The following is a 144179-nucleotide window of genomic DNA, read 5'->3' as shown; positions in this document are numbered from 1 at the left end:
TTAACAAAGCTATTTTTTTGATAAACCTGTGTTTTGTTTGCAATTGTTTGATATCCATGAGAGCAGAGTATTTTTGTGAAGTTTTTAAAGAAAAAATCAAAAGGTTAATCAATAAACAATTTTTCACAACCTTCTTTGCTCATATTTACCAATGGTGCCAATATTAGTGGAGGGCACTGTAGATATGTATGTATGTATAAAAATAGTGTGTGTGAAGAGATAAGTATATGTGATGTGTATGATGTACCGAGCGTGGCGTATGGAGGCGAGGGCATTGCTGAAGTCACTGTCGATGCTACGGCAGTTATAAAACTCCTGATAGGCATGACGAGACGATGCCTGATACTCGATACGGCTGATGCGGCAGATTCCAACGATGAGGATGATGAGCATAAGGACGAAGGCTACACACAGTGCGCCGATGATGATGTAGAGAGAGTGACGTGGCATGCTAGGGAGAGAATCAACTGTACGAGATGCCTTCCACTGCAGATCTGGTGATCAGTATAAAACAAATAATTAAAGAAATATAATAGCTACAGTAATACACTTGCATAATGATAAACAGGAGGTCTTGTCTCTTCCAGAAACATATCAAATCTAGAAACAATACAGTTTTTTTGCACATTCTTGTATTTATAACAAAAAACAAAAGCTAACCAAGAAAATCCCTTAACTCTTCTTCTTTGCTTATTTTTGAAAACAACTCTTCCATAAAATCTCTTACATTATCATGTTAGCCATTATATGCTGAAAGGAAATGGCTGCAAGGAAAAATAGATAATTTTTTCATATACTTCTGATCAACAATGCCTTGTTCTTCTGATAGCTGCCATGATGAAATTATGAACATGCTAGCACTGGCAGCAGAGGAAGCAATGTAACATGACAACAGTAGTGGATTATACAGTTAAAGGGTTTTCAGTGCAGTCCACCTCTCCTATCCAAAGTGAAGTGGCTGCAAAATCCGACCTACATTTAAGGTGGAGTCACAGACATCATATGGTTGAGAACCACAAGAGTAAAGAACAAGAGACCATAGTGGATGGAAATGCATTTCAATCTGTACTTTGAAAATGTCCGTTTTAAGGTAACTATCTGATCATACACCGTGACTATTTGAATTCTTTTCCCCCTATCAGTTTTTTTTTAAGCATATCTTTGTATATACTATGAATAGATATGTTTTATATATGTGTATAGAAATGTTCATAGGTATTAGTAGTACAAAGTCAAAAGACATTCTGTGTGTAAAACTGAAGTGGATATATGCACTGGAAGTATATTAAATGAGGAAAACAAACGTGTCCAAATACTTTTTCCCCTCACTTTATATGAATGCACTCTAACACTTTACCTCATTATATTAAGAAATTCATACTGAATTACAGCTTTTTGGCATTAGATTAATGACTCATTACATATTTATAAGTATAGCTTGCATTTATTATAGTACATGTTCCTAGGAAACAATTTTTTGCATTTAAATAATAAAGTATATTTAATATACTATTTAGAGTGTAACGGTTAAAAGAGACTGCAAGGTGATGTGAACTGCATATGTGAAAGATATTCAAATAGTGCTGAGCAGTGAAGTTAGCGGCGTACAGAGAAGCTGTACAGTTGTGCCTCCAAGGCGGCAGGGGGAGGGGGTTATTGGGGGGGAGGGGGTTATTGGGGGGGGGGGGGGCATGGCTCCCCTACAAATATTGACCCCAATCCAACCTGACAACTTTTTACATTTAACAAAAGGGTAGGGAGTCCTCTCAGATCCAGAACTGAAAGAATCGACCATCATGAACAAAAAATACCTTGTTATGAACGGCAGGGTCTACTTTTTGTCTTTGTACAAGAGTGAATAAACTTCTTGTGTCAGAGTAGTGCATTTTGGGGGGTTTGGGCCAACAGCGGAACTGGAGCTTGTACACCTAGGACATGGTGATCAGAATCCACTGATATGATGTAGTTGCTGGCCCTGAAGCATCCCGCCCACAGCCCAAAGGTGGGCTCTGTGGAATTTTTTTCGACATGGGATGCCACCCAAGGTTGGCTCAACCCAAGGAGTGGACTGTGGTACCTGGGCATTTGTTAAGTTAACCACCATGGTTATGCATATGGCTCTAATGAGGCCTGCGAACCTTCAGAGGACATTGGAGCATTGGTTAGACCTGTCGTAATCTGTTTTGTGCAATTCCTAAAGGCTGAACTCTCTTCTCTAGGGCTTCTTTGGCTGCAAGCCCAAAGAGTAGCCATGGTACACGGGGCAAACTTTTTTGCAGGGTTGCTTTGCATGCTTCGAGCAGTGTGGACTGTGCCAGGCAAACCTGATGCAACATGTAAACCACTTCCGCACATGCCATCTTTCGGACCATGTGCGGAAGTGAGGTGGAGCGACTGGCCTCTACCATCTGGGGCAGGCAGGGTTGCTAGCCAGGGTTGTGAAAAACGTTCAAGGTGGGTTTGTTTGTTTTTTTAAGAGTGAGCCAATGAACAACAACGATAACACTCTAAGTGATCTTGGCCACCATGGAGTGTAATCTACAGTACCAAGCTAAGCTTGCAAACAGAGCTTGAAGAGAGAAGTCACAGGTTCAAAGGGATCTGACAGAGAATTATATTGATACCTCACTTGTGGCAAAGAGAAAGAACAGGAGAAACACACAGGAGTCTATCACAGCTTTGGAGAACAGAACAATTGTAGCTCCAACTGTAGATACAAGCTGTAACGGCTAGCTCTAAACTCCACACAGAGGACAGTTAAATAAAATAAAAGATATAACATGGTGTAAAGGTATTTATAGCAAATGCTATTTCACTCTCACTTTGTGACTTTTTTTGTGATTGTTGAAGGTCTCGGCATGCATGCACATTTGTACTAAAGGATACCTAGAAGGGGTGAAATAGAGCCGCACAAACAGTTCACAAATAAAAAGCTAAATAATAATAATAATAATAATAATAATAATAATAATAATAATAATAATAATAATAATTTATTCGGGAACTGCGGAAACTTTTTATCCATGAACTGCCTTCTCAAAAAAAGATGGACACTGTTTTTCAACACTTGCTGCTACCACTAGGTGTCAGCAATCCCCTAAACATCTGCTGCACTAACACAAGCAACACCACCACTACATCAATATTACATAGAAGAAAGCTGCACTTCACTTCACTATGATCGTAGTTACATGTAGTAACTGCCGAGTACGGTGGGTTTCAAATTCAAAATGTCTATTGTCATAAACTGATCACTAATGCTATGTACGATTTTTCAACTTCAAACCAGACAGTGGTAAATATACTATAGGTTCACGGTATTTTGCTCAGTGTTTCGAAATATGGCTTCATGAAAAATATCAATAATCATACCGATATTTTAATTATTCATAATACTTTTTATGAAATGATACGGTAATAAAATAAAAGCTATAATATGATGTAAAGTTTCTAAGCTTTAAAAGGTACTGGGAGATGTCCATATGCAACCTGTATTTCTCAAACTATGCTGTTATTTATCAAATTTGAAAATGTTCAAACACATTTTCAAAAAGTTTTGTCAGAAAAAACATAATGAACTCTTTCTCTTTTGTGTTTTTTATGTACTCTTTTGTATTCCAAAAATGTACATGACACACCCACACACACACACACACTTTCATGTTCTAGCTACAGTACACCAATTAACCATACAATTTATTGCTTTATGGTGAACGCCTTTTTATTTTATTTATTTTAAATCTCACTTTTCAAAATCTACAAACAAACATGTCTGAAGAATTCATGCTAAAATGATTTTGTAGATTTTACTCAAGCATAAAACAAAATATTATACTGGTTCTCGATCATATTTTTGAAGGAATCGCTTTTGCTTTACATTAAGGGTTACTTTGCATCCTGTGAATACAGGAAAACAAGCAAACATTCTGTAATACAACTTTAATGGATACCAGCTATTATACGTTTGTGGTGTGCCACCCCAAGATTTGGTGTACCCTGTCTGGCCACCCCACTTTAAATTTTCTGGAGGCGCCATTGGCTGGCCCACATGAGACAACTTCAGCTTGGCACTGAGTCACACATTGAGCACTGAGATACACCTTCCTTTCCCTTTATTCACCAGGGTCTACACTTTGCTTTCAATTTGTCAATCTGGCTCTCTTTTAACGACCACCCTCACTGATACTGTTCAGCCTTCCTCGCCGTCTAAACTCTATGCATTGTTAGCCATTTTGATTTCATAAGTTCAGCTGTTAATTCATTCTGTGTGTTAACCAACATATATATAAGAGAGCTGCTACTTACACACACACACACACACACACACACACACACACACACACGCACACACACACACATATACTGATGAGTCACAGATTAATCAAGTTAAAGATTTAACTTACGGATCTCACAGGCCCCACCCACCCAGCCAGGTGGGCAGTGACAGATGAAACTGTCTGACTGGTCAATGCAGGTGCCACCATGATGACATGGGTTGCTCTCACACTCATTAATGTCAGTCTCGCAGTTCTCACCTTAGGAAAGAGCGAAAGAGGGGGAGGTAATTCTCTCACACACAGTCACACAAACACACACACACACACTCACCTGTGTATCCAGGTGCACACACACAGGTCGCATTGCTCCGCCTTCTTTCACACTGACCTCCGTTCTGACACTGCAGTTTCGCACATGGGTCTTTATAAATCTCACAGTGTCTCCCTATAAAACACACACACACACACACACACACACACACACACACATCACAATGCAAACATGATACAGTTACAAGTATATTACTGTAAGGTGTGCGCACACACACACATTCAGTCAACACCAAATGCATTACTGTAAAGCAGACTTAAATGTGTACCTGTGTACTGTGGCGTACATACACACTCATAAGCATTGATCAGATCCCGGCAGGTAGCAAAATTTAGACATGGAGCGGAGAGACACTCGTTATACTCCTCCTCACAATACAACCCATGATATCCTGGGAGAAAAACAGAGAGAAGGAAACAGAGTTTGAATAAATGTTGCCTTATGTAAATATACTTTTCCCCTCAGGGTGTGTGGGAAAAGTGTACTTTTTTTTTTTGTTACCCCAAATGTGTGTGTCTGTGTGTGTGTATACATGTATATGCACTGTGCTGTGAAAAAGTATTTTCTGATTTCTCCTGTTTTTATGTATATCTCATATTAAATACTGTTAAATCTTCAAACGAAATACAACCTGAGTAAACCCACAGTTTATAGTGAGCAGTATTCACATAACATTGTTTAGTAAGATAATGATCATCATCTAAAAAAATCTCAAATTTACCCCATTTAACTTGTGATAAAATTGTCAGCCCCAACTTCTAGTGTGTGTGTGTGTGTTGTCTTACCTGGCACACACAAGCACCTATAGCTTGTGCCGACATTGCGACATACACCATGTGCACATGGGTTGAGTGAGCAGAAATCGACAAGCTGAGTGCAGGTGTGTCCGGTGAAACCAGGAGAACAGGTGCAGCTGAAGCCCTGTCCACCGGCCTGAAGATAACATGTCCCATTATTGTGACATGGACCAGAAGCACATGGGTCAACTCTTACCTCACAGACATTTCCTTTATAACCTGCAGAATGAGTGAGAGTGTGAGAGAGAGAGAGAGAGAGAGAGAGAGAGAGAGAGAGAGAGAGAGAGAGAGAGAGAGAGAGAGAGAGAGAGAGAGAGCACTTCAGTAAAACTGTGAATTTTTGCATTATTGCTGAGGCCATGGCTTCTCTGGGGAAAGTGGTAGGACGAGAAGATTAAAATAAGCAACTAGGTGACACAGTTAGCAAGTACAGGAGACAGAAATGGAGCATAAATCAGGACAGAGTCAAAATTGGCTGCTCATTCTACCTGGGAATTAAAATAGGTATTAAAAGGAAGATTATTTTAGAAAGGTCGCAGTAGTGTTTTATAGCTGAGTCAGTGTTTTATACCATCCTGTCTTGGTTAATATAAAAGTGATGGGATAAATGAATCACTTTACTGAATCAAACAAACCTATTTTAAGAAATCAGTTTTATGAATCACATTTTGTGGAGAAATTTAGTGATTTAGTATTTTCTAGTTACAGCACATATAGCATCCAGCTGTGGGCCACTTCAGGCAGTGATGCGGCATTGCTTGCCTTCTTTTGGCCCGGACAAATTGGATATGAGCCTGAAGAGGCCCATATGTAAAATAGCAAATATGGCCCAAATATCCCAAATCACAAGTAGGCGTTTTTGGGCAAAGATGCAATTATGGCACAGTAATCACTGTCGAATCTGGATGTGAACCTAAAGTGGCACGCATATGACATAGCAAATATTGCCTGAATACATTACACCAAATTACACTACATTACGCCAAATTTGGACCAGTTTTTGCAAATGTATGGCATAGTCAGCATTGGCTAACCAGGATGTGAGCCTAATGTGGCCCACATTTGACATGCTAAATGTAGCCCAAATATTTTTTAACAGTATTAGGCCATTTTAGGTAAAGATGCAGCACAACTGGTACTGGGAAATGTGAGTGTGAGCCTAAATTGGCCCATATATAATGCAACAAATACGGCAGAGTTATCTTAAAACATATCTGGGCCAGTTTTGGCAAAGATCTGGCACAGTAAGCACTGGCTAATATGGGTGTGAGCCTCAAGTGGCCCACATATGATATGGCAAATATGGCCCAAATCATTAATAACAATTTGGGCCACTTTTGACAAATATACAGCACAGTCAGCATTGGTTAAGCAGCGTATAAGCCTAACATGGCTCAGATTTGCTCAGAATGGCCTAACATGGCTCAGATTTGACATGACAAATTTGCCCTAAATATCATAAAACATACACGGGCCACGTCTGTCGTAGAGGCAGCACTTTTGACAAAAAGGCCCACATTTGAAATGGTAAATATTGCTTGAATATTTTTCAACAACATTGAGCTATTTTTGAAAGGGTGCACGTCATGTCACAGCAAACAGCGACTCCGTTTCTCATAATACACCTCAGCCTACAAACAGGGCCGCCGCAAACTACAACTCACAAACCAACACACAGATGTGCACCTTCTCTAGAATACTAATCAGGCACACCTGTTACCAATCATACAGACATCATCCTTTAAAGAGACTGTTCTTCCATACAGACTTTGCGAAGTATATGCTCAGTTACCATTGTCTCTGTCTATACTTCTTTGTTGTTGTTTCTCTGGTTTTGATTCTGTTTTGCCCTCAACTTTGATTATCTGCTTAACCTGTTCCAGTCTGTTTGCATGATCGCCTGACCTTTGCCTGTCTTCATGTTGGATTGTTGATTTCTCATTAAAGCTGCCACACCTGCAATTGCTTCTGTCTCAGCCTCCATTACATGACAATGCAACACAGTTGGTACAGACTAATCTGAATGTGAGGCAATATGTGACATATCAGTTGTGGATTGGGCTGCCCTGCGATTGACTTCAGAAGTCAGATCAGAAGTCTATTCAGGAAAATTCTCATTCTAAAAGCAGAACTGTTACAATCATCGTTTATTTTTATTCTTTTAGGCATTTCTCCTTTAGACAGGCACAGGGGAAAGAGACAGGAAATACTGTATGTTGAATATTGTTGATGCAAAATTCACTTACTTACATGGATATTCAGTCAACGGGTCACCAAACAAGTTTTAATGGCACACCATGCACACACACACACAGGATCAGACATTACACACGTCTACTTGATTATGTATTTGGCTGAGATTACTATATATATAATATATATACATTTTGTGGCCCAGATAAGGTACAGTTATGGTTAATTTGGTTCGTTCTTGGCTGACATGAAACCATGCTGTGATCTGCTTGTGGGTCAGATCGGGTAAACATGACCAAACCGTCAAAGTGCCATAATTCCATGCAGTGTTTGGACCAGATGAGGAAACGGAATGTGGGCCAGAATAAAAACAAACTGTGGCCCAGATTAGGGTCAGTTGTTGTTTATTTGGTTTGTTCTTGGCTTACATGCAGCATTGCTATGGCTTGTTTGTGGCCCAGATCTGGCAAACAGGAGCGGACCACACAAGTGCCATCATTCCATGCTGCACGTGGGCCAGAAAAAGTGCCGGATCTTGGCCGGATCTGGGCCAGAATCAAAATGAACTGTTGCCCTATTTGGGTCAGTTCTGCTTTATGTCTTTTGTTCTTGGCTGACATGCAGCATTGCTTGCTTGTGGCCCAGATCTGACAAACATAAGCGGACCACCCAAGTGCCATCATTCCACGCTGTACGTGGGCCGGATGAAAGTGTCAGGTGTGGACCGGATCTGGGCCACAGCAATTTTGCTATCTGGGTGGTGGTTCAGGTGGTCAGTGGAGTGAAATAGGTAAATTTTTTACAGTAAGTAAATGCAAGTTGGTTAAAAACAGTGCTGTTTTCAAATAAAACAGCGAATGTAGAACGATTTTCAACCAATCAGACTGTAGGCAGGACTGTCAAATAATTGCTCATGTGTCACACCATTTGTTCATGGGAGTGAATTGATTTGAGTCCATTTCTGAACAAGAGTGTCTTTCAGGAAGTGTGAACTGACCATTTTGAGAAGCACATTTGTATATAGTCTGGACTGCGTACCCTCTGTGCAGGTGCACTGTGGGCCGTTCAGTGTATTTGTGCACGTTGCTCCATTTTTGCAGGGTTCTGAGGTGCAGTGATTTACCAGAGACTGACAGTTCTGGCCTTCAAACCCTGTAACACACACACACACACACACACACACACACACAGGCAGGAAAGGGCCAATAAACATTTTTGTTTATCATAAACCAGTTTCAACCAGGCTTACTAGTGTTAGCTCTTTCGTTTGATTCATCTGCCTCTCTAAGTATCTTCTTTTCAGTCACTCTCTGTTTAATCTTGTCCCTTTTGCGGCACAGTAATGTTATCGTTCTAACAAACACACCTGGCAGACAGTTACAAGTGTAGTCATGTCCCTCGTGTCTCTGCATGATGTCACTGCAGGTCCCATTGTTTTCACATGGGTTCGTGTAGCATGCGTCAAATTCCTCGCAGAAGATTCCAGAATATCCAACATCGCACTGGCAATAAAATGTGCTCTGTAACATGTACACACACACACACACACACACACACACACACACACACACACACACACACACCATATATTCCAAAGCATATACTATAATGATAATTCTCAATATAGTATACAGTATCTCACAAAAGTGAGTACACCCCTCACATTTTTGTAAATATTTGATTATATCTTTTCATGTGACAACACTGAAGAAATGACACTTTGCTACAATGTAAAGTAGTGAGTGTACAGCTTGTGTAACAGTGTAAATTTGCTGTCCCCTCAAAATAACTCAACACACAGCTATTAATGTCTAAACCGCTGGCAACAAAAGTGAGTACACCCCAAAGTGAAAATGTCCAAATTGGGCCCAATTAGCCATTTTCCCTCCCTGGTGTCATTTGACTTGTTAGTGTTACAAGGTCTCAGGTGTGAATGGGGAGCAGGTGTGTTAAATTTGGTGTCATCGCTCTCACACTCCCTCATACTGGTCGCTGGAAGTTCAATATGGCACCTCATGGCAAAGAACTCTCTGAGAATCTGAAAAAAAGAATTGTTGCTCTACATAAAGATGGCCTAGTCTATAAGAAGATTGCCAAGACCCTGACACTGAGCTGCGGCACGGTGGCCAAGACCATACAGCGGTTTAACAGGACAGGTTCCACTCAGAACAGGCCTCGCCATGGTCGACCAAAGAAGTTGAGTGCATGTGCTCAGCGTCATATCCAGAGGTTGTCTTTGGGAAATAGACGTATGAGTGCTGCCAGCATTGCTGCAGAGGTTGAAGTGGTGGGGGTCAGCCTGTCAGTGCTCAGACCATACGCCGCACACTGCATCAAATTGGTCTGCATGGCTGTCGTCCCAGAAGGAAGCCTCTTCTAAAGATGATGCACAAGAAAGCCCGCAAACAGTTTGCTGAAGACAAGCAGACTAAGGACATGGATTACTGGAACCATGTCCTGTGGTCTGATGAGACCAAGATAAACTTATTTGGTTCAGATGGTGTCAAGCGTGTGTCTGGCGGCAACCAGGTGAGGAGTACAAAAACAAGTGTGTCTTGCCTACAGTCAAGCATGGTGGTGGGAGTGTCATGGTTTGGGGCTGCATGAGTGCTGCTGGCACTGGGGAGCTACAGTTCATTGAGGGAACCATGAATGCCGACATGTACTGTGACATACTGAAGCAGAGCATGATCCCCTCCCTTCAGAGTCTGGGCCACAGGGCAGTATTCCAGCATGACCTCCAAGACGACCACTGCCTTGCTAAAGAATCTGAGGGTGAAGGTGATGGACTGGCCAAGCATGTCTCCAGACCTAAACCGTATTGAGCATCTGTGGGGCATCCTCAAACGGAAGGTGGAGGAGCACAAGGTCTCAAACATCCACCAGCTCCATGATGTCATCATGGAGGAGTGGAAGAGGACTCCAGTGGCAACCTGTGAAGCTCTGGTTAACTCCATGCCCAAGAGGGTTATATATAATATATAAAAATAATGGTGGCCACACAAAATATTGACACTTTGGGCCCAATTTGGACATTTTCACTTAGGGGTGTACTCACTTTTGTTGCCAGCAGTTTAGACATTAATGGATGTGTGTTGAGTTATTTTGAGGGGACAGCAAATTTACACTGTTATACAAGCTGTACACTCACTACTTTACATTGTAGCAAAGTGTCATTTCTTCACTGTTGTCACATTAAAAGTTATAATCAAATATTTACAAAAATGTGAGGGGTGTACTCACTTTTGTGAGATACTGTATATAGTACACCACCTGTGGTCATTTACAATGCCATACTATTTCATCATACTATTTAGTACAGTAGTATGCAGTTTGGTATGTAGTCATCATCATTGTGAACTCTTACCACAGAAGACTGTGTGATGCATGTCCCTCTCCCAGTGCATTGTGGGTCGCTGAAACTGCTGCCTGGCTCCATGCAGCTAGTAGACTTTACAGTGAACTTTAATCTGAGAGTGACCTCCAGACTAGAAGGTGCTCCAATGCGCAGCACAGCTACACACAGACACAATATTGAGAATACCTACTGCACTTACACACAGTAATGAATGCTGAAACAGCACTGTTAGACTCTCTTACTGATGAAGTAGTTGTGTCCGAGTGGCAGTAACTGATCAGAGATTACAAGGCCATTGGAGTCCTGCTGGAACCAAACGACCATGCCATCAGATACTGAACACCGGTCAAACCCGAGAGCTCCGACACGCCACAATGCTGCAGCTCCGCTAATGTTCAGTACCAACCTACACACAAACACGTATCACTGTACAGTACACTGACCTGTCATAATTTAGCTCTCTGATTTTCATTTCCTTTACTTCTGTCTCTTCTTTCTTTTTCTCTCAGTTTACATCTGTAATCAAGAGGCTAATCACATAATTGTACTTTATATAACATGCACCATATTCCCAAAAGTATGTGGACACCTGACCAGCACACCCATTTGGGCTTATTGAACATCCCATTCCAAAACCATGAGCATTAATATGGAGTTGGTGGTTGGGCACTGATGTCAGGCAAGAAGTTTTGTTGTGGAGTCGGCGTTCCAGTTTGTTCCAGTTCATTCCAGTGGGGTCATGGCAGGGCTTTCAGGAGTTGGAAAGGCATGACTTTGTAGACCCTGCTCTGTGCACAGGGGAACTGACATGCTGGAACAGGTTTGGGCTAGACCACTTAATTCCAGTGAAGGTAAACGTTAATGCAATAGGATGAATATGACATGTTAGACCAGTGGTTCTCAACCAGAGGGAGATCAGAAGGGGGGCGCAAATTGTTTTCAAGAAAAACAAAACAACGACAGAACATCATTTGGGTACTCTGTGTATTTTATTGCTTTTCAAATAGAATGTGCATAAATGAAAAACCCCACGTTCCTTCTCCCTCTGTATTTTCTTTTTGCTGGGGAGAGGCGGAGCTTAGCCTGCCTTTTATCTAGCTGTCAGTGCAGACCAGTGTTGCCAACTTAGCGACTTTTCAGACCCCTTTAAGGAAATTTTTTGCAAAAAAGCACCTAGCGACAAATCTAGCAACTTTTTGGACAAACCTTAGCAACTTTCCAAATGTCGCTGCACTCACACCTCTCTCTGTGTCTGTTCTGTTCAGTGAGTGGCTGAGAGTCAGAGATTTAATAATGTCGTGGATAACGAGACGTGGCCTTCGTCCAAGTTTAAACATTCATTTGTGAATGTTTTTAGAATGCAAGACAAATGTAATGCAACATGTTTTACATGTAAAATAGTACACATTATTACAGCCTAGTTCTCTTGTTCAAAGAAGTTATAGTGTTCAGAAACATTTTTGATCATTCATGTTCCATACCTGTTCGTTATATAATTTTATTTTTTAAAAATTATGAAAAGTAATTAAAAAAGTACAAAAAAAAAAACCCCAAAGAAATCTATCTATCTATCAAAACAGATTATAGATTAGGTATATATATTTTATTTTTATTTTTTTTATAGACCTGGTCGGGGGGGTGGATGTGCCACATGATCGGGGAGGCTTGGGTGGCTTTAGTTACAAAAGGTTGAGAACCTCTGTGTCCTTACAATATTGTGGCAGCAGTCTGGGGAAGAACATCATGTGTGTGGTGGTCAAGTGTCCACATACTTTTGGCCATATAGTGTATATAACATATGTTCATTTATCATTATAATCCTTCCTGTTTCTGTCTCTGAGACTGATCCTGTGTGCAGCTGTTCTTATTAGTTGGCACACAGCGGTAACTTACTTTACTGCAGTTCCCTCTGCAATCTCCATGGAAACCGTCATCATTCCAGCTGGTTCGGTGCCTGCAATGCTCACACATTCTGATCCATCAGTAATCTGTAACACACACAAACACACTTGGAACTTTGACTCATTAATTGATGAAGTACATTTCTGCTGGAAACACATTGCTGCACACACCTGGAGCTGCTCCCACTGCACCTCCATCACTCTCTGTCCAGGCTTTGGTTGCCATGGTTGTAAAGTGGGTGGGGCCTCAGTGTCACTGAACTCTGTGATCGGCTGAGACGGTTGAGTAGTGGTAGCCGGAGTGGCTGCCAGGTCCCAGCTGGACTCAACAAGGTCAAAGGCTGAATATGGCTGATCACACATGACTCCTGCATACCCATCGCTGCACACACACACAAACGCTGCACCCTCACGTGTGCAGTTACCATGGAGACAGGGGTCACTGGCGCAGGGGTCGACAAAGAACTACAAAGGAAATTCAAGAGAGAAACAAATTAGATGTACAAACCTAGATGTATTTTTCCAGATTACTAAATGAGGGTCAGGCTGCAGAGCATTGGACGAGTCGGTGATACTGCATGTTCCATATATGAACTTCCTTCTTTCCATATATGGACTCAAATATGACCACAATTCCTCTATGGCATTTAAACATGGATGATCAGAGTAGCCGTAAATTTCATACAAAAACTCAGACATGCCCTTTTGTGTACTGCGATCTGCACATAGACTCTACTGATTTGCTGCGTTAATAAAGCATCCAATTGAACAGCAGTTCTAGCACACAATCCATCCATCCCTCTTCTATACCGCTTAATCCTTTTCAGGGTCACGGGGAAACCTGGAGCCTATCCCATGCGAACATGCTAACCACTAAGCCACAATCTTTTTTTTTTTTAATTACTTGGTAATTGTTCATATTTGTCATGTCTCTTTGTCTTAATTGTTTTAACCTACAATTCATATCTTTTCAAATCTTTCTCTTTTATAATAATATAGCTGGGACCCCTATGATGGGCAAGTAACAACAACAAAGCCACTACAAACAGGTCTGGACTGTAAGAGACTCTCATTCAAATGGTTCAAATGCTTAAGTAATTAATATCCATTACGGCTTAACATCTATCTGTCTCGTTCCTGGTGAATGCACTTTAGTTTTCCCCATGGAAAAGTATGACAGGTGCATTTTACACATAGGCAATAATACAGTTTCCAGTAGTTTAAATAATCTTTAACGGTGTCAATAGTATTATGAAAAAGTAAGTAGTTTCTTCATTTGTTTAATATATGTGTGTATGTACAGGTGCAATCAGAATTATTCAACCCCCATTGTAAATCCGGTTTATTGTCAACATTTACAGACTTTCAGCTGTAACAAAAAAAGCTATTGAAATAGTTCAACACAATGAATGCTTCAAGTGGTTTCCCCAAATTCAACTGAAAAGGCAACTTATAATGATTTCACCAGTTTCAAAATTATTCAACCACTTAATGGCAAGCATCTTTAGTACTTAGTAGAACATAGTTTCTGGCAGCGTTCCTGAGGAATCTCAGCTCATTCCTTATGAGCAATGGCCTCCAGTTCAGTAATGCTCTTGGGTTTACGTGCTGCAACCGCCTTCTTCAAATCCCACCAATGATTTTCTATGGGGTTCAAGTCAAGTGACTGTGATGGCCCTGTAGAATCTTCCAGGACTTTTTCTGCAACCAAGCCTTGGTGGAATTTGAGGTATGCTTGGGATCATTGTAATGTTGGAAGGTCCAATGATGCCCAAGCTTCAGCATCCTCATAGACAGCATAACATTTTCTCTGTGGATTTCCTGATACTTCAATGACTCCATCTTGCCTTCTACTGCAGGTTTGCAGTGCCAGTGGATGCAAAGCAGCCCCAGAGCATCACCAAGCCACCACCATGCTGGACTGTGGACAGAGTGTTCTTTCTTCATTCTTCTTCCTCCACACATACCGCTGATCCATCGTGCCGAAAAGTGTGTGTGTGTTTAATTAGATGATATACTGATGATATATATAAAAATGGCATGTCATTACATACAGTAATGTAATTTGCTCTGTGCACTCAGTTAAAGAGCACCAAATTAATAAGTGTTGGTGTATGTGTGTGTGTCTCCTGTCTGAATGCAGCAGAAACATTATCTCAGCCATGATAAACCATCACCATCTGTGTGTGTGTGTGTCTGGTGTAAAAGAGGGTGCCAGAGAGACATGTCATGCAGACAGGTCATGTGGTTGCTAAGAAACAGCTACTCCAGTAGAAGTGGAGGCTGAAGGAACAGATGAAGAGATACAGACACACACTTACACATGTCACAACCGTGAAGAAATGAAGAAAGTCTGTGGTCAGATCCGACATTAATAGGAACACACACACACACAAACATATTAGACACTCATATCCACATGGAGGAGAGAAAGTAATAAGAAAGAGTGCAGTATAAATGGAGGACGTGAGGAACTGACAGCTCTACCGCCTTTTTTAGATCCACATCAGTAATGCACATTGCTATGGCAACACCTCTGGACAGTGACACACACACACACACACACACAGAGCTGCTAGAGTACTGCAATACTGTGGGCTTAACATAAGTCAATCTAAGGAACAGTTAAACCAGAAATGAACTTTATTTATACCACAGTGTGGTTTAAAGCTCAAATCAGATTGGTCAGAAGGTGTGCATTATTTTTGTATAACGTTCTAATACATCATTGTTTCTATAGTAACCGCTCACACACAGGGACTTTTATTTAAACATGTTGCTTAACATAGTAAAACATATAGTTGTTGTTGTGGTAACTTCTTTTGTTAGGAGACATATTTATGATTTAAGGGTGGAGTAAGGTTTTATGTGCTTTGCAAAGCACATGTATGTTTTCAAGAGAGAAGAGTTTATGCATTCCTGTTTCTCTGTAAAATTAAGTTGTTTCAGAGAGAGAGAGACAGACAGACAGACAGACAGAGAGAGAGACAGAGATGGAGAGAGACCGAGAGACAGAGAGGGAGAGACAGAGGTAGAGAGAGAGAAAGAGAGGAAGAGACAGAGAGAGAGAGAGAGACAGACAGAGAGAGAGAGAGAAAGAGAGGGAAAGAGAAACTTTTTGACTTTTAACAGTCCTTTATTTTAACCATTCATGAAGTGTCTATCGTTCTTACATCAAATAAATGTATATAATAATGTATATAATTGATATACATATATATAGTATATATACATATAGTATAGTTGTATAATGTATATATATAATAATAATGATTAGTAAGATTAATGATTCATTTTCAACACAACTTAAAACCTCACCCTGCCCCCAAACCTTACAGAAGTCCTGCAGTCTGTGTGTCATTTTTGAGTAAATAACAAATTAACTTCTGAGTCTGGTGTTCCACTGCCTTTAATTTTATTTTTTTTGTGTGAGCCAGATAACTAGTTTGGCCTGGCCTATCATAAAATTATGCAAGCAGATCTTTTCTTTCTGTGAAACTGCATATTTAGGACCAAAAATAAACAGGCTCTCTGTAAGTATTCGACCGACCTCCCCATCCCAGTGTATTAAACATTACTGTTAGTATGTGTCATCCAAAGAAAATGTTGTCTCCATCACAAAATGGGCACGTTTTAGCTATGGTGGAGTCGATATGCGCCAGGTGTCTGTTTGTGGCCACGGCCCCATGCACAACCCTCCACTGTAAATCAGCTGTACGCTTCTCTATAGGGGGCTTGTACAGGGACCTCCAGCAGCCTCGTGGGGAAGAGCCTGGCACCAACAGGTCCAACCACCTCGACTCCTTCACGCCAGCCAGAAAGTTTCAATGGATAACTTTCACACTGACTGCATACAGGGTCTTTTTAGAAGCGTTTTCAATGTCCGTCAGCTGTGGTGTGCTAAAAGAGAGTTTTCCGTCTCCTTCCTCCTGCTGTTCAACTGTTGAAGAAATGGAAAGGGAGGGGACGCATTGCTAGTCTCCTCCAGATCCCTGCTCTAGAGCCTCCCTAAACTCTGGAGGCAGTGCTAGGATCACCTCTCTCAGTATCCCCTGCAGCAGACGATGAGACTGGTTCCTGTCTCCTCGCTCAGTACAGTGGAAGACTTCCAGGCTTTGCCAGCCCTCAATCCTCCAAGCTTGGTTAGTCCAGCTTTGTAAAGGCGCTGGCAAATACTCCTTGATGTCAGGATTCTTGCTGGGATCAGTGGATTGTTAATAAGGGCTCCAAGTTTACACAGTAATATGGTTGGTTGCCTGTCCTGTTTGCCTTTAACAGAGAGGACCAATCTCTTAGCACTGATTGATAAAACACAGTTGTCCTCGATACATCCACCTCGTTTAAGTTCAGTATAATCAAGTGTCTGTCATATACCATGTTCTCTACTCGATGCAAGAGTAGACAGGCTGTGGTAGTCCATGTCAGTCCTGAGCTGTAGAGCAGTTTCTGTGCTGTCAGCAGGCGAAAAGCCCTTATTTGACTGGACAGGTCAATCAGGCCCTGACCTCCCTCCTGTCAGAGGACAGGGGCCCGTGTCCAGTGCTACCATTCCAGAAAAAGTCCACTATCCTCCTCTGGATCTCTCTGATCAGTGTCTCTGGTGGCTCAAGGGCTGTGAACTTGTGCCACAGCATAGAGGCGATCAGACTGTTGACAACCAGCACCCTCCCCCTGAAGGACAGCCGGGGCAGGACACAAGTCCACTTGGACAACTGAGCACCTAACTTCTCCCCTATTCCCTCCCAGTTTTTTGGCAAATATTCTTCTTTTCTTAAGAAGAAACCCAAGTATTTGATGCCTCTATTTCCCCACTGTAAGTTTTTGGGTAGGTTTAGAAGAAGTTCTTTCTTTTGCCACTATCCTGCAATAAAACTTTTGCACTTGCTCCAGTTTACTCGCGCAGAGGATACCCCTTGGTACACAGCTAGACTGCGAGTACGTGCTTGAATGTCTTCTTGCTTTGTAACGAATACCATTACATCTTCTGCATAAGTCGACAGTACAACGTTCTCCCATAATCCACACACAGACAAGCCCTGCATTTTCCTTCTTGAGAGAATCAATAAAAGTTCAATGGCTAAACTGTACAGTTGCCCAGATAATGGACAGCCTTGTCTTATCCCCCGCTGCATTTTGAAAGGACAGCTAAATCCTCCCCCAACCTTAAGCACAATGTTAACCTCAGAGTATAAAAGTTTAATCCGTGATAAAAACCTTGCACCTATCCAAAAGGCATCTGATGCATTGCAAAGATACGAATGATCTACTCTGTCAAAGGCTTTTTCTTGGTCTATAGAAAAAAACCCAGATCATGAGAATTGATTTTACACAATTCAATCATGTCATGTACAAGAAATATATTATCTATTATCGTGCATCCAGGCACACAGTTTGTCTGACTTACTTCTACCAGTGTGTCTATGTTCCTTCACCCTATTTGACAAGCACTTTGAAAGAATTTTATAATCCATACAAAGAATTGACACGGGCCTCCAGTTTTTTTAAAACACCCAAGTCACCTTTTTTTGGGAGGAGAGATAAAACAGCCTGTGTGCAACTGATGGGTAATTTCCCATTGTTTGTAGACCATTTAAAAAACTCATACAGGTCTGTTCCCAATGTTTGTCAGAAATGTTTGTAGAATTCTGCTGGTAGTCCATCGATACCTGGTGCTCGCCCAGTGGATAGCTGTTGTACTGCAATAGCTAGTTCTTGGGGTTCGATATTTCTACCTGTCCTTTGCACAGTTTCGGTAGCTCCTTCAGTAGCTCCTCTCTGCGTTGTGGGTCAGTGACATCCGCATGGTACAATTCCTTATAAAAGTCCACTGCAATCTTCATTTCTGCTGGTGTTGTGGTTATAGTTCCATCAGGGCACTTTAGGTACAGCATGAGATTGTGAGGTCTGGTTTTCTGTTCCAGATTGAAGAAATAGGAGGTTGGGGCATCAGTGACTTTGACGTTAGAGATTGGGGTTCTAATAAGGGCCCCCTTGGCCTGCTCATGAAGATAGGAACCTAGTGCCCTCTTTTTTGCTTCTAAAGACTTCCTCTTCCCTGTATAGTTTTTTAGTGATTATTTCATTTTCTATTGTTCCTATCTCTCTCTCTCTCTCTCTCTCTCTAACTCCTCAATGGTGCCCTTCATTATTTCCTTCATGTGTGCGGTATACTGATGGCAAAACATCTTTATTTGTGTTTTCCCAACCTCCCACCATGTGCCAAGGGAAGTAAAATCTCCCTTCTTCTGTCTCAATTCCTCCCAAACAACGTAAATTTAAAACAGAAATCTTGGTTTGAAGCAACTTTATATTAAAATACCAGTCAGATCTGGGCTTTGCAGAGCTGGAAAACATAAAATCTACTGTGACCACATGGTGATCTGAAAAACCACTAGGGTATATAAAACTCTACAAAATTTTGTTCCTATCAGTGTTTGTAATGTAATATCTGTCTAGTCTTGCCACACTTATTCTTGTATCAGTTGTTTTTAGCCACATGTATTGTTTACACCCACGTTCCTTTCCTTCCAAGGATCTATAAGTCCACATGCTTTAATAACTCCATCTAATACCAGAGGACTGTATGTGAGGCTCTTCTCCATTTCTGTCTACTGTAAAGTCTGTAGTATAGTTCCAGTCTACACCCATTACTATAGTGAGGTTACCGCTATATTGTGCCAGAACATTTGTAAATTTATAAAACATTTTCACTCGCTCACTGCCTACATTTGAGGCATAAACATTTACAAAAAGAAAACCTGTTCCTGTGATTTCTGCATGCACTATTAAAAGTCTAATAGCTGCTTTTAACCTTTTTGAAAATAAAATTGCTACTCCGGCACTAAAATTAGTCCCATGACTAAGAAAGAATTGATCTTTCCACTACATCCCCCATTCTGTCGTGTTCTTTGTCACGATGTGTTTCTTGTAGAAAAACCACGTCAACGTTTTTATATTTAATAAATTCTTATTAAAGAATACTTTGTTTATTCCTATCCCTGCCCCCATTAATATTAAAAGTACCTACTCTCAGCTTCTCCATAAAAAGAATTAAGAGGAGGAAAAGACAGCAAGTGAGGACAGTTGTACAGAAACCAAAGTGACCCATGTGATGTGACTTAGCCATTATTTACTGAGCTTTTAAAAGATATTTTTCTTTCCGTAGCTTTGTTGCCATTTTTCGCAAGCAGTATGTCATTTGTTGACTCAATTCCTTCAAGGTGGCATCTTTTTGTACCTTTGATGCTGATACTAAAAATGTATCTAAAAGACTCATCTAAGACTCCAAAAGACTCATCTAAGAAATTGTTAATCTCATCTAATGAGTACATTACAGGGTCAGCAACTTGACACTTTCAGTATCCTCCCTACTCATTTCACTGCTCTCCTCATTTTCTACACTTAAACCATCGTTCTATCATCACACCATTATTCTCAATTAACGTAGCACCTACTCCAGGGGTTCCCAAACTTTTCCAGGGCAAGGCCCCCCAAATGGCATAAATATTTGACCAAGGCCCCCCTTTTGCAAGATGTCTTTAAAACACACTAAAAATACAGACTTCTGAATATATGCCCCTTTTTTATTAATAATTATATGTTACATCTTTACATGGCATTACATTAGGAATTGATTGTGTGTGTGTGTGTGGCTGTCTGACAGTAGGAAATTGAAAACATATTAGTGGGAGGGATGGGCACACCAAATTGTTGAGGCCCCCCTGGCACCCCCTGGTGGCCCCAACTTTGAAAACCACTGACCTATTCCATTTCGCTCCACCACATTCCTCAACAACTCTGTCCTCCAGCTGAGAAGCCTGGAGCTCAACAGTCTGCTTCACACACAGGTTCATTATTTTCTCCTGCATGTTCATCCTCAGTACTCCTCTCAGCAGCAGCAGGAGCTACGCCCCCTGCACTGCCCCGGTCTGCCCGGTGTTCTCCCTCCATGCTGCCAGCTTCTCCTTCACACCGCTCAGCCCTGCTTCCTCACTAGCCTGTGCTTTGTGTGGGCAACTAAGCATTTTGTGCCCTATGTCTCCACATTCAAAAACATCTCATGTTCCCGGTGCTTGCATACAGTATGTAGGATTTACCTTCATGTGCGATTCTGAATGAGATCGCTAATGAGGGCTCCTTCAGAAACATCAGCACGCACCGCCTGAATGACATGACCTGCTTCAGCTCCGGGTGTTTACAATTTAGCGGCACCATTTTAATGCCGCTTGCTAACTTTCCAAACCAAGAAAGTTCGCGCTCCATATCTTCATTAGCTATAAAAGGTGGGATATTTGATATGGTGACTCAGCTAATTAGGGAAGCTAGTGGTGAGAACAAAAAAAATTCCGTTCTCAAACAAAACAAACACGACGACGGCCTTGTATATCCGTGCCGCCGACATTATATATATGAATACCACCAACTCGCCTACAGCCACTAGCACCAGCTCCACCGTAACCTCGGGGCTCACCTCACAGTGCACCCCATGGTGGAGTGAGACCGGCTGGGCACTGCCACTGGGCCGTGCCGCCATTTCACCCCCACAGGCCTTCCTCTCTCAACGGAGAGAGATTTATTATTCTTCTTTCTATTTTATTTATTTATTTTTTAATTTACAATGCTAATATGACCCCAAATAGGTAAGAAAACCAAAGAGAAAGAAAGTTTGTGACAGTCACTCTCACTCAGCGTGCACCACAGAGGGAGAGAGAGAGACAGATAGAGAGGCTGGTGAGGGAATGGCCGTTTAACATGGCTATAACATAAGTGACAACAGGAACTAGCTTGTCTCTCTGACTGTCCACAATATTAAATCTAACTATGAACTGTAAAATCCATGACATGTTGTTCATTAATAAATCTACACTAATAAACATTGTTAGCAAGCCTCAGTGGTATAAGCAGAATACCATACTCCAGACTGTGTAGTTATACAAGTGCACTGTGCTGTCTTAGTGGTAATTTGCAGGTTGATGTCATTTTCCACCTTGGCATGTTTCACTTGCGAAGTCGGGGGGGTGATGCCACCATTTTCGTCTGTTGTTAGCAACATTGTGATGCTAACTGTGATGAGTGATGTATACCTTACAACCTCAAGGTGAACACAGCACTATTTTTGTATAACTGCGCTTTCTGCTGTGTGTTAATTCTTACATAATGTCCAGCTAATGCTAAACAGTGTCGACCAGCCACGACATGTTTTTTTTTCTCAGTTTCGCATTGAAGCTTTGAGGCTAACATCACTAATAAGGAGTAGTCTTTTGCATTGTACAAATAGGACACTAAGAACATCACGCACTACTTAACACTTCAACTATGTCGAGTTTGCTACATTACTCTTGTTAAACCAGTGCCAACTAAAGAAGAAAACTTCACACAAAATGTTTTGGCTGATCAACTAGATTTATGTGAAACAGGAACAGAATGGGCAGGACTTAGTGTTGCTAATATACAGTCATGTGAGAAAATAAGTACACCCCATGGAAATTGTTGGCTTTTTTGACATATTTGGACAAGCAAACATTTGATCATATTTGAAACAGTGCCTATTAATGAAGTTAATACACTTGAACAAAACCACAAGGAAAATTAGCTTTTTCAATCATTTATTGAATAGAAATATCAATAGATGTGATATTCTTCTGTGGAAAAAGAAAGTACACCCTTGGCCTGAGAAGCTAGTATTGCCCCCTTTAGCAGAAATCACTTCTTGTAGGCGTTTTGCATAATTGTCTACCAGGCTTGACGGATTTTTTGACCACTCTTCCATGCAGTATTCTTTCACTTGCGAGATGTTTGATGGTTTTCTTGCATGTACTAGACTTTTCAATTGGATTCGGATCAGGGCTTTGACTTGGCCATTCCATAACCCTCCATTTCTTCTTTTTGAGCCATTCCTAGGCGGATATGCTAGTTTGCTTAGGGTCATTATCCATGAAATATTCTTTCAGTTGCAAGATGTTTGCATTATCTTTAAGCACTCTTTGATATTATGCAGAATTCATAGATGAATCAATGTCATTGATAGATAGACATTCATAGACGAATCAACTGTCCAGTCCCTGAGACAGCAAAGCAACCAAAACCATAATATTTCCACCACCATGCTTCACAGCTGGTATGAGGTGCTTCTCCTGAAAGGCTCTCTTTGGTCTGCTTTGTTCAAAATGTCAATTTTATATTTCATTTTATAGTGTATCAACTTTAATAGGTACTGTTTCAAAGAGGATCAAATGTTTCCTTGTCCAAATATGCCAACAAAAAAAGCCAACCATTTCCATGGGGTGTACTTATTTTTTCACATGATAAAATGTATGTGTAGTTAACAGGGAAAGTTACACAATAAGACGACAATGAGAAGGGCACAAAGAAATTATGCAAAGAAAGACAAAAGAGTAGGAAAGAAAACAATAGGAAAAGGGAAGCAACAAGATGACAGGAAGAATGGCACAAAGCAAAAAGGTTAAGGACACAACAAGATGATATGTAGGTCACAACAAACTCATCCATCCATTTCCTGTAGCGCTTATCCTACTAGGGTCACATTGAGCCTGGAGCCTATCCCAGGAGACTTGGGGCATAAACCAGGAGACAAACTAGATAGGGTGCCAACCCATCACATGAATCCCACACACATTCGCACACTATGGACAATTTAGAGATGCCAATCAGCCTACAACACGTCTTTGGACTGAGGGAGGAAACTGGAGTACTCAGACGAAACCCCTGAAGCACAGGGAGAAAATGCCAACTCCACGTACACAGGGCAGAGGTGGGATTCAAACCCCCAACCCTGGAGGTGCGAGGCAAACATGCCAACCACTAAGTCACCGTGCCCCCTAGATCACAACCAAATGACTGGGAAAATGACATAATGACAACTTGAAGAGTGACATAACAGGGTGACAGAAACAAAGACCAGAACAAAACAACAGAGTTAAGGAGACAAGAAGACTACAAAATGAAATACAAACTAGACACCCGGGTTAAGGACAACACACAACAATAACGATAAGAAAACAATAACAATATACAACATACAGCACAAAATCATATAACACCCTTTGACATTGACAAGTTGACGTACAATTCGGTGTAGTTTTGCCACCGCTAAAAACATTACAGTATAGAGAGACATTACAGTATAGAGAGCACAGGGGAAGATGGAACAGGGTAAGGGACCAAATGGAAGATAAAAACAGAACATAAAGGAGGAAAAGAAAGAGCAACGAAGGTCAAAAAAGATGAGAGAAGGAGGAGGAAAGAGGATGACAAAGGCAGTTTATGTGGCTTAGTGAGCAGTGTAATTTGTGGTTTGGGACACGTCCACAGTGGACTGCTGACAGTCAAGTTTCCACATGACGTAAAATAACTCTGTTCCTGTAGTACTGTACTACAGAGTGTCCTTGCTGAGGTGAGACACACACACACAGCCAATCCTCAGCAGGCTTTTAAAAAAAGTGTACCAACATGCACTGGTTTTTAACAATTCATGTAGCACTCCTGCAGAGAGAGAAGAAGGCTCTGAAAGGCTCAGAAGTGTGTGAGTGTGTGAGTGTGTGTGTGTGTGTGTGTGTGTGGGCTATCATAAGAACCCTAAAGGGTTACAGGACTAATACAAAATCTCAGTAGGAAACACTGTGACATCACCATGACTACACCACTTTCTACGGACCAATCCCTGTACACTACTGTCTACACAGCCAATCAGTGAACCCACACAAGCGTGCGTCAGGTCTGAGGTTAAAAGTGGGGGAGGGGTGTGACGTCTGGGTGACGTTAGAGGATGAGACAGAGAGAGAGAGAGAGAGAGAGAGAGAGAGAGAGAGAGAGAGAGAGAGAGAGAGAGAGAGAGAGAGAGAGAGGAAAGCAGACAGAACTGAAGGAAAAAAGAAGGACACATCAATAAAATCTCATCTGCTTTACCCTTCATTATTCAATCCTACGACTGTTATAAAGTTTATTTTAGAATTAATACTCAAGTGACTCAGCACATTAAAGCATATCATGTGACCATCTGCGTACATGTTTGAGTGCATGTCTTGTCTTGAGTGCACTTCAAATAGCCTGTAATGTTTAATAATTGAAGATTTCAGACTGCACTCTAGAAAACGATCAGAAGGGGAGACTCCACAGCCATGCCAGTCAAGACTCAGGAAAAAAGTACATTCATGCACTTATCTAATCAAACAATCATGTGGCAGCAGCACAATGCATAAAATCATGAAGATACAGGTCAAGAGCTTCAGTTAATGTTCACATCAAAACATCACTCTTTACAACCGTGGTGAGCAGAATAGCATCTCAGCATGCACAAAACATCTTTTAACCTTGAGGTGGATGAGACAACAGCAGAAGTCCACATCGGGTTCCACTCTTGTCAACCAAGAACGAGAATCTGAGGCTATTCTGGGCATAGACTCACCAAAACTGGACAAGAAAAGACTTCGGCTGTCCAGTTTTGGGTGAGTGTGTGCCGATGATGTCTCAGATTCTTATTGGTGAATCCTGGTGTGGTCTTCTGCTCTTGTAGTCCATCCACCTCAAGGTTAAAAGATGTGCTGTGCATGCTGAGATGCTCTTCTGCTCACCACGGTTGTAAAGAGTGATTATTTGAGTTACTATAGACTTCCTGTCAGTTCAGACCAGTCTGGTCATTCTCCTCTGATCTCTCTCACATCAACAAGACCACAGAGCTGTCGTTCACTCAATGTTTTTGAGCACCATTCTGTGCAAACTCTAGACACTGTTGTGTGTGAAATTCCTAGTTTCTGAAAAACTCAAACCAGCCCATCTGGCACCAACAACCATGCCACGATCAAAGTCACCCCCCGATTGGCTGATTGGATAACCGTATACCGTAAATAAGCAGGCGCAAAGATTATTGTACAGGACTGGATATTAATTCCCAATGGTAAAATGGGTAACAAACAGTTAATTAAATGAAAGAATGAACTGTTTGCGCTCAAATCATACTGGTTTGAACCAGTAGGTTTCCAAGATTGATTAGACTTTTTTGCCCACAGTGAGACTTATGCTTGTTTTATGAGTTGCTATTGGTTACTGAGAGCCAAGGTCATTGTAACTACACAGCCAATTCGGTTATGTTTATTATTGGTTGGTTGTGTCCCACTGAGGGTTGTCCAATCTTATCTGCAAAGGGCTGGTGTGGGTGCAGGTTTTCATTCCAATCAAGCAGGGCTCACTAATGGTTCCACCTGTTTAATCAGTTGAGCTTGGCTTTCTATAGACTCACGTGTGACCTCTGCTCAGTTGGAATGAAAACCTGCACCGGATAAGATTATACACCTCGCTGTTTTGATGCTTAGTTTGAGCCAGGGGTTGTCTATCATATTCACAGAGGGCCATTATGGCAAGTTTTCCTTTTAACCATTCAGGAGCCACACCTGATTCATCCTTGTATAATCCATTCATCTTTACCTTCAGTCATTATCAGTTGTGGCTCTTCCTGGGTGGAATAAATCCCTGCAGCCACACCAGCCCTTTGCAGATAAGGCGGATGGACCCCTTTGACATCACATGACAATTCGTTGGGAAAATTCACTCAGCAATCCGACAGAAATTCACCTGATCCATAATGATTCACATTGATCATGTCGCGATCGGGCGAAATAGTTTCAGCAATACTGTATGACTGCATATTTAGTGGGACGAAGATTATGGACATGTTAACACTGGAACACCTGAGATCCACCCCTGCCATTAATGCCAAGGTCTTTATCAAGGACGTTGATCTTTTCAAAATCTATCCTAAGTCCATGATTTAGTAAAGGCTCGCATGTGTGAAAATGTAAAAACATGTCAACCTACAAAAAAACAACAACAACATGTAAGCTGGATTTAAGCAGGCTTTATAGCATGTGATGTTGTTTCTGTGCTTTTCCTTTAATGAAGGTGGAATTTTAGGGCATTTATATGGGACAGAATACAGTGAAAATCTCTTCATTTGTAACCCGCGCTGTTCTTTACTGAGGATGAAGTCATTTCGGGGGATAAGATTAGTCTTCTGGAAGTCTTGTGGACATCCAAACATGTCATTTAGGCAAATAATTTTCTTGTAAGTTACCCAAAACATACTTACGAACTGTTCGTGCGATTCAGATTTTAAAAATACCACTTGTATTATTTGGTAGAAAACTGGGGCCTAAATCTATTTTGGAATATGGTATGCTTTTAAGGTTGTTTTTTTTTTTTTAAATAGAAAACATGTCTGAGTATATAGTTTGCTTTTTATTGGCTGCATCTGTTATTTATTAGAAACGATCATGTTTTATTGATTAAAAATCGTAATAAAAATCATTGCACTAACTGATCTTTAGCCTTTTTGAAATAACAGGAAAAAAAGAGTGAGGAAAAATATCTCGGTGCGAATTTAACAGAATTCTCAAACACACACTGTAAATGGGTCAATGGGTAAACACATACACGCACACTTCTTAATTCTGCTGTAAGTGTAGAAAACCAGGACACAGTGGAGAGATGTCCATGTCCTGTTGAACACAATCACACACAGACACACACACAAACACACACGCTTCCTCTCTGTTCTGTTGCCACAGCAACACTCTCTCTTTGCATCTTATAGACAGCACATGAGTGCGTGCACACACACACACACACACACACACCTACCTGGCAGTTGTGTCCGGTGAACTGTGCGCTGCATGCGCAGATGTACTTCAGCTCTTCTCCCCCTGCAACTGTACACACTCCTCCGTGTAGACATGGTTGTCCCTCGCATGGGTCCGTGGGGATTGTTGGGGTCACATCAGGGTCAGAGGTTACAGGAGTTGTGACCCCCGTCGCCGCAAAGAAGATGAGAAGAGGAAGAAGTAGTGCGATGAGCTCCATTACACACCAGGTCACCATTGAGATCTTCTCTAACGTGTTGTACAGAGCACCACAGCTCCAATGTGTGTGTGACAGAGACAGCAAGAGAGAATGTGTGTGAAAGCGAGAGCAAGAAGAAGAGACAGAGAGAGAGAGAGAGAGAGAGAGAGAGAGAGAGAGAGAGAGAGAGAGAGGGCGGGCCAGTGAGGGGAGGGGAGGGAGAGACAGACAGAATAGTGAAAGAGAGAGTGAGACAGACTGAGAGACAGATGGAGAGAGAGTTAAAGAGAGAACGACAGAATGAGAGAGAAGAGGCAAAGCAAAAGACACAGCGAGAGAGACAGAAATCTACTTCAGCAAGAGCAAGACAGAGGTATACGGTATATATGGAGTGGAGACTGACGAGGAGATGAAGGATGCTGAATCACAGGCATAATCGATGACACACACACACACTTTTCATTTAGTGTGGTCACTCATAACCTGTCCTTGTGGTATACACTCTCTTAGGGAATGTGTGTAGATGTCTCTCCGGGGTTACAACTGATTACAATGGAGGTAGTTTCTATGGAGACCAGACAATTCACGTGTGTGTGTATGTTTTTTTTTTTTTTCCATCTCTGAGAAAAACATGCAGTAAACGTGCACACTTACTGCTTCAGCCTTTATTGTGTTGTTATGGCAAATAGTTTGTTTCCTTTTCCTGTACACACACACACGATGTCGGATTATATTTATACCCACTGTTTAACCACTGTGTTCAGTAAAGTGTGTGTGTATAATCAGCACATAGTCTAAAATCTTCTGCAATGCTTTTATTCATCTTCATGATTCCACAAGACCCACTAAAGACCTTAACGCTAGTAGACTAGCCTTGCTAGTTTAAACATTAAATTAATCAAGTGCAAAGGGAAATGTCATGAGTTACAAAGTCTACAAGAGCAGGGTGAAAGCGGTGAAGAAACTTGTGTGTTAGCTGGTGGGTTTTTTGGACAGTTTACTTTTTCCTCATGTTTTTCTAAATAAAAACTGTAAGGAGAGAGACAGTCTCCTCTGACCCTCCTTATTAAAGAACTCGAGGATCATCCAAGCCAGCACTGAGCTAGTTACCTAGATTATGTACATAATATTTAGCGACACAGCTCGCTGTAACACTTGTCCGTTTTATTCAATATTTGACAGAATAATAATAGTAGCAATGAACTAGCTAGCTAGCTAGCTATTTGTGGGAGAAAATTGCATTTAAAGATTTCATTCAGTGAACAAACCATGTTTGCATCTGTTTTCCATTTATCCATGAGGATTACTACTGTACCAACACTTTGCTCTGCGAGAACAGGTTGCGCAATCATGCCGTACATGCACATTATGATCTGAATAAGGTTTTGTTGTATACAGAAAGCGGTTTTATGATTCGGTGAAGGTATCCTGTGTCAATTGAAATCGAGATGTGGCTTACTACTCTGGTGCCCGATTTTCCCAACATGGAATACTATAAATACAACATACAGCAGGTTCGGAAGGTATTCAGACCAGATTAAGATTTTGCACATTTTATTGTTATAGGTTTCATTTATAACGGATAAAACTGAATTAATCACATAATGACAAAGCAGAAGCAAGTTTTAACAATGTGTGCAAACATCTTCAAATTGAAATCTGAAATCTCTCATTAAAAGAAGCACTCCCATAGCATGATGCTGACAACACCATGCTTCACACTTTAGGGACGGTATTAGCCAGTTGATGAGCAGTACCTGGCGCTCACTAGACACCACAAGTGTTCGGAGTTCAATTTATGTGTCGCCAGACCAACCACAGAATCTTTTTCATCATGCTCCCAAAATGCATATGGCAAGCACGCTAGTAAGTGCCTGCCGTATGCATTTTACTCATGAGAGTCTTCTTTCTAGCCAGGCTGCCATAATGGCCTGAATGGTCGCGTATTTCTGAGATTGCTGTCCAGCAGTTTCTCCCATGTCTCTTGAGGAGTTCTGAAGTTGGTCACATCTCCGATTAAGGCCCTTCTAATACGGTTTCTGAATTTGGCCAACCCTGTGAAGTTGCTGTTTACAAAGTTCTCCCACTTCACAAAGCAGAAACTTCTGCGAGATTCAGAAATGGTTTTATACTCTTTCCCAGATCTATTATCGACACAATCTGACTGTCGAGGTCTACGGAGAGTTCCTGGGACGTCACGGCATGGTATTTGGTTTGACATCCAGTGCGAATTGTGGGACCTTATACACACAAAGCAAACACGTGTGCCTTTCTAAACAACATCCAATCAGATGAATTTACCACAGTTGGATTCTTGGTAAGTTATAGAGACATCTCAAGATAATCAAAGTAAACAGGGTGCACCTGAGTTCAGACTGGAGTGCCTTAGGCAAGGCTCTGAATACTTATCTAAATGAGAGATTTTAGTTTAGCGCTCTGTGCAAGTCACTGAAGTTCCTCCACACCAAGCTCATCAAACCATGTCTTTGTGGACCTTGCTTTGTACACAGTGGCACAGTCATGCTGGAACAAGAAAGGGCCTTCCCCCAAAGTAGGAAGCATACAATTGTCTAGAATGCCTTAATATGCTTTTGTATTAACATTATCAATCGCTGGAACTAAGACCAAAACCTGAAAAATAGCCCCAGACCATTATCCTACCCACTCTGGTAGGTAAGCATTCTCCTGGCATTCGCTAAACCCAGATTTGTCCATCAGCATGCCAGATAGTGAAGCGTGATTCATCACTCTAGAGAACGTTTCCACTGCTCCAGAATCCAGTGGCGGTGTGATTTACGACTCCAGCATAGTGATTTTAGGCTTGCGTGCAGCTTTTCGGCCATGGAAGCCCCTTTCATGAAGCTCCTGACTTACATCGATGTTGCTTCCAACTCTGTAGCGAGTGCTGCAACAATGAGTTTGCGTGGTCTACAGCTTCATGAGCCGGTGTTGCTCCTAGATGCTTCAATTTCACAATAATAGCACTAACAGTTGGCCGGGGCAGAAGTTTCACAAGGTGGCATGCTATGACAGTACCACGTTTAAAGTCATTGAGCTCTTCAGTAGGACCCCTTCTACTGCCAACGTTTGTCTTATTTGCTTGATTTTAGCAATGGGCGTGGCTGAAACTTGAATTTCTTAAAAAATTGCTGTAGAATGCATTTACACTCCTACTAGTCATTAGTATTTATAAAACAGACCAGCAACGTTTATCAATATACATTTTATTGAATTGTCATTTGTAACATAATGCTGTTTTAAACAGATGTATATATATAAAACTACGTTTCTTCAACTGAGACCTTCCATAAACTATGACTGTATGAAACAGTATTTGATGTAAGTAGCATCGTCGTATGGACTTTCTTCCCTGGAACATTGGTCACCAAGTTCACACCAGGTCAGAGCCGGTTCTGAACAACAGGGAACACTGGCAGTTAGATGATGTAGGTGTTCATAGAACCAGTTACATACGCAATTAGGGTTCTGTTTCAACCCTCTGAATCACCAAGGGTGATGAGAATCACGCGGGTAACCTGCGTCACATCATGTGTACCTGACACACCTTAGGACTCACTGAAAAAGCGTTTGGAGACGGCTGACACACTAACACCACTGGGAGGAGCACTGCATTTCTGTCTTGTTTGGGTTGTGTTTGGTATCAACCTGGTAGGTAACAATCTAAATGGAAAACATTTTTGCCAGGTCTTTACCGGTCCTTTTTCCACTTTCGTTCTCGTAATGAATCCTGGTAAGGATGAAGAGGAAACCAATTGTGTTGTGCAAATTTGATGTAATAAACGTCACTTTTAAAAGCAGCAGCATGCAGTTATCACAACTGCACTCGTTCTAAAATACTGACAAATATACACCAATCGAAAATATTTGAGGGCATGAGCTCCAACTCTTTCGTTGTTCTTGTTTTGCCCGTGATTTTACATTTTCCAAATAATAAACGGCTATGTGCTAGAGCTAGCTGAATCGTTAACCTGATTGCCAGTAAGTGTAAAGAGTATGTCCACCTCCATATTGGCGAGTTGCCTGGCATGTTAGACTACCCATGTTGAAAGCATGAATCCACAAGTTCCAACTAAAAGGACCAAAGCAGGTCTTAATGAGGAGTATTTTGTGTTGTGGGTGAAGGAGGGCTGACAGGCTGCACACTGAGTCAAACAGTTGCTTTATTTATGTGTCCAGGTAAAAACAAGAACCTGATGCAGTAAATTATTGCAGATCTTAGAAACCAGCAGATGAAGGTTCGGGGTGAGGAGAGTGAACGCTAGCACGCCACCCCTCCAGGCAGGCAACACACTGTAGCGCACACACACCACACCACCACGCTCCAATCCAAGCCAGCAGTGCAAACAAAACAGAATAATAAACTACAGCAAGAGGAAAAAGAAAAAAAAAAAAAGGGAAAAAAAAAAAGGGAAAAAAAAAAAAAAAAAAAGCACAGTCACACCTCAAACTGGATGTGAGAACTGCATATAAATTTTATTCAATTTTTTTTTTTTTTTTTTTTTGGAAATGTCATCTGGCCATGAAACACTAAAATGAGACCAGCCAATTTACTACGGTTTTCCTTTTCTTTTTTTTTTTTTTTTTTTTTTAAGCGCTCAGCTACATGGCAGGATTAGTTATAACCCTGCGAGCCATATGACCTAAACACATAAGAGCGAGAAAATAAAGAAGGGTCTACTCTATACACCTTCAATGCAGAGTAGACACTCGCAGCTTTTAAACGTTGGCCAGAAGTCCATTTCTCTCTGATGATTAAAAAAAAAAAAACAATAATTATAATAATAATAATAATAATACAATTATAGATCCTACACTTTCATCACTACCTGCATTGAACCAACTGCAACTTTTGTATAGGGGGAAAAAGAAAGATGTAACACACAATAAAGAATGTGAAGAATGAGCAAAACGTTGGTCTGTACAAATGATCTTTGGAGCTGTAAGAGAACACACGGCGCACGCGCACACACTGCCTGCTGGATGGAAACACAGTGATGACATCACTCACCACCATGACAGGAAACACACACATCCCCATTTTCTTTAAATATCACACTTGAGTTCCTCGCAGACGAATTGGCTACTGATATTACTGATTAGATCTGCTCAACAGGAGGCCATTTCATTTCCAAGATCAGCTCTGAAGAGGAGGCCATTTTATTTCCGAGATCTGTGCTGAAGAGGCGGCCATTTTGTCTCCAAAATTTGCTCTGAAGAGGCAGCCATTTCATTTCCAAGTCTCATAACATTTTGTTTTATTTTTTATTTTCCCCTGTAGCAGACATACAAATTGTCTGTAGCAGACATATAACCCCCCCCACCCCCTCTGGAAGCAGCTGCTTTATGAGGCAGCTGTACCAATAACAAAAAAACAAAAACAAAGGGAGAACTAAAGCAAAAGAAGGGAGGAAGTCATGATGACATGTGTAGGTTGGTAGAAGGCATTTTGCTTTGTGTGTGTGAGTGTGTGTGTGTGTGTGTGTGTGTGTGTGTGTGTGTGTGTGTGTCAGTATGTGAGAGATCAGGACAGGTGAAAAGACTGCTGGCCCTCCCGTGCCGCCATTAACAGTTTTTCCCTCATGATCTCGATGCTGGAATAATCCGGAAGCTTCAGGTAGTTTACACACGTCATCACCGATGGCAGGAAGTCGTCTGGGTTCTCCGTTGACTCAAATGTCTTGCGCACAATTGTCAGAGGAGGATTCAAACTCCGGAAACCTAGTGATTAAAATAAAAGTGCTTCACAACACAGCAGAGAAACAGAACGTAAACTACTCTATACTTCTGGACTACAGGACATGTTTGTTTTGTGCTGTAGCAGGTGATGAGATGTAAAACACTATGTACAATGTCTATAGGCAAGACATCCTAACTACCATGCTAGTACTGAAATACAACAAAGAACGCGTTTCTACTGTAGTACAGTTCACATTAGCCAATATTTATTACTCATAAACGTAGATGACAACTACGAGTATAAACATAAGAAAACTTCACAAGCTCTGGTGTTTAAGCTAATAAAGGATAGAGCACAAACCGAGTGAGCAAAGCTAAGACTATATAAGCACATGTAACCATGCTTTCCTTGCGCCAGGACTAGAGGCTATAAACGAAAACGGAACAGCCAGTGTTTCTCACCTCCTACTGGCAGTCTCGGGCTCCCGGTCACAAACTGCAAGAAGAGTCTCTGCTGCTCTGCATCAAAACTACTCAACACCTCAAAGAGGAATCGCACCGCCCGACTACACACACAATTTTACATTATTATATATTATATACACACACAAATCCAATCAAATGGTCATTTTTAGGCAAAAGGACACTACACTGGGCTTGTGGATTTAAAAAATGATGAAAGGTGTACATGTTTGTACCTGTCGTGTGTATACCCGTGGTCCGGTCTGCAGCATTCCATCAGCGTTTTGACGTCCCACGTCTCTGATTTGCTGCCACACAGCAACTGGTCCAGCTGAGACAAGCAGACACAAAGATGATTAACGGATGAAGGAGGAGACAGAGGAATAGGATGGGAACAAATTAAAGGACAAGTGCATCTCACCTCTTCTGGGTAGAAGTACTGTAGGTGGTGGAGGGGGAAAACGGACTCGAACCCTTCCCTAAATGACTCGAACTGCCGGGACACACCCTCATTTAAAGTCCAGTACACCACCAACTGCGCACACACAGAGGCACATTTAACTGTGTTTATAAAAATTAAATGTCTTGTTCAGGTGCTACTTTAGTGGAGAGGCTGACATATCTTTTCCACCATTATTTAGCATGTGATAGATGAGGTACAAGGTGTAGTAGGTGTAGGAATTATAGGTCTGTGTATACTGTGTGGATAGCACAAGGTGATTCAAGATTTATTTGTTACATAAAAGTATGTGAACCTTTGCTTTCAGTATCTGGTGTGACCCCCCCGTGCAGCGATAACTGCAACTGAACTTTTACAGTAACTGTTGATCGGTCCTGCACATTGGATTGGAGGAATTTTAGGCCATTCCTCAGTACAGAACAGCTCTGGGATGTTGCTGGGTTTCCTCACATGAACTGCTTGCTTCAGGTCCTTCTACAACATTTCTATTGGATTAAGGTCAGGACTTTGACTTGGCCATTCCAAAACCTTAACTTTATTCTTCTTTAACCATTCTTTGTCAGAATGACTTGTGTGCTCAGGGTCATTGTCCTGCTACATGCCCCACTTTCTCGAGATCCAGATCAAAGACAGATGTCCTGATATTTTGTTTTAGAATTCATTTTTCCATCAATGATGGTAAGTCGTCCTGGCCCAGATGCAGCAAAACAGGTCCAAATCATGATACTACCACCACCATGTTTCACAGATTGGATAAGGGTCTTATGCTGGAATGCAGTGTTTCCTTTCTTCAAACATAACACTTCTCATTTAAAGCAAAAGTTCTATTTTGGTCTCATCCGCCCACAAAACATTTTTCCAACAGCCTTCACGTCTTGTCCATGTTATCTTTAGCAAACCGCAGATGAGCAGCAATGTTTTTTTTTTTTGGGAGAGCCTGGTTTTCTCCTTGCAACCCTGCCATGCACACTATTGTTCAGTGTTCTCCTGATGGTGGACTCATGAACATTAGCCAATGTGAGAGAGGCCTTTAGTTGCTTAGAAGTTACCCTGGGTTCCTTTGTGAGCTCGTAGACTATTACACGTCTTGCTCTTGGAGTGATCTTTGTTACCCTCCCCAGCAGTGGTCAACCAACAATCTTCTTGAATTACCTCAATTTGTACACAATCTGTCTGACTGTGGATTGGTGGAGTCCAAAAGACAAAATTAGAGATGGTTTTGTAAACTTTTCCAGCCTGATGAGCATCAACTATTTTTTTTTCTGAGGCCCCAGAAATCTCCTTTGTTCCTGCCATGACACACTTCCACAAACGTGTTGTGAAAATCAGACTCATCGATACCTGTTCTTTAAATAAAAACAGCATGCTCACTGACACCTGATTGTCATCCCATTGACACACCTGACTCTAATTTCACCTTCAAATTAACTGCTAATCCTAGAGGTTCACATACTTTTGCCACTGACAGATATGCAATATTGAATCATTTTGAAAATCTATGTGAAAAGCTGATGCTTTAGGTCATATTTATGCAGCTATATAGAAAATTCTGAAGCGTTCAAACTTTCAAGCACCACTGTATATGCAATATTCAAAGTGTACTGTAGCCATAGGTGATGATGTGAAGGAAGTAAATAAAATAAGATTAAAAAACAACAACAAACGCAAAGTCTTAATGGAGCAACGACAATGGAGGTTATGTATACTGTATGTAACTCACCCTTGGGTGTTACTCCAGGTTGTGTAATCTGTACTGTGGTATAGGCTTTAGGTTGTATAGTGTGTAACTGAGTAACCTCAGGTACTTCTCCAGGTTGTGTATATTGTGTGTAGGTTATGGGATGTTGGGTGTATGGTACAGTGTTGTGAAAAAATATTTGCCCCATCCTGATTTCTTCTGTTTGTGTGCATCTCATACCAAATAGTTTTAGATATTCAAACGAAATACAACATAAAACGAAGGCAACCTGTGTAAACACACAATACAATTTTTACCCAACATCTATCACTAATGTAGAAAAACTAATTGCCCCCTTGAACTTAAAACCTGGTTGTGCCACCTTTAGCAGCAATAACTACAACCAAAAGCTTCTGATAACTGGAGATCAGTCTTTCACAGGACTGTGTTAGAATTTCGGCTCACTCTTTGCAGAACTGCTTCAGTTCAGTCACATTGGAGGGGTTTCAAGCATGAACTGTCCGTTTAAGGTCCTGCCACAGCATCTCAATTGGCTCAAGTCAGGACTTTGACTAGGTCACTCCAAAACTTTAATTTTGCTTTTTGAGCCATTTAGAGGTAAACTTACTCCTATGCTTTAGATCAGAGGTTCTCATCCTTTTGTAACTAAAGCCCCACCAAGCCTCCACCATCATGTGGCACATCATGTGCATGTGGCAGATGCAGAGAGAGGTGAGAGTGCAGTGGGAAAGCAAGACCTCGCATTTGCAGGACAGTACTGACGACATTTGGAAAGCTGCTAGGTTTGTCCAAAAAGTCGCTAGATTCGTCATTGGGTGCTTTTTTTTCCAAAAAAAGTCCCTAAAAGGGTCTGAAAAGTCACCAAGTTGGCAACACTGGTCTGCACCGACAGCGAGATAAAAGGCAGACTAAACTCCGCCTCTCCCCAGCAAAAAGAAAATACAGATGGAGAGGGAATGCAGAGTTTCATTTACGCACATTCTATTTGAAAAGCAATAAAACACACAGACATCCCAAATGATGCCGTCTGTGTTTTTCTTGAAAACAATTTGCGCCCCCCTTTCCAATCTCTCTGCGCCCCCCAGTTGAGAACCACTGCTTTAGATCATTGTCTTGCTGCATAATCCAATTGCGCTCAACTTACGGACTGAAGACGGGACATTCTCATTTAGGAATTTCTGGTAAAGAGCAGAATTCATGTTTCCCTCAATTATTGCAAGTTGCCCAGGTCCTGAAGCAGCAAAACGTCCCCACACCATCACAATTCCACCATCATGCTTGGCCGTAGGTATGATATTCTTTTTGTGGAATTCTGTGTTTGGTTTATGGCAGATATATCAGGACCCCTGTCTTCCAAACAGTTCCACTTTCAACTCATCAGTCCACAGAACAATCTCCCAAAAGGTTTGAGGATCACCAAGGTGTGTTTTTGCAAAATTCAGACGAGCATTAATGTTCGTCTGGGTTAGCAGTGGTTTTCACCCCACCACTCTTCCATGGATGCAATTTTTACCCGGTGTCTTTCTGATAGTGAAGTCATGAACAGTGACCTTTATTGATGCAAGAGAGGCCTGTAGGTCATTTGATGTTGCCCTTGGCTGTTTTGTGACTTCCTGGATGAGTAGTTGTGCTCTTGGAGGAATTTTGGAAGGTCAGCTACTTCTGGGAAGGTTCACTACTGTGCCAGGTTTTTCCATTTGGAGATAATGGCTCTCACTGTGGTCCTTTGGAGTCCCAGAGCCTTTGAAATAGCTTTGTAGCCCTTCCCAGACTGATGTATTTCAATCACCTTCTTCCTCATCATTTCTATAATTTCTCTCAATTTTGGCATAGTATGTTACTGGGTAAGACCTTTTAACCAACTTCATGCTGTTGAAAAAGTTCTATTTAAGTGCTGATTTGATTGAACAGGGTTTGCAGTAATCAGGCCCGGCTATGTTTAGTCCAGCTGAACCCCATTATGAATGCAGTTTCAAAGATTTGGGGAATTAGTAACTAATACATTTCACACAGGACCATTCAGGATTGGATAACTTTTTTTGCTTCAATAAATATCATCATATAAAAGCTGTATTTTGTGTTTATTCAGGTTGCCTTTGTTTTACCTTAGATTTTGTTTTCATTTCTGAAACAATTTAGTATGAGATGCAGACAAAAAGAAGAAATCAGGATGGGGAAAATAGTTTCACAGCACGGTATATAACTCACCCTTAGGTACTCCTCCAGGTTGTGTATGGTGACTGGGACGTCTTTGCCTCCCTTCTTCAGCTCGATGTTCGGGAACCCTGGCAGTGTGAAGTCCAGCCCTAAATCCTCCACTGAACAGCCATTCATATTTAAACTCTCCAGAGCCTGCTGTAGTGTCTCCCTTGTCTGAGAATACAGATGGACAGGGACACATTTTTTCAGAAACTGATGTGGGCTCTTCTAAGAGTCTTGAGAAAAGAGAATTCTTGTCATCTGACTACTGCTTACTTTTACTCATAAAGCAAGCCACTCACCCACCCTATGCAGCCTACAACTCGGTCTTTAGTTTGATGATGTTGCCTGGTAACCATATTCCCATTAAACTGAACGCAGGCTTCTGATATGCATATTGGATTGTCATACTATATAATGCCCGAGTCATCGTGACCTCCAAAAGCTCAGAGGAATGCATTTATCAAGCATCCTGTCGTTTACCCTTTCACTGTGTGAGATTCAAATGCAATTTAGCCATAATTTTTATTTTAAAAAATGCTGCCGACAGACAAAGTATGCCTAAATCTAGCTGAAATCATACAGTCCATGTTTGGTTTTATTGCTCTTACTAGAAAGTCAGTCATTTTCAGTGCCACAGTGTTGATTTATATGGACTGCCATGTCGTACCCTAACTTTTAATGAGACCCATCTCACTGTACCTGATTTGATCTGTACAGAAATGAAGATTGTGCATGAAGTGTGTGTGTAGGCTATAATAAGAACACTAAAGGGTTACAGGATTGATACAAAATCTCAGTAGGAAACACCGACATCGCCATGACTACACCACTTTCTTCGAAAAAATTCCCTATGCATGTGTGTGTCCCCATACGTAGGATTTGTCCAGCTCGAGTCTCTTCTTCTGCCTAATGATGTCCTCCAGGTGCTGGATGGATGTGGCCACACCGGGGTCGATGTTCACCAAATCGTGAGAGCTTATTGACGACTCATTTCTCAACATCCACTTGTAAAAGGGCAGGCCCAGGGGCAGATCCAGCTGCATAAACAATCATCATAAATGTTTATTAGTTTTGAGTTACACTTTCAGGCCTGTCAGCCAGAATCAGTAACCAATTTCAAGCCCCACAAAAGTGCATGAGTAATTGCAAGTGACTGGTCATGACATTACAATTTGTGAATGAATACTGCTGAAGTCCAGCATCAAGTGGCATCAACAAGCACAAAGCTGTAATCACCATTTAAAAATGTTGTATTTGTTACAGTGGAACTAAGGTACGAACTGCAGTCTGATTGGTTACAGCAGCACTGCAGGTGGGTGCCATGGTTTGACTGGTTACGGTGAGAGCCTCAGTCAAATTGGTTACAGTGGCACTGGAGGCAGGTGATTAGTTATAGAGGAGATACAGGCTAACCGGTTACAGTGGATTTGGGGGAAGAAGCCGTTGTATGATTAACTACAGTGCAGGTCAGGGTTGAAACTGCAGTCTGATTGGTGCTGGGGGTATTTGGTTCAGAAACTGCAGTCCTGCTAGCACAAGGCATAACCACCTTGTCATTTAACAGAACTGCAATCTGCAGCGCTTTAAAAGAGCTGATAAACACACAGAGGGGGAAAAAGCTGGAATTTATTTACAGGTGCACAGAAATCAGAGTGTAAGTGAGAACTCCTACCAGTCTGAAGTCCATGATGGCTTTAGCCATGAGTTTTCCCAGAAAGCGGAATTTCATCTTGATCTTGGCGATGTGAGCTGGCTTGGTGCTGCGACCAAAAGGGACAGCAAAGAGGCCCCGAGAGCTGAACATGTACTTGGTGCCCTCCTGACTCCCTGCAGACAGGAGATGACATGGAACAGACAAGAGATTACCATCATGGAACAGAGTCTAAGGATAATTCCATGACCAAACTGTGGCGGACTGCAAGGAGATAATGAGTGTAGTGACCTTTAGGGTTGGCAAGGGTGACCTCCTCTCCCCGCCATAAACCCAGATCGGCTCTCTGTAGCTCCTGAGACACAAGAGCGTAGAACTCCAAGGTTGGACCAAGACCCGTCCCCACCTGGGAGAGAAAAATAGAAGGGGGGAGAGAGAGGGAGAGAATTAGTAGTGTTCAGGTGTCTCTCATATCACCACAGGAAGGGGTCAAAAATCGTAAATGCAACAGTTAAATCGTACAACCCCAATTTCAAAAAAGTTGGGTTGCTGTATAACTCGTGTTATTCACAATAGAACATTATCACCCATATCAAACGTTTAAACTGAGGAAATGTACCAGAGAAGACGGCGGCATTTCCGGATCATGTTCACATATGGCTTCTTCTTTGCATGATAGAGCTTTAACCAGCATTTGTGGATGGCATGGTGAACTGTGTTCACAGACAGTGAGTTCTGGAGGTGTTTCTGAGCCCATGTAGTGATTTACATTACAGAATCATGCCCGCTTTTAAATGCAGTGCCGCCTGAGGGCCCGAAGATCATGGGCATGCAATATATTAATTTTCACCCTTGTCCCTTGAGATTTCTCCAGATTCTCTGAATCTTTTGATGATATTATGTACCGTAGATGATGAGATATTCAGAGTATTTGCAATTTTACATTGAGGAACATTGTTCTGAAATTGTTCTACAAATTATAGATGCAATTTCACAGATTAGTGAACCTCTGCCCATCTTTACTTCTGAAAGACTCTGCCTCTCTAAGATACTCTTTTTATACACAACCATGTTACTGACCTGTTGCCAATTAACCTCCAGCTGTTTCTTTTTTAGTAACACTTACTTTTCCAGCCTCTTGTTGTCCCCTTCCCAACTTTGAGATGTGTTGCGGCCATCAAATGCTAAAAATTAGTTTATTCTTAAAATGGTACATTTCCTCAGTTTAAACATTTGATATGTTTCCTATGTTCTATTCTGAATAACATACGAGTTTCAGATTTGCAAATCATTGCATTCTGTTTTTATTGACATTTTACACAGCATTTCCAACAAATGTTTTCTATAATAGCATTTAGCAAGATCTTACATTTCTTTCTCAGGATTCCAGTAAAAACCCTTAATCTTCTAATTGGGCCAAATACCAAATGGCTTCCTATGAACAATATATAATAACATTTGAGGTTCAGAACAGCTTGTTTGAATGTTTTTGCATGCTCTCTGGTGTGCAGTCAAACCAGGGCCACCAGAGCATTTCTCCTTAAGGAGATCTCCTTTGAGCGATAAAGGGTTAAATTAATAATCATGTTGAATCAGTATCGCTAAAGTTTCATAGGTTTTATTCTGAATCGATTACTGGAACAGTCCTCAAATTACACCCTTCAAATAAGGTAAGCAAGGCTTGCTGGAAAAATGTTTTTCACTACAATGAAAAACAGCCTACTGCGGAACATGACTTTTTTTTTTACAATTAGTGTTATCTAACTTTGTGAACTAATTGTTTGCTGTTATTAGTTTCCTGATGAGGATCATGCAAAATGAAGTGCATGTACTTTAATAATACGTTGTAGAATTTTCCACAAAAGTGGAATGTAATGGAGTTAACCCTAGTGTTATATAAGGAAGCGTAAACAGATGTTTTGGGTTCTTTATTGTTTAACAAAATTAATTTAAATAATATTTGCTGGATGTATGGTCTAATTGCAGTATTTGTTGCGACAATATCCATCATTAAAATCATCAAGAACCCGAATAACCTCCAGAGAAACGCATCCTACTTCGGTAGGTAGAGCTTTGTGATAGGAAAGTGACGCAAGCCATGATACAGAAAGCTATTTTTGGTTGAGAAAAGCTAGTACTGTGCATGTCAAGCAAGCACACTCAGGACAATGCAGTTCATGCCACCGGGTAAACAATGGTCAGCTAGCGTGATGCAGAATTGAGGAGCTCACCTCGTTTTCATACTGAATCTCCAGCATGGCTCTGGAACTTCCCAGATCCTGCATCACCGACTCCGCTTGCTTTAACAGCTCATCTCTGTTTATCGTTCGCTATAAGCAGACAGACAGAACCACACAGACCAAAAAAAAAAAGGTCACATCAAGTTCATTTTACTTTTAATTCAGCCATTATTACAAACAGCAGTAATAATGCTGTCGCATACCTTCTTCCTGTCGAGGCGGGGTGCTACGCGGCTGTCCTGCGAATCTGACTGGTTGATCTCGGGGTTGGTGTCAAGTAGACGCTGCATGGCGCGGTCACGATCAAACGCAGTGACGTAGAACAACATCTGCCTCGTGTCAAACGGGAAAAAGAACGGACTGGACAGAGACAGACACACAAGAGACATAAGCAACGGAGCCAAGAGACAGGAACATCACATTGTGTGTGAGAAAGAATGCGAGTTAGTCGGTCAGAATATGTAACATCGGCTGTGCTCTAAATCAAAGATCAAGCTCTGCTTTACAGAATATTGCATATACAGTCAGGGGAAATAACCTTGGGGAATTGAAGTCTGTTTGCCAAGAAGAATGGGCCATAATTACCCACAATCTTGCAAAAACCCAATGACTTTTTCCTACAAATGTTGTGAAGCTATAATTGGTAACAATGGCTTTGCAAATATATATATATATATATATATATATATATATATATATATATATATATATATATATATAAAATTACGTTAACCCATGTTGTGTGTCCAACTACTTCTTTTCATTTTTCAAAACTTTTACCACACAGGGGTATGTGTGTGTGTGTGCGTGTGTGTGTCAATATACCAGGTCTTGCCCAGCTCAGTAAGCCAGGGTGGGATGTTTCCAGTCATGATCACAAGCGGATCCTGCAGCTGTCTGTTTGCTTTAGCGGTCAGTTTACTGTTGATGAACTCACTAGTGGGAATGATCTCCTTACACACAGCATTCTGAAACACATACCAAGAGATTAGACTGAGAAGCAAAGCTTTAAAATGATTATACACAGCTCACTGACTACAGCCGTGCACTCCAAAAACACTTACATTTACATTTATTCGTTTAGCAGACGCTTTTATCCAAAGCGACTTACAAATGAGAAACTTGGGTACTGTCTGGCTAGACTCAATGTTGATTAGCAAACATTAATCTTAGCATAATCCCTCATTTAACATAGAGCTAAGAAGGGTCATGCCATTTTACAGCTGAGGCCGAACGTTTAGATACACCAAGGCTAAAGACATTCAAAATCAAATTAATTCACAACTCTACAGATTTCAAGTCGACATACTGTTCCTGTGTTAAGCCAATTAGGGGATCTACTTACTCTCCATGAGAGATCATTTCAAAAGAATATCTAAGAGATATTTTTAATATCTTTTTAATTACTTAACCTGACTTGAACACTCGGCACAGCCTTGCACAAGCTTCTCCTGTCAGAAATTTTTCCCATTCCATCTAACAGAACTAAGGTAACCCTAGGTTTCTGGGCCTCCTTGCTCGAACATGTTTTTTTCAGTTCAGTCCACAAACGTACTATGGGATTCAGGTCAGGGCTTTGTAATGGCCACTCCAATACAATCAATTTATTGCCTTTAAGTCATTTTTTTACAACTCTGAAGGAATGCTTAGGATCATTTTCCAGCTGGAAGACCCAGTTGTGACAAAGTTTGAACTTTCAGGTAGATGTCTTGAGGTGTTGCTTCAGTATTTCTCAATAACTCTCCATACTCATGATTTTATTTATTTTCTCAAGTGCACCAGTGCCTTTTCTAGCAAAAGGCCGGCACAATATGATGCTGCCACAATCGTGCTTTACAGTGTGCTTCTTTGAATCAATATCCTCACTCTTTTTCTTATGCCAGTCTTAAAGTAGTGGCTTCTTCCTTACAGATAGCTTTACAGGCAAAGCCCATGTAGGACTCTTAATGGTGGACGTACATCATTACAAACTGGAGAAGCAGTTGGAGGCATCAGGTACCATTGTTGTTGGGGTTCAGACACCACCACTTTTCAGACCAAAATTTGTTCATCCCTGGGCATTTCCCCAAACTATAGGGTCTGTGTGGTCCCGAGGTTTTTATATTTACGTACAACTGTTGGCACAGATGCTCATGGTACCTGCAGTCGTTTGGAAATCGCTCCAAAGAACGATCCTGACCTGTGAATGTCTAGTACTCCACGCCCCCCACCCCCTAAAGCAGTTTCTATAGTCACAAGTGCACGCTCAATTAACTCCTAATTATGACCCATTATGATCGTCCTGTTCAAAGGGACGATTAACTTGGTGTATGCAAATTATTTAATTAATACATTCACTAGTGAATTAAAGCTGAAATAAATCAGTCTGTAATCGTTTTCGTTAGAGGTGCTAACTGACTTGCCAAAAGAAATTTAACATGAAAATAGTAAAGGATTAAAAAAGTTGACATTGAATATCTTTAGCCAAGTTGATGGAAAATTTTTGGCCTCATTTGAATTCCTTTACTCTTAAAATGGCAGCCACACAGTAGTATGGAAACCAGTACTGGGACCCAGGGCAAGTGTGTGTATGTGCAGCTGTGCATGTATATACTCACATCGTAGAGGTAGAACCAGTATCTGCTGATGGAGTGCAGAACCCTCAACAGCAGAATGACCTCCAGTGAAGGGTCGTCGAACGTAATGCCCTCTGGAGGGTCAGATATGAGGTACGACTCCAACGGGTTACTCACAATTGGACACACACCATCTACAACGTACACACAAATTCATCAAATGAATGCATTTGCCGTTATGAGTCTGAGACAGGGTTCAGGAACCTATGACTCCCTCTATGGCTCAACAGCAGGGGGGAAAAAAAAAAAATACAGGAATCACGAAAGCTAGTGGTCAATTTAATTAAAACTTTACATATTTTAAAATATTACATAATTCATAATCGCTGCTGGCTTCTCATGTATACACCAACTGTAGCACAACAAGCTCAAATGTTACTGTACAATGAAGCAGCGCGGTAATTTCCTGGTCTAATTCATAAATCGGTTGAAAACTACGTAGGCTAAAAGAAGAAGAAAAATGACGAATGGACTGACAAATTTGCATATTTATAAATCACATTAATGGTAAGTGTTCAGTTTACTCTTATTTACATACTGCATATTGTATTGAGTTACCATTTGATTAAACTATCATAATTGGTTAAATGATGTCCAATAGGCCTATTAGGTGAAAAACATGCAACATGTCAAATGGCCTTTATTACATAACAACTTTTTATAATTACACAATAATAGTAAAGATAACTGTAATAATATATACATCTAAAAAAAATTACATTAATAATAAAAAATCAAATTTTTTTGGCTTTCATGGCTCTACCAGCTGAAAAGATTCCCTGACCTCTGGTCTAAGATAATGTCCTTGTCATTGAAATTTGAGAACAAACGGATTCCAAATTGAGTATTAGCCTCCATTTAAACCAGCAGCAATGCATTGCAACAAAGTGGATGGAAGTCATTTTTCAGTGGGAGCTGGTGGTTTACAGAGACAAGCAGAAGAAACGGTAAATTAGCAAAAGAAGTGGGCAGGGTCAAGACTTACAAGAAGAACGAGCAGAGTAACTTCAAGCAAATATAAAATGGAAACGATGCAGCGGTGACCAACTGTGTAAAATCCCTAGTCCAGAAGGAGGAAGATGTCCGTTGCTCTATACAAGGGTTACCTAACAGTGTACTAGCTAATCAGGTTATGAGGTGAAAAACGCTGCTCGTTTTAAACGCAGGGAAAATGAACACTACATTAGCCCGTGAGTGAATGAGTGCAGATGAAATGTCAGTACCGTGCCACAGCTCGTCCTGTTTCTTAGCGTTACGCGGTGAAGTTTTAGCGGGAGCCGTTTGTGCTCGACCCCTTTTCCCTCCTACGGAGTCCTTACAGCCATCCTCATCCTCTCTGACCGGCTTATACCTGCGCGCACACAAACAAATACGCACAACGTACAAAAATGACCCAACGTAGCATTCGTAGCTGTAATAAGTAGGTTTGCTCTTAAAGCTATTATGACTTTTAGATTGATGGCTTTGATTTTTTCGTGAAACCAGTAGATAATCAGCATCAAAGCATGAGATTAAAATGCACATGGTAAAGAATAATAGTAAAGAATGACCTCTGATAGCATAAGCTTTGATATGCGTATATAATATATTTATAGACAAAGCAGGCTATGAGACAACCAGTTACACTAAATGGTATGTGTATATACCATATCGTGTGTGTTTTGGTCCAGATACCGGCACGACCGAGAGGGTTGGCCTCATCGTCAGTGCTCTCACGCTCCTCCTCCGGCTGCAGGCTAAACTGACGCACCGCCTGGTACACTGTCATGTTGTAGGGCAGCAGGTGATCAGCGATGTAGAACTGCAGCCGGTGGCGCACACTACCCGAATTCAGGAACTGAGCCGCCTGTGCAAGGGTCAGAGGTCGTGGACATGAAAACAACGACACTTGCTTTTCACCTAGAATAATGCACTGAAAAAGGTTTACAAAGCAAGTGATGACCCAACGCACTACGCAGTGGACTATCTTTTAGCTGTTTCTCAATACGAGTTTTATGCGATCTTGAGTCCTCATGTACTCGCTGAAGTTAAATTTCAATTCTCAAAAAAATGCAAGCACCGGGGACGCATGAAATTACCTGGATGTGTTCTTGATATTGAGGATGCATCGGATGCACACTTGAGCGCACAGAACCCGCTTGAAGTCGAAGAAATCATTGCGGCAACAGAACGACAGATGACGGATGCCTGACCCATAACTAAGTTTTAACGTCTTTTTAACAACGTTCTTTTTAGCTGCGTATTTAGATCGTTGATTTCGATATATGATTTAGATTGAAATAGACAGTGCTGTGATAAGGTACTTGATACTTTCCGTTTTTGTGTACACCTCATACTAAATAGTTTTAGATCTTCAAAAGAAATACAACATAAAACAAAATACTTTTTCACAGCTCTGTATATGGTGTGTCAAAAAATCTAATTTATCCCTCAGAAGTATTTTAACTAAACTATGCTAGCTTCCATTCTGAGGTAACAGTAAACGTGTTAGCCTAGCATACTAAAACATGCTTAATTAACTTTTGGTTTAACAGTAATACTATAAAGGGTATTATAGGAGGCGGAACTCGCCGTGGTCACACCCACTGAGTGACAAAAGACTGAGTGGCAGTATTAGCGTACAGCATGTATTCCATAAAAACACACACACAATAATAATTTAAAAAAATAAATAAATAAAATAAATTTAAAATTTTAAAAATAAAATTTAAAAAAACATCTAAATGGGAAAAAGCTGTTGTGCGACCGACTGTGCTAACAGATTCAACAAGAATTCGGAGCTATCTTTTAACAGAGTGTCAAAAAACATTCAGTCCTTTTTTACCAAGTGGAGCAGTGAAAGTTCTTTTGGCACGTGGTATTCGTGTTTTACAATGATGAATAATTTGTACATATTTCTTTTTAAACGCTGCCTATTTTTCCGTTGATGAATAACAGGGGCTCATTCATTCTCTGACTGTGTTTTACCAAATATATAACCTTAGTAAATGGAAGTAGTGTTTACTACAAACAAACTAGGACTAGCTAGCTAATTTCTCCAACAAATATCGCCTTGAAGTAGGACCAAGTGTTAAGGCTTTTGTTTGACTATCAAAAACACACACACAGCGCATTGCGGTCTAATAATTTGTGAACTTATGATTAGATGTTTATGATCGTTACTAAATTGCGCGTAGATCTGGGAAACGCCCACAAAGACTGAGGTTAATAAATCGTGATGGTGGTTTGGTGTGATGGAATAAGATATTCTCATTTCTAGCGTATGTACTAGACAGTGCAGCAGAAAAGACAAGTTCAGAATGAACCCATACAAGTGACTCATCAATTTCATCGTCTGATCCGTCATCGTCGCTGTCCTCGTCCTCCTCTCTGATTCGGCCGTATCCTGATGAGAACGCGCAAGAAACTGGGTCACGTCATTATAGTTCAATTATGCACGTTATTAAGTGAGTCACATGTTCAACTAAACACGCACACACCTCGAACGACAAGGTATCTCTCAATAGCCTGTACTAGTGCAAGAGGGTCGATTTTAACAGGCCCTCCCTTCCACTGCTTCACGTTGGTACAGTCTGGGTGTCTCTGCAGTTGGCACTTCAGCTGGTGTGTGTTGAAGAATTTCAGTGCTTGAGAACCTCTGGAAACACACACGCACACAAGCAACTCGATTAAACAGCAATCACGAATTTATTCATGACTGTATCCAGAGTACGTACATACATACATACATACATACATACATACATACATACCATACACACTAGGGGTGTAATTTTGTGTTTTTGTATTAACAAGAAAACAGGCATTGTCTGTACCAAATTATTATTCTTTTTTTTTGGAGGGGGGGTTAACTCTACAACTACACCCTAGAAACTAATCACCATAGTACCTTTAGCTACACGGCTGAACTGCTCCGGTGCAAGTTATGTTCTGGGTAAGAGAACTCAAACCCAACTTGGACCAATCAGCTGTGAGCAAAGTGACTAAACTAATTCAACTTCTGGGTGCAAATTGTAAGGAAAGCACTTCGCAGAGAAAGAGATTTTAGTGATAGACCAAATCCCCTGGCTTTCTCTGATACTTACTTGCATGAAAGATGTCGAGTTTTCACGGATAGAATCTCGTATCTTTGTCCACTTCTTGAACCGCGCATTAAAAATCTGACATGCCGAAGCCGCGCTCTTACTGTACCGCAAACTCTATGTATTGCTTTGCGGTTCTTTGAGCGCGATACATATTTGCATGCGGTGGCATTAGTCCTGTACGAATATATTTTCACAAATTGATATTTATGTTTGAAATATTTCATGAAAACAATTGACATTAATATTAAATGAAATTACATTAATATGTTGGGGTTATAAGTTTTCAATCTGTTTAATCTCATTGTGAGACTATAAAAGTAAACTTGCGCATTTCCACAATCAGGAAAGTTCCACCAGTAATGTTCCCGAGCTTTGGCAGTCGTAACTGTGTTGCTTTTTGCGGTTAGTGTAGGTTTAACTTATGCCAGAACATATTTGCAGAACATATTTCCTCATAACTTCTTGCTTTTCAACCGGAAGTATGCTTCTTCCCTGCCCATGTTGAGCGCTATTGGTTATTCTGTGCCGACGTCATGCTTTTAAGTGCACACGCTCGTGGACTAATCATAGCTTAAAGATCAAAGCCTGAGTGGTCAGAGAAAGTTGATAACCAGTGTCATGGCACCAATAAAGCCTGATTTGATTGGTTTTGTCAACTCGAAATTAATTCCCAAACCCCGAGTTTGTTCAACTGCCTTTATGGTACAGGCCCGAGGTAACCATCCGCATGAGGTTCAGCAAGCTGGATATTAACGTAAGAACCTTCTGCTAACGCTTTTTCATGTTTGCGCTCGTGTGGCAGGATCGCAGTCCACGAAGTTCGCCTGCTTTTATTTTTATTAAGCAAAAAAAACTTCATGACTGTTTAGGACATATCTGCTCAATAATGTGTGCATCCAGTTACATCCATAATACACATGTGCGCACACAATGTAAAATACTGTACAAAGTAAAAAGATACCGAACAAATAAAATGCTGAAAATCATCAATTACACAAAGCTTCCCTGGATTCCAATATTGTTGTCAAAATATATTTTAACGTAAGTTCTACACTAGGGGCAGAGTTTGATTAATGGGAGATAAATTGGTTGAGCTGAAGCCATACCTGCTGCCGTTACCATTACCACTGGGAAAGTCATGCACTTTAACAGGAAACTGCTCCATCTGACTCAGGCAACTGTTCATTTTGTGCACAAGTGCCAACAGTGGCCCGTTCTCTGTTGGCTCCAACCGGAACAGTGGCTCCTGCCCTGGAACCTGCACACACACACACCATAAAATTTATTTCCGAGTGTTTCTAAATGCCATCTACACTCACCTGACATTTTAATAGGAACACCTGCTCATTCATGCAATTATCCAATCAGCCAATCATGTGGTGGCAGTGCAATGTATAAAATGATGCACACACAAATCAATAGTTTTACTTAATGGTCACTGAAAAACACTGCCTGGTCTTTTTCCATTCTTCAACTGTCCGGTTTAGGTGTGCCTGTGCTCAGTGTAGCCTCAGATTACTGCTCTCGGCCAACGGGAGTGGAACCCAAAGTGCCCTTCTGCTCTAGTCCATGCTTAGTCCAGACTTACAGCCAAGCTCAAACCTGTGTCAACTCTGAACTCTCAACAACAGGGTGTTTCCACCTGCAGAACTGAAGCTAACTGGATGTTTATAGACTGATGTGCGTGAAAATTCCTACAGATCAGCAATTTCTGAAATACTAGAGTATCTAACTAGAGTATTACTAGAATTGACGCGCCACAATCGGCAGTGCTTAACTCTGTATTGAATCCTATCCTGTTTACAACACACTTTCTCCAACGTGATGCTACACCTCAGAAAAAAATGACCGGATTCAGAACAAGATGAGCAGTACAAGCAATATCACATATTTTTACTCTTATTATACACATCTGTATGTCCTCTTAAATTAATACAGTGAAAATGACCTCTGAGAGGCAAAGATTTAATTTGCAGTATTTTATCTACTGATAACGGCTTAGCTTAGTACAGGAATTTGCAGCTCCTGTCACTGTGTTAATTAAACAATCACACCATTTTAAAAGCCACAGAACTCCCACCGCTTAGCAAAGCTCAATAAGGACAGCTGAGGAGTGGCGAATATGACCAGACCATTCAGAACGACTGGAAGTCTTTCCAGAGGAGGTGTAACGAGGTGCTGCAGACACTAGGTGGTGCCGTTACTCACAGGACTGCCGTAGAAAATGTGCAGGAATCTTTTGATCCTCTCGTCCCTGCTGACGACGTCTCTCTCACTTTTGGAGGTTAAATAGAGCAGCAGCTGCTTCACCAGGCCACTGTGCTGAATCTCGAACGAGGACACGTCCGACTCGGACACGATGCTGCAGATCTCCACTAAACACTCCACGCCGCCATCCACCTACAAATATACACAAACTCCATCCATTTCAACCAATAGCCCAAAGTAGTATATTCTGATGGCTTGTAACTTACAGCCAGACACTGAGAAAGTTATTCTTATTTGAGCTGTCTACTACAGTATATTGGAGTTTAAATTTAATCAGGAATAAGCATATGAGCTTGATACTTGCGCGCAAATCCTTTGCAGGCAATGACTGCATGAAATCTGGAATCCATAACCTTCACCAGATCTTCCCTGGTGATGCTCTGTCAGGCCTCTCCTGCAGCAGTCTTTGGTTCCTGCTTGTTTTTGTGGCATTCTGCCTTCAGCAAGTGAAATGCATGCTCAATTGGATTCAGGCCAGGTTACTGACTTGGAGAAAAGTCCACTTAACTAAAAAGTTAGGTTACTTTTGATGCATGCTTCAGGCCATTGTCCATCTGTACTGTAAAGCTCCGTCCGATGAAGCAATTAGCTAAACGCCTGAAGATAGTATAGCCCGGTACACTGTAGAATTAATCATGCTGCCTTTGTCAAGAGTTGATCTTTGTCTTGTCTGTCTACAGGATGTTGTTCCAGAACTTTTTAATTTGGCATTCTTGTTTTTGAGGCTTACAAGTGGTTTATATCTGGTGGTAAAACCTCTGTATTTACTCTGGTGAAGTCTTCTCTTGATTGTGAAGTCTTGATTTTTGACTTTGACACAGATACACCTACCTCTGGGGAAGGGATTTTCTTAACCAGGGGAAGATTTTTTTCTGCCATTTACAGGTGATTTCAATGGTTTTCTGGTGTTCCAGAGCTTACCAGTGCATTTTTTTTTCTTTTTAAGAAATGTACCAAATAGTTAATTTTGCCATACCTAATGTTTTTGCGATCTCTCAAATGGGCTTGTTTCTCAAATGGGCTTCATATGGAGAGTTAACAGCAAAAATTCCAAATTCCTACACAAGACTGCTACACCGTTCACCTGATCTGGATGTAAATGGCCTCAAATTAAAGCTGAAACTATGCACTTTGCTCATATTCATTACTTAATTTCACCTACAATATACTTTGGTAGACAGCGAAAATAACTATTAATGTCCAAATATTTATGGATCTGGCTGTATTTGTAGCTGTGTGTGTGTGTGTGTGTGTCTGTGTGTGTGTGTACCTGCAGGCTGAGCTGCTCTGTAGCAGTACACAGTCTCTGAAGAACGTTCAGTGCTGGGTTGCTGCCGTCCACATTCTCTGAATTGAAGTATCGTTCCACAAACTTACTGGCCTGCTCCTTTATCCATGCCTTAATCTTATCCCTGTAACACACACACACATAAAGAAGGTAAACTTTACATTTGATTTATCTCTAGGCTTCTTGAAAATGCAACACATCAGAGAAGTCCAAACTCTATTGAACGTGTAATGCATTACATAGAACGTGGCCTAAGTACGGCTATTAAGTAGAGCAGCATTTGGTATTAAACTGTGGCTCCTTATTGGCTATAAAGTGCACTATGAAGGATGTAATAGCCATTGCTTCATACCCATGAAGTGTACATACATGATATACAGAGCTAAATCCCAAACATCTCATATATAGTGTACAATAAACTGAGTATAAAGGTGTTTTAATCCTAGTCTATAATATACACACACAAAATCTACCTTGACCCTGACAGGATCCCGAGATCTACCAAACACTTGCTGAAGAACATGAAAGAAAATATCTTAAATTTAGGAGAAGTTTGTACTCGCCTGTTATTAGAGACCGTGTCTTTGTTAGCTGTGCGTGCAAGGCCGCTGACTCCGGCTGTGCGAGACGGCTCAGAGTTAGTGCTATTGTTCTGAGCACCAAGTTTTCCCCAGGTTTTGGGGTTAAGACTCGCCAGGAAGGATGATTTGGGAGACGCAGTGGTAGTGGGACTCTTAGCTAGAGGGGACAAGCAGATACACAAATATACACACCATGAAAACCCTCCCAAAATTAGCACAAAATCAGCATACTACTCAAACAGGAGTTTGTTTCTATTATAATTATTTATTTTTATATACATATATATACACACATATATACATACATACATACATACATACATACATACATATATATATATATATATATATATATATATATATATATATATATATATATATATATATATATATATATCATATCATACATACACACGTTATGTGTTTGTCTCACCCTGATTGTCCACTTTCTCATCATCTCTGGGTGGAGAATATTTGGGACGACGTGGTACTCTGCGAGGAAGGCGCTTCCTCTTCAGAACATCACTCAGACGACTGCAAAACACACACTGTTACCACTGCTGTCCACATGCAGAGAGTAAAGTGAACACACTACGCTTTAACCGAATGTGTAGGGGTGGATGTGTGTTGACGTAAAGAGGTTGCGTATGTACCCCTGTGGGCTGAGGTCCAGCGAGTCCTCCATGTTGTTATGGAAACTCGGTGAGCCCAAATCTGGCGTGACGCTGGAGGCGGCGGGTGTGGTTGCCGTGGTGATAGTGGTGGTTGCCGCGGTGATGCCGCTTGTGCACGCCTTGGGTGGACTGGGGAGGAACGACTCGCTCTCAGCCAGGTTCTTCACCTGGTGCATCACACCTGCACACACACACACCCGAATTACAAACGGTTTAATACACCAGCTGACTTGCAGCATCATTATGGTCTCTTTATCCCTTGAGGTACACTGGGGACTAGTTGTGAGAGGCATGGGCAAAATATAACATGAGGGAGTTTAAAATGCAAACAATATTGGTATACATCACAATATAATGTCCTTCAATTTCACAAGACCATATGTATTTAGTATATTTTGGTTACCTGTGGAACAAATAAAACAGAGCTGAATTTTTCCCAAATTCAATTGCTTGCTGAATATGCAGGAAAAAAATATAAAAAGACAAATGAAATGCAAGTTTACAGTTTAATAAAACCGCTCACTGAATAAACACTACTTCTTCATTGACTGATATTAAAATAAATAATTTGCCTAAATAATGATCGAGTTGTGTCAAGCACTAACGCCTCCACACCTCCTGAAGGAAAGAGATAGAGATATTATATATATATATATATATATATATATATATATATATATATATATATATATATATATATATATATATATATATATATATATATATATATATATATATATATATACACACACATATATACACACACACACACACACATATATACACACACACACACATACATATATACACACACACATTTATTTATTTACAGTATCTCACAAAAGTGAGTACACACCTCACATTTTTTAAATATTTGATTATATCTTTTCATGTGACAACACTGAAGAAATGACACTTTGCTACAATGTAAAGTAGTGACTGTACAGCTTGTGTAACAGAGTAAATTTGCTGTCCCCTCAAATTAACTCAACACACAGCCGTTAATGTCTAAACCGCTGGCAATAAAAGTGAGTACACTTATTAGTGGAACCATGTCCTGTGGTCTGATGAGACCAAGATAAACTTATTTGGTTCAGATGGTGTCAAGCGTGTGTGGCAGCAATCAGGTGAGGAGTACAAAGACAAGTGTGTCTTGCCTACAGTCAAGCATGCTGGTGGGAGTGTCATGGTCTGGGGCTGCATGAGTGCTGCCGGCACTGGGGAGCTACAGTTCATTGAGGGAACCATGAATGCCAACATGTACTGTGACATACTAAAGCAGAGCATGATCAGTATGCAGTATTCCAGCATGATAACGACCCGAAACACACCTCCAAGACGACCACTGCCTTGCTAAAGAAGCTGAGGGTGAAGGTGATGGACTGGCCAAGCATGTCTCCAGACCTAAACCCTATTGAGCATCTGTGGGGCATCCTCAAACGGAAGGTGGAGGAGCACAAGGTCTCGAACATCCACCAGCTCTGTGATGTCGCCATGGAGGAGTGGAAGAGGACTCCAGTGGCAACCTGTGAAGCTCTGGTGAACTCCATGCCCAAGAAGGTTAAGGCAGTGCTGGAGAATAATGGTGGCCCCACAAAATATTCACACTTTGGGCCAAATTTGGACATTTTCACTTAGGGGTGTACTCACTTTTGTTGCCAGCAGTTTAGACATTAATGGCTGTGTGTTGAGTTATTTTGAGGGGACAGCAAATTTACACTGTTACACAAGCTGTACACTCACTACTTTACATTGTAGCAAAGTGTCATTTCTTCAGTGTTGTCACATGAAAAGATATAATCAAATATTTTTAAAAAATGTGAGGGGTGTACTCACTTTTGTGAGATACTGTGTGTGTACATATATTTATTTATTTTAAATTGGGAGAGACCAACATGTGAATCAATCACTACATGGTGGGCAGCTCAAACACTGAAATTGTTCACCTTTCTAAATGAACACGAGCGTCTTTGTTAATAACTGTTTATAATGCCATTGTATAATGCCAAAACTACTAGCACCTAGTTTGCTGAACATGGTATTACGGTGCTTGATTGGCCAGCCAACTCGCCTGACCTGAACCCCATAGAGAATCTGAGAGAGACACCAGACCCAACAATACAGACGAGCTGAAGGCCGCTATCAAACCAATCTGGGCTTCCATTAACACCTCAGCAGTGCCATAGGCTGATTGCCTCCATGCCACGCCGCACTGATGCAGTAATTCGCGCAAAAGGATTACAGTCCTGACCGAGTATTGAGTGCACAAATTAACATACTTTTCAGAAGGTTGACATTTCTGTATTACAAATTCTTTATTCTAATATTTTGAGATACTGGATTTTTGATTTCCATGAGCCATAAGCCATAATCAAGATTAAAACAAAAAAAAGCTTGAAATATTTCACTGTGTGTGTAATGAATCTAGAATATATGAAAGTTCCACTTTTTTAATTAAATTAGAGAAGGGGGGGACGGGGGGACTACTTTTCCATGATGTTCTAATTTTTTGAGATGCACCTGTGCAGATGTTTAGCTCTTATTGTGTGGATAAAGAAATGGGGAAGCTCCAGTAAACTTTTTCTTTAAAACCGATTTAATGATCTAACTGGCAGTAGCGTTTAATCAGCCTTCAAGCAAACCGAGACAGTGCACTCCAGTGTATTCCATGTATAAAAGTTCATTAAATGTCTCCCTGCATGGTTTTATTGCAGGGAGAAAATCTGATCTGAATGCAATGTTGTAACTGGATTTAGCCAGACACAGTAAAACGGTCTTAATCATGCAGCATGTAAATCCTGAACAGCTCTCCAATGCAAGGAATAGGATAAGCATGAAGATCTAGCATGCTTCGATTGAACTCGGCCTAACTTGTATGTCACAAAGATTCCACTGGAAAGAATAATTACCCAACATTATCACTTCCTATAGGCATTGGCACGGAAGACAGCAATTTGACCCACAGGCAAAACATCAGACTGCAAATTTAAGCAACACAACTGTGTGAACATCTTTACCTTCTCTCCTGAAGTACACACTGAACACATCAGGCAGCTTCTGCATGAGGATGTCAGCCATCTGCAGAGAGCCGACCACAATCTTCAGGTCTTGACTGGACAGCATGGAGGCTATGTGACTGTGGATGCACAAACACATACATGTTTTATACACACACGCATGGCATTGCTGTAAAGCACAAAAACACCTGCTGTACTTCCTGGAAAATGCACCCATTATGCTTTTTCAAATATTACCTTTCATGAGCTGTTTGTGAATGTAAAAAGTCTGCAAAAGTTTCAAAAAATCAAAGCGCAGGACAAACGGAGTTCTCGACTCCCAAAAGAAGGAACCTATTCTGAACAGCTGAAACGAGTCCTCTGTAATTCCAGACTTACTTCCTGTACTAACCTATGTAGGTTTGTAACAAAAAACCCCGCCTCAGGTCTTCATTGGCAGCTCGTGAACAACGTGTACTTTGACTCACCGTCAAACACTACCCTACAGTAGTTGCGTCCTGAAAGAGTTAGGTTCGTGTCTAGAAGACGTTGTTTTCTGCGCTGCAAAAGCACTTTGCATGGACTCCCAAAGGATGAGGATGTAAAGCATCAGTGGTTGGAATTAATTTTTAAAATGATACCAAAGCAGTTCAACTCCGACCTTCATTTGTGTTCCCGTCATTTCACAGGCGACTGCTTCTCAAATCTAGCTGAAGACAACGCGGGACTTGTGAAACAATTACTCGTTAAAGATGGGGCTGTACCCACTTTATTTGGACCATCTTGTGCCTCTGGATCACAACCTGTAAGTATGATTAATTATTTACGTAAATATTTTCTACCAAGTGTTCCAAATGCATTTCTTTGTGTTGTATACGTGTACAGCCAGTGCACAGCTGTAGGCCTCCGCTAACAGGCTAACTCATGTTACTGTCAAACTACATTTAAACGTACCACTGAGAAACGTCCTGTTCTTGTCATGTCATAGCGATGGTGGCTTGGGTTGATCTTATGATGCATCACTATCGGACTCGGGCTCAAATTGATACGGTAAAATGACGACATTATTACTGAGCTAAAATTCAGATGTGGTAATGGCCATTCTGACACATGCTGTAAGCGGCAGACCAATCACAACAGACTGGGACATCTGACAAATCAGTACAGAGTAGGCTCTCTGAAAGTCAGAGTTTAAAGTGAACGGTTCCTTGAGAGAGTCGTTTGAGGCACAGAAAAATAGGTGATGCTGCAATTTAAATTATGAGAAAATGAAAGTGTTTTTTGACCTTGAATGCATGAAAACCTATTGTATGAGACCTCAAACAAAACTAGGCACTTTTTATATAGCATAATAAGGGCACTTTCATGTAAGTGTGACAATTGGATGAATTCTGTCTGATTATTGTGCAACCCATGATCATGGTTTTCAGTGTCTGCTTACACAGGACAACACGTAAAGCAACAATCCACCCTGAACAGAACAACTCGCATATTATTCCAAAATACGTGTGTGAGATAATGGCTTTCAAGATTTATTTTGGAACAAAAAAGTGAGTTTATGTTTTCGGATGAACAAATTCTGTTCAAACACAAAACAAATCCATTACGCTCAATATCTTATAGTCTGCTGACTAGCCAAGCTGATTTGGTGTCCCACAGTTGTGTGTAATTGTTTGCATAAGCCAAACCAAAAGGTGGGGGGGGGGGGGGGGGGGGGGACAAAACAAAAAACAACTTTCCACCAGATTTATAAAAGCTTTGTGAACATTGATTTTTCCCCCACCCACAAAACTCCATAAAAGGTCACGTGCACGGACAGGAGTCACGAAATAAACAGTGAGATGTAAAGGCTGAAAGGCAGAAGTGGAAATTATTTGAGAAATATCTAATACTTGATATTAATAATAATAATAATAATAATAATAATAATAATAATAACAACAACAACAACAACAATCATCATCATGAGCCAAACTATCCCGTCAGTTAAGGCATTTGTTTCCTTTGTCATAGTTAAAAGATCCGTTTTATTTGTCTTCATTTACGGGTTTTATGTTGGCTCACTTTTGATATTTTTCATATTCTTTAATTAATGGCAATGATATAAAAGGACTGGGTTCAGAAATCTTTCCTTGATGGTATTTTTAGTCCCAGACCTAGTGAACTAGGCATGAGGATGTATTCATACAGACTACAAAGCACTACTGTAAGTTGCTTTGGGCAAGGGCATCTGCTAAACACTGTAAATATAATAAAAGTAAGCTATACAATCTCAACAGTATATTACTTTATACATACATATACACACACACACACACATATATATATATATACATATATATATATATATATATATATATATATATATATATATATATATATATATATATATATATATATATATATATATATATATATATATATATATACACACACACACACACACACATTTTTATATTATATATATATATATATAAAATGTGTGCAGAAATCCATGTAACTTGTGTGGTTTGAACTTTACATTAGTCAGTCTTCTTATATGTAAAAATTCACACACAATCAGGAGCCAAAGGTTTTCATGAATTTACATGAATTTCGTGAATATCAAATTTCTTGTTTACATCATCGTACGAACAATTTTACGAAAAAATCTGTTTATATACAGCTTGATAAATGAGGCCAGTTCTTGCCAACTCCGAACAAATGCATCTTATCCCATGTAGTTTACAATTGCGTTCTGGAACTACGATTCAGCTCTTTTTTTAATCTCCCATAATTCTAATGACATTGGGACTAACGCTCATTCTTTTTGTGAAACCCAACAATTATCGCTTGTGTTTGAGATCACTGAAAAGTGTTCATCTATGAAACGCCATTTTAACTGAGCTAGCAATGACATCAGCATCTTTTTCAAGGGAACAATAGAATAAGCTCCAGCATCACCATGCGTAAATATTCCCATATAAACATGTGTTTCAACAACAGGGTTCGGTGCGCTATAGCAAAGCGGTAACGATTCAACCATTTCAGATTTAACTGTCGCTTTGTAATGTTTCAGATATCAGAATGAAGCATATGGAACAATTCGTTAGGGAGTTTTGGGAAAGTAGCCTCTACTTGGCCAGATACCAAACAGTGCTCAGTGCCACGTACAAACACGAACCACTCCATCTTTCTTTGTCCAAACATATCTATTATTTGTTTGGCTTATCTCACACACACACACACACACACACACACACACACACACACACACAGTCATGCTGAGGTGTGAAAGAGACTGACCTGGAGACGGCATGGTTGCGCAGCACGTCCTTGAGCAGCTCGGAGTCTGAGAAGTATATGATGCGCAGGATGGCTCTGAGGCACTTGTGTCTGACGGCGGGGCCGGCTGAGGAGCTGTAGACCTCATATAGCACGCCAAACAGAGTCTTAATAAAGCAGCGTGCTAGCTCCGCCTCTTCCCGCATCAGCTCAGCACGCGCATCCTCACCACGCACCTCCACATGGCCTGGGGTTGAAGTAGACAATGACGCAAAGGGAGATTATATAAATGAGCATTTTGTTAGACTCACAGGAAATTATTATGTTTAAGATATTACGCAGAGGCTAGCTGTTAAAGTAAGAGAGAATCCACGACTAGGCCTGCGTTACACGATTTTAACACACGACATGGAGACAAAGAACCATCTGACGTGAAGCGGAGTGCATTAAAACAAGGTAACGCACACGTTTCTGTGGATTATCCCGCTTATACTGTGGTCACTTCCCAGCATTGACAAGTTAAACCTGTCAGATGTTCACAGCGCGCATATATATATATATATATATATATATATATATATATATATATATATATATATATATATATATATATATATATATATATATATATATCCTGTTCCGCATATCTAATAATAATAATAACAATAATAATAATAATAATAATGAAGCTGCGAGTTTAATTCTGTGTTACTATGGTTACAGTGCATTCATTTAAAACGGTGATTAAACTGACCGGCACTATCTGTGGTACACACAGTTTTAAACGCACGCCTTCCAGCCAATCAGAATCGAGTACTCGGACAGACCATGGTATAACTACAGATATAATTACAAGGTACAGGTTGCAAGGTTTCAGAGACCTCTCCTGCCTCTGAGGTGAACTGCAATGAAAAAACATTAAGCAGCTATGTTCTGGCTTGAAATACTGACTCCAGCCAGATTCTTTTAGATTTATATAGGGCTGATAATGACACCAGGTGAACGTGCAAATGGTTTGTTGTAGCATGACGTGAAAAAAGCTAGCTATACACTGAAATAGTTAGATAACCATAAACAGCCAGCATAACAGCATTACCCTATCTGTAAAATAAAGCTAGCACGAGGGGTGGTCACTGAAACAACTAAACATTATCTACCTTGAGTATTTGCTATGATCGCTATATAGTTGGATTAAATACAAGGTATTAAAAATCAGCGATTTCTACACGGAGAGATTTATCAGTGTAGTAACATCATTTAAATATGTGAAAAGAGCTAACAAAGTTCCTCAGAGTCCTTTGGTAAAAATGAAAATCACACTGATAGGACAAGCAGCTCAATCTTTCGTTCTGAGTGTGTGTGAGAGTAAGTACCAGTGTTGGGGTTGATCAGGGGGTTGGGTTTCCTCTGAATTCCCCGTGCCGTTCCTGTGTCCTCATTGATCTGCTGCATAGAGTTGAAGTCAATGGTGTAAACTCGGCCGAGTGTTGAAAGGCTGATCTCGTCCTCGCCGTTCTGATGGGCCGTCTGATAGAGACAGACACACACGGAAAACGTGTTCTTTTACCTACTGTTTTCAGAGCAGTAACAAAATGAGTCCATAAAACAAGCGACAGCAAGTCACACATGGTCATGGGATGCGTCTGTAACTATACTGTACTAAAAGGTGTCAAAAACTCATCACTGTAATTTACTGCATTTTCTATTCGTTATACTATTTACATAGTACCGGATTACTTTGATCTACCTGTACAGGTAATGATGTAATTCTTATAAAACAGTTTGGATGGCCATCTAACTTTATTATAATCAAGTAGAATAAGATTAACAATGCTTGGAAACTAGTTAGCCAGATGATCTGCCACCCAGCTGTCCCCATTGTCCCAGGAACAGGCCTAGGGGATCTATTTATGCAGTACAGACCAAATATGACAAATATGTTGGTGAAAAAACAGGTTATGCTCTGGCCTAAGCCTGGGAGTTTACAGAAATATGCAGAAAATAAACTTCCTAAGGATACTAAAGTTACTAAATAAAGTACCTAGCTATACTAACGTCACTAAATAAACTTCCTAGGTATATTTCAGTTAATAAATAAACTACCTAGGTACATTAAACTTACTAAATAAACTACCTATGTATACTAAAGTTAATAAATAAACTACCCAGGTATACTAAAGTTAATAAATAAACTACCTAGGTGTATTAAACTTACTAAATAAACTACCTAGTTAAATTAAAGATATTAAAGTTAATAAATAAACTACCTAGGTATACTAAAGCTCTTTACCCAAAATGACCTTTGCAGAAAGCCTAGGCAAGAGTATAAAATTGGAGAAAAATCAATGACGTTATAGATTTATCATCTATTTTTGACTATTTGCCAGAATTCAGCCAAAGTGGCATCCAATAAGTCTTGCCACGATATCAGATACACTATATGGCGCAAAGTTTGCGGACACCTGACCAGCTCACCCAAATGTAATTCTTCCCCAGACTTTTGCTAGAAAGTTGGAAGTACACGATTGTATAAGAGGTCTCTGTATGCAGTAGTATTACAGTTTCCCTTCACAGGAACTAAAGGTCTGGCACAAACATATTCCAGCATGACATTGGCACCCCTGTGCACTAAACAAGGTCCATAAAGACACGGTTGGTGTGGAACAACCCCACTGAACACCTTTTGGATAAACCGGAACACTGACTGCGCCCCAAGCCTTCTCACCCGACATCAGTGCCTGACCTCACTAATGTGCTTGCGGCTGAGTGGGAGCACAAATCCCCACAGCCACACTCCAAAATCTAGCGGAAAGCCTTCCCAGAAGATTGGAGCTTATTATAACAGCAAAGAGGCATTAAATATGGAATAGGATGTTCAACGGGAACACATGGAGATGGTCAAATATTCACAAACTTTCAGCCACAGTGTATTATGGCAAAACAGGTACTTTACCTGCAGCTACGTAACCAGTTAAAAATAATTATATTCTATTCTACATTCTATTCTATCATACATCTATTCTATTCTACACGGTTTTAGAAACAACAAATTCAGAGGTACGTTTAGAAAGATAGGGACAGCAGCACTGTTTAAATCATTATACAAGCAGCACGTCTTTACCTCAATGATACGACTGTCTATGCGGTTGTACGGATGCCACAGGCCTCGGTCATCCCTCCACTGCCACACTGCGGCCTCTGTAGTGTGTGCGCTACCCTTCTTCAACATAGCATCTACAGCAAAAATGCCCTCTCTGGGGAGGCACGGCATCAGCTCACTAGAACACACAGATACAAGCTGGAACATTACTGGAGAAGTCTGTGGCTGTGAGCATACGCATACATGTAGGATACATGTACACATGGAATTTGCTTCAATTTAATATAAAGAAAATACGTTTGAACATTCTTATATCTCCGAGTGGCTAGTAAACATTGTGTTCAGTCTATTGTTAATCAAGCTTTGGGAATAGTCCACATAATTTTATTGATTTGAAGTTTAAGTGCACTTATACTCTCTCTCTCTAATAACTATTGAAATTCATTCAAGTAAATGTAATCTTTATCTCTGTGTATGATTTAGAGCGGGCCGAATTCTAGATCTAACGACCGGTATATAAAATAAATGAAAATTAACCGTTATTTTTATCTTATCAGTCAAATTTTGCGCTGTAAACATTGACAGCTTTAACTCATCAATGCTGGGAAGTGACCACGCTATAAGCGGGATAATCCACGACTAGGTGTGTTTTATGCCGTTTTAATGCACTTCCGCTTCGTGTCAGGTGGTTCTTTTCCTCCATGTCCTGCAGTAAAATCGCATAATGCACACGCAGTCATGGATTCTCTGTTACATAACAGATCGAGGTTGCTGTTAATGCACAAAGACGCGACTCAGAAAAACATGTAAAACTGATAGAATAAACAAAAATCTAATTTGGCTGGTGAAAACTCCAGTACATCAGTCTCGGACTGCTCATAAACAAGTACGCTTCTGTTTTATGTTAGGGTTTACGTTAAGGTTAAACTAAATATTACGAAAGCTGATTTTTCCACTAAGAAGTGCTAAAGACTGCAGTTTCAATATAGTTTCAAATCGCAGACCACTTCAGAAAACATAAATAGAAGATCTAATAAGTGGAAAAGTACCAGATAAGAGAAGTGAGCTCATAGAGTTCCTGGGGGCTTCTGGGAACAAGGTCGATTTGTTCCTGACAACTTCCATTAGACGCTCCACAAAGCAGGAAACGCAGTGTCTCTGCGATATCTGCTCTCACACACACACAAGCACATATATCATTAGTCCTATTAACATCTGTGTATTTCTTTTATTAGGGCATATTTAGTATTTGTGTGCGTGAGACAGAGGGGAGAGGGCGAGAGCGAGAGACTGGGAGAGAAGGGGGGGGGGGGGGGGGGGGGGGGCTACAAGTTAATGGTGTTAAACACAATATTCTGCTACTCATAATGAAACTGTACAGAGAGAGACCTACTCTGCTTCATCAGCTGCACAGCAAGGTTGGGGCAGTTGGAGCACATGAGGGAGAACATGCGCACCACCATGATGAACATGCCTGAACTCAGCACCGGCGGCGTCACCACCAGAAGCTGCTGGATGTTGGTAAGCAGATCGCGTGAAGCCACCTGCTGCAACAAATTCTACAGGTGGCAAAAGGTCCAACATTAGCATAATGTATGAGGAGATACAAAATGATGGATTTGGAGGCTGCTCCGGCAGCTCAGCGGCATTAGGTGCTACACACTGATTTAGCACGTTACCCTCGAACAAACATTTGCCTCACCTCTTCATGCTGAAAGTTGTCTACCAGCCGGGCGAAACAGAGACATGTGCTCTCCACTGATTTTTTATCCTGATTGAAAAAACATTAACAGGAGCAACATTAACAATCATTACACTATCAAGACGCCTTTTTTTTTTTTTTTTTTTTAACACAAAACACAGAATTGAATAAGAAAGTTATTTAGGTGACTCTACACACATAAAGGCATTACATAATATAGTTTGGTAGGCACGCGCAAATCACCACTACACAATGTACTGATATATTTAAAACACAAACATCAATCACTTCCACTGTGTTCCATTCAGGAAGTCTGCCTACACAGGGCACATACTCGCGCTATATATAATATCCACAGATAAATACATACACACACTCGTCAAAAGTTTAGACACTCATTCTTTATTTTAATTTTTTTTCCCCCTCCACATTTTAGAATAATAAAGTCCTCAAAACTCTGGAATAACTCACAGGGAACTATGGGAATTATGTTGTGATAAGAATCCAAAATAAATCAAAATAATTTAGTATGGATCTTCAAAGTAGACGCCCTTTTTGCATTACTAGAATTTCCAGAAATGTATTCTTGGCATTTTCTCAACTGATTTCTTGAGGAATCCCCCTGAGATGCTTTTTAAACAGTTTTAAAGGAGTTCCCACGATGCTGGACTCTTACTGGCTGCTTTACGGAATATTTCACTCCAAGTCATCCATTTTAAAAAAATGTTAGCTTTCTAATGAAAGAAATAAATATGTTGGCACAACTATATTTATCTACAACAGCGATTTCAAACATTTAATCATACACCTTCAGATCAAAAGGTTTTTAAGATCATGAGAAACAGTTAAGTCAATGTCTCCGAACTTTTGGCTAATAGCATGCGCATATATATATATATATATATATATATATATATATATATATATATATATATATATATATATATATATATATATATATATATATATACACACATACATACATATATATATATATATATATACATACATACACACACACACACAAAATACAAATATGTGCTTTCATTCTTCAGTGTTATGAGTCAGAGTACACTAAAATGTGTAAAAAGGAAAATGAGTCTCAAACTAGTAATATTTTTTCTGATGTTGAACACAACACGAGTACTGTTGAATGAATAACATGTCTTGAACTAACTAAGGGTGTACTCGCACCCCCTACCCCGCTGGCCTGCATTTCCATTGCGCTTTTCACATTATAGGCCTTAGCAAACTTACGTCATTACGACGCAACTTTATGTTCTAAAGAAATGCTAATGTGTCATGATGTGGTGAATATTGGCACATGCCCAGTTTAAAAAACAGTGTGTGTGTGTGTACCTGATGCGTGAGTCTCTGAGTGAGTAGAGGCAGCGAGTCGGCTACAAAGTGAAACTCGTCAGGTGTGATGCTCTGGCAGCAGTTAGCGGCAATGGCTAACGCGTTCCTCTGAGCATTAATACTGAAAAACTCCAGATACAGCAAACAGTCGGCCAAGCCGCCCTGTCGAGAGACAGTCAGACCAGGACAGATTGATAAGCGTCAAACAGACTGATCGGAGGCTGCAGTGTGTTTGTTCCACATTAGAAACGACGAAAGGAAAATTCACTTGGTGAGTTAATGTTTTCATATCATTCAGTTATCAGTAAGTAATAAGCATACAAAGCTTTAGTTATGAGGTCATCTCAATTTTTTTTGGTGGGGGGGAGTGGGGGGCGCACTAGCAGGTAAATCACGTTAAGGGCTACTAGCGGTGTCCTGTGTACTCACAGCCTGCAGGATGGCCTTGCTGTGTCTCCGTGAGAGCATCTCCAGCGCAGTGAGAGCTTGTTCGGCTACATCGATAAACTGGATCACCTGAAGCTACACACACAAAAAAAAATGTACATGTCATTTGTTGAGGCTGTATACTACTTTGACACTATTCACTACAGTGCTATAATGGTTTGGGATGAACGCCATTGAGAGACAACACCACACACACGCTGCATTTTTGAACCCGGGATTCAGTAGGCACTCACCTTTTCCAGGAAGACAGGAATGGCGTCTACAACTACTGCAGAAGAGCGTGGCAGTGCCTCCATCATGTAGGTTAGAGCACGAGATGCATGATTCATCTGAAAAGTAAATACACAGTTTTTTTTAAGATTGTTTCTCCTCCTTAACAAGCTCCATTTATATACAAACACACTGCGTCCACCCTGTGTTACAGATTAGAATGAAACTGACTGAACATCTGCAGCTCTGTTACTCTTTCTACCCTTGAAGCATCCAGGAATCATCAACACATGCTATGCTGATTTACAATACTTCCTACTGAAACGTAGCTAGTGTTACAGCAGAGGGCTGCCACTGGAGTACATTAGCTATACATAACATGCATAAAAGGCTGAATAAAGCAAAGCTCATACTCACAATATCAAAGTTATGCTCCATTTGTAACAGCGTTATCTGTGGGGGGGGGGGGGGGGGGGGGGGGAGAACACCAAAAGTCACAGGTGTTTAAAGAGCACGTTTGGAACTTGACTATCCTTAAAGGATTCTAGATAAACTAAAAAGATTCACATAACCTGGCAGGGTTGCACGGTATACCGGTATTACAGTAGTATCGTGATACTAAAGCTTCAAAAGACCGCCAACGCCACTGTATTTATTTATTTAAAATGGTAGTATTGTCAATACGGTAGTACTGTAAGTAACGTATGTGCAGCAGTTAATACTATTTTCAACACATCTCACAGCTATCAGATGAAATATGTGGCACGTTGAATTAGTTGCTTGTCAATAGGGTTGTGACGGTGAGGACATTTCCCACTGGTTAATCGACGTGCCACAACGCCACTAATACCAGTACCACTGGCGGGGGAAGGGGAAGGCGAAGGGAGGGGCGCTTTTCCCTCTTGTCCCCTTGCTTTTAAATCGCTTATGAATGCCCGTGCGGCTATGCGCATTTCGCTTTTAGGGCAATTGCTTGAATGGTGGGTTCATTATTATTCTTAATGAAACAACAACAAAACAGTACAATGATGAACTTTTATTAACCAAACGAATACACACAGTGTACACCATGCTGCAACTCCGACTCATTCGGCTCACGCTGGATTGAGCAGACATGTTCCATTTTTAATTGTAGCGTCCGTTCTCTATCTGAGCTAAATGATTTTTATTACTGTAAAAAAAAAGAAAATGACAGTGGGGGCGGTCTTTCAGACCATCACAGCAAGCCCATTTGCCAAGTGTATGACTGCTCTGGAGGTTTCCCAATAGCTAGTTATTCATTCTCATTAATAAAGTACAACCCCTGGCAAAAACGATGGAATCACCACACTTTGAGGACGCACACCCAGCTTTATTACTTCGTAGTAAATAAACAAATCACAAATATGACAAAACAATTTTTGTTTAATAGCTGAACATTCTGGCTTTTTTCAAACATAACATAAATAAACTAAATTCAATAGTTTTAATTAATGGCATATTCTTTTTCCAGATCAAGTAGAAGAGAAGAAATTATGGAAACATCAAAAAACCTAAAACAATCACAATTAGTACTTTGTTGCTCCTCTGGTTTTTATGACAGCCTGAAATCTTTGAGGCATGGACTTCACTAATTCTCCATGAACCTGGCTCCAACTTTCTCGAATAGCGGTTGAAAGATCAGCTTTGCAGGATGGAGCCTTATCATAGACACATTTCCACCAGATTGAGATCCGGGCTGTTACCTGGCCATGTCATTACGTTGATGTGCCTTTCCTGAAGAAAAGCTTTAACACTCTTTGCTCTGTGGGAAGATTGATTATCATCCTGAAAAGTGGCTTCATCAGCAAACCTATTTTCTATCAGTGAAATGAGAAAAGTGTCCAAACTTTCAATGTACACCTGTGCATTGACTGTCGAGGTCTCCCCTGGTCCTTTACCTGACATGCGACCCCATATATAGGGGAAATTTGATTGTTTTCTTTAGGCAGTCATCTTTATATGTTTCATTAGAACAGCACCAGACAAAAGTTTCAGCATCATCTCCTTGGCCAACGCAAGATTCGTGATTCATCACTAAATATCACTTTGATCCAATCATCCACACTCCATGATTGCTTCTCTTTAGCCCACAGTAACATTCTTTTCTTCTATTTAGGTGTTAGTGCTGGTTTTCATTTGGCATTTCTGTATGTAAATCCCATTTCATTCAGCTGATTTCTTACAGTTCGAGTTTTCCATCCTGAAGCTTTGACATCTTCCTTGGTATACCCGTATGTTTATCTTTTACAACCTTCCCATTTTGTTTATACTTGCACCAAATTTTAGACACAGCTGACTGGGAACAACCGACATTTTTTTTTTTGCCACACTCAGTGTTAGATTTCCTTCTTGACAGTTTTACAATCCTTTCCATTGTTTCAATCGACAACTCTCTTGTTGGGGTCACGCTTCCTTTCAAAAAGTTCAAGGTTAAGGTCTGTAAGAACGCTCTTTTAACTGGAAACAAATTTGCATTTAAGATTTATTTGTTTTAGAAATTTTAATTTGTTTGAGGTATGTTTCAGAAAGCGCGAATGTTCAGCTATGAAACAAAAACGGTTTTGTGTCATATCAGCGTTCTGTTTATTTGCTACGAAGTAAAAAAGCCGGGTGAGCATCCTTCAAGTGTGGCCATTTCATCATTTTTGCCAGGGGTTGTATTCAGAGGAAAATGCGGTTTGTCTGTTTTCATTTATATCTATCCATGTACTTCTGTAAATTTGGACTGACCAAAGCGGGTACAACACTCTTCACAGGAAATCCTCCCAGTGTCTCCTCGTTCCCCATCACCAACAGCTGGCACATTTCTATCGCTGCCTGTAGCTGCTGAGACTCGTCCCCCGTTGCCTGCAGACCCTGCAGCAGCTGCTGAGCCTTCGAACCTGCAAACACACACACTTAAACTGCTTATTATGATAAATGGCATAATCTGTTCATCACAATACACAGGGTTTGAAAAAGTAGCCGGGCATAACGCTTTAACGTTGGCGAACAGGTAAGCTGCTAACTGGATCAAGAGAACTTAGTTGGCATGGCAAACTCAGAGGATGAACAATACATACACAATAACAAAGGCAAACTCATCAAGTTGCAAAATTATAAAATGTACAAAATTACTTTTTGAAAATTTTCACCTGATGCATGAGCTTTATTAAAACTCGAAGCATCTACATTTATTCTGTAAAGGAATTTTTAATATTCATGAACGACACACAGACAGATGCTCACTTGCTCCAGTGCCGATGGTACGATGGAACAGTTGGGACATGCGAGGTCCAAAAAGGTGAGGGGGCAGACCACGTGCCTCCAGTAGAGCTGTACACAATAAAACACATAGACAATTAACTCAAAGATGAAACTCCAACTGCAGCACAGAGGAAATGCAAGACACAGTCTATTAGGGCTGCAACTAACGATCATTTTCATAATCGATAAGTTGGCCGATTATTTTTTCCCCCGATTAATGAGATTGGGGGGGGCGGGGGGCGCAAATTTTCAGTACCATTTTTCCGTATATTTAAAATAAAATCCACACACAGAGTTACAAATACAAACTTCAGACTAAAACTTTACATGACTATGTATATTTACTTTTTTTATTTTATATATATATATATATATATATATATATATATATATATATATATATATATATATATATATATATATATATATATATATATATATATATATATATATATCTATCTTCATGTGACAACACTGAAGAAATGACACTTTGCTACAATGTAAAGTAGTGAGTGTACAGCTTGTGTAACAGTGTAAATTTGCTGTGCCCTCAAAATAACTCAACACACAGTCTAAACCACTGGTAACAAAAGTGAGTACACCCCTAAGTGAAAATGTCCAAATTGGGCCCAATTAGCCATTTTCCCTCCCTGGTGTCATATGACTTGTTAGTGTTACAAGGTCTCAGGTGTGAATGGGGAGCAGGTGTGTTAAATTTCGTGTCATCGCTCTCACACTCCCTCATACTGGTCACTGGAAGTTCAACAAGGCACCTCATGGCAAAGAACTCTCTGAGGATCTGAAAAAAAGAATTGTTGCTCTACATAAAGATGGCCTAGGCTATAAGAAGATTGCCAAGACCCTGACATTGAGCTGCAGCACGGTGGTCAAGACCATACAGCGGTTTAACAGGACAGGTTCCACTCAGAACAGGCCTCGCCATGGTGGACCAAAGAAGTTGAGTGCACGTGCTCAGCGTCATATCCAGAGGTTGTGTTTGGGAAATAGGCGTATGATTGCTGCCAGCATTGCTGCAGAGGTTGAAGGGGTGGGGGGGTCAGCCTGTCAGTGCTCCGACCATACGCCGCACACTGCATCAAATTGGTCTGCATGGCTGTCGTCCCAGAAGGAAATGTCTTCTAAAGATGATGCACAAGAAAGCCCGCAAACAGTTTGCTGAAGACAAGGAGACTAAGGAGATGGATTCCTGGAACCATGTCCTGTGGTCTGATGAGACCAAGATAAACTTATTTGGTTCAGCTGGTGTCAAGCGTGTGTGGTGGCAATCAGGTGAGGAGTACAAAGACAAGTGTGTCTTGCCTACAGTCAAGCATGGTGGTGGGAGTGTCATGGTCTGGGGCTGCATGAGTGCTGCTGGCACTGGGGAGCTACAGTTCATTGAGGGAACCATGAATGCCGACATGTACTGTGACATACTGAAGCAGAGCATGATCCCCTCCCTTCGGAGACTGGGCCGCAGGGCAGTATTCCAGCATGATAACGTCTTTTACCTTGCTAAAGAAGCTGAGGGTGAAGGTGATGGACTGGCCAAGCATGTCTCCAGACCTAAACCGTATTGAGCATCTGTGGGGCATCCTCAAACGGAATGTGGAGGAGCACAAGGTCTCTAACATCCACCAGCTCTGTGATGTCATCATGGAGGAGTGGAAGAGGACTCCAGTGGCAACCTGTGAAGCTCTGGTGAACTCCATGCCCAAGAGGGTTAAGGCAGTGCTGGAGAATAATGGTGGCCCCACAAAATATTCACACTTTGGGCCCAATTTGGATATTTTCACTTAGGGGTGTACTCACTTTTGTTGCCTGCGGTTTAGACATTAAAGGCTGTGTGTTGAGTTATTTTGAGGGGACAGCAAATTTACAGTTATACAAGCTGTACAGTCACTACTTTACATTGTAGCAAAGTGTCATTTCTTCAGTGTTGTCACATGAAAAGATATAATCAAATCTTTACAAAAATGTGAGGGGTGTACTCACTTTTGTGTGTGTGTGTATATATATATATATATATATATATATATATATATATATATATATATATATATATATATATATATATATATATATATATATATATATATATATATATATATATATATATACACACACACACATATACACATGCATACACACACACCCCTCATAGCGTGTACTGCAAGAAAGGGTTGATAACATCACTTTTGCTGGATGTTTGGGTGAAAAGTTCTGTCGCCTAAAGTAAAACTGGATAAGAGTGAGTGTTACCTTGCAATCGGCCCATTTCTGAGTCATCCGATTCGCTCTCTCCGGAAGTGGTCATCCCAACAGCACCAGCTACTGAACTGGAGGCTAGAGAGAGAGAGAGAGAGAGAGAGAGAGAGAGAGAGAGAGAGAGAGAGAGAGAGAGAGAGAGAGAACAGATAAGATAGCTGAAATCCTCAGCTGTATGTGTGAATATACTGCATGTGAGTGGACACTTGCTGTAATATTCAACTTGCACAATATCTTCACCGTGACCACCTGACCTTAGTTAGTTCACATGGACACATTTAGCTTGCTAACATAAGAAGGTGCACGTGAGCAGATGCAACTAATAGGCCTGACCATCTGTGCTACCAAAGCTAACCACTTCACTCCTGCTTGATTTGAATCCAAGTGAAGAAGCCAGTGAGTACATTTACATGCGTTTATTAATCGGAATTTGGCAATATTCAAATTAGCACAGAGTCGGGTAAACGCCACGATCCGATCAAGACTGATTCCCCAAATTCCGATTCCTGCCCCTGGAATATTCCTGTTTTAATCTGAAATGTGTTGCACGTAGAGCTGCACAATTATGGCCAAAATGATCACCACGATTTTTTTGATCAATATTGAGATCACGATTATTCATTGATTTTTTTAGGGACAACATATTTTTATTGCACTTTCACATTTAAATAAACAGACCACTGCTTTCACCTCCATGTTGTGCTACATTCCTGCAAATGTACAAATCTTTGCATCAAATTAGACTGATCCTTAAAGTGGATCATCTTGTAGAAGCAAAATCTCAATAAAATTGTACCTAAAATATAGGATAAGTAAAAATAAAAATACCATCAACCAAATGAAAACAATTCAGGCGTATGCAGAATAGGCAATAACAGTGTTTACAGGAGGAGAGACGCAGACAAATCACCCAATAGAGTGGTGCAGGGACGACGTCATTTTGTACCGGAACCTGGAAGTTATCATCACACCGGTTCCCTCGACAAAAACCCAATAGGATTTTCCCATAGACTTTTGGATTATCTAATAAAATAAGCTCTGTGATCAACAAAAGTTTACAATACTAACACGTTTTGTCCATCAAGATATTTTTCACAAATGAACACAAATGTTATGAAGTTTGAACCCTAAATACAATCGCCAGAAATAAAAAGCTAACCGTGTGCTATAAACGAACTACACCACGGTCGCTCGACTTCAACGTCACCATCACCAAGCAACTTTTACAAACTTGATTTAAAAACATTGTCCATAATATGGATTCACCCTGTGGTGAATCTTCAGCCACGTTTTTTTGGGAATTGTGCACAGCATACCTGAACCAGTTTATCTGCAAAGACTTTTCCTGTTTGCATGATGACGTTTAATATCCCTGACAACGTCTGTAATTTCATACAGCAACTTGTTAGGATCAAAATCCCATTCAAAAAACCCATTGACTTCGGGACAATGGAACCGAAGGGCTAAAATGCTAACCCATTTCCGGGTTTTAGCATACACAATGACATCATCCCTGCGCCATTCTATGGTGATTTGCTGTCAGTTTAGGAAGCGCTTGATTTGATATGCAGCAGAGGTTTCTATGAGCGGAGGACGGACTTTAAATGTAAATATCGCAGTCAATCATGTTCATGTAATCGTGGGCAGTCAAAATCGAAATCAAGATCAATTCTCGATTAATTGTGCAGCCCTAGTTGTATGTAAACACCTCGTTCAGAAAATCTCCTGGGAAACAACAGTGGGAAATTAAAAGCGCGTGTGTAGACCGGCCTACTTACAACCACCATGTATACAGGAATACTCAAAATGCCTGTACACATAAACGTTGTATTTGCAATATTGCTGCAATGCGAATATAGACCTTGAACGGAATTTGGTGTACATGTAAACGTCGTCATTGAGGAATTGTGTGGAAACGAGTCATGAGGTGGTCTTAGGGATGCCACCAGAGTTCTGACGTACTCCAATCTCACAGTCAGCAACTCATTTAGGCATTGGAGGAGTTTTTTCTTTTTTCTGCCAGACAGCTCTCGTGCTAATTTTCATGAGATACCAGGATTTGGAGATCCTGACCCCCAGACCCACCGCCTGGGATGTCTCCAGGTGAAAGCTTGTGCAGTGTGTACGGCTTGTCTATATTCATGTCACATAATTTAAAAGGGCTCGTGATTGGAGATTCTGTCTGGCGAACTCGTAACATGAATATAAACATGTTAGTTTAGTGTATGTACGGTTGTTTCCAATGGAATTTTAAGTCCAGTCAGTTTAGTTTCCATTAACTAAATAACCTCCCGATGTCGGTATGAACATTAAAAGAGATGCTACAGAATACGATCGCATTTTCTTCATTACATTATATATAAAGTACCTGAGAGCAGTGTTTACGTGTCAAACTGGACATTCTTTAGAGCACGGATGTTTAAAATGCAATATCAGCCAATCGCAAGGCTCAGGACTCCTGCGGGACGCTAGCAGTGATGTACAAGTCACTGTACAAAATATCACGTAACACACTGTGTGTGTGCACACCTGAAGCTCCCTGCGGTGTCTCCTCTGTGCGTGATGAATTGGCTCCATCCTGATTGTTGTCGTTTTCGGCCATTTTGTCCTGTCGGCGAGTTTCAGCTGCACCACGCTTCCCTAAACCTGAACCTCGCCGACTACAGACAGAGAGAGAGCGAGAGCGAGAGAGAGAGAGAACAGATAAGATAGCTGAAGTCCTCAGCTGTATGTGTGAATACAGTGCATGCATGTAATGGAATCCGTCCCAAACTGTTAACAATGGGGACATGATCTAATGTAGCATCTCATTCTCATACACACACACCCCCCCACCCTGACACATGGAGCACACCGTGTTACCTGGTGCTGGCGCAGGAGCCCGTGGTCTTTTGTCGTGTGCTCCTCCTAAAGCTGGGGAGTTCTGCAGGGGGAGACTCACTTCGCTTCTTATTGGACTTTCTCAGACCTGACACACACACACACACACACACACACACACACACACACACAGTCAGTGGTATTCCTTGAAGCTAAACAGGCATGAGTTCATATTAGTGTCTGAGCACTAATGTTAATCTGCAAGGAATATTAATTAACAGTAGCAGAACTCGCTGGAGAAACGCACCCGTGTCTCTTTGACTCCTGTAAAGTTTACAAATCTGCGCACACAAACTATTTCAGAAACATCAAGTTGTGTAATCATTCGCTCAATCCGCTTTTTAGTTTATTTACATCTAAATCATTTACATGTGTACTATAAATCGGAGACGGTCGCACCTGGTCAGACGATGATCAGGTAAATGAGAGGAACTAGAACTCTGCTGCACTACACTGACAATTCAATTAGTTTACAAACATTAACAGGGAGAAAGTTAGAGGAGTTACAGAGCGCTCTCACGGCTATTAGTCATCCAGATGCGAGCAAAACTGATGCATCCACGTTAATCTGGATAGGCCTGAAAACCAGAGTTTTATTTTATAACGCTGTCCGGCTATGTTGGCATCTTGAAACATTTTCCAAAAACTGCTCGTTCACACTGAAAGCGCCTAAAAATGTAAGAAGAAATGTAAGAAGCTTTGGCCTGCGTCATTTCCCTTCGGGGTTTATTTAAAAACCCAAACTGAAGGATGTACAAAGTGACATTAATCTTTAATAAAAGATAATCAATCTGGATAGCCGGCACAACTGCTGCAGTACATCGAGCACCATTTTGTTTTGGGTTTTTGTTTGTTGGAGCTAAATGGGTCACATGACAATTGTCACGTCACAATTTGACGTTTTCAGTCCACACAACACGAAAACTTTCATATTTATTATAATAATAATAATAATAATAATAATAACAATAATAATGTTTCATTTATATAGCACCTTCCCAGAGCTAGGATGCTTTACGATAGCAACACAATAACACAAACAATGTACAATCAGACAAACACAAAATGTGAAAAACAATGAACAATTAAAACAGAAAAAATGAAACACACAGTACTGTCACGGAGAGCAAAAAGCACAGCAACACATTAGGACAAGTAACAGTGAGAAAACATAAGTTTTAAGTAGAGATTTGAACTCGGAAATGGAGGTGATGCTGCAAAGAGTCAGAGGGAGTGAATTCCAGATCTTGAAAAGACCTGCCACCCAGAGTAGACAGACAGGAGTCAGAGCCTGGAGGACCTGAGAGAGCAGGCTGGGTTGTAGGGGAGAAGCAGTGCACTGAGATAGCAAGGTGCCAAACCGTGAAGTGATTTAAAGCACACCTATTATGGTTTTAAAATGTGCTTAATTTTGTTTTAAAAGGTCTCATACAATATAGTGTTTTTGACCTTGGATGCATGTAAATCTAACGTGCTCATAATTTAAACTGGAGCATTACCTTCCCCCCCCCAGGGTCACAAACGACTCGTTAAATGATCCGTTCTAAAGGATTCACTCTAAACTCCTCCTTTCAGAGACCATATTCTGCTCTGATTGGTCAGATATCCCAGTCTGTTGTGATTCGTCTACCACTGTCAGCGTGTGTCGAACAGGAAACGCCCACTACCATAACGAGTTTCAGCTCAATCTGTTCACAAGCAGCCAGTGAAGAACAGAGGTGGGGCTTTATGTTACAAACCTATGTAGGTTAGTACAGGAAGTAAGTCTGGAATTACTAACGACTCGCTTCAGCTTTTCAGAATCAGTTCCTTCTTTTGGGAGTCAATAATTCTGTTGTGTGCTTTTGATTTTTGAAACTTTGCACACTTTGTACATTCATAAAAAGCTCTAGCACACACTACATGGAAGGTAATATTTGAAAAAGCATAATAGGTGCACTTTAAATGTGAGCAGGATTATGTTATATTTGATGCGAAACGAAACCAGTAGCCAATGCAGTTCCCACAGGATCGGAGCAATGGGAGCTGAGCGATTGGTATGTATAAGAAGTCAAGTGGCAGAGTTTTGAAGACATTGCAACCTAGCAATAGAATTAGCAGCTAAACCAATGAGGAGAGAATTGCAATAGTCAAGCCGTGAGGATATAAATGCATGAACCAGTGCTTGAGACTAATGATGGGACGGACACAAGCAATGAAGTTTATAAGAGCTTCAAAAGGTGAAGGAGGGATCAAAGACGATGCCTAAATTTTGGCTTGTCTAGTATATGGCATCTCGCAGTATATGGTCACGCAGATGTCCTGACCATGTGCACGCTGGCATACAGTCAGTGTTAAAAGGAGCGTTAAAGTCATTTGAAATCCACAATAATATTTTGTATATTTATTTAAAAAATAAATAAATAAATAAATAAAGATAAAACAGAAAATCAAAAGACTTACCTCTGCACTCGCTCCGCGAGAGTCTCGATCTGAAAGCTACTGTAGCGACGGTTATTTTTAGCGTATTTTTAGCCTATTATTAGCACCGCACTGGGCTGAAACGTGAGCCCACCACAGCGACCTGAGAGACGTGGACGAGTGTCCATTCATCAGCGCACGCAGAAGGGAAGGTCAGGAAGGTTCACCTAGATTAGGTCTAAATGCTGTATTTAACAAACAAGCAACCTTGTGTTCGACTTTAGACGTTTGCCAACACTTTAGGCGTTTTCCACTGCGCAGTCACAAACAACTGGACCAGCCACGAAGCAACAGAATTTGAACCAATACACTTTCCAACTGAACCACCATTTTGTCGCAGCCGAAAACAGCTGATTAAAAGGCTAAACGATAACATCTACAACGTGACCACAAGTCAAGTATACATCAGTCCTGATTTACTGCATTAATAAATGATTGAACCTTTTCATTCAATCAGACAGAAATCAGATCCAGACTGAGTGTTTCACTTTATTCTGATTTTAAGTGTGCACATGAAGGAGCTTCATGTTTTCAACATCATATCAGTACAGGTGTAAATACAGCTAATGACACCGGGTGTAGGATAATCAGTTCAGCATCACACTTAATAATTCATGCCACTAACAGTCGAGTCAAGAGTGAACTCTGCAAAGACGGGAGGACACTGCAGCTTCCCCAAGGCCTCTACAGAGTAATAAAGCTCTGATACGGACAAGGCTCTATCAAAAGCGAGCGGGAAAACATGCACGAGATCGCCTATGCAAATTACAAAAACGTGCTGATGTAGCGCTTCTGAAGGCTGAGCACATTCAGTTCTCTGCTTACAGCCAATGCACGTCCGTCTAGCGGTGGCGAAACGCACCGGCGCTGATCAGCAAACTCCCGACTCGACGTTTGGCCCAGAGAAACACGAGAGAGAGAACATTTTAGCTCTTGCTGCGCTGCACTCTCCGAACACTCGAGCTGCATGTACACGTGAAACCTGATCAACATTTAGGCCACGTGCGGATATTAAATTGCTCCTATACCACACTGCTACTGAATTCTCTAATCGGATTGGTCAGAGGGTGTTGATTCAATTTCTCGAACAGCTCTTGCAGTAGTGCTGGCCATAACTTGAATTATATTAACGCTGTCGTGAACGACTCACGGACGGCGCCTTTAAGGCAGACAATCTACGTAAGCTCAGAATGAACAGGTCTCTTTCACATGTGTGCTAGTACTTAAAGAAAAGGGTATATGTATAACAGGGATGGGCGATATGGACTTCAAACTACCACGATATTTTCTGGCATTTATTGCGATGACGATATCGGTGACTATATAAATATAGTACCATGCGCCACTGTTTTTGGCTACAAGTGATAGCTACATGCAGTCTTGAGAGCCTCAGAAACACAAACAATGATCTAAAAGTAAACTAAACCAGTTCCAGATTGTAGAGTGATTAGCGGTTAGCGATAAACTCCTCCTCGGCTTCACATCCGCCTTCCGCCATACTCGTTTCCGCTCTGCACGTGAGCCGCGAATGGGTTGCACACCTTCGTACACAGAAATAAGTCATCAACTAGGCTTTATTGCTATTATCATGGGAAGACTCATTCTTATTGTGGGGAGAATTTTGCAAACGATAAGATATCGCCCATCTCTAATGTATAACAGCTGATAGATTGAAGCATTCCGTAAAGAGATGGAAGGAGTCCTCAAGGAAGGAGTCTCTAGTGTCAGCGATTCCTAACAGTACGTTTTCAGTCAAATGTAAGGACGGAGCAGCTTGGGCATTCCGGTTTCTCTAGAACAAGACAAGCTGTGTTTTTTTGTCTTATTAACTTCAAGAGGGAGAAAATAACCCGCAGCATGCTGAGGAAATGTCTGTTTATAACTTTGGGGGTAGGCGACGAGACGATTTTAATCTGAACAATTAAAAATCTTGAAATCTGTTTTTTATTTTTTAAACAGAGAGATACCGTGATGCTAAACACATTCTGTCAGGTGAAACGGCTCAGACATTGCAGCCCAAGTCGTTTACGAACCAGAATTTACTCTATTCGCTAGTCCAGCTCGGGGCCTCCCTGAACAAACCAATAATAAAAACTCTTGGCTTATGTTTTCTCCTCATTATGTTTGACAACAAAGCTGCATGGCCGGCAACACGGAAGGGAGGATCCACGGCTAGGCGTGCGTTACGTGATTTTAACGCACGACGTGGAGGCAAACGACCACCTGATGCATAGCAGAGTGCATTAAAACAGCGTTACATACACATAGCCGTGGATTATCCCGCTTATATCATGGTCACTTCCCACTGATGTTTGCAGCACAAAATTTGACTAAAAATATCAAAATAACCTTTTTCATTATAGTTATCTTATATACCGGTCATTAGATGTAGAATTTGGCCCGTTCTAATTCATACACAGCGTGTAAGTGCAATAAGATTATATTATTTGAATGAATTACAGTAAATCATTAGAAAGAGAAAGAAAGATCGTATGCGTGAATTGAACCTGCGTCTGTACCACGTCTATATGATATATATGGTTTTAACACACCTGCTGGCCAATCAGAATCGAGTATCCGGACTGACCTATCTAACTGCTAGCAGATATCCAAGTGCTGGATTTTACATAACAGACATAGGGCAAACAAACTTCGCTTGAAATGCTCGCAATGAAACAGTGCTGAAATAAACACATTAACAGGTGTGTTGCAAGTTAAAGTGCTGGAAAGATATCACTGACTACATTTACATGGACAGCAGTAATTATTGAGCTTATTCTGAATAAGACAATATTGTGATTAAGGTGTTTACGTGAGTCGCTTTTAGGATATTCCTTTCAGGTTCCCGTTTTACATGTTATAGAACATAGATTGATTAACAGCACACGTCATTATATCACCGCCCCGACGTTACCTCCAGAATTTCACCTATCAACACACAGTTGGTCTTCGTTATGGCACTGTATACAGTTTTGGTGTTTCATTTTTAATTTACAAAAGCTTCAAGTGCAGTTAATTATTTGTCATGCTCTACATGCAAATAGATGACTGCTTGAAGTCGTGGGCTGCGTCCCAAAATGCGTACTTACCTACTATATAGTAGCTGAAATACGTGTCTTTCACCTACGATATACTGTAGCAGGTATACATTGTAAGCAAGTGGTTTCGGACGCAGCCGTGATCTCTTGTTTGCAGTCAAACGGTTGAGCACTGCCGTGTGTGTACGTGTCCTTTCACACAATGTGGTGAAAAGTCCCACACAACGTTAGTGTGATTAAGGTATTTACACGTCTGTAATGCACATCGATTATACAACTAAAACAGGAATACTCCACGTCTTAATTCGATTTGTGTTTACTTTGAGTATGACTTTAGTCAGATTAAGGTCATCAATAATCACTGTTTACATGGTAGTTTCTTAATCAGAGTATTGTCTTAATCAGGGTAATATCGGAATATTGTTGTCCACGTAAACGTACTGACTGATGAGGGGACATTTTACCTGGACAAAACGGTCCCAGAAAAAAAAGAAAAAAAAAAAGTTTGAGGCTACTTCTTTTTAAAAAAATAAATAAATAAATAAAAATAGGTGATCCTCATTATGGCTTATCAATTCTTAAGATCCAAAAGAGCCAAGTAGAAGAATCACATGCTTTTTTTTGTATAACCTTTTTTTTTTCTTCTTCTTTTAAGTACACTATACATGCTTGATATTTTTTTTTTATTATTTAAAAATAATTCCTTACATTTTGTCAGGAAGTGCACTTCAATCAAATTTGCATGAAAAGCCCCTTTGACCTACGGAGTCCGTTCTCCTTTTTCTTTGAGGTTACTGTATGTTGCCTTGTATAGCGGTATATTTATTAATACGCACACCCGCTTTAATACAAAAGTGATCAGAGGAATCTCATGAATATTTGATGCGACAATAAATGGTTAAAAGAGGATCAGTCATTCATTAATAAAATGTTAATGAATGTACTCATTGGGAAGTCGCTGTGTGTGGTATAAGACGAACAATTCAGAATATAGCTACAATATGATAACGCCGTATACCGTAATATTGAGATACACAAGGAATAATAGTTATAGTTCTAGAAAACACTGCGTTTATCATCGAGTACTCCGAACAGATAAATCTGAGTGTGGTTTAATATTCTAATGAGCATGTCTGATGGACATTTAGCCTTCACTTGACTAGGGATGGTACAGACAGCTGTGTGTTATATTTACTAAAGACACCCTAAAGAGATCTGATTAGTGTGCACCACCCTTTACTTTTAATGGTGTTGTACTAAAGGCTACAAGAAATGTACTCTTTTTTTTCCATCTTCCAAGTTTTATATCAAGATTTGCTCCACCCACTTCTGAAGAAATTCTAGTATATATACACACTAAGTCTCCAATTGTTTGTACTGCATAAAGCATGCTGGAATCAACATTAAAAAGCAAAAGTTTAGGTCATGTTTAAGAGCAACTTGCTCATTGCGATGTGCAACGTGGCGCTCAATCACGCATTTGGTCCTCTGCTCAGATTCGTAGAACAGCGGTGCAGTGATAGCATGCTATATAAAACAGGACAGCGATGAATTTAGAAGGAAATGTGCAGAAGAGGTATAAGTGAGGATGAAAGCCTTATTGGTGAGAGTGAGAAACTCACTGGCAAGTTTGGCCTGCAGTCCGCTCGGGCCGGGTTTGCTGGACCCTGACGGTGTTTCGGGTTTGGAGGATCCGGGCAGGGCGAGTCTGGGCTTCGGCAAGTTCACTCTGGGACTGAAGCGGCTTGTCCAATCGAATTTAGAGGCAGCTGTGCTGGATTTGCTGTGCTCTTTATCGCGACTGCTACGGCGAGGAGAAGGTGAAGAGGCGGAGCGGGAGCGCCGCGATTTACTCTGATCTTTACCCTGCTTGAGCCGGGCGCCCTGCGAGGGCGGGGCACAGCCGCTGGCGCCCGCGACCACCACAGAAGAAGAGGAGGAGGAAGAGGATGTGAAAGAGGAAGAAGAAGCGGAGGAGGAAGAGGCGGAATCGGTCACAGATTTGGCCGAGGCGGCCGATTTGGACGCCAGTTTGGAGGGTTTGGATGAGCGGCTGGCCTGCTCGCTGCTCGAGCCGGATAAAAACGAGGAAGAGGAAGAGAACGAGGAGGAAGAAGAAGAGCAAAATGGGGTGTCTGCCTTTTTGCGTTTGTGGGAGGCGCTGGTGGCAGGGCACGTGCCGCTCTTCCTGTTTAGTGTCCTGCTAGTCGGATGTTCAGATGCCAAACGACGTTTTTTAGACCTTGCTGTGGATGGGAGCTCGGGGGCAGAGTCAGCAGTAGGGTCAGCAGGTTCCAACTGCTCAGAGCTCTCGAGGGGCGGCGCTTTGGGCCGCTTGGCCGGGCTGGGTGAATAGGAGGTGTTGTTGTGATCAGGTGCAGAGCTACGTTTGAGGGCACGGTTGTTGACGACTTCGCGCTGCTCGTGTTGGCCGGAGCTTCCTGCTGCCTCCGAATCCGGGTCAGGTGCAGAGTGACTTAGTGAAGAGAGAGAAAGACTGTTTCTGCAGAGAGAGAGAGAGAAATATATTACTGCAAGATCAGGAAACCCAAAGTAAGCAAAATCAGTTGAATAAGATTATTCTTTGCTTTGAGTCACTCGATGAGGACACTACCTTCGAGGGGCGTGGCCACGTGAGGAGCCAGCTGCAGGCGTGGGCGGGGCTTTTGAGGCTTTAGTATATGATCTTTTACTTTCAGGAGGGGAATTTGTTTTTTGTTTGGTTTGTTCTGACTGCAACCTGGAGAGCAGTAACAGAATAAAAAGACAATATTAGATCGTCTACTAATATATTTATTTACACTTTACAGTTATTAATCTGTACGGCAGCAAACACAGTATCGTTCCCCTGGAAGTATGTTATTATTATAATTCATCTGCATTCATTTTACAGACAGTAGGAGAAAAGCTGATTCATGCCTTAAGCCCGTCTTTCTCGCAGTTTTAACGGAGTGAGGTTTAGGCATGTTTGGACTTATGTCGCTGTTGAAGCAGGCAGCCAAAACACAAAACAAAACCAGTACGCAAAAAGAGTTAGTAACCTTTTTACTGTAAAACACCTGGTGGACGAGCCTCCTGACCGTCAGGAGTGTCCGATGGTCTCCGCAAAGGGCCGATGTGGGTGCAGCTTTTCATTCCAATCGGTCAAGAGCCACAACCGATTCCACCGGTTTAATCAGTTGAGCTTGGCTTTCAACAGACTCAGGTGTGGCTTCTGGTTAGTTGGAATGATAACCTGCACCCACACCAGTCCTTTTTGGAGAAGATAAGATTATACACCCCTGGTTTAGTGTAAGTGCCAGCACATAAAAACATAACTACTTTATAACAGCCAGTCATAATCATCACCTCATTTTAAAGCATAAAATAGTTTGTTTGTTTTTTAAATGATGTTAATAACAGAACAGTGTTAAACACGAGAAAACACTGTAACCAGTGCTGTTTAAAAGTATAGACACCCCACATATTTAAACACCATTAAAGGGAGGCTACTTTCAGCTTCGTAACGGTGCAGCTTGGCATCGTACAGTATTGGGCTGTAACTACAACTACAGCAGCGTTTTTGTGCATATTTAGGGAAAACTTATTATACTTAACAACGGTCCCCATTTGGTCAGTTTTATGTGTCTCTAAGCCATGAAATGTTATATTTGCTTTAGTAAACATAACACCTTTAAATTAATTCAAATATAATGCAGGGAAGGCTGAGCAATATAAATCTGTAGAATATCGATATCCTGATATACCCGTGCGATACACACTTCTGAGATATCGTTGGTGTGGTGATGCATTTATTTATTTCTTTCAACATTTTTAATAATTACAAATTAAATCCTATTGAACGAATGCCGTATTTTATTTTTTACATAATCTTCTCTTTGTAGGCATGAAAGAAAAGTATCGTAAAGTCAGTTAAAGTTTTTTGTTTTTGTTGTTTATTTTACTACACTTTTGCAGACAGTTTGTTAGCTGAAATCGTTAGCGAAACGTCCTCACGTATCGTGATCTATCTTGTATATCACCCAGCCATAACGTAGGGTCAGCAATCTGAATCTTGAGTGTTTAATAACTTCCACTAGTGCACGTCTTTCCCTTTCCTAATTTTATTTATTCGTTCATTCACTCCTGGCCCAAAGTACCCTTTTGGTACAGCAGATACACTACTACATCCTGGTGCTGGTATCAAAGTGAAAATTCTGTTTTGTGACAAACCTTACTACACAATATTCTCCCTCGAACAAGTAACAATTAGAGAAAACATTAGAAACTACTCATGCGCGCACACACACACACACACACACACACACACACACACACACACAGGTGTGTTGCAGGTGTACAGACCTGGTGGCGAGTGTGTTCCTCTGTGATCGGCGCAGTGACCCCCCTGCAGTGTGATTAATCCTGATGGACATTGGCACCTCTCTCCTGAAGGGACATACCCTTTATAGACACTACCATTCACTACAGAGACAGATGGGGAGGGGGAGAAAAGAGAAGTGTTAGAAATGGTGCATATGCAACTTTCCTCGAACTCAAAAAGATGAATTATCACTCATCCTTCTGCGATCACTCAAATAATTCACGTCATCTGTGATACCACACACAGCTTACTGAAGGTCAGCCTCAGAAAGTGTGTGTTAGAGAGAGATAGACAGACAGAGAGAACATCCATGGAGTGGGAGAGTAATGCACCGACTTGAGTGTAATTTGCCATGTAAACACTCGAGTCAGACTATATTCTCAACCGGATTCAAAACTAACTTGCACACTTGGAGGGCAGTGATGCGCGCATTTGTTTACGTCTTGCACAAACGTTTTGTTCCGAATATATGCAACATGTAAAATGAATATTCGCCTCGGATTGCAACGTTTAGGGTACGTATATAAACAGTAGTTTCGGAATCTGCGACCAGAATGAATTCGTTCGGAGTGACGAAAACCAGCGCGTGTGAACATACCTAGTGGTGCTTTTAACAGCTTTCGCATCATTCTTTACTTGGCATATCAGATGTACTGGGCTTAAAAGCGTTAAAAGTCTGAACAGTGTTCCTCAGCTGGCTCTAGCTATACTTTTTAAATGGGGAAGCACAAAAAGGGCTTTTAATTAGCCAATTGGTTGAAGTGTTATGTTGGGAGCAGGACAGGGCTGAACTCCAGCACCAGGGCTGAGATTATGTCAGTTACAGTAAGAACAGACAAGTGAGCCAAGATTTGGAGACTTGAGAAAAACAAAAAGCGTACAGAAATAATTCTCATACATGTTAAAAATAAATAAATAAAATCAATCAATCTCCTACAACAGGATACTCTAACATAAGCTTACAGATGACATGAAGTCATGAACGATCTGAACACGTTTAATAATCAATGATTGCAACAAAGCAGACTGCCAAGTATGCTGTGTAGAAATGCAGCATCTTTCAATAAAACAAGTAACCCGGTAAAACACCTTAAACATAAAACTATCACGAGGAGCAGCGGCACACACCAGCAACCAACACCGTGAAACATCTACAGACAACGCAACAGGAGTGAAAATAATCTCTCGATCATCCAGTATGTTATTCTGATGACGAACTCACAATGGACGAAAAAAAAATAAATAAATAAAAAAATAAAAAAAATTACTTCCTAATTATATTAGCTCTACAGAAGCGCTCGTTTTCTAGGTGAAACAAAACCTGCTCTTCTCCACTGCAACCCTACTTGATCCAAATTAACTAACGTAGCTAGCATTATAAAGAACAAGCCTAGCAGCCTAAGCAATTTCATAGCCGCTGTGAAAACAGGGAAAACAAACAACGCTAAAGGACACATTCCACAGCACCCCTGGCTGATTAATAAATAGTTACTCATTTCGTTATACCAAATAAATGGTATTTATGCAACCCTGGTTTATACAAGGTCCTATCAGCACTTCTAAAGCATTGTGTGCAATACATCAGACACCGTGATGGTCACCGAATGTTATAACAACTTCCCGGAAGGAGCTGTTTAGAGCTCTCAGACTGTGGGTGCGTCCCAACCAGCTCCATGGTTCAGTATTCAGGGCACGGATCACTGAGGCGGCCATTTTAATTAAGGACTCTGTCAATCACAAAATCCTCCCAGTGCACCAGAACGTCATTGCCCTAAAATTTTATTTTTTTATTTTAAATCCCACAATGCACCACAAAATCCAGGTTTTTCTCTCCTACTGGAAATGACCATGTTTTCTGAAGCCTCTCAGCTCGAAAACAACATGGCGGACGAACTCAGCCAACTTCCGGCTACAAACGCAAGTAGCTTGTTATCGTTGTAGCTCTCAAATGATTACTTACCGATTTCTAAGTTTATTTGACGTTCTATATACGGTTTGTTTGAGTCTAATGACTTAAGTATTTAAGTGTCCACTAACTAGTGTACAATCCCATTTTAGGTAAAATTACAGAAATGTGTGATCAAGCTAACAAATTTATACGACATATAAAACTTAAATTTTTTCAAATATTGTTTTTCAATTTTGTTTTAGACGTTTTAAACGCGAGTACATAATCATGTCAACGGAAATTTAGTCATCAGTGTCCCAATGTGTAGTGAGCCAGGGTCCTGACTAGTGCCCCAACTCGTGTACACCATATACTGATTCAAGACCTAGGGAGCTGATCAAAGCATATCCCCCTGGTCTTCCACAAATTCAAACACCTCTGACTTGTTTCCACAGAACAGAACATTTTTCCACTAAAATGGCTGAAATACCGGTGGTATTTTCCCTTGAAGTCTGTTCATAACACTATTAAAACAGTACGTAATCCTACGCCTCTCAAGTCTAAAGTACTAAAAAAAAATTTTTTAAGACAATAAAAGGTTAGATAGCAAGAAGAAAAGCTTGGATACCAGGGGGTAAAAATATGAGAGACAAGCTGTGTTTAGTGATATTATGAAGGAAAAGATGGAGAAAGCCTTGCGCTGTGAAGACATCTCTTGGCTCATCCAGCTATACAGTAAATCTCCAGTACCTACACATTCCTGGAACCATCCTTACAGCTAGCTTTTCAGCCACAGATCAAACACTTATTAGGAGTGAACTGAACCAGTTTCTAGTGTTTAACAGCACAAATCCGCTCATGTACAGGAATATGTCGTCAGTGATCCAGAGATTATCGTTAGGATAATGATCATGAGTCTTCATTAAACACATACAGCACAGTGAAATTGTTTTCTTCGCACATCCCAGCATGTCAGGAAGTTGGGGTCAGAGCGCAGGGTCAGCCATGATACAGTGCCCATGGAGCAGAGAGGGTTAAGGTTAAGGGCCCTTGCTCAAGGGCCCAACAGTGGTAGCTTGGCAGTGCTGGGACTCGAGCCCCCAACCTTCCGATCAGTAACCCAGAGCCTTAACTGCCAAGCCACCACTGCCCCTTCTGCGAGATGCCAACATTATTAAGAAAAATAAAAAGGTGGCAGCTCACAATGTAAAAAATAAAATTATTTAGAACTGCCCTGAATAAGCTATTTCACATAACAGATGTTTACATATAGTTCACAAGCACAATAATAACTGAATTTACACAAATGGACCAGTTCAAAAGTTTACATACGCTTGATTAATACTGTGTGGTGTTACCTGGATGATCCACGACTGTTTTTATGTGTTGTGATAGTCCCTTGTTTGTCCTGAGCAGTTAAACTGCCCACTGTTCTTCAGAAAAATCCTCCAGGTCCTGCACGTTCTTTTCTTTTCCAGCATCTTCTGCCTATTTGACCCCTTTCCAACAGCGGCTATATAATGTTGAGATCCATCTTTTCACACTGAGGACAAGTGAGGGACTCGTACACAACTATTACATAAGATGCAAACAGTCACTAATCCTCAAGAAGGTAACATGACACATTGAGAGCCAGGGGGGTGTAAATTTTTTAACAGGATGATCAGTGCAAATTTTTATTTTGTTTAAAGATTTTGTGTAGCTTGTGAAGGACAGCTATGTGCATGTTTTCCAGAAGACAAAGCAATAACAATTTACACCGATCATCCTGTTCAAAAGTTTACACTTAAATGTATCGTGTCACCTTCTTGAGCATCAGTGAACATTTGCACATTATATTATAGTTGCATACAAGTCCCTCAGTTGTCCTCGATGTGAAGAGATGGCGCTCAACATCATATAGCCCAGGGGTGTCCAACCTTATCCGGATAGGGCCGGTGTGGGGGCAGGTTTTCTTTCCATAGAAGCAGAAGCCACATCGGAGTCTATCGAAAGCCAAGATCAACTGGTTAGACAGGTGGAATTAGGAGTGGCTCCTGCTTGGTTGGAATTAAAACCTGCACCCACACCGGCCCTTTGTGGATAAGATTGGACACCTCTGATATAGCCACGCTGGAAAGGGGTCAAAATTTGCAGCTGGAAAAGCACAGAATTTTTCTGAAGAACTGTGGGCAGTTTAACCGATTATACACTAAGTGTATGTGAACTGGTTTAATTTGTGTAAATTCAGTTATTATTGTGTTTTGTGGACTATATGCACACATCTGTTATGTGAAGTAGCTTATTCAGAGCAGTACTAAATAAAAAACAAAATGCAATTTTAACGATCTTTTTTTAATTAACATTTTACAGGTTCTGCAAGGCGTATGTAAACTTACGCCCTCAACTGTATTTACAACCAACAATCTAGACAGTTTCTTTTTTTAAATGTGGAATTTTCCCCCCTGTGGAGTGAACAATGTCTCCATGGTGATCAAGTCACCAAACAGCTTAGATTTCAGCAATAAGACATCACATTTTACCGCATAATGAAAAATATCAGGAGTAGCTCGCAGAATTATCCTCCTACGCATCACTTATTTACTATAACTGAATGAATTACGCTTACGAGCATGTTCCTGTTCACGCTCTCTCAACCACACAAGCTCGTTCTCGTTCAGACACACTCTCTCTCTCGGTTTACATTATTACACAGCCTGAGAGTGTAATGCACGCTTTAACAGCTAAGCGTTCTTCGCTCATGTGTTACAGCATTAATTGCATCGCAGGTCTGATTAAGCGCACGGTCAAATCTCCATTACTTTCATCCACTGGTTTTAATTTTCATTCTCCTGCCAGGTGACTGTGGACTGCATGAAGGTCTGAAGAATATACATTACAAACTTAATCATCCATTTGCCAATCCCGGTAACATAACTTTTAAAAGGTTTTTTTTTTTTTTTAAATAAAAGTTTAAGCTTAAGCCAAACAACTAAATTAGAAAATGAAAATCAGGCATGAAGAAGTAGTGCTTCTCTATCATTAGTACACTAAGTGCTTGGAGGTTTGTAACTCTTTAATTAGACTGATGAGGTTTTTCTTCCAAAATGTCAGGCTTTTCCTTCCTTTAAAAAGGTTTATCCATATAAAGTTCATCCCTCAGCATGATGTGCAGTGTTTGTCACAACTAAATCTCTGGTTTAGGTGATCTAAAGATCTGAACATAAAGGCTGTGCAGACAACATGGTGGCTCGATCCCACAATGCAATGCACCATACCGACTCCCAAGATCCAGGTTCTTCTATAGAAGCATGGGCTGTCTCAAAACAAGCCCTTGTCTCAATATGTTGTGCACTAACCTGAGATTTTTCTAACACTGCACAATGTACCTTAAACCCTTAAAGTCCCCATGAAACCAAAATTGAGGTTTTGTGGCTTTTAGTACGAATCTGTTTGCCTTAAGGTTGAACATGATCGACTGCAACACTGACGTTTACAGTTCGTCCTCCATTCAGAGAAAACTCCGCTGCATATCAAATCAAGCGCTTCCTGAACTTACAGCCAATCACCATAGAGTGGCGCAGGGATGACGTCATTTTGTAATGACAAAACCCGGAAATAAATTAGCATTTTAGCGCTCGCGCTGTGAGCTTTGCTTCAGGTTTCAGAGCAAGCGTGCTCCAGCGCTTGCATGAGGGAAATCATGACACTAACAAGTTGCTAAATGGGACAAAAGACGTTGTCGGGAACATCACGCCCAACAGGAAAAGTCTTCGCAGATAAACTGGTGCACGTGTGCTGTGCACAATTCCCAAAAACAAACGTGGCTGAAGATTCATCCACAGAGTAAATCTGTATTATGGAAAATGTTTTAAATCAACTTTGGAAAAAGTTGTCGGAAGCTTGGTGATGTTGAAGTCGAGCGACCGTGGTGTAGTTCGTTTATAGCATGTGTTCAGCTTTTCATTTCTGGTGATTGTATTTAAGCTTCAAGTTTCATAAAAGTTAATTTGTGAAAATTATCTTGATGGAAAAAACGTATTAGTATTGTAAACTTTTGTTGATCACAGAGCTTATTTTATTAGATAATCCAAAAGTCTATGGGAAAATCCTATTGGGTTCTTGTCGAGGGAACCGGTGTGATGATAACTTCCAGGTTCCGGTACAAAATGACGTCGTCCCTGCACCACTCTATTGGGTGATTTGTCTGTGTCTCTCCTCCTGTAAACACTGTTATTGCCTTTTCCGCATAGGCATGAATTGTTTTCATTTAGTTGATGGTATTTTTACTTATCCTATATTTTGGGTACAATTTTATTTGTATTTTGCCTCTACGAGATACACTTGAAGGACCAGTCTAATTTAATGCATATATATATATATATATATATATATATATATATATATATATATATATATATATATATATATATATATATATATATATATATATATATATATATATATACACACATATACACACACACACTCACAAAAGTGAGTACGCCCCTCACATTTTTGTAAATATTTGATATCTTTTCATGTGACAACACTGAAGAAATGACACTTTGCTACAATGTAAAGTAGTGAGTGTACAGCTTGTGTAACAGTGTAAATTTGCTGTCCCCTCAAAATAACTCAACACACAGCCATTAATGTCTAAACCGCTGGCAACAAAAGTGAGTACACCCCCAAGTGAAAATGTCCAAATTGGACCCAATTAGCCATTTTCCCTCCCAGGTGTCATGTGACTTGTTAGTGTTACAAGGTCTCAGGTGTGAATGGGGAGCAGGTGTGTTAAATTTGGTGTCATCGCTCTCACACTCCCTCATACTGGCCACTGGAAGTTGAAAAAAAGAATTGTTGCTCTACATAAAGATGGCCTAGGCTATAAGAAGATTGCCAAGACCCTGACACTGAGCTGCAGCACGGTGGTCAAGACCATACAGCGGTTTAACAGGACAGGTTCCACTCAGAACAGGCCTCTCCATGGTCGACCAAAGAAGTTGAGTGCATGTGCTCAGCGTCATATCCAGAGGTTGTGTTTGGGATATAGACGCATGATTGCTGCCAGCATTGCTGCAGAGGTTGAAGGGGTGGGGGGTCAGCCTGTCAGTGCTCAGACCATACGCCGCACACTGCATCAAATTGGTCTGCATGGCTGTCGTCCCAGAAGGAAGCCTCTTCTAAAGATGATGCACAAGAAAGCCCGCAAACAGTTTGCTGAAGACAAGCAGACTAAGGACATGGATTACTGGAACCATGTCCTGTGGTCTGATGAGACCAAGATAAACTTATTTGGTTCAGATGGTGTCAAGCGTGTGTGGCGGCAATCAGGTGAGGAGTACAAAGACAAGTTTGTCTTGCCTACAGTCAAGCATGGTTGTGGGAGTGTCATGGTCTGGGGCTGCATGAGTGCTGCCGGCACCGGGGAGATACAGTTCATTGAGGGAACCATGAATGCCAACATGTACTGTGACATACTGAAGCAGAGCATGATCAGTATGCAGTATTCCAGCATGATAACGACCCCAAACACACCTCCAAGACGACCACTGCCTTGCTAAAGAAGCTGAGGGTGAAGGTGATGGACTGGCCAAGCATGTCTCCAGACCTAAACCCTATTGAGCATCTTTGGGGCATCCTCAAACGGAAGGTAGAGGAGCACAAGGTCTCTAACATCCACCAGCTCCGCGATGTCATCATGGAGGAGTGGAAGAGGACTCCAGTGGCAACCTGTGAAGCTCTGTTGAACTCCATGCCCAAGAGGGTTAAGGCAGTGCTGGAAAATAATGGTGGCCAGACAAAATATTGACACTTTGGGCCCAATTTGGATATTTTCACTTAGGGGTGTACTCACTTTTGTTGCCAGCGGTTTAGACATTAATGGCTGTGTGTTGAGTTATTTTGAGGGGACAACAAATTTACTCTGTTACACAAGCTGTACAGTCACTACTTTACATTGTAGCAAAAGTGTCATTTCTTCAGTGTTGTCACATGAAAAGATATAATCAAATATTTACAAAAATGTGAGGGGTGTACTCACTTTTGTGAGATACTATACACACTGCATTTTTATATATATATATATATATATATATATATATATATATATATATATATATATATATATATATATTACACACGCACACAAATTTTGCAGTCTCCCTCGACCACCAATACAGATCAAGAATTTTGATGACCTCATCCTGTGCTTCGGCTTCACCACAGATTTTCTGTCCAATCAAATGTCTGGAGCTCCACCCCCAACAGTTCTAACGGTGTGTCCCAAATCGCATACTTGCGCACTATTCTATGCCATTTTGTAGTATATATAGCGTGAGTAGTGTGAGAAGTACGCCCCGGGTGATGTACTTATTTGACCAGGGAAATGGAAGTGTGGAATATTGGACACTTCATGCAGTCAACAGTCGCAGCTTTGCTTACGTAGTGCAAGAGGAGGAGGGGCTACCAGGTGCTGATGCTGGCTCAAATTGGCTCAGAATAAAAAAGAAAAAAAAGAAAAAAAAAAAAAAGAAAACCGATGTCGAGCATAAACCGTAACATTAAGAAATTCGTTTTCATTAACTCTAGGTATTCCGCTAAAGCTAGTGTGCGTTTGACGACAAGTGCAGTTGAAAGGGAAACAGCTTATGCTTCCGGGGAGTTAAAAAAACACTCCAGCATTCCATTTGAGATGATACTGCCTTTCTAAAATTCATACACTAGATGGTAGAGTTCGTAGTGCATAGTACGCCATTTGAGACACAGCCTACATTTCCTGGCTGGGAGATAAGCTAAACACTACCGACTATTTAAAAAGGTGGAGGAGTCACTTGATGTGTCGCGCCTGGACTTCCTGTTGCAGTGGAAGTTATGTCAGCACATCAAGTAACGCTACGCATTTCAAGGCACTTCACGAGGACTTTAAGCAGAACAAAGTACCTTAAACCTCCAGGATACATTGCACAGCTAACTAAGAAGGTACAAATAAGGGCTTTTTAAAATCTCATATGACAGCGCTTCCACTAAACTAAGGTTTCATCGTGCTTCTCCATCAAACAGCAGCACAGCTCGGCATCAAACGAGAGCCCAGGACTATCCATGACACGGCCAAGAGTGTGTATCGTGTTCTCGTCACATAACTCTACCCAAGAAAGCAGGAGGAATTTATTTGGAGGTTATCGGGCAGTGACACGATGGGTAGGAGTAGTAAAATTCTTGAACATTTATTAAAAAATAAACGCTTTTGAAAAACTAAAAATGTGAAAAACCGAGTGCAGCATGTTGGTTTTCAGTGCAACACACGATTACGACAATGCTTTAATGTTTAGTGAAAAAGAGGAACAAAGGTTTACTTGATGGCTGCCCAGCTTAGTGACAATACAGAGGCAATACAGGCAAATCTTACTTGATAACTAAAGAAAAATAACCACACACAAAGAAGCAGTTATTTCAACTGGTTTTGGGACACTCTTTGTGAGTGTACTGGGTATGGCATTCAGGTGCATTGTGTTATATTCTATGTACAGCGCAAACTAAGTGAACAGTAAGCTATTTGAGATCTGGCCAAGGTAGAAGATGTAGAAAATCCTTACTGTAGGTAAATGATTACAAATAACTTGAAACATTAAACTGCTGCTTCATATGACTAAGAAATAATAAACTAGTCGCTAGTGAAGATTTCTGTGCTGGTAGATAAGCAACTCCAGATAAGTAGAAACCGAGAGCTGAGCAGAGCAGTGGAAAAACCGTTCAGTCACACTGTCCAGATGCTCTACTTGGGAACACCAACAAACGCAGTCTATCCAGGTAATTGCTCCTAAAGCTCGTCTTTTCCACAAGTTCGGTTTGCGTGAGAAAGTTTGGACGTGCATTTACTTACCTTGTTTCAGAAGCAGGTAGCCACACAAAAGCAACACAAAATTTTTTTAAAAAACGAACAGCTTTCACTCCTCAGCATCCCGACCATTACATACGGATGACCATACACTAGGGAGTTTCTATAATGATCAAAGTGTTTTACTGAGTTTATTGGGGTTTTTACTTCAGGGATGACAACGTTTTCAGCATGAAGAACATGCGGGGCGGCGGGGGGTCAATTAAGGCATTGTTTAACTGATTGGTATCAGCTTTAAGGTACGTTCACACATCCAGCGACTCACCGCGACAAAGCGACCATTAGTTTTAAATGAGAGCTGGTGACTTCCGGCGACTAGATGTGGGCGTGTCCAGCGACTTTGAAAGTTGACAAGTTTAACTTTATGCATCTTTGGAGATACTTAGTGCAGCAACTACCAATGGGAGTGAAGACAGTAGAGCGCACGTGATCCGTAGCCACCCGTGCAGGGTGGCTTAGGACCTAAGCAGTTTTAATGCAAAAAAAAAAAGTAAAAGAAATAATAAGGAAAACCACTTTTTGTTGCAATCGAGCAAAATCCCAGTGTAGCTCCAATCTTGGGTGAGGTGTCTGGCTTGTTGCTGCTTCAGCAACCGGGAACGAGCAGCACCAAGCTAAACCCAAGAAACACGGAGGCCACGGCCGAAGAGCTGAGGTCCAGCTCCTGGTCACCATCGAACATATAGTGAATGACACCCTGACGGTGACTCTCACTTACTGAGATAGGAGCTACACCGGGATTTTGCTGAATTGCTACAAAAAGTGAGTGTGTTTCATTATTATTATTATACTACTTTAAACATGCCCTGGCCATAAGCTAAGCTAGGCTAATCTAATTGGCGGTTGTGCTTTTGCCGCAGGTAGCTGGCTGAGCACACACTGCTTCTCATTCATCTCGTAGCATATGATGCATATACAGTGGGGGAAATAAGTATTGAACGTGTCAACATTTTTCCAGTGATGCTATTCACATGAAATTTTCACCAGACATCAGTATTAACTCAAGAAATCTGCAAATACACAGAATTCCCAACATTAAAGTCCATAAATAAAGTTGTGTAATAAAGTGGAATGACACAGGAAAAAAGTATCAAACACGATAAGAAAAGGCAATTCTCCAAGGCTTGCCTTGGCAAGGAACCAGATGAAATCCATAAGTAATTAGACCTTCTATCTGTGCAGATTAATATCAGCTGGGTTAGTAAATTGATGGTCTAGAAAAAGGCTTCTCGTTACCAAGGTGTCACACAAGAAACATCTCATGATGGGTAAAAGCAAAGAGCTCTCCCAGGGTCTTGGTCTTGGTCCCAAGGTCAAGGTATTTTAAAACTTCTGAATTCTCCGTTAAGCACCACTGGGGCCATTATCTGCAAGTGGAAGCAACATCACTCTGTCATCAACCGGCCATGCACAGGAGCTCCTCACAAGATTTCTGACCAGGGAGTCAGAAGAAAGTCAGAAGAGTAGCCCGAGAGCCAAGGGCCACTCGGAAAGAGCTCCAGAAACACTTGGAGGAAGCAGGTGCCATCGCCACAGAGAAAACAATAGGCAATGCACTCCACTGCTCATGCTCACCCCGCAAGACCCCATTACTAAAGAAAAGGCATGTCGAAGCTCGTTTAAAGTTTGCTACAACTCATTTGGACAAGCCTCTGAAATACTGGGAGAGTGTAGTCTGGTCAGACGAGAGCAAAATTGAACTTTTTGGCTGTCAAACTACACACCATGTTTGGAGAAGAAATGGCACTGCACATCACCCTAAAAACACTACAACAACAGTGAAGTTTGGAGGTGAAGCATCATGGTGTGGGGCTGTTTTTCATCACATGGTACTGGCAGACTTCAAATAATTGAAGGAACGATGAATGGAGCACTTTACCGGGAGATTCTTGAGAAGAATCTGCTGCCATTCACCAGGATGATGAAGATGAGACGTGGATGGACCTTCCAGCAGGACAACGATCCAAAGCATACAGCAAAGGAAACTCTCAAATGGTTTCAGAGAAAAAAAATCAAGGTGTTAGAATGGCCCAGTCAATCACCTGACTTGAATCCAATTGAACAAGATTTAAAGACAGTGTGTTTAAAAGAACTGGCCAAAATCACACCTGACTACAGCGGTCCATTAATTTCTTCATACAGGATGCACATTGAAGCAATCATTACAAACAAAGGCTTCTCCATGAAGTATTAAATACATTTCAGTTAGTGTGTTCAATACTTTTTTCCTGTGTCATTCCACTTTATTACACTTTATTTAAAAAAACTTTATTTATGAACTTTAATGTTGTGAATTCTTTATATTTCCAGATTTCTTGAGTTAATACCAAAGTCTGCTGAAAATTTCATGTGAATTTTCCAATTTTTCATAGGAAATAATGTTGACACGTTCAATACTTATTTCCCCCCACTGTACACACTGGTGAATTTTATATAAGACCGCTCTCCGGTCAGAATGTTTAAATTTAGCAACAAGAAAATTGGTTTTGCTGTCAAAAGTGGAATGCTAGTTGCACCACCCATGTTACTATGGCAACCAGTAATAGGAACGCCTACCTATGACTTAATAGTACAGTGACTGGCAACAATAAAATCGCTGTGTGTGGACGTAGCATTACTGAGCACTAACCTAAACCCCGAACTTTTGGTTTACGTCAGCCGTCATGGAGAGCGCAGTTTGTGGCAGGACTACGCGGCTAAAACGCACGCAGCATGGAAGTATCGGAAATTGGAAAACGAACGCAGTCCAAAAGACACTTGGAAAGCGTGCTTCGCGAGCATTTCGCGAGGCAGCAGCAACAGAGTTACGTTTGATTCGACATGGCGCCTGAAAAATAAACCCTCGCTCGGGTATAGAGGCCAGGTCTGGAGAGAAGCAACACGCACCGGAGGAGAGTTTAACAAGAGAGAGAAATTTCCTCTTGACAGCAACAAGGCCAATTGTGATTATATTACTCATTCTGATTGTTCTCGTGTCACTACTACAATCCTGCACCAACTGGAACTGATAAGAGCGCTGTCTATTTTCTAAAGACATCTTTTTAATTTGTTTACTCGGTTATTGGTGTTTAAAATAAATAAATAAACTAATGAAAACCAATGCTGCACTAAGTGGAACTGTTAAGATAAGAGCCATATAAAAAAAATATTATAACTAAAGGATAATAAGGACAACTATAAGGAATTTGGATTCAGGCAAATTTTTTTCTTAATGCATTGCAGAGCTATACATTGGATCGATTTAAATAACTAATGTACTTGAAGTATGCACCTAGAACTAGGTAAACACAAGTATTGGATCAGGACTCAATATTAAATGACTCGGATCAGGCACCAAAAAAAAAAAAAAGTAATAAATTGATTAGGACATCCCTAGTGTGATGTTAGAAGAGAATGCCTGTTGGGTAAGAATTTGCTGACTTTATGTTAAGGGCATAGTATTTTGTTTGAAGAAGATAACGATCGTGTGTATAAACATACACGTTCACTAATGTACTTAAACAGTCCGTTCAGAATTTCGTGACTTTTTTCTGATTGTTGTTGCCAAAAATGCTCGATTTCGCTGCGGCTTTTTTCTAAAAGTTGTTTTTTGTGCTGGAAAACTACTTGAATTGGCGAGATTTCAAATCGCTTTGCACGCTCTTTCACGGTGACATCATGTTGGTTGGTAAATGAGACCTTTTAGCTGTGTACTCATGTTTGATGCCTGTGAACCGAAGAGGGCTTTGGCTGAATGTGCGCGGTGATGACGTCACGTGAAGCATCTTGGCCCAAATCTGCACAAAATGAACCGCAATTCAGAAAAACCGAAAGTTCCTCCAAATGTTGCGGAGCTTCCTTGATTTCGCGTTCATTTCTGCGATCGCAAAAAAAAAAAAAAAAAAAAGAACAAAATCCTGGAAAGACTGCTTAAACAGCATGCTGTAAATTATTACATTATATACGTATATCACCTGATAAGTTTTAGCCTAGTGAATTCGGTTCCTACGCAACCCAAACATTAGACAGGAACGACAGCGAATTCTGACTTGATGCCGTTTAAGGGTACATGCGCACTACGCGAGGCTCTCTACCTGTTCTCTGTGCCTTTTTCTTGCAGTTTGAGTGACGCTACCTTTATCATATCAGTGCGGTTTGGTGTTATACAATGTTGCGCTAGAAATAACACCTCACTAAGATGTTTGTGCACATCGTGTTTGCTTAGACAACAGCAACGTCCATTTGAGCTCCCGAGAAAAAGCCTGTCCCATATAGAAGCTGGCGCGAGGACCTCAGTCTTCTAACAGTTCCCATTGTGGAAGAATTCGCCGGAACATCAAAGGGCATCTCTTTTCCGAGCAGGCAAATCGCAAAATCCTGTTCGCTATGGGAGTGTGGAAAGCATGGCCAACAGACCTGCGACTAAGGAATACTACTTACAGATGCAAAATGATGGAAGTGTGCACTTACCAGCCGTGTGCAAATGCCCCAACCGGCAGCCTAGAACGACAACTGGTGGAAGAGAGCAGAAATGAAGGGGGGAGAGAAAAGCGAAGGAGATTTCAGTGAATTGTGGTAAAGTACCGAGTCGGATCATGGCATTGAAAAGTAACTAGTGCAGCTTCATTACAATAACTGAACTGGCAGCCATTTTGTAAAAAAATAATAATAATGTTTTAACAGTAAACAAAGAACAAAAACATTGAGACTTTAAAAGCAAAATATGTTTGGGTCTGAAACTGTTTTTGTTTTTTTTAAAAAAAAAAAAAACACTGGAGCTATGAGTCTAAAGTAACTACGTAAGATAAGTTTACAGCTGGTCATTAGCCAAACTGCATGCCTAATTCATAATCATCACAAGATATCGTCTGGCTCGCGAATGTCATTCCTACACGCACAGTTTCCACACAGGTGTAACGGCAGAATTAAGTCTGCACTCAAATATACAAATCTATATGAAACCAGATCAACATCTGGAGCACTGTTCCAACAGTCCAAGCTTTAATATTCTACACCTCCTGCCCGAGTCTGAGGCTTGTACAGAGTGATACCGGACTCATCTGTTACTGTTGTGTCTAGCCCTCCGACATCCCTTTACCCGCTTTTCTCCAGGACTGCGCCATGTACTGTCAGAAACCACACAAAACAAGCCGTTTAACAGTCTTAAACCAGATGTATGTTCACAGTGCGTTACGGGCGACCCGCCAAGAACATCCTAGTGAGAAATACGAAAACAGAAAATAAGCACAACAGTTGCGAACTCCAAGTTCTTGCGTTCAGACGTGAAGCTTTTCAAGCGGCTGTAGCTCGACTCGAAACAGAACCCCCAACGGCGCTTTACAATCTCTGTGTATGCACCGTACTGAAACTAAACCCAGGTGTATTTACATTTTTTTCTTCAAATTCTCATCTTTACATCTTCAAGGTCAGCACATCTGGTGTTTAGCTGCTTGTTGAGTGTTTAAGAAAAATAAAAACCAAAACAAATAAATACATTATTCCAGATCAGATGTGATCAACCTTAACATGTCGGGTGCGTGATGTAATCGTTATTAAAAAGACAAGACTGGTGAGCATGGATGGTTATAAAACAATAAAACTCTACATTCCTCATTAGAATAACCCTAATAAACAAAATCACAGAGGCTGTTAGGAGTAAAAACGTGTGCCGGTTACAGACAAATACTCTTCGTGTAAATAAGCTATGCTGGATATTCCACTTGTAAAGGAGCGCATAAAAAAACAACAAAAACAATCATTCAGTTCCTGGAATAATAATGTTTATATTTTTCCACACAGAGCAGTTGTCATGTAAAGATTGCTTATTTGAGCTTCTGGTCCCTCAAAATGTCTCCCTCTTTAATAGTGAACACTAGAACTTACTGGACTACACTCCCGTGTCAGGTTTACACGTTTACAATATAATATAATCAAAATAAAAGATTCAAACCTCTTACAGTGGCTTGAAACAAGAATAACGAACGTAACTGAGCAACAGAAATCTAAATGCTGGTGTCTGAACTGATCGGACTGAATTCGGTTTAATCCGATCGTTTACGCAGCTTCACTTCCGGGTTTAACCCGGAAGTACAGACGCCGCGACAGCGATTTTTATTAAAAACGATTCAGGTCCGATCAAAGCAACACCACAGCCACCACCATCCCGTACAGTTTCACTGGAGCTCCAGTTCCTGTGTATAATATACTGCTGCTGCTGCTGTTGTTAAACAAAGACATATCATTCTAAACAAGTTAATAAACGCGTGCGTTCAGCGGAGTGTTGTTTGTTGTTGACTTCAAACTTAAATAAACACCATCGAGCCGCTCGGAACTGCGTCTTATCCAAATGCGACATAATGATCAAGGCCGTTTTAGGCCTGAACGATTATCCTCGCCTTTTGTTGATTTTTAGCTCGCGTGTGGATTTGCCTGGCGTGCCTAAACGCCGCGCCGCCTGATTTTACAGATTAAAATCGAGAACGCGTTTAAATCGTTTCTACAAATCATTGTTTCGCACGTTAGGTTACGTATAGTTTGTTTTCCTCACTCTTAAGACTGGCCCTCTCTCTGGCGTATTTGGCTCGTTAGCATTACCGACATCACACTGGTGTCAGCAGAATCGTGAGAAAGAAATAAACGGAACACAGGTTCTGCCAGACGCACATCAGCGCACCGAGGAAATATCGACGTTGTTACGATTAACTCGGCAAACTTAACGCACAGACGCGTAGACAGTTAAGCTAAGCTAGCTAAGAACTTTCCAGCTAATGTTCGCTTGAGAAAAAAAAAAAAAAACACACACAAACGTCGCCGAGCACACATTACATTACATTACATTATATTATATTATATTATATTATATTACAACGGGACGGTTACATATAGTCCACATGAGCAGGACGGTGTGTTTTATCTCAGCTAGCCAGCAAGCTACACTCCATTAGCGTTAGCTAGTTACCCTTTTATATGGCTCCGGAATCGCGCGAGCTAACCTACATTACTTGCTAGACTACAGAACAATATTCTTCTGCTTGTTTTTTTTTTTTACCTTATAATGATTGACGGCGTGTGGTTTGAAGACGCTACTCTACCAGTTCGAGTTGTAAATCAAGAGGGATATATTTATATATACGTACCGCTGTTGAAGAGGTTGGCCTATGTGGTTGAAGCAGGCTAACCTGATATTAAAGCACACACTGCTGGAAGTGTATGCGTGTAAGACCAGGGCTGTGTTCCAATATACGTGACTGTGCCCTACGAGCGACGCAGCGCGCGGTCCATGCGCCGACGATTAACGCGTGCTATTAAGAAGGCGACTGCGCATGTTGGAGCGCAGCCGCGGCCGCCTCGAACTACGGAAACAAGCAGGCGTTAGTTAATGCGACGAGCTAGCAGGCTGGTTAGCTGTTAATAACAAAACAACTTGACTCGTACCAGAGTAGGCAACTAATACGAGGCATTAATTCGAACACTGTGCACACTGGAGTGGATTCAGTGTCACCACCGACCGGTCGTTTATTCGGCAGCGCGTATTTATTGAAGTAACAATTTAAAAAAATAACATCACGTAATGTTAAACGTGACCTTCTTATCGCACTGCCTGCTGGCTACAGAGACATAACAAGCTTTCCTAACGAATCAAATGTTACTTACATGCGGTGTGTTTTAGTTTGGGGGAAATCATTTATAACGCACCTCGAACTCTAACCTCGAAATCTAGACTCGAAATCTAGACACGAATCCAGCGGTGTGTTGTGTGTCTACCAGCACCACAAAGCGATATGGCCTCTGATCCTTCATTGCATCATAGGCATACAAAATATATATTTTTTTAAAAAGTCAGGAACATGATTTCGACAGATGACAACTGGAAACCGTGTTTTTGTCGACGAAAAGCTCGCTGTTTTCCGTTCGTCAGCACACATATCACTTTAACTTTCATCCGCACAAACTCGTTATGTACTGAAGACGCTGGTAAACAGTGTTATTACCTATGTTTGTTGTTGTTGCAGTGTTGTATAGTTGCTGTTACAGACAGTTGCAGCAGCTCCACTAAGATTACCGTGGGCTAAATCTCAAACAACACCCTGCTGTCTATATAAGTGCACTATATAGGGTGCGAATTAATGGCTTCCACGACTACCTAGGATGTACCTCTAATGCGTAGTGTTTTTGAGACGAGGCCGATCACTACCGGATCAGCCGCGCACGATGTAAACGACGCATGCGCGCAGTGAGAGACAGTGACGTCACTTGAACAGCTGAGCGACCTGTGTTCTGTTTCAAAACAGTCCTGTGTGACAGTGAATTTAAAACAAAACAGATTTTACGTGCACAAAAATGTTAAAGCGGTTTTGTATTATAAGTATAAAAAAAGACACATACACTCGTACATTTTACTTTTATTAGCCCCCTTTTATAATAAAATATCACTTTGTTGTTAGTAAAAGTGTAATATACCCCTTGACTACGTATTTATATTTTTTTTTTTTCAAAAATGTGTTATTTGTAACGTGATTAATAACTAATTATTTACTAGTAACGTTCAGAATGACCCAGCACACACCCTATGAACGATAAATAAAGAACTTTCGATAGCAAGCAGCTAAACCGGTGGCTCTTGTTGTCATGGTAACCACCCTGCAATGGCAACAAACATGGCGTCCCTGCTGCCCGAGTTACTGTTTGAAACCAGTGGTCAGGCCCCTGCTCCTTCTAAAGATTTCTTTCAGCTCGATGTAACAAAAACACAGGTATGATCATTTACATGAGTAGCAATTTTATAATCTGTTTATAACAAGTTGTGTATAGAAATAGGTAAAGGAAGAGGTGGTAAAAGTCCAGTATAGCATAAAAGTTTCCACTGAAACGCAACGTACTTCATAAGTGTTCGTCTTTCGTGTGTGTGTGTGTGTGTGTGTGTGTGTGTGTGTGTGTGTGTGAAGGTAATATGGAGGTGGTGGAAGATTTCTCTGCATGTTAAGTTGCAAAGCACGTTGCCCGGAGAAATGAAACAGAGTCATAAGGAGTTTTTAAATGATGAGAGACTACAGAGTAAGATTCTGAAAAACAGACAGACATCCATTTTCTATACGATTTATCCTGCTGGGTCACGGAAAACCAGGAGCATCAGGCACAAGGAGGGATACACCCTGGAGGGGGTGCCAATCCATAACAGGACACACTCACATACATATTCACACACACACACACATTTCACACTTTGGACATGTCAATCAGCCTATCGTGCATGTCTTTGGACTGGGGGAGGAAACCGGAGTACCCGGAGCACGGAGAACACGGAAACGCCACACACACAGGACCGTGGTGGGAATCGAACCCCTAACGTGCTAACCACTAAGCCAGACAGACATATAGATAGATAGATGGATAGATCTATCGGATACTTTTTTGATGCTTTAGGGGAACTTAAAGATATCTAGCATTATTATATACCAGAACAATTGGTATATCATAAAAATACATTTAAAATAGGCTAATTAATCAAGTATTATGAGTTATTAAAAAAAAACAGCAATAACAATGTATACATGCCCACTGTACAAATAATTAACTGTATATAAAACGGCAGATAATAATGTAGGCCTAATACCTCAAATATTAATTTCTTTAATCCTGTAATTTTGTTCCATTATACTATATTATATTTTTATATTTTGTTCTATTATATTTTATCTTGTACTACTACTAATAGTACTACTCCTACTACTAATAATAATAATTATTATTATTATTATAAATGTTTCAGGAAGTTTGATTATACATTGTCAGTAAAATGGTATTCACATATAATTTACAGGGTTCAAACCTTTGTTACTGGGATGGGACCCTCAAGGGTACGTCTTTTGTACCTTTGGTTTACCTGGTGCATGTAGAGCAGGAGTGTCCAATCTTATCCACAAAGGGCCGGTGTGGGTGCAGGTTTTCATTCCAATCAAGCAGGAGCCACTCCTAATTCCACCTGTCTAATCAGTTGAGCTTGGTTTTCAATAGACTCCGATGTGGCTTCTGCTTGGTTGGAATGAAAACCCGCACCCACACCAGCCCTTTCCGGATAAGATTAGATTATACACCCCTGATGTAGATGAAACATCTTTATCAACCATTGTAAAACCTTTAGAAATCATGATATCTCTTTGATGTCACGTTTACATTTTGAGGAGCAAAAAAGGTACCTTTATGGTATACAGTGTGCATGTGTGTGTGTGTGTGTGTGTGTGTGTGTGTGTGTGTGTGTGTGTGTGTGTGTGTGTGTGTGCGCGCAAATTTAGAACAAGTTGGTATGGTGCTTGGGTCACAGCTCCTGGAGTACACACTTGGCCTCTGTGAAGGGAGGTTTGATTATCTGGAGCGTTTGCCTGATAAGCTGCTGCTGCGTTTTCTTTCCTATATGAGCTACCAGGATATCTGCCACCTCAGACAGACCTCACGCCGTTTCAGGAAGGTCAGAGCACCCAAACAATAGGGTTCTACTTAGTGTTCCTGGGGAAACGTTGGCTATTGTTTCATGCAAAATATTAGGGTTCATCTTAGTGATCTTAATAGAACATTAAGGGCCTGTACCAAACATTATAATTTATGTCTAGAAAGTGTTAGATTTCAAGGCTTCATCCCAAACTCAAAAATTCATGTTTATTTTTCCCCAACAGGCATGCCAGCTAAATTTATGTCTTCTTAGTGGTTTTCTGGAACATTAACTATTTTAAGGTTACATCCCAAATGTTAGAACCAAAAGTTTTAAATCTTTATCCCAAACTGCAGAATTCATGTCTAGCTTATATCCATCCTAAATGCCCCTACACATCCAAAGTTGCCTTATTATTAGCTTAAGACAAGGACATGAGTGGCAGTAAATTTTGTCTGTGTGTGTCCAGCTGTGTGACTCTAATGAATTCTGGGAGCAGGAAGTGCGGCGTTGCGGTGATGATATCACACCCGAAATAGAGATGCTGGCCAAGAAGTTTGGCTGGAGGAGGATCTACATCACTTTCTATCATAGTAAAGCCCAACTTGGGAGCGAGAAAGACATACCCATGGGCATGGGTGAAGATGAGGGCAAAGATGAACCACATGAATCCCTTTAAACATGGCTCCTAGAAGCATTATGTAAATCTCTGTGATAATTGCTTGTATTTTCTCATTTGTAAGTCGCTTTGGATAAAAGCGTCTGCTAAATGAATAAATGTAAATGTAAATTTATTGTTCTTATGTTTGCAGTGTTATCATTAATAAACTTTCCTGACACGCTTGTTCCTCAACTGTGTGTTTGTCAGATGTGGAACATGTATAATGTAATTAGAGATGATTGATTGTAATGCTCTAATAGTTTTTCTAAGTTGCTTCCATACATATCAGAAAACAGTGTCTCAGCTCCCAAGCATTCTAGCATATTTCTCAAAACTACACACACATTTATGTAAACCTTATATGCATATATATATATATATAAATATATATATATATATATATATATATATATATATATATATATATATATATATATATATATATCAGAATACACTAATCCAAATTGGCAGGCAGAATCAGAATTAATAAGCAGGCTAAGGTCAAGTGATCTACAAACGACAAACTGGGCAAACGCTAATAATAAGGATCAAAGAACAAGGCCAAACAAGGTCAACTCAGATAAATAGACACAGGAAACAGGCTTGGTAATGTCGGGTGCAGAGACAAAACTGAGCGTATACTTCGCAAGGTGTCGGTGAGTGAAAGTCTCTTTTAAAATGTCTGTGTGTGTGTATGTGTGTGTGTGTGTGTGTGTGTCTGTGTATGTGTGTCATTAGGAAAAGGTGTGCTTCATCAAAAATCCGGTGATTGTGAACGTGGCAGGGTGTGTGAGTTCTGCGGAGTGTAGTCCAGGAAGGCCATGTTTGTAGGCTGCGATGTGTGTTGGGAAGTGGAGTTCGTTGACTAGGTTGTACCTTGGGATGAGGTTTTTGCAGGCGTGTGGTTGTCGCAGCCCATATACATATTGCATATGTACACTTCCCAGCATGTCCCTCAAGATGTCATTAATCAGGCAGTGTAACACTGAGGAGGCGCAAGAGAGCCCATACGGCATCAAGTAGTACACATAGTGGCCACAGGTGGTGCTAAAGGCTGTTTTCCATTCATCCCTCTCTCTGATATGTACAACCCCAATTTCAAAAAGGTTGGGATTCTGTGTAAAATGTAAATAAAAACAGAATGCAATGATTTGCAAATCTCAAAACCCATATGTCATTCAGAATAGAACATAGAAAACATATCAAATGTTTCAACTGAGGAAATGTACCATGTTAAGAAAAAAATAAGGTACTTTTGAATTTGATGGCCACAAGACATCTCAAAAAATTTGGGATTGGGCAACAAAAGGCTGGAAAAGTCCATCCATTTTCTATACTGCTTTATCCTTTTCAGGGTCACGGGGAAACCTGGAGCCTATCCCAGGGAGAATCGGGCACAAGGCAGGGTACACCCTGGACAGGGCGTACCATCGCAGGGTACACAATCACATACACATTCACACACCCATTCATACACTACGGACACTTTGGCCATGCCAATCAGCCTACCATGCATGTCTTTGGACTGGGGGAGGAAACCAGAGTACCCGGAGGAAACCGCCTCAGCACAGGGAGAACATGCAAACTCCGCACACCCAGGGCCACGGTGGGAATCAAACCCCCAACCCTGGAGGTGTGAGGCGAACGTGCTAACCACTAAGCCAGCTGGAAAAGTAAGTGTTACTGAAAAGAAACAGCTGGAGGTTAATTGGCAACAGGTCAGTAACATGATTGTGTATAAAAAAAAGTATCTTAGTGAGGCAGAGTCTTTCAGAAGTAAAGATGGGCAGAGGTTCACAAATCTGTGAAAAACTGAGTCTACAATTTGTGGAACAATTTCAGAATAATGTTCCTCAACTTAAAATTGTGAAGACTATGAATATCTCACCATCTACAGTACATAATATCATCAAAAGATTCTGAGAATCTGTAGAAATCTCTGTGGGCAAGGGACAAGGGTGAAAATTTATATTGCATGCCCGTGATCTTCGGGCCCTCAGGCGGCACTGCATTAAAAACAGGCATGATTCTGTAATGTAAATCACTGCATGGGCTCAGAAACACCTCCAGAACTCACCGTCTGTGAACACAGTTCGCCGTACCATCCACAAATGCTGGATAAAGCTCTATCATCCAGAAACACCGCCGTCTTCTCTGGGCCAAAGCTCATTTAAAATGGACTGAGGCAAAGTGGAAAACTGTTCTGTGGTCAGACGAATCCAAATTTGAAATTGATTTTGGAAATCATGGACTCCGCGTCCTCTAAAGAGGACTAAAGAGGAGAGGGACCATCCGGCTTTTTATCAGCGCTCAGTTCAAAAACCTGCATCTCTGATGGTATGGGGGTGCATTAGTGCCTATGGAATAGCAGCTTGCACATCTGGAACGGCACTATCAATGCTGAAAGGTATATACAGGTTTTAGAGCTTCATCCAGATTTCATCCCATCTTTACCTCTATAAGATACTCTTTTTTATACCCAATCATGTTACTGACCTGTTGCCAATTAACCTACTTAGTCGCAAAATGCAAATCATTGCATTCTGTTTTTAACTACATTTTACACAGTGTCCCAATCTTTTTGGAACTGGGGTTGTACCAGGACGTATGTACTGCAGAGATGTAGCTTGGTGAAGATCCAGGTGACCTGTAGCTGTTCCAGGGCTGTGGGAACTAAAGGCAGAGGATACCGATATTTGACTGTGCATTGATTAAGTCGTCAAGTGGGTTTTTATTGTCATTCCTCTATAGCTTGTATACATTGGAACGAAATGATGTTTATTCAGGACCATGGTGCAACACAGATGTAGATGTAATGTAGAAGCAGAAGTATAGCAGCAATACTGACAGCAAAAATGAGTTCCCTAGCATAAAGTGACTGATGCAACTATGTAAAGTTCAGTGTGCAGTAGGACTGAGTTTTACTGGGTTAGAGCATGTGCAGTGGTACTGAGTCATACTTGGTTAGGTGTTCGGCTAGCCCAGGTGAGCGTTGGGAGGCAGCAGGGTGTTAAATAATCTGACTGCCTCAGGGAAGAAAGTGTTGTGGAGTCTGCTGGTTGTGCCATGGATGCTCCTGTATCTTCTGCCAGACAGCAGGAGGGTGAATAGTCCATGAAAAGGGTGAGAGGGATCATCCGCAATACTGGTGGCTTTGCGGATACGGCGGTTAGTGAAGAAGATGTCAATGTTGGGTAGAGACATCCCAATGATCTTTTCAGCTGTCCTCACAATTCGCTGTAGGGGCTTGCAGTCGGAGGCTATGCAGTTCCCGTACCACACCATGAGACAGCTGGTCAGGACATACTGTATCGTTCCTCTGTAGAAGGAAGTGAGGATGGGACAGGGAGTTTGGCTCTCTTCAGCCTCCACAGAAAGTGGAGGTGCTGCTGGGCCTTCTTGAGTAGGAGGTGATGTTGAGAGTCCAGGAGAGGTCCTCAGTCATGTGCACACCAAGAAACTTGGTTGTTCCATTGATGTGCAGTGGTGAGTGGTCCACTTGGGTTCTCCTGAAGTCGACAATCATCTCTTTAGTCTTATCAATATTGAGGCAGATTGTTGTCGCTACAGCATTCTGCGAGCTGGTTCACCTCCTCTCTGTACACTGATTCATAATTGTTGCTGATGACACTACAGTTGTGGTGTCATCAACTTGATGGTATGATTAGAACTGAACTTAGCAGCACAGTCATGAGTCAGCAGGGTAAACAGCAGTGTACTGAGCACACAGCCCTGAGGGGTGCCGGTGTTCAGTGTGGTGGTGCTGGAGGTGGAGTTGCCGATGATCCAGTTGCAGAGGGAGGTGTTTAAACCCAGCAGGCTCAGCTTTGTTGTCAGTTGTTGTGGGATGATTGTGTTGAATTCTGAACTGAAGTCTATGAACAGCCTCCTTACGTAATTGTCCTTTTTATCTAGATGGGTTAGAGACAGATGGATGGTAGCAGATATGGCATCCTTTGTTGAGCGGTTGGGACGGTATGCATACCAAAATGGGTCCAGTGTGGTGGGAAACCTCTTTATGTGTTTCATGACTAGCCGCTTGGCGCACTTCACGATTCAAGACAGGACACAGATGATTTCTTTGGGAAAGGGATGATGGTGGTCATCTTGAAGCACATAGAGACATCTGCTTGGCTCAGGGAAATATTGAAGATATCTGTGAGGACATCTGCAAGCTGATAAGCACATTCCCTGAGCACCCAGTCAGGTATGTTGTCAGAACCTGCACATTTCCATGGTTTGAGTTTTCCTGATGTATACTGCAAACAGACGAAGTACTTGGTCAGTGGGAATTAGGGTGGTCTTCCACACTAATTCCCACTGACCAAGTACTTTGTCTGTACGCACCCGTTCGCACCCGAAAAACAAAAAAACTTTGTCTGTTCAAGGCACATATGCCTTGTGCACTTGGTGTTTGTAAAGTGAATGTGGATTTTTTCTGCGTAGTTGCCCTTTGCCTCTCTGATAGCCCGGGACACATTGGCCCTTGCTGTGTGGAGGGCTGCTTTGTCATCAGACCTGAATGTAGCATCTCAGGTTTTCAACAGTGAGCGCACTTCAGCAGTCATCCACGGTTTCTGTCTTGAAGGAAGTTCATATGCATTTGCTGATGTAGCCAGTTACTGATGCTGTGTATTCCTCCAAGTCTGTGTTGGTGTGGTATTTAGAAGCCTCTCTGAACATATTCCAGTCTGTGTGCTCATAACAGTCCTGAAGTGCTGAGATGGCTCCCTCAGACCAGGTTCTCACCTATTTCAGAACCGGTTTGGCATGTTTCAGAAGTGGTCTGTATGCTGGGATTAGCATAACAGAGATGTGGTCTGAGCAGCAGAGGTGGGGGCAGAGTGCAGCCTTGTAAGCACCGTGAATGCTGGTGTAAACAAGGTCCAAAGTGTTTGTAACATGGGTTAAAAAACATCATGCTGGTGGAATTTTGGCAGCAGTGATTTCAGATTCACGTGGTTAAAATCTCCAGCAACAATGAAAACTCTGTCAGGGTGAGCTGTTGATAACCCTGTCAATAACTTACAGGCAGTTATTGATAGCCCTGAGTTCACTTAGCGCTTCCCTAGCGTTTGCGCCAGGTGGAATGTACACCGTGTGTACATTCCACCCGTGTGTACAATGTGGATTGGGTTAGCCTCCAGCCTAACATGGATGCCGGCTTGCATTCCGCGCTTCCGCTGCCTCGCACCCCATTTCCAGCGCCCTCTCTTCCAGCCAGCAGAATCAAGCAATACCGCTGTCCTAGGGCCTGGTTCGCACAGTAGCCCGAGGTCACGTAGCTCATCTCGCAGTCCATTGTTTATTCCTCATGAGCTTTGTTCTCCAATATTCAGCAGAATTTGGTGATGGTAGACATCTACAACCGTGTTTCCGATGTACATCTGTTTAAAACGTTTCAAAATCGGTGTAGGCTACACATGCACCATATTAGTGGACCCGAAGTGGCCGCTGCATGTTACCACGCTGCCATCTTGGATTAAGCCCCCGATAGTCAATACAGGGTCTGAGGCCGCCCCCTTTTTTCTTCACAAAGAAGAATCCAGCCAAGGCAGGACAAGTGGATGACCTGATGTAACCCTGCTGAAGCGCTTCCTGGATGTACTCCTCCATTGTCTGCTGCTCGACCATGGACAGGGTATAGACTTGACTGTGAGGGGGAGTGGCTCCAGATAGCAGCTCAATGGCACAATAATAAGGACTATGTGAGGGCAGCCCACTGGCCTTGGCTTTGCCGAAAATCTCCCTCAGTTCCTGGTATTTAGTGGAATCATGAGGGAGAGTGTGGTACTTTTCACAGAGGTGGAGGCTAGGGAAAACTGAGAGACATAGAGACAGTTGTTGAAACAGTACAGGGACCAGCGAGTGAGCTACTTGTCTGACCAGGAGATTTGGGGGTTATCTACAGGAAGTACAGGATCACAGGATATTTGGACAAAACTGTGACCAGCAGTGTAATACATTCCCGGTGGGGTGTGCCGATTCAAGGGGGGAGGGGCTGCATGCAGTAAGTGATGGTTCCTCTCCTGATGGGTCTCCCATCGATGGCCTGGACTCTCAGTGGGTGCAGCAGAGGCTGAGTTGGGATGTTGAGGCGGTTCACTGTTTCCTGATCAACAAACTTCCCCGCTGACGCCTAGTCCTTCAGCACACCTGAGTGTTGTATTATACTCATGTATTGTATTATACTCATGTATTATACTTATAATTGCATTGTAATGGATTGGTGAGAAAGAGACTGAGATGAACTTACCATTTGTATTTGTGAGTGGGGGGCAGGGCTCCCGCTCACGACTGAGCACTGCCCAGTGAGGTGGTCTGCCTGGCCACAGAAGAAGCACCGAACACCCCAGATGCATGGGCGCCACGGGAGCACTGGTACTTGGAAGACCGCCCTCTCCTCGAGGCAGACGGCAGTTGGGAAGCAAGTGGTCGAGTCGGATGGTGAGATTGATGAGGGACTCGAGAGTGAGCTGCTCATCATGGCATGCCATCTCCGTCAGGATCTCAGGGTTTAAACCTCAGTAAAAAGTGGCCGTCAGAGCCGTGTTGGTCCAGCCATTCCCTATCATGAATGTACAGAACTAGAGAGCGTACGTTGTGCCCCCTCACTCTGGTAAACACCCCACCCCCCAAATGCGATTTCAGCCACTGGGATTCAGCACTACACCACTGTGCCCTCTTACTTCTTGAAATATTAATAATGGACTAAATTTAAAAGCTTAATGTTTAATCTTAAAGTTTAGTAAAGTGGTATTATTATTATTATTATTATTACTATTATTATAATTCTTGGCTAAGGTAATATGGAACGTGAGCCTCTCTTTACACTACTCACAACCCAAAATTAACCAGCTTCCACCGCCTTTAATTACCCGGAGAGATCCGGGAAAGGAATCTGATCAAAAACCCTGCATCCACAATTATAAGGAAAATATTTAGTACTTTATTAACACTTAATTCTTTAAAATGATTATTTTAGTGATGCTGGCGAGGTAGGCCCCCACAGTAACACATCGAGGCCACCTTATTCTGAATGCCCTGGCACCGACCCTGGGTGCAGAGATAAAACTGAGCGTAAACTTCACAAGCTGTTAATGAGTGAAAGTCTCTTTTAAAGATTCTTTGTGTTTGTGTGATTGGGAACAGGTGTGCTTCATCAAAAGTCCACTGCCTGTGAACAAAGCAGGGTGTGCAATTTCTGGGGAGTGTAGTCTGGGGTAGCCATGTTTGTAGACTGCAGTGTGTGTTGTGTGAAGTGGAGTTTGTTGGGTTGGGTTGACCTGATACATAAAGTGTCTCCTCCAAATAAAATATTTAAAAATCAAAATCTCAAAATATCACTTACGTTTCATATGAACTGGTATCATTGTTGTATACAGCAGCTAAAGAAAATTGTAAATAAACAAAGAAATCAAATGTCAGACAAAATAAATTTACATACTACATGTACTGTATACGTACATATACTGTATAGGCCTATATGTGGCAGCATAGGAAAACCTGTTGGATATGTGGCTGAATTCTGGCAAACGGTGAAAAATTTAAATTGATCAATAGGTGTTTGTTTTGTCTATAACATACATATGTTGATACCTATAATTTAAGAAAACAATATATATTTATTCTTTATATATAAGGGTTGGGGGCAAGTGTAGATTTATTTATGCAAATGCAAAAGCAGACAAATTTAAAGGACAAGTCCTTATCAGGCAATCAACATATGGACTAGAATAGACACTGGCAACTTGATACATGAAAGAAGCAGGGTCAAAACCAGAATAACATGCATTCAATACAAAAGGCTTAGTAACATCAATAGCGATAAGCTAGGGGTGAAACTTTGCAACGAACAGAGGTTTGTGGTGTGTACATGTAGTGAACCAGTGATTGGGAACCAGGGAATGAGTGAAAAATACTGGTCATGTGATGAATCAGGTGATGACAAATGATAATACAGTGCCTTGTATAATTATTCACCCCACTTAAACGTTTCCATATTATGTAATGTTACAACTTGGAACTGAAAATGACTTAAATGGGATTATATGTCATGAATGTATACATAATAGCCCATAATGCTGAAGTGTGGAGAAGATTAATGTACTTGCAAGGAAAAAAAAACCCATAACATTTGGAATTTATCCTGTTGCTGTGAAAACCCCTAAATTAGTTCTGGTGCAACCAACTGCCTTCAGAAATCACATGATTAGTTAAAAGCATCAAACAGCATCAGGAAGACCAAGGACCTGTCAAAAGAAAATCTTGGGCAAATTTTTGGGTTTGGTTATAAAAACCCAAAAGTCGTTGATCAGGTAAGTAGGAAATTAGTCATGTAAGATAATCCAGTGAACAGAGTAAGTGAAGACTGCGATTCAAGTTTATAATCAAAACATAATTAATTTGAAAAATCTATAAAGATTATTATCATTATTATTAAAAGTTCAGTGGAGTTGATGTCAAAAATCTATCAAAATACTATGCATACTTCTACATTTCTACAACAGACCATGTGTCTCCCACTGCACTAAATTGCAGAAATGTAATTAAGTCTTTACAGTATTTATATATATATATATATATATATATATATATATATATATATATATATATATATATACACACACACACACACGCTCTCTTGTGTTTATAGATGGAGAAAGAAACAAAAACTGGAAGTGGACACAGCATACAATGCAATGTTTGATTTAAATGTATGAAAATGTACTTCTGTACCATACAAATAAACCCAAATATTATGACTGTAAAGCAGTCAAATTTATACTTTTTTATTATTTAAAAAAACGTTTTTAATAATATAATTTTAATATAATTTATATAATTTTTTTCACCTATAAAGAAAAGAACTGGCACAACGCAAGAAAATACAATTACTAAACAGGACAATAGGCACAGGAAAGGACAGTGCAGTGCCAACCAGTACACAATTCCTGTATGGAATAAGGTGCAAAGAGATATTATAGTATAATAATAAGTGCTGTAAATGTAAACATAACATTCAAATTAACAGCAACATACTAATATGCACATTACTAATTAGCAGCACTGTTTTCTCCTGAAACAGTACATATAACGAATTTCTAATCCAAAAGGCAGTGGTAAAACGATTCACTGCTAAAAACAAACGAACAAACAAACAAATCCCTAACTTCTGCCATCGATGTGACGTAATCACTGTAGCTTACTACATTTGTAGCTACACCGCCATCTTGTGGTGAATCGCGGCGCTGCTGTTATGCCAATGACCAACAGAGGGCGCGTTTATAGCTCTCTCTCTCTCTCTCTCTCTCTCTCTCTCACACACACACACACAGTCCTGGATGACTGGGAGGAACGTCATGTACGGAAAAGTAGGTGTCATTAAATTCTTCTACTGCGCGCGCGCAAAAAAAAACAACCCAAACAAAAGCAAAACAGTGACGCAGAGTACACAGAGTGTTTAAATATAGCGCTATAGATAAAAGGTACAACGCAGTGCTTAGGAAAAGCGTCAGCTGACATGAGGCATTACTGTGTTGTTATGTAATGTCCAGGTCAGGGATCTGACATGAGAGAAAGAGAGAGAGAAGGCCTGACAGTGACTGACGTATATTAATAGATATAAACTGAGAAGGAGACAGAAAATCAGTCAGAAAGCAGGTAAGAATAAATACCATGACATAACGGTGGATTTGTTTTCACCTTCTTTCTCTCTCTCTCTCTCTCTCTCTCTCTCTCTCTCTCTCTCTCTCTCTCTCTATCTATCTATCTCTCTCATTAACAGAGGAATGACGCAGTTGTATGAGGCCAGAGGAAAGGGCTGCTGCCATGGAAGAAGAGTGCACCACAACACACACACACACACACACACACACACACACACACACACACAGAGTGACTGACAGTGCTACAGGATTGAGGCTCCTGATTTAGGAGGAAGAGTAGAATCAGGTATGAGAATCAACATTCTCAGTTCATCTCTTTGGGAATATAAAAAAAATAGCAGGTGTGTGAGAGAGACGGACAGACAGACAGAGAGTGTGTGTTTTGAGTTGATTAGGAATACAGACCTGGTCAGGTGACCGTGAGTGACTGTATGTGTGTATATGTGTGTAAGAGCTCTTTTTTCCAAAGGTCCTCATGGAGGATGGTATAGGAGAAAGGTCCTTCATTATGTAGTAAGACCTATTTATTTGCAATCATCTAGCTTTATTGGTTTATTATATATATATGTATATATATATATATATATATATATATATATATATATATATATATATATATATATATATATATATATTACATTATTTATAATCCCCAGCAGGCGGCACTGCACACTGACTTGCACATTCTGTGTTTAGTGTGCAGTCAGAGAAGAAGCAGACAAGAGACGATCATGATCGGGACGTCTGCACTGCAGGTCGGTACAGAATTACTAACCCTACTCTGGCTTGCTGTGACACTTCACACACACTTCACTAATTCTTACACACTCCTGTGTATTCCTGCATTACATCATCGCTTTGTTCTTTCAGTAAACACTGAGGTGTGTTTCTCGATGTTTTTGATGTGCCGCAGCATTTCCGTTGCATTACTGTGAATCAGACAAACTCTTCGTTTTTTTTTTGTTTTTGTTTTTTTCAGGGCTGACTGATCCTGTCACCTGCTGTGTTTCATTCCTGTTTTTAACCAGTTCTCTCACTCCCTTTTTTCCCTTTAATACTTGGCAGCCCTCCATCACAAGGGCCTATCTGTTACTTCGTCAGCTCGAGTGAAGTGCATTAGATGAGGGCTGGAAGAGCTCAATTTACCCAGAAGGCGTTGCTGCAATTTAACACAGTGTCCTTTGAGGAACAGTGAAAGAATGCAGTTAAAAATATATAAAAATGAAAAAAACGATCGGCGGTCTCGAATCAAGTCTGTGTTCTATATGTAGAGAATGGCTGTAAATGGAAGACTGTAAAAGGACTAGGCTGCAATCCAGTACTGCTTTTAACATTTTCCCTTGTCCAGTTGCCCTCCTTTTCTTTCCCCGTTTGGCAGTCCTCCATCTTGAGAGCTGTTATGTTACTTCTTTGAATTGAAGTGTGTTAGATGATTATTACATGAGCAAACTCAGGAGCACAGCTTACTCAGAAGGCGTTGCTGAGTTTTAACCTGTTATATAAAAAGGGTAAAGCTCTTGTGCCATAAGTAGCGTTTCTTTTTTTTTAAATCAAGCATTCACCTTTATTAGGACTTCGGCCTTATAACTTACCCAGATTTCATTACTGTACGTTAACAAAAAAATGTACATATATAAAACTCTTTCTTTTTTTCTTTCTTTGTCCTCCATTTGTACATGACAGCTAATGGAACTGCGCTGCTGAATACCGCTGAGAAATTAGGACGCTTGATTGAGATTGCAAGCCAGCACTCCAGCTCCAGGGTCCCTGTTACGACCCTAAGATCGCTTGTTGTCTGTGTGGAGTTTAACATGTTCTCCTAATGTCTGTATGGGTTTTCTCTGGGTTTTCCTGTTTCCTCCGACCTTCTAAAAACATGTCAGTAGGTGGACTGACTATGCTATTTGCGCCTCTGATGGACGTCTCCATCACTGGATTATTCCTTTCTCAATCCGAGGGTTGCTGGAATAAGCTCCAGATAGATTACTATAACCGTGACCAGGATAAAGCAGTTACTGAAGGTCAATGAATGAAAGATTGGATACCCAAACCTGCTGCCTAGCAAAAAAGTGAGTGAGCAAGCCCATTTGTTTTTGGGAGTGTGTTAGGAAATAGCACCAGCTGTTGAACAGTACTGCTCCTTGCATGGTGCTGCTTCGGAAGTGCAAACCGGTGTTACGTAGTTGACACGCACTTCATCGAGGGCACGTTGACAACAGAATTGGAGCATAGCCCAGGGTGATTTGATACTGAATCGGCTGCACTCCTGTCTCTCCAGGATGGGTGAGTTAGTTTTAACGTGGTAATGCTGCTCATGTTGAGACAGGAAGTGAGTGATGATGTGGCAGCACACCACCTACGCACCACTCGGTGACTCAGAGAGAAAATAACACTGCGGTTTGTTCACGCTCCTGTAGCATGCACCACTTGGCGGTGTTGTGTTCTGTAGCTTCAGGCCATCTCGTTAGATCATCTCTTCATCTCGGTGCTGATCAGCATACACATTTGGATGAAAACGGAACCCGTCCTGTGCTTAGGGCTCATCTTGATGGCAGGTGTGTGTGTGTGTGTGTGTGTGTGTGTGTGTGTCCACACAGGTGGGAATGGAAATAAGATATGAAGGCAATGAGACACCACTGACAACATCACCTTGCTGCTGCACATTTAAAAGCTCCATGCATTTTTTAAATGATTGCATATGATTGTTTCTACCAGCTGTAAATGAGTTGAACATCGAAAGACTGGATTTTTAAAACCCTCTAGAACGTCGCAGTTCAGAAGTAAAGCGTCCTGCATTAATGGGTCGGTATTAATGTATTACATATCGCACACAGAGCACTTCAGGTGTCATGGGAAAGTCATATTTTACATGTGCTCCACTTTTAGGAATAATTTAGACATTTGTATAAATGCAGAAACGTTTGAAGCACATAACCGGATCTAATTTTGCTGAGTCACAGGTGTCCCAGACCCAAAAGGAACTCAATTTAATCATCCAGTAGCATGCTTAATCACCACGGACCTTTCTTTCACTCTCGGGTTTAACAAAGATACAAATTGCTGTAGTGTGATAGGAATAAAAGGCTTCAGACTTATTGAAATAATAATCCACTCTGCGGTGTTAACGGCCATCTGCATCACGCCACGCCTTCAGTTGTTCTTCTATAACTGCACACCTCAACATGTTTTACTTCTTAAATACAACATGAGGTTATCACAAACCGTTGTGATATAAAATATTGCTATGTTCGGTGCCCGTGCGTCGTCGACCTGCCGGGTGTGATCATTCTGCAAGATCATAAACGGCACATAACCTACAGTATCAACTAGTTACTTAATGTTAGACAGTTAATCTACAAGCTCTGGTTGGAGGGAAAAGGGTTGCTCCATGTAATCTCTCAGCGGGCTGAATATAGGGGTTTCAGCAATGAAGATAAACCAAATGACTCATCATGCATCATTTATTAGCTTCGTACAAAATTATTGCATGAAAGAAAAAATGCTATTATTGCAGCAGTCTTGAATTCATTTTCCAATTATAGTGTAATACTGGACTCTTTAACTCTCTCACTCTCATTTGATTTGTTTACACTCACTCTTATTCTCTGTCCTGATTGGCTTCCACCTCCAGTCACTCACTGTGTAGATGGACTTCTTTTGTGCCTGATGCTGGGCCATGATAATATTTGACTTATTGCAGCTGGTATATGGCATACTGTGTACATACAAATATCTTGCTGTTCCGCCCCGAAACATCTTGCACAATGCAAAGTCATTTTTGAATGTTAACGTTAATGCTAAGTGGGATTTGTTTACTTTATTTATTTTTACACTTGCCAGAGCCATATCTCCCTGCAGCTCTTGCTTGGTTTACTACTGAAGTTAAGCAGGGTTGAGCTTGGCCAGTACCTGGATGGGAAACCTCCTGGGAAAACTAAGGTTGCTGCTGGAAGTGGTGTGTTAGTTAAATTAGTGAGGCCAGCAGGAGGCGCACACCCTGTCTGTGTGGGTCCTAATGCCCCAGTATAGTGACAGGGACACTATATACTGTAAAAACAGCACCGTCTTTCAGATGAGACGTTAAACCGAGGTCCTGACTCTCTGTGGTTATTAAAAATCCCAGGACACTTATCGTAAAGTGCAGGGGTATAAAGCCAGTCACGACGAAATTCCCCCATTGGCCCTTATCTATAATGGCCTCATGATAATTCCCATCTCTGAATTGGCTACATCACTCTCTCCTCTCCACTAATAGCTGGTGTGTGGTGGGCGTTCGGGCGCACAATGGCTGCCGTCGCATCATCCAGGTGGATGCTACACACTGGTGGTGGTTGAGCAGGACCCCCCCCACCCACTATGTAAAGCGATTTGAGTGCCTAGAAAAATTATTATTATTATTATTTATTATAAAATTAGCCACAGGATTAATCAGCAATTGGGGCGCACGTTCGCCTCACACCTCCATGGTCTGGGGTTCGAGTCCCGCCGAGGCCATGTGTTTGCGGAGTTTGCATGTTCTCCCCGTGCTGCGGGGGTTTCCTCCGGGTTTTCCGGTTTCCTCCCCCAGTCCAAAGACATGCATGGTAGGTTGATTTGCGTGTCCAAAGTGTCCGTAGTGTATGAATGGGTGTGTGAATGTGTATGTGAGTGTGCCCTGCGATGGATTGGCACCCTGTCCAGGGTGTACCCCGCCTTGTGCCCGATGCTCCCTGGGGTAGGCTCCAGGTTCCCCTGCGACCCTGAAAAGGAGTAAGCGGTAGAAGATGGATGGATGGATGGATTAATCAGCAGTTATTTCAGCACCGATGTAAGAACAGACAGCGAATAGTCGAGTTGGGAAGAAAAGCAAAGACATGGCTCCTGTTTGTCAAAAGCCGGGACTGCCATATATATATCTCAGGAGATAAGACTAGAGGGACATCTTCTGATCATAATGAGAAAGTGATTACTCATTTTCCACTGTAGATTTATAATTCTTTGATCAAGTGTCACTTATGTTCTTTTTCAATAAATAGAATAGGTGCTTTTTTTTTGGCAGAAAATTACCTGAATTGGCAAAATTGCAATCACACGAAATTGTTTTGCACGGTCTTTCACATTGATGTTTGTTGGTGAATGAGAACTTTTGGTCAGTTCCTCCAGGATTTAGCTATTTCGCAATCGCAAAAATGGACCCAAAATCAAGCAAACTCTGCAATATTCAGAGGAGCATGCAATTTTTCAAAACTCCCACAGATTTTCCGCAGATTTGGGCCAAGACGCGCCATGTGACATCATCACAACGCGCATTCAGCCAAAGCCCTCTTCGATTCACGTGCATCAAACATGAGTACAGCTAAAAGGTCTCGATTACCAACAAACATCACTGATGAAGACTGTGCAAAACAATTTCGTGCGATTGCAGTTTCGCCAATTCAGGTAGTTTTCTGCCAAAAAAAAACATAAAAACTCCACAAATTGCATCACAAATTTCGAAAAAAGCCACAACAAAATCAAGCATTTTGACTGCAGCAATCACAAAAAAAAAAAAAAAAAGCATGTGCATTGTGATGTCACATGACACGTCTTGGCAGAATATTGCAGTATTTCCTTGATTTTGCGCTAATTTCTGTGATCTGCGAATTTGTATAAATGAAATCATTAAATCAATAAAATAGTAGTTGCTTTTAAGCAATCTGTGTGTTTGGAATCTGTATGGAATTTTAAACAGCAGTATTCTCCCTTCTTGAGGGTAAGCAAGGTTTAAATGCTAGAACTGTAGTTTTGTATAAAAGAAAACATTCATATCGACATTTCTGTATTATAAATTCTTTATTCTAATATTTTGAGATACTGGATTTTTGATTTCCATGAACTGTAAGCCATAATCATCAAGATTAAAACAAAAAAAAGGCTTGTAATATTTCACTTTATGCGTAATGAATCTAGAACATATGAAAGTTCCTTGATTTGAATGAAATTACAGGGGGAAAAAATGAACTTTTCCACAATATTCAAATTTTTTGACATGCACCTGTATATACACTTTAGACCATGGATATGTGTATCTACTTGGAGAAGACGCCACAGAAAATGCCCAATTATAATAAAAATGCCTCTCTTTAACTCGCTCTCCTCCATATTTTTCTGTCTGTCCTCACACAGTGCGCCCATTTAATCCTTTCGTTTTGTAACATCCGTCTGTTCCGCTTCTCTTCCTTTTTTTCTATTTCCCATCTCTCACTCCCTCCTCCTGCCATCCATCATCTTCCCTTGTGCTTCCGTGCCCTCGTTCATTCTTCACTCATGTTTTGTATGCACTGTTCCTTCTGTGCCCTCATTTTCTCCCCCCATCTCTCTCTCTCTCCCTCTCTGATGTCACTGCATTGATCAGGCTGCAGCTTAGCTGCATTAAAATATGCATTAAATAAGGCTGCAGTAGTGAGATGAATCCTGTGTGTGAGACAGACACCACTCACGCGGGTGTGTGTGTGTGTGTGTGTGTGTGTGTGTGTGTGTGTGTGTGTATGCAAATGTATAGACACTGTTTATTTCCCTAATCTCCTAGCCACCGCCGCTGCTGCTAACCCGAGATCGGCATCGTTTTCTTTTTTTTCGCTGATATTAGCATCATAGGGTTCTGCCTCTACCTCTTTCTCTTTTTTGGTCACTCTGCCTTTCAGCTTTCCTGCTTCCATTCTCTCTTTCCTTCGTCCACCGCTACGGAGCAGTCATCCCTCCTATACTAACATCCACCCTTTCGTCCTTTTCTCTTTTTGCAGCATGCATCTGATTCTGCTCTGCCTTTTTCTTCTCCCTCTCGCTCGCCGTCCATCATCTTCCCTGGTGTTTCAGCAGTGTTTCTGACATTAGCATCGTACCATCCCGCATCCCTCTCTCTCTCTCCGTCTCTCGCTCTCAACCGTTTTTCAGCCATGTTGATTAAAGTTGCAGTGGCTATTCCAGAGCAAAGTCAATGCCACCTCTGAAGCTCAGCGAAAACAAGGCTCTGAGAAGGAAGAGAGAGGGAGCGAGAGAGATGGGGAGAGAGAGAGAGAGAGAGAGCGCACGAGAGAGAGAGAGAGAGAGAGATGACGCACAGACTTTGAGAGCAGTGCTAGACAGCAAGCAACGAGTCAAACGAGTCAATTTTTATTTTCGTTGCAAGATGGCGCATTTTTCTGTTTCGTCTGTTTCACCTCATTCTCTGATGAACAGAAATAAATAGTACATTCTACGTGTTTCGTTCTCTGCAGAAAGCGCTGTGATGCGATTCTTGCTCTGCGTATGACTGGACGCCAGCAGCTGTGTTTCATTTTGCTGAGGTAGGGGATTTTTTTTTTTCCAATTTTAGTTTTCGCTCTAATTGTTAAAAATAAAAAATTCATATGCCATTATTGACCGACCTTCGCGTTTCTCTATGCTGCTATTTTACACTATGTTAAATAAGGGTGTGGCAGCATCCGTTTCCGCGCATCTGTGGACGAGGAGTTAGAACGCGATAAGAATAAGACAGCATAACAACATTTGTGTTAAAAACAAAACCAACAAAAAACTCCCAATAATTAGCTTTAATGTGCTGCAGTATTGAGCAGGTTTACTGACTCGTACACGAACCGCCATCGCAGAAAGAGATGCAGCAAGCCCTCAGTGTGAGAGTCCAGAGGCTGAGCAGACAAAACCCACACACACACACACACACACACACACACACACACACACACACACACACACACACACTTACACTTGCAGGAGCAGAGCAGGCAAAGACGCCTATCCTCCATCTTAACATATGCTGATAAGCTGACTCTTAAGCACGATTTTTACGCTGTTCGCCATTCGTCACCCAGCTTAATTGCTTATAAATGCGTTGCCCCGACAACAGAGGCCTGTTTCAACCGTGATCATACCAACTTCTCTGCCTTACGAGGGAATTCAAACATGAAGGCTTTGCACACTGGGTTTAGATTTGTTTGTTATTTCTGCAGATTTCTCCATACGCTTTTTTCCCCATGTGCATACTCATCAGTGCACAAAATTCAATAAATCAAATCTTTTAATGATGATGCCATCATAGCCCTTATGTGGATGGACGAACTGTGCCTTTTTTCTTTTTTTTTTTGCTGTGTAATTCATGTACAGTAAAGCTTCGCATGTGGTTTTCTTCGCATCTATTTCTTATTTCTCGCTCACGCTCACATATTCAGAGACACACTTGCAGCCACGTAGCTTTCACAAACCCTGTGCGAATTAAAAAGAATTTCCTTTTAAAAACAGGAAATCTAGTGTCATGTTAACAAAATGTCTTGTGTGCATGAGAGTGTGTAGGTTGCTAATATTTATTTGCCTGCTGTTTGTTTTGTGCCATGCTAACTGCTAGGCTTACATTAATTACATATGAATGAAATCTTCAAACAGATCAATATTATTTTCAAATGGATTAAAACCAGGACAGTACTGGCTCAATTTCCGTAGAGTTCGTCACATACTGTGAAACGCAAGCATTGTTCATAATCGATAGTGATCTGAACCGTCAGCTAAACCCCAGCAGCCATTTTGTTTTCACCAATGCTGAATCATCTCTCATTCATGTTTTAAAATGGCCGCGCTGCAGTGAGGAAACGGGCAGCAGCGCAAACCAGGTGAATAAAGTACGAGAGACGCAGACATCATAACTAATAATAAAGAATTTGAAGAGGAATCCAATCAGATGATGTAGAGATGCAGAGAGACAGGAAGAGAGACAATACAAATGAGACTAAGAAAGGGAAGAGAGTCACCAAAAGAGGAAGACAAAGAAAAGCAAATCATACCTGAGACAAAGCGATAGACAGAGGTGAGAGTGAGAGAGAAGAAGAAATGGAAGAGACAGATAGGAGAAAATTGATTAAATTGAAAGACAGATAAAGTTAATAATAACATAATAACTATTTAATACGAGTGTTACTAATGTAACATGTAAAGCACACACATCGCTGCTTTTTTACTTGAATGTAGAAGAGCAATAATGTTAAAAACCGAATACTTCTACAAGTCATCCGAAACATGATACAGGAAATCAGTATTAGCCACTCCCAATCGATGAATATTGAGAACACTTTGCATATATTCCTGGACACGGACACACATGCAGATGGTTATTAGTGTAATGACCTGCAAGTAAAATATTCTCTGGATCTACAGGGGATTAAAAACCAACAACAAAAATCTAAGCAATATCCCAATTCTTGGTGAGAAAATGAAAAACGAGCTCCTCGAGTGGAGGTTACAGGAAGCATTTCCGAGCAGCATTTGCACTGATGATGAAAGCAGCCCCTCTCTTCTATGTTGTCTGTTTTATTTCGTGATCTATTTTTCTTATTCTTTGTATAGCTCTACAACAGTGGGTTTCTTTATCAACACGGCTACTAAGCAGAACCTGTTTAGGGACCCAAGAAACCTTAACTATCCAAAGAACTCCGAAGAGTTATATCCAAGCTTATGAATAAGCACTGGACAGTGTTTATAATTGTGTATAAAATAGAAGTATTTATATAATCTGCTTGTCACAGTTACTCTGATTAGCTTTAGCACGTTAATGGCTATCAAGTTTGTAAACATGAAATAGACACGGTTTCCACTGTTGAAGCTCTGCTGCCATCTTGTGTTGTGCACAGTGAGCTTTAACAGTGGTCTGAATGTTTATTGTATTGATGCTGTTTACAGTTTTCCATTCAACGGAATATGTGTAACTGTAATAACACTAATTATATAAAGTTAGAATGACAACATTTAAGCAACATCTGTAAGGTAAGTATGAAATGGTGTTTGTGTTTATGGCTTATCTGTGACTGTCAGATTTACTCATTTGTAGTCTGTTATGAAAAGAATAAATGTTGTTTTATAACGTGTAGGCTTATAGTACCGATGCTGTGTGTCCATGCAGCAGGCACTAATTTGGGCCCTCATTATGTTGATATTTGGTGTGTTTGTTTTGTCAGATTAAGGGTTATTTGTTAGTGTGGGATTGTGTTCTGTTCGTCTGTGTTATAATGGCACATTGGGCCTCATTTATCAATCTTGTAGTAAAGTTCATTGTAAACTAGAGATGCACCGATAGCCAATTATTCAGAGTGATATCGGCCGATACCGATAGTTTGGTGGTTCTACTCTTTATATCTTCTTTTAAATGAATAATAATTAATTCTACAATTCTGAAAGAAATGCAAATAAAAACACATTCCTCAAATTAACATTAACACATTAAATATTATATTAACTTTTAAATGTGTTATTTTTGTGTATGCTGCTTATTTTGTGTACATCGCTTTGAGAAGCTGCTTTTAAAGGCGCTTTATAAAATAAAGCTTATTATTATTATTATTATTATTAATTATTATTATTAACTAAATTCTGAAGATTAAAGTAAGATTTCTTAACTTATTGAATGTTATTAATTCATATTCACATTGACTGAATTCTAAAAAAAAACCTCCTGTTAGTCTCACATTCACTCACCACAAACACAAGCATTTCTACTTCATCACTGACATCAAACTGGTAATATATAATATCACCTTTTAAACTATAATATGTTAACGTTAACTGGATATGAAATGCACTACTCTACAAATATATTTTTCTGTGCAAGATATATACTTTTCGTCAACTCATCTTCATTTAAATCTTTCCATGGTGTACTGCCGCTTTAATTCAGCGCGAGTAGCTCAAGCAGTGAAACTCCTGTTTCACTGCTGCAGCGTCCGGTGTAAAAGCATTCGTTAAAATGCACGCCGAAAAAAATACGCACTGCTTCTGCTCTGCTGCAGCATGCGGTTTAAAATGTTAGCAGTGCAGAGCGTTCCACACCAGACACATGATCGTTACACACAGCACAAATTCGATGCGTTTTCCTGCCCTCTTTTGATTGACAGGATATAATCGGCCCTGATCATCAGATGTTTTTAAACTATCGGCTGATGGCTGATATCGTCAAAAATTGCCTTTATTGGCCGATACCGATTATTGGCTGATACACCGGTGCATCTCTAATATAAACGTTTGTGTAGCCAAACCAAAGTAAAAATTTCTGCCGGATTTACAAAGGTTTCGGAAACTCTGATTGTCTTCCTACTCGTGTGCATGTGTTGATAAATGGATCATCTGTAAATCATGGGCGTATGCACAGCACAGATTATTTGCATTTAGTGATGTCCACAAAAAATTCCATAAATGGCAAAGCTCACAGAGCAGAAACCGCAAAATGACAACTAAATGGTCAAAAAATAGAAAAATTTCTCAGAGGCAGTATACTGGACATACTTTTGACTCATGTCTAAGAGAATAAAAAAATGTTTGGCAGCATAACAGGCGGGGTCACAGCACCTGAAAAGGACAAAAATTGAGAGAATCCAAGAGTCCTCACTGATGCTGTCTTGGAAAAGCTGGACACTATTCTCAGAGCAGTGCAGGACATTGAGTGACATGAGTTTAAGTTTACAGTCGCTGCGAAATGTGAAAAGATGCAAATAAAGCTGGCTATGTAAATTAAAATTAAATAACTGGATTTTTCATGATGAGGCACTGATGAGGCACTGATGCAGGTTAGAGCTGAAGGAATGTACTATGATGTATTCGGGATGAGGAAGTATACCTCTCATTGTAGGCTGAGACATACCAGATTGGTCACTTATCTCTCTTTGAAATGAGCCAGTAGCAAGAAATCAAAGCATGCACAAAATTTGCACATGCACAAGAATGGTACAGGATGCTGGCTCTAAAGTGTTGCACAACATTTGAAGACGATGCCATAGCAAACAAAACTGACTTATAAGCCAGTTTACAACCTCTGAAAGAAATATGTATATGGTCTCTAAATATCCATCCCTCATCAGTGCATCATGTGCTAATTCTTCCAGTAATATCAATTCATCCATTTGCACTGCCTTGGCTTACGGTTACCATTTGGCCAGACCAGCCCATTCTCCATTTATACGGCAGCATTTTTTCTAGCATTGCAACTCTCCCATGGATACCGTTTTTTTTGCCCAGTCTCTTTTTAACTGTGTAATCATAAACACTAACCTTGTCTGAAGCGAGCGCAGCCTGCAGATCCTTACAGGTTTCTCTGGTTCTTTTGTGTCTTCCTGGGTGACTCGTCGATACACTCTTCAAGAAATTTGGTAGGCCGGCCACTTCTAGGATGATTGCCACTGTTTTAAGTGTCCTTCATTTGGAGATAACGGCTCTCACTGCAGTTCACTATAGTCCCAGAGCCTTAGAAATGGCTTTGTAACACTTTCCACACTAATACATTCCAATAACTTTCTTTTTCATCCATTTTTCTGGTATTTCATTTAAGTATAGTATGCTGCTTGTTGATACCTTTAAGCCTACTTTACATTGCTGGAAAGTTTTTGTTTAAGTGATGTTTACAGTAGGTTCAACAGGGCAGGCAGTAATTTATTTAGCATGGTTGAATAGTCTAATTGAACCCAATTATCAGTTGAATTTTTTTAATTGAGTAATTAAGGGGGCTGTTAGTTTTTCCACACATGGCCAGTTGGTGTTGGATAACTGTATTTTGTGTTTACTCAAGTTGTTTTTGTCTTATATTAATTAGAATAATTTGTTTGAAAATCTGAAATAACTGAATGTGTCAAAAATGCAAAAATTTTAAGAAATCAAGAAGGGGCAAATAATATTCTGTATATAAAATGCTGTCATCAGTGCATGAGAAAAATGGCATGAACGTGGTGTATATTATGCTATACATTTGCATAATAAAGCACACTTTGTTTTTTTCTTGCTGTGATATTAATAAAGAACAAGGACTTCCCAATGCCACTACCAGCTTCATATACAAGCTACAGTTGGTTATTTTTAGTTTTGTAAAGGATGCAATTTGAGAATTACCCACAAGGTAGAACACCCCATAGAGAAATTGAATTTACATTGGAGCTAGGTGAAAATGTATTTCAAGTCAAGTGAAGTGGGTTTTTACTGTCATTCCTCTATATAGCTTGTATACACTGGAACGAAATGACATTTCTTCAGGACCATGGTGCAACACAGAACAGTATGCAAAAGTGCCAAACAATAAATACACAGAACAAAACAATAGATACACAGGACGGTAAATACACAGAACATGGACTATAAACTGTAAACATGGACTTTAATCTGTAAGCTATTGTGTAGTGTAGCAGCACAAGTATAGCAGCATTACTGCCAAAAATGATTTCCATAGTAAAGTGACTGATGCAGCTATGTAAAGTGCAGTGTGCAGTAGTACAGAGTCTTACTGAATTAGGTGTTCGGCTAGCCCAGGTGAGCATTGGAAGGCAGCAGGGTGTTGAGTAATCTAACTGCCTCAGGGAAGAAACTGTTGCGGAGTCTGCCGGTTGTGGCACGGATGCACCTTCTGCCAGATGGTAGGAGGGTGAATAGTCCATGAAAAGGGTGAGAGGGGTCGTCTACAACACTGGTGCAGATGCATATTGGTTTGCGGATGCAGCCGTTGTTCAAGAAGATGTCAATGGTGGGTAGAGAGACCCCAGTGCTCTTTTCAGCTTTCCTCACAATTCACTGTAGGGGCTTGCAGTTGGAAGCTGTGCAGTTCCTGTACCACACCGTGAGACAGCTGGTCAGGACACGCTATATTATCCCTCTGTAGAAGGAGGTGAGGATGGGAGGGGGGAAGTTTGGCTCTCTTCAGCCTCCGCAGAAAGTGGAGGTGCTGCTGGGCCTTCTTGAGTAGGAGGTGGTGTTGTGAGTCCAGGAGAGGTCCTCAGTCATGTGCACACCAAGAAACTTGGTTGTTCCATTGATGTGCAGTGGTGAGTGGTCCACTTGGGTTCTCCTGAAGTGGACAATCATCTTTTTAGTCTTATCAACATTGAGAGAGATTGTTGTTGCTACAGCATTCTGCGAGCTGGTTCACCTCCTCTCTGTACGCTGATTCATAATTGTTGCTGATGAGACCCATAACTGTAGTGTCATCAACAAACTTGATGATATGATTAGAACTGAACTTAGCAGCACAGTCATGAGTCAGCAGGGTAAACAGCAGTGGACTGAGCACACAGCCCTGGGGGGCGCCGGTGTTCAGTGTGGTGGTGCTGGAGGTGGAGTTGCCGATGATCCAGTTGCAGAGGGAGGTGTTTAAACCCAGAAGGCTCAGCTTTGTTGTCAGTTGTTGTGGGATGATTGTGCTGAATGCTAAACTGAAGTCTATGAACAGCATCCTTACGTAATTGTCCTTTTTATCAAGATGGGTCAGAGACAGATGGATGGTAGCAGATTTGGCGTCCTCTGTTGAGCGGTTGGGACGGTATGCATACCGAAATGGGCCCAGTGTAGTGGGAAGACTGCTCTTTGTGTTTCATGACTAGCTGCTCAAAGCACTTCATGATGATGGGTGTAAGTGCAACAGACCGTTAGTCATTCAGGCAGGACACAGATGATTTCTTTGGCACAGGGATGATGGTGGTCATCTTGAAGCACACGTGGACAACTGCTTGGCTCAGGGAAATGTTGAAGATGTCTGTGAGGACATCTACAAGCTGATAAGCACATTCCCTGAGCACCCAGCCAAGTATGTTGTCAGGACCTACAGCTTTCTGTGGGCTGAATCTGGACAGAGTTTTCCTAACCTCTACTACAGACAGAAAAAGTACTTGGTTGGTAGGAGTTGGGGTGGTCTTCACCATTGTCATGTTGTTCTGTGCTTCAAACTGTGGGTAGAAATCGTTCAGGGCATCTGGGAGTGAGGCATCATCATCACAGAGAGGTGGTGTAGCTTTGTAGTCTGTGATGGCCTGAATGCCTTGCCTTGTGCACTTGGTATTTGTAAAGTGACTGTGGATTTTTTCTGCATAGTTGCCCTTTGCATCTCTGATAGCCCGGGACACATTGGCCCTTGCTGTGCGGAGGGCTGCCTTGTCATCAGACCTGAAGGTAGAGTCTCGGGTTTTCAACAGCGAGCGCACTTCAGCAGTCATCCACAGTTTCTGGTTTGCATGTGTGGTGATGGCGTTGAAGGAAGTTCTATCATCTTTGCACTTGCCGATGTAGCCAGTTACTGATGCTGTGTGTTCCTCCAAGTCTGTGGTGTTGTGGTATGTAGCAGCCTCTCTGAACATATTCTAGTCTGTGTGCTCAAAACAGTTCTGACTGTTCTCACCTGCTTGAGAACAGGTTTGGCATGTTTCAGAAGTGGTCTGTATGCTAGGATTAGCATAACAGAGCTGTGGTCTGAGCCACCAAGGTGGGGGCAGGGTGCAGCCTTGTAAGCACCGTCAATGTTGGTGTAAACAAGGTCCAAAGTGCTGAGATGGCTCCCTCAGGCCAGGTTCTCACCTGTTTCAGAACCGGTTTGGCACATTTCAGAAGTGGTCTGTATGCTGGGATTAGCATAACAGAGATGTGGTCTGAGCAGCAGAGGTGGGGGCAGAGTGCAGCCTTGTAAGCACCGTGAATGTTGGTGTAAACAAGGTCAAAAGTGTTTGTAACATAGGTTACAAAAGCAACATGCTGGTAGAATTTTGGCAGCAGTGATTTCAGATTCACATGGGTAAAATCTCCAGTGACAATGAAATATCTGTTGTGGTGTGCTGTCTGTAAGTTACTGATAGCCCCGTAGAGTTCACTTAGCGCTTGCGCCAGGTGGAATGTACACCGCATCAATGAGCGTGGTGGTAAACTCTCTGGGCAGTAATATGGTTGGAATTTCACAGTCATAAACTCCACCAGTGTTGAACAGTAGCTTGAAACCACAATGGCATTCGTGCATCATTTGTTGCTTATGTAAACGCACAGACCACCGCCCTGAGTCTTACCAGACAGTGCTGCTATCCTGTCGGTGTGATGTGTGGTTAGCCCAGCTAGCTGAATGGCTGTGTCCAGAATGCTGTCGTTGAGCCATGTTTCCATAAAAATTAAAACACAGCAGTCCTGGAATTCACGCTGGATAGTTAGCTGTAGTCTGAGTAAGTCCAGTTTATTTTAAAGAGAGTGAACATTGGGGAGGAGAATGGATGGTTGGACGGATTGGGTTAGCCTTTAGCCTAACATGGATGCCGGCTCACCTTCTGCTGCCTCGCACTGTTTCCAGCGCCCTCTCTTCCGGCCAGCGGCATCAGGCAATAGGTCCTAGGGCCTGGTTCACATAGTAGCCTGAGGTTGTGTAGCTCATATTGAAGTCCATAGCTTATCCATCCTGAACTTTGTTCTCCAATGTTCAGCAGAATTTGGTGATGATAGACATGTACACCAGTGTAGGCTACACGTAACATGTACCATATTAGTCAACCCGAAGTGGCCGCTGCATGCCGCCATATTGGATATTTGAGTATCCATTCATGCTTCATCATATTGCCAAGCTGAAGGTCACACTTTGTAAAGTGAGTCTTCAGGGAGAGTGAAAAGGTAGTTAGGGCAAGGGATGTTGCTTTCACGAGAATTTATTGCCTGCCCTTTTTCTCCATTGAATGAAGTTTTAATTTGTTTATAGTATTATTTACCTCAAGCAGCAGTCTGCACAGATGCATTTGTTTTGTTTTGTTTTGTTTACTTTGGTATATTGATGCTCGTAATGATAGTGTTGCTAACCCTCACTAGACTTACTTTGTGTGATCTGTTATGATGGCAGCTATGAGGACCAAGTTACTAATTAACCATCTGTAGTATCCTGCCAACCCCATAAAAGCATGCATCAAAGTTCTTGATGCTTAAAACACTTCTTTGACTGAGACTCATGTAGAATTATGTCCCCGGTGGAGCCTGGATGGGAGGACCCTAATACTGCTAAGGACAACTAGAAATTCAAAGAATGGACTTGATGCAGTCCTACAGGCAAAGGTCACCTGCCATTATCATTTAGTAAGGTCCACGTTTGAAATTACGGCCCAGGTGCTCAGCTACTTTATCTGACCAAGTTTGACTCTGAGGCTCATGTGTTACCGAGCCCCTGTGGAGGCCAGGTGGGAGGACCCTACACTGCCAGGGACTGATACGGATTTGGTGCAGTCTTCCAGTCGAACGTCACCTGCCAGTATCTTTTAGTCAGGTCCAAGTTTGAAATTACCTACCCATCTGTTCATCTAGTTAATCTACCCAGGAGATGGGGTAGGTATCAAACTTTGACACCTTGTTTAACTACCATACATCATTACAGAACCAGAGGGTTCCACCTATCTTGGCCACCATTACTATGGAACGTGACTAATTTGCTTGCAGACTCTAATGACTTAGTTGTTGTATCTTTTTAAACTTTGCTCTCTTCAAAATACATGATGAGTAGTCTGTGTGGCATTATGTTAGGTTTTAAGTGAAGCTAGTTCATTTAGGTTTAGTGGTAAAAAGTTCTGAAACTGTCCCTCCATCACCAGTAGCTCAAATTATTGGTGAGTAAAAAGTTTTGGGCCCAAACCCATTCAGCATCTAACCAAACCTGGGAAACCTAATAGGTACTGGAAGACTGGCAATAAGTCCAATTAACACATTGCCATGGGTTCTGTAAAAATAAATAATGCCATGTTGAAGCTACAGAATTTGGACTGTGTGCAGTTGACATGGATAGTTCCTCTATACCAGACTGGGCAAGGTAGATTGGTTGGTTGTGCTAATGTAACTGCATGTAAACATGTGACCACAGTTACTGGCTGTCACTCCTGTTCCTGTCTTATGTCCAAGGCATGCTGCAGTCTGACAGCAAGGGCTGTTCCCTAATTGTTAAGCAGAGTCTGGAGTGTGAGGCCAGTGCTTCTCCCTGGTATCAAGTGCACTGCAGCAGCTCACATATTTTCAGTTATGGATACATGTTGGTTCTAACAACACATAGAAAAACAAGATCCTCTATGATGACACTCTAAAGTAATTAATTTGTAACCTCATTCATAAATTGGTCATTGTCAAGGTAGCCTCAGCCTTCTTGATAGCATCCACAATTTCCACTGTGCTCTCTATGTTTTGACTTGCCACTGCTTTGCAAGTCTCATAACTGGGGGCATGGATAAAACAATATAACTGTTGCAACATAGTTGTCTTTCAAGTCTTCTGACCAAAACCTGTTGGGTCATCCTAATAAGGTGTGGGATGAGGGTTAATGTCTAAACATCCTTTTCTGCTTCTTTAGTTTTGGTGATGTGCTCGAACAAATCCATCCAGTTAATAACCTGCACAGCAACCAGACCAGTCCTACAGTTTCCTTTTTATTTAATCAGATACTCATGGAGGTTTTTTAACTCCTGCCTGACCCGTTGATGTTCGACCTTCTCAGGCTACTATGTTAAAGGATCCATTTTAATCAGTGCAAACATCCACAAACAAGGCGGAAGAGAAAATTGCCTTAGCTGACTTGACCACTGCTCCCTAAACTGCCTGCATTCTCTATCATTGTAACACAGTGAGAGCAATAAAATGTTCTAATCAAACAGACAGTATTGAACAGTTAAATCTCAGAGAGGAATATTGTTTGTGCAGGTGAAAATGTAATCATGTATCCACCAGGGAACAGGTGCTTGTCTTAATGCTAAGGAATTAGCATGGTATCGCAGCATGATGCTGGGAGCAGCCAGATTGTTGGCACTAAGCTGCTTGTAGAAGCATACTTTTTAACTTTTTTTGAATGTGCTCCATTACATTCTTCTTAAATCAGAAAATGCATTTTGCAGTTGTAATTATGCTGTTAGAATTTAAAAAGCACTATATCAGTTTTCATTTTGAGAGGCTTTTGCATAGCAAGTCTGTCAGACTGAACAAGTATTAAAATGTACATGTTGATGGTGAAAGAAGCACAAATGTGTCACAAAAAGATACTGGTTGTAGTGTTCATTTATTTTCCAAGGCAAAAAATATATAAAAACAGAGAAGTATGTAACAAATTTGAGTTTTGCCTCAAAAGTGTTTGAGCTGCTTAATCCACAACTGTGTGGTATTTAGACCAATTACAGACAGGGGGAGATCTCAGAACTAAAGGCATTGTGGTTAGAAGTTCTGTTTGGAAGCTTGCACCATATAATACAAACAAAACCCAAAGTGTCTTTTTGCTAAAAGTCTAAAATGTCTTTCCATTTTAAGTATACTGCCAGCTTAACACCATGCATTGTGATTGGCCACATACTAGCTTCAATATCTTAATGTATTTATTGCAGCCTATAATATATGGCCATGTTAAGTCACATCTGCATGTGTACAAACTGAAAATGTGTGCAATTTCATTTGGAACAATGTACATGACATTCACACTTAATCCAATAAGTTGTACAAGTTGAGAAGCATTGTTCAAGGGCCCAAAAACAACTTTGTTGCAGTTCTGAGATTTAAACTAACATAATAGGTACTAATGCAGAACTTTTATTATTGAGATAACACTGCCCATTGATATTGTATCCTAATGGAGTTGTCTTCTCTTTCATCCACACTTGTAGATGATGGTGGTCCATTCCAGCTGCAATGGGATGATGGACAACTTGCACCCCCACACTGTTCTTTCTCGACTCAGCGAACAACGATCACTTGGCCTGTTCTGTGATGTTACCATTGTTGTGGAGGACATCAAATTCCGTGCTCACAGAAATGTCTTGGCTGCGACTAGCGGATATTTCCGCAACGCTTTCACAGCCTCTGAGACTTGTGGTTCCAGCCAGGTGCTGGAAATTCCAGATCTCAAGTCAGAGGTGTTTGCCAGCATCCTTAATTTCATTTACTCCTCCAAAGTGGATTTAGCAAGTAAAGGGGACAACAAGTCCTTAATAGCTGCAGGGAAAAGGTTAGGGATCCCCTTTCTTGAGAAGCTTCTTGAGATTGAAAGGCAAGACTCTGGAATGACACAAAGCCAAGCCTTTGCTAAATCAGAAAGTTCAATGAATCAGACAAAACTGTCTGTTTGCAGCACTTTGAAGAAGGAGGCACCACGGCTTGAGGAGCAAGAGTGCTCCAAAGGTCCACGGATAACTAATGCTTTCTCCATCACAGAAGTGGCAGAAGTTAACAACCCATTTAGTTCAGTGGACTCGCACAGTAATGGCCACCAATCACCAGACATGGCTCAACAACCGCTATCAGGAATACCCTCTGTCGAAAGTGATTCTGTTGATGCCATGTTTGAACACTCATACGCTGTAAACCAAGGCCATCAGACTTCTGAGCTAAAAGAGAACGTACAACAATATAATAAAGAGGTCATAAAGCCTGTAGTGCTACCTTGCAAGACTCTGTCCAACCATAGACTTGGTCCCATTAAAAAGCGCCATCGACTTTGCAAAAGTTTGGCACCCATATCCAGTGAAACTAGTGAATTTGTTCAGAGTCCTGTTAGCAGTTCTGTTGTACAAAATGGTCCCCCTGACTCCACATCTATGCTGCAGTCTTCATGCTCAAATTCAGCCTTGTGTTCTGCACCCGACTTGTTGCCTCCACCTGAGATTTTGCCCCCACAGGATGATGATCCGCCTTCCTTAAGTCCTGAAGATGTACCAACATCTACAACTCACCGATGCCAGCAATGTCCTGAGGCCTTCAGTAGTTCAGCACTTCTTGCTGTCCATATGCAAAGCCACAAGAGAAGATTTGTCAGTCATCTGTTTTGCAAGTACTGCAATAAAAAGTTCATGCACCTGAAACGATTGCGCAATCACGAACAAGTGTGTGTGAAAGGTTTACCACAGGTGGAGCCGAATGGCAAAGAGGCTTCAGTGAGTCTAGACTCAAGTAGCACACCCTTCCTAGAGGATACACCTTTCCCAAGTTCTGATCTTCAAGATCCTCCAGAACTTGATAGTACATTATCAGACCCGTTGGAAGCACTTCAAGAAGAAGTTACCAAATCAAACAGTCAACGGGTTTATAAATGCAGTGTGTGCAAACGATCCTATGTAACTCTGTCTAGCTTAAAAAGACATGAGAATGTGCATTCATGGCAAAGAGCCTATCCTTGTCACTACTGCAATAAAGTTTTTGCTTTGGCAGAATACCGTACCAAACATGAGATCTGGCACACAGGAGAGCGGCGCTATCAGTGCATCTTTTGCTTAGAGACATTCTTGACTTACTACATCCTCAAAAACCATCAGAAGTCATTTCATGGCATTGATCCACGTCTGGCAGTGAATAAAAAATCTGCTAATGGTGGTTTCAAGGGAAGTGTATACCCCATAAAACTCTACAGACTTTTACCAATGAAGTTCAAGAAGAAAAGGTACAAGACTTATAGTCAGACTTATTCTGAAGTCATGGGCAACCACGAGCATTCTTTCACTGCCCCGCTAGATGTTAACTCACAAGCTGCTCCACTTAAAGGCACAGCTCCTATTCATAACCTAGAGTGTGCTACTAGTGGTCAATCATTATTCTCAATGCCTGTGACCTTTATGGCAACTCCAAAGATGATGGCTTCGGAAATGCCTCACATTACCTTTGACCAGCCATGTGACCAACATGTAGAAACTTCTTTGCCTTCTGATAAGAATTTGTCTCATATCGAAGAGGAAGGCTTTAACCCTACTAATAACCATAGTGGATTGACAGGCTTTCAGGCCTCTGTGTCACCCGTTTTCGGTTGTGGATACACCCCATCTTTGACAACAGGGGAAAACACCATGTCCTCTACGATAATGCACAGAAACTCATCTCCCACACAATGCAGTAGTAACACAAGCAGAGATGTTATGCCATTCCTCAACATACCACCAGTATGCTCATTTGAGGGACTGAGCAAGCTTAGTGAATTATCTGCAGCTGCACAAACTATTGAAGTAATGGCTAATCAATTGCTTCAGCCACAACCAGAGACCCTGACGCCGAACCTTCGCCCTGATGGTAAGACAGAAACATACATTGCCAAGCCTGCTTGTCCTGGTCCATCAGTGAACAACCCAGTCTTGCCACTGTGTCAGATAACTGTCAAAATTGGCAATGAGGCCATTATTCGACGCAAGATTAAAGGCTCAAAGCTTTTCCCAAAGAGGAAAAAGAGAAGAAACTGGAAGCAAGATAATGAGAAAGGGAACACAGCAGAGGATGATCTAGGATTCCCAAATCTGCGCCTACGGACAGAAGTTCCAAGCTCAGTCATAGAAGATGAGCCATATGATGATGTGAATGATCCTGAAAATGACAAACTGTGGCGTCCTTATTACTCATACAAACCTAAAAAGAAGGGCAAAAGATTCAGATCCAAGCGGAAAAGGTTAAAGGCTTCTCAGTACTATACAAAGCCACTGTCTCCTGAACCAGATGATGACTTCATGGAAATGGATTGTGGTCTAGAGGAAAGAGTCGCAGCCGAGAGATCTGAGTCTAGGATGGAGCTAAGGAGTCAAAGTCCAAAAGAGAATTTTACCTGCCATTGCTGTAGTAGCTCCTTCTCGACTTCAGCCACCCTCAGCATGCATATTGTCAACTGCCATCAGCCTCGCTGCAAGATTTGTGGTAAACAGTGTCCTATCAACGAGCTTCCCAATGCAGATGTCCCATTCACCGAGGATTTTGCCTGCCAAAGTTGCACAGAGGATGGCTCATGCTTTAACTCGATAGGGTTGACTCGTAGCCTGAGTAGTGAAAAACGCTACCGCTGCTCATACTGCCCACAGCGGTTCCTCTACCTTGCCACCAAAAAGAGCCATGAAACAAAACATCTTGAAAGGTTCAGTACGGAACATAGTTGTCGGTACTGCCCTAAAGTGTGCAAGTCTGCAATGCTGCTGAGCATACATGAGAGCAAGCACTTCAATAAGGTAAAAGAGACAGAAAATAGTGAGACAATCACAAGATCATACTTGCCTGCTTCAGAAAGCAAAGAACAACCGAAAATTGAACCCTGGGCAAGTCCTAAAATCTGCTTACCACTCAGCCCTAAAACTGAGGAGGCACTGGATATGGATGCTAAGGGAATTTATCCCCAAATCCCTCAACTCCACAAAAAGACATCCCTTTTGTTGTCCTGTAAAGGTGACAGGACTTTGTCTCCATTTCATCCAGAGATTCAGAGAAGAAAATCGAAAAAGAAAAGCTTTGTGGAATATTCTAAAGACTCCACTCTGGGGTTTGAGACTCAAGTGAAAAAGGCCCATCTGCCTAAAAGTTTAACAAACAACCATCTCAACACATCCAACCTCTATACAACATGTCTGAAAAGAGTGCCTGCGATTAAGGGCGCTTCCCTGCAGTCACCCAAGTCAGAGTGGCATTTGTGTAAAGAGGAACCTGTTTTTTATGCCCACAACTGATTCTGAAGGAAGGAAATGCAGAAAATGATGTTACACAGTAAACGTTAATGAGCGCAGTACGAAGACGCACATTTGAACCTATGTGACAGGAATGAAAGTTGATAAAAAGTTGTCACTTTACAATGGTGTAAATATAAAGAATTTTTATTTGTTTCCTGCAAAATACTGTTGGTAATTTTTTATGTTTTTTCTATGAGAGGAGAAAATTTTATTTTTGTATGTTTTCATTTGCCTCCCTGGATCAAGTGGATGTGTCATTGCTTATCAGATGCTTAACAGAAGCAGGACTTAATCACAATTCAAAGACTCGATTAAAATGTTCTCCATCATATTCACATTATTTGTCAACATACACTTGCGGGCGATTCATTAATTTTTCATTAATTTTGAACTACTCTTTTAAGTGAATTGGGCAAATCGTATGACAAGTATGGAAATACTAGCAGGTAGATGTCACTGTAACTGCCGTAACTTGCAAATCAAATAAATTTAAAATTACTTTACTTAGTGTTTGATTTAATAATAATAATTTAAAAAAAAAAGGTAGTTCAAAAGGAATTGAAGCACTAAAGTGAGTTATTATTGTGACTCTTGCAATGGTCAATTCAATGAAATGTGTAATTCTGTTGACATTAAAGTGATTGATATGGTATGTTAACCCAAAGTGTCTATGATGCCCTCTAGTGGCTGGTTGTTTAATTTTTAACCCTGTCCTTATACATATCAATGAATGGACTACTTGTCCGGTTATTTTGTCAGTTGTGGTCTCTAAGATTTTCGTTTATGTTTATATTTCTTCCAGTATTTTTGTTTATAATGAATATATTTTAATGGAATTATAAACATACTAGAATTAATGCACTTGCATTAGGCACGCAGACACTTTCCCTTATTTGGCAGACTTGCATTATTTGACAATATATGGCATAGGATTCCCACAATACCCATGTACAACTATATGGTTAAAATGGAAATTCAAAGCATGGGGGGGTATTAATGTAACCCCGTGTCTGTGCACCTTCTCCGTTGTCACTGGGCACAGCTGTAATTAGAAGTTAACATCATTCGGCAGATGTTTCATTAGTCCTGTAGTTTAATCCGTTTGTTTCCAGTTATACACATAGTAAAATATTTTGCAGTTATATCAAAGTATTCCAACGACTCCAAGTGACTAATGTGGTCTGGGTCACTGAAAAAAAAACGACCTTTTTTTTTTTCCAAAAATGGGCAACCTGTGTATGCCCATTGCAGTTTTGAATGTTATATGAATGTGATGGGTCTCCTTTTATTACAGCTGCTGAACAGGTTATTACCTGTGTAATCTGTCATTTCTTATTTCATAACATGCTTGCTATTTTTATTTTTGCTTAGTTTTATTATTACACCCATTTGTGGAGGCTCCAGAATATGATATGTAGCCTACTGTACTGTTCCTGAATCCACTGCTCAGGCAGTAAAAACAGATTGTGAATAAGACATGGGTGAACTCTTTGTATTCACGTGTAACCTTAAGTAGTAGATCCACCTCATTGTCAGTCCACACATACGACTCTTTGTGTTTATTTTTCATTTGTTATTTTTCAACTTTTAACCAAGTTGGTGTTTTTCTTCATTTCAATGTTCTAATTGTTCACACAAATGCTCCAATGAAGGATGCGCAATAAATATTATTAATTGTAATAAACCTGTGATTATTCATTTCAATTAATCAACATGTAATTATTCAAAAAATGAAAAGAAAAAACTTGCATAATCGAGCACCCCCTTTTACAATGGGGCATGCGACTTTGCTCAGAATTAACCAATAACATTCAAACTTGTGTTCAAACATAATTATCATACGCCTGCCATCAATTGTTAATCACAATCAAAGTGATTGTGATTAACCTCAAATAAAGATCAACTGTTACTGTAGGATTTTTTGATATCTTCAAATTGTTTCAACCGACCGATAACGTCATGGTCCACAAAGAGCTTACAAAGCATGTACGGGATCTCATTGTCGAAAGGTATTGATCAGAAGAGCGGAGTCATAGATGAACCATGGAACACTGAAGGCCACCATCAACAAGTGGAGAAAATGGGGCAGCACAGCGACATTAGCAAGAACAGGACGTCCCTCCAAAATTGATGAAAAGACAAGAGGAAAACTGATCAGGGAGGCTGCCAAGAGACCTACAGCAACATTAAAGTGCACCTATTATGGTTTTTCAAATACTATCTTTCATGTAGTGTGTTATAGAGCTGTTTGTGAATGTAAAAAGTGTGCAGAGCTTAAAAATCAAAAAAGCGCACGACAAACGGAGTTAATGACTCTTAAAAGAAGGAACTGATTCTGAACAGCTGAAATGAGTCGTTAGTAATTCCAGACTTTACTTCCTGTACTAACTTACATAGGTTTGTAAGAAAAAAACACGCCTCTGGTCTTCATTGGCTGCTTGTTGACAGCGGTAGACCAATCAGAGCAGTATGACCATACAGAGTATGGTCTCTGAAAGGAGGAGTTTAGAGTGAATCCTTTAGAACGGATCATTTAACGAGTCATTTGTGACACTTGGGGGGGGTGGGGGGGGGGGGGGGTTAACGCTGCAGTTTAAATTATAAGTACATTGAAGTGTTTTTTGACCTTGGATGCATATAAATCTATTGTATGAGACCTTTAAAACAAATTTAGGCACATTTCAAAACCATAATAGGTGCTCTTTAAAAGGAGCTGCAGGAATATCTGGCAAGTACTACTCACTCCCTGAATATAATCTCTTGGCAATAATCTCTTGTATTCCTCAAATGGGCTATGCGGTTGGATGGCTAGTTAGAAGCCTTTTATATATAATTTTTTTTTTTTTTTTTTTTTTAAAAAGAAAATAAAAACAACATCCAAGCATGCCTACATTTTGGGAAACTATATATTATGGTCTGAAATGACCAAGGCAGAACTCTTTCTCATGAATAGCTCCAAATATCTATCTATCTATTTTGGCTCAAAATCCAAAATCTGCAGACATCTGGAGAGAAATTTCACCTTCGAGCATGATAATGACACAACTCACAAAACCAAGTCAACAAGGAATGGTTTCAGAAGAAGATAAATGTTTTGGAATGGCCCAGTCAGAGCCCAGATCTATATCCTATTGAAAACCTGTGGAATGACTTGTAGAGGGTTGTGCACAGGAGATACCCTCACAATTTGATAGATATTTCTTGCAAGGAAGACTGGAATAAATTTGCCAAATCAATAAGTGTTATGTTGGTAGACCCCAAAAAGACTGAGTGTTAGTTAAGGGGTGTGCACGCTTATACAACCAGGGCACTCCAAGTTTTTCTTTTTCTCCCCTCCACCCCAAAATGCTTCTATTTCTGATATGAATTATCTTGGTGTACTTTTTTAATAATACATTTTAAGCCTGCAATAAAAAAAAAAAAAAAACTTTATTTATATTTATGCCTCTGCCACTAGGTGGTGGATACATATATCATGCAGATCCAGGTCCAGAGCTTCAGATAATGCTCACATCAAACATCAGAATGGGGAAAACTTTAAATCTCAGTGACTTTGACTGTGGCTTGCTTGTTGGTGCAGGAGAGGCTGTTTTGTGTATTTCAAAAACAGCTAAACTCTTTTGGATTTTCACACATAACATTCTCTTGTTTTTACACAGAATTGTACAATAACAACAACAACAAATTTCCCCTAAGCATCAGTTCTGCGGATGGAAACGCCTTATAGATGAGAGAAGTCGGGGACAATGGCCAGACTGGTAATAGTTGACAGGTAATCTAGGATAACTCAAATAATCACTCTTTACAACCGTGGTGAGTAGACAAGCATCTCAGAATGCACAACACATTGAACCTTGAGATGGATGTGCTAAAACAGCAGAAGACCACATTGGGTTCGGTCTGAGGCTACAGTGGGCATAGCCTTACGCGAAACTGGGCAGGTGAAGACTAGAAAAACATAATCTGGTCTTTTTCCAATATTCAACTCTAAACTTTTGCACCATTCTGTACAAATCATCTAGAGTATAGACTGTTGTGCATGAAAATCCCAGCCCAACTGGTACCAACAACCATGCCCTGCTCAAAGTCACAGCGTCAATCACATTCTTCAACATGCTGATGTTTGATGTAAACATTAACTGAAGCTCTTGACCTGTATCTACATGCTTTTATGCACTGCACCCACATGATTGCATGAATGAGCCAACGTACAGGTGTTCCTATTAAAGTGGTCAGTGAGTGTATATGTGTATAAGTGTAAATGTATTTCACATGGAAGCTGCTTTTATTAACACAATGATTGGATATTAAATCGAATGTATTTGCAAGCAATTTTTAACAATGTCTTGCAAGCTAAGTCTCACTTACTACAATATAGTTAATGAAATGAACTAGATATTTAATTCTTTGCAATTTTACACGCATATCATTTGAAATGACCAAAATTAGGTTGAATATTGTAAAATGTTGCTACCCTTTTTTGACGGTAGCTATAATTATTTAATTACCATATGTAATTGATCTACCATTCCTCTAACTATCCGATCTTTTACCTCCATCCTAAGATATTATTACTCAAAATATAGCTCAATAATACATCTGGCATAAGGGTAACTGGGTTGACAACAGCAACAATGTTTAGTATACAAATGTTTACAATAACGGCCTCTATCCTGCAAAATATCACTTTTTGGGTTTTTTTTCTTATTTTCTTTTTGAACCTTTTTTTTAGGCAAGTATACATTTCAACATTAAATATAAGAAGTGACGCAAAGCTATAATAAACTATTATTTACAACACTTTTTAACAGGTCAGTACAACAGACTTATTTTCACATAAAGATATGATTCATTTTATATCAATAAAAATAAGAGTATATTGTATACTATTTGTTATTTATTTGAATTTTCTTTGAGCTCTTGAAATGTTTGGCTTACCTCACTTTCATTTACTATAATCATTCCTTTAGATTAGAAATTCCTTTTTCCAATCATTTTAGTCTTCGCTACAGAAAAACGTCAAGACTGTTACTTTACGTTTCAACCCTGATGCCTTGCTAAGTAACACATCTGGCATCTCTTATCCCAGAACAAATCAATACTTATATTGACAGAACAAACAGACAAAATATACAGGTAGGAACGACAATTTTGGTACCGTCAATCAATTTTCAGATTTTGTTTCTGGATAAACTGTATTTCTCTTTAAACTGTACGAAAATAAAAAATATCAACAGAAAAATGTTTAGTTCGGTTTCTGTTCACTCCACTAGAGGTTGACAAAACCGATCCCATCGGCACTGATAACCGACTGCTGGAACTGTCGGTTATCTGCAAAAAACCCACAACCCGATTTCCCGGTTGCGTCCGTCGCAGGAGCGGCTGAGAAGCGTCTGCTGTCATTATTCAGTACGGGAGCTGCCTCTGGAGGCAAAATAAAAACTATCGCTGACAAATTTTGTTGTGTTATTTGAAGTGTTTTTTGATTCCTTTTAGACGTCTCTATATT

At 40.9% G+C, this 144179-nt stretch overlaps 4 protein-coding genes across 20 annotated transcripts in view; 2 read left to right on the top strand and 2 right to left on the bottom strand.

Annotated features, from left to right (window-relative positions):
* dner (delta/notch-like EGF repeat containing) overlaps positions 1-27881 on the bottom strand; it is a 39706-nt gene extending 11825 nt beyond the window's left edge. The window contains exons 1-12 of the mRNA XM_017465709.3: positions 27510-27881; positions 13029-13322; positions 12850-12944; positions 11199-11362; positions 10966-11114; positions 8965-9118; positions 8637-8750; positions 5394-5624; positions 4877-4999; positions 4609-4722; positions 4404-4535; positions 248-494 (exon numbers count right to left, since the gene is read on the bottom strand). Of these exons, the coding sequence (XP_017321198.1) occupies positions 248-494; positions 4404-4535; positions 4609-4722; positions 4877-4999; positions 5394-5624; positions 8637-8750; positions 8965-9118; positions 10966-11114; positions 11199-11362; positions 12850-12944; positions 13029-13322; positions 27510-27746 (2054 nt within the window). The 5' untranslated portion in view covers positions 27747-27881. The remainder of the gene's footprint in view (positions 1-247; positions 495-4403; positions 4536-4608; positions 4723-4876; positions 5000-5393; positions 5625-8636; positions 8751-8964; positions 9119-10965; positions 11115-11198; positions 11363-12849; positions 12945-13028; positions 13323-27509) is intronic.
* Positions 27882-31870: 3989 nt separating this feature from the next.
* On the bottom strand, positions 31871-102858 carry trip12 (thyroid hormone receptor interactor 12). Of its 6 annotated transcripts, none has more exons than XM_017465691.3 (43): positions 102721-102858; positions 99200-99241; positions 84965-85084; positions 83235-83360; positions 82243-83123; positions 75105-75210; positions 74772-74902; positions 72237-72320; positions 69957-70043; positions 69459-69610; positions 67125-67160; positions 66731-66826; positions 66480-66572; positions 66051-66212; positions 64692-64760; positions 64383-64548; positions 64039-64156; positions 63011-63167; positions 61263-61416; positions 59911-60136; positions 56647-56765; positions 53609-53810; positions 53389-53489; positions 52938-53112; positions 52357-52498; positions 51027-51218; positions 49925-50076; positions 48213-48370; positions 48045-48118; positions 46380-46579; positions 45957-46084; positions 44716-44867; positions 42944-43086; positions 42322-42478; positions 42110-42208; positions 40170-40284; positions 39900-40054; positions 39100-39264; positions 38234-38398; positions 34288-34401; positions 34103-34197; positions 33867-33970; positions 31871-33446 (listed from the first exon to the last, which is right to left on the bottom strand). In XM_017465691.3, the coding sequence occupies exons 3-43, from the start codon at positions 85033-85035 to the stop codon at positions 33250-33252; spliced, it is 6219 nt and encodes a 2072-aa protein (XP_017321180.1). In that variant the 5' UTR covers positions 85036-85084; positions 99200-99241; positions 102721-102858; the 3' UTR covers positions 31871-33249. The 6 variants fall into 6 exon arrangements, with proteins under 6 accessions (XP_017321180.1, XP_017321181.1, XP_017321179.1 ...); XM_017465692.3 differs by lacking the exon at positions 102721-102858 and adding an exon at positions 102425-102443; XM_017465690.3 differs by lacking the exon at positions 102721-102858 and adding an exon at positions 101866-102003.
* Positions 102859-102905: 47 nt separating this feature from the next.
* fbxo36a (F-box protein 36a) lies at positions 102906-105949 on the top strand. 2 transcript variants are annotated; one of them, XM_017465711.3, is made up of 4 exons: positions 102906-103482; positions 103675-103783; positions 105022-105194; positions 105655-105949. In XM_017465711.3, the coding sequence occupies exons 1-4, from the start codon at positions 103375-103377 to the stop codon at positions 105832-105834; spliced, it is 570 nt and encodes a 189-aa protein (XP_017321200.2). In that variant the 5' UTR covers positions 102906-103374; the 3' UTR covers positions 105835-105949. The 2 variants fall into 2 exon arrangements, with proteins under 2 accessions (XP_017321200.2, XP_017321199.2); XM_017465710.3 differs by having other exon boundaries at positions 105625-105949.
* A 9160-nt stretch (positions 105950-115109) lies between these two features.
* On the top strand, positions 115110-140354 carry zbtb38 (zinc finger and BTB domain containing 38). Of its 11 annotated transcripts, none has more exons than XM_047155023.2 (5): positions 115218-115770; positions 115954-115997; positions 116181-116239; positions 122720-122788; positions 134873-140354. In XM_047155023.2, exon 5 carries the CDS (start codon positions 134873-134875, stop codon positions 138668-138670), a length of 3798 nt encoding a protein of 1265 aa, XP_047010979.1. In that variant the 5' UTR covers positions 115218-115770; positions 115954-115997; positions 116181-116239; positions 122720-122788; the 3' UTR covers positions 138671-140354. The 11 variants fall into 11 exon arrangements, 9 of the variants coding, with proteins under 9 accessions (XP_017321188.1, XP_047010979.1, XP_017321196.1 ...); XM_017465707.3 differs by having other exon boundaries at positions 115937-115997; XM_017465699.3 differs by lacking the exon at positions 122720-122788 and adding an exon at positions 115110-115190 and having other exon boundaries at positions 115604-115997; positions 116141-116239.
* Positions 140355-144179: the final 3825 nt, after the last annotated feature.

This window comes from Ictalurus punctatus, chromosome 4 (genome assembly GCF_001660625.3).
Source record: "Ictalurus punctatus breed USDA103 chromosome 4, Coco_2.0, whole genome shotgun sequence".
NCBI classification, from domain to species: Eukaryota; Metazoa; Chordata; class Actinopteri; order Siluriformes; family Ictaluridae; genus Ictalurus; species Ictalurus punctatus.
The sequence above is the reverse complement of the archived record's forward strand: the minus strand, read 5'-3'. Positions and strand labels throughout refer to the sequence as shown.

Coding starts and splice junctions, on each gene's coding strand:
- zbtb38 (XM_017465699.3), top strand. CDS start 115,926: ATGTGTGTAAGAGCTCTTTTTTCCAAAGGTCCTCATGGAGGATGGTAT. Junction 115,998..116,140: donor GAAAGGTCCTTCATTATGTA/GTAAGACCTATT, acceptor TATAATCCCCAG/CAGGCGGCACTGCACACTGA. Junction 116,240..134,872: donor TCGGGACGTCTGCACTGCAG/GTCGGTACAGAA, acceptor CCACACTTGTAG/ATGATGGTGGTCCATTCCAG.
- fbxo36a (XM_017465710.3), top strand. CDS start 103,375: ATGGCAACAAACATGGCGTCCCTGCTGCCCGAGTTACTGTTTGAAACC. Junction 103,483..103,674: donor TCGATGTAACAAAAACACAG/GTATGATCATTT, acceptor GTGTGTGTGAAG/GTAATATGGAGGTGGTGGAA. Junction 103,784..105,021: donor AAATGATGAGAGACTACAGA/GTAAGATTCTGA, acceptor GCGCAAATTTAG/AACAAGTTGGTATGGTGCTT.
- trip12 (XM_017465691.3), bottom strand. CDS start 85,035: ATGTCCATCAGGATTAATCACACTGCAGGGGGGTCACTGCGCCGATCA. Junction 48,119..48,212: donor GAGATACCTTGTCGTTCGAG/GTGTGTGCGTGT, acceptor CGTTCTCATCAG/GATACGGCCGAATCAGAGAG. Junction 44,868..45,956: donor ACAGGACGAGCTGTGGCACG/GTACTGACATTT, acceptor TGTACGTTGTAG/ATGGTGTGTGTCCAATTGTG.